Source organism: Ammospiza nelsoni, chromosome 3 (genome assembly GCF_027579445.1).
Source record: "Ammospiza nelsoni isolate bAmmNel1 chromosome 3, bAmmNel1.pri, whole genome shotgun sequence".
NCBI lineage: Eukaryota > Metazoa > Chordata > Aves > Passeriformes > Passerellidae > Ammospiza > Ammospiza nelsoni.
Window position 1 is genome coordinate 37,327,655 of NC_080635.1, and position 140,201 is coordinate 37,467,855.

At 47.5% G+C, this 140,201-nt stretch overlaps 7 protein-coding genes across 9 annotated transcripts in view; 2 read left to right on the plus strand and 5 right to left on the minus strand.

Moving 5' to 3' along the window:
• FAM98A (family with sequence similarity 98 member A) overlaps positions 1-4,849 on the minus strand; it is a 16,867-nt gene extending 12,018 nt beyond the window's left edge. Inside the window, exons 1-3 of the mRNA XM_059468625.1 lie at positions 4,752-4,849; positions 4,472-4,550; positions 1,442-1,590 (exon numbers count right to left, since the gene is read on the minus strand). Coding sequence (XP_059324608.1) covers positions 1,442-1,590; positions 4,472-4,524 — 202 coding nt within the window. The 5' untranslated portion in view covers positions 4,525-4,550; positions 4,752-4,849. The remainder of the gene's footprint in view (positions 1-1,441; positions 1,591-4,471; positions 4,551-4,751) is intronic.
• An 11,762-nt stretch (positions 4,850-16,611) lies between these two features.
• Positions 16,612-42,905, minus strand: ZNF318 (zinc finger protein 318). The gene is made up of 10 exons (XM_059469074.1): positions 42,543-42,905; positions 37,433-37,578; positions 31,983-32,619; positions 29,386-30,807; positions 26,876-26,975; positions 25,862-26,148; positions 22,453-22,656; positions 21,892-21,991; positions 20,769-20,887; positions 16,612-20,378 (listed from the first exon to the last, which is right to left on the minus strand). Exons 1-10 carry the CDS (start codon positions 42,903-42,905, stop codon positions 17,643-17,645), a joined length of 6,114 nt encoding a protein of 2,037 aa, XP_059325057.1. The 3' UTR covers positions 16,612-17,642.
• A 6,810-nt stretch (positions 42,906-49,715) lies between these two features.
• Positions 49,716-66,399, plus strand: ABCC10 (ATP binding cassette subfamily C member 10). The gene is made up of 22 exons (XM_059467967.1): positions 49,716-49,773; positions 50,334-50,530; positions 51,458-52,826; positions 54,004-54,231; positions 54,430-54,586; positions 55,280-55,419; positions 55,872-55,951; positions 56,090-56,261; positions 57,248-57,346; positions 57,564-57,753; positions 58,128-58,205; positions 58,588-58,779; positions 59,086-59,221; positions 59,596-59,791; positions 60,518-60,861; positions 60,998-61,167; positions 61,474-61,634; positions 62,053-62,306; positions 62,950-63,095; positions 63,548-63,645; positions 63,835-63,947; positions 65,919-66,399. Exons 2-22 carry the CDS (start codon positions 50,370-50,372, stop codon positions 66,052-66,054), a joined length of 4,620 nt encoding a protein of 1,539 aa, XP_059323950.1. The 5' UTR covers positions 49,716-49,773; positions 50,334-50,369; the 3' UTR covers positions 66,055-66,399.
• A 726-nt stretch (positions 66,400-67,125) lies between these two features.
• Positions 67,126-77,119, minus strand: DLK2 (delta like non-canonical Notch ligand 2). Its single transcript, XM_059468564.1, has 6 exons — positions 77,013-77,119; positions 74,757-74,858; positions 73,143-73,206; positions 70,592-70,722; positions 69,866-70,010; positions 67,126-69,292 (listed from the first exon to the last, which is right to left on the minus strand). Exons 2-6 carry the CDS (start codon positions 74,827-74,829, stop codon positions 68,515-68,517), a joined length of 1,191 nt encoding a protein of 396 aa, XP_059324547.1. The 5' UTR covers positions 74,830-74,858; positions 77,013-77,119; the 3' UTR covers positions 67,126-68,514.
• An 11,583-nt stretch (positions 77,120-88,702) lies between these two features.
• TJAP1 (tight junction associated protein 1) lies at positions 88,703-127,671 on the plus strand. Of its 2 annotated transcripts, XM_059469314.1 has the most exons (10): positions 88,703-88,780; positions 110,361-110,455; positions 112,567-112,620; positions 114,718-114,876; positions 117,910-117,938; positions 118,610-118,771; positions 119,387-119,453; positions 121,173-121,280; positions 121,975-122,058; positions 123,740-127,671. In XM_059469314.1, the coding sequence occupies exons 4-10, from the start codon at positions 114,751-114,753 to the stop codon at positions 125,054-125,056; spliced, it is 1,893 nt and encodes a 630-aa protein (XP_059325297.1). In that variant the 5' UTR covers positions 88,703-88,780; positions 110,361-110,455; positions 112,567-112,620; positions 114,718-114,750; the 3' UTR covers positions 125,057-127,671. The 2 variants fall into 2 exon arrangements, with proteins under 2 accessions (XP_059325297.1, XP_059325298.1); XM_059469315.1 differs by lacking the exons at positions 88,703-88,780; positions 110,361-110,455; positions 112,567-112,620; positions 114,718-114,876 and adding an exon at positions 116,015-116,202.
• Positions 127,672-129,021: 1,350 nt separating this feature from the next.
• Positions 129,022-135,081, minus strand: LRRC73 (leucine rich repeat containing 73). Its single transcript, XM_059468943.1, has 6 exons — positions 134,810-135,081; positions 134,183-134,343; positions 133,047-133,169; positions 131,761-131,861; positions 131,035-131,218; positions 129,022-129,447 (listed from the first exon to the last, which is right to left on the minus strand). Exons 1-6 carry the CDS (start codon positions 135,079-135,081, stop codon positions 129,377-129,379), a joined length of 912 nt encoding a protein of 303 aa, XP_059324926.1. The 3' UTR covers positions 129,022-129,376.
• A 2,188-nt stretch (positions 135,082-137,269) lies between these two features.
• YIPF3 (Yip1 domain family member 3) overlaps positions 137,270-140,201 on the minus strand; it is a 7,860-nt gene continuing 4,928 nt past the window's right edge. For both annotated transcript variants that reach the window (XM_059468037.1, XM_059468036.1), the window contains one exon: positions 137,270-140,201. This exon is cut by the window's right edge and continues 196 nt beyond it. The gene's annotated coding sequence lies outside the window, so the exon portion shown is untranslated.

Here is a 140,201-nt window from a genome sequence, read left to right on the forward strand (position 1 = left end):
TCACTGCTAATATATAGGGGGTATGATTAGAATGAATTAGCTATTTAAAAAAAAATATTTTGCTCAAGTTGCTATTTAACATTAAGACCCATTTTTAATGGAGGCCAAGTGCATTTGCTGGATTCCTCCAAGACACAGCACAACCTGTTTGGATCCATGATATGCTCCATTAATATAAAATTATGTTTCACTGACAGCTTTTCCAAGCTACAACAGACACTGGCAACTTCTATAATGAAAGGGGACATTAAAAACTATTGTGAATAATAAATGTGGCTTATGAGTTCTCACTTTTTTCTATTCTTTCTCCCTGTAAGCTCACATTTGTCAACTGATTTTATTTCATATTGATACCCTTTAAAAATAAGGAAGTCACATAAACCAAACTTTTGACTGATATTTCTGTCAAAAATTAATGAAACTTATCAGAATCTGTTAGGTAAAAAAGGCAGTGATGAGAAATAACATTTTTTTATCTTTTGGAAAGAGACTTCACCCCCAAATGTCTGTTATTCCTAAATCAAAGACATACAAAATGAAGGTAGGACTTCATGGTACTCCAGCTAACATGTTTCTGTCACTGTGTTTAAAGTACTTGAGATAGGTGTTTGAAGACTTCTGGATTGTATCTTTACATAAAACAAAACATAGGAACCTTGTACTACTAGAAGGGGTGAGATACTGTATTGTTACAGAGAAAGAATAGGAAATACACTCAAAGAAGAAAGAATGAATATGTCAAAAACAGAGAGAAAGGAAAGTAACAGATGTTGAGGTAAAAGGCAGCAACCTTTGGCCACTGAGTAAATACAAAGTTAAGCTCATAAAGGCATTATGAGTTAATATATTAGATATTCAGGAATGTGGGTTATCACACCAATTTAATAATTTAAGCTGTAGATTGTCATGACTAACTAACCAAAATTAACTTTTTTTTTCTGAAAGCTATGGTTTTATTCCTCTACCAAAATGAAAACCAATCATTTTCAGGCTCCTTCTCAAAAACTCATAGCAAGCACAGACTTAAGGGAACTAACAGTAAAACGAAGATATGGTTACTGTAGTCACAAGAACATTACCTTGAACAGTAGTATACTGACATCAAAATTACAAATAGAAGCATTGAAATAAAAGTATTCTCACAATCTAGTAAAAACCCCACTAGCATTAATGCTTCCCTAAATCCATCAAAGAACTTTAAAAAACAATATGGTTGAAAAATTAACAGAAAAAGCTGATTTCAGAAGAAAGACTCTTTGATCACCACTATTATTTCAACCTCTGCTGGCTGTTCATCAGGCAAACTTGAGGTGGAAAATGTCCAAAATCTGGCAGTGTGCAGACAACACTCTCTGGTACAAGAGATATGGCCAGCCCTAATCTCTGTGGCCTGCAGGAACACACACTAAGTGCATGTTTGTGTGGAGTTATGACTACTTACTGTTGGTTGCCTGCACGTTCTCCTCCAGTTTACAGAAGAGCCGTAACTCAGACACCAGCCAAGCGCAGAGTTTGGTGAATTCAGGGGAGCTGGCTCCATGGGAGACCGCCTGAGCCAGCGCGCCGTCGTCTAACAAGGGACCTTTGTAACTGAGAGGGAAAACAAAAGCACAGTTTATTCATCTCTGCTGGGACCAGTGTCCTTGGACAGATTTATTTTATGCTGGATACATACTGAGAGCGACAACCACAACACATCTGCAGTGCTGATCTCATGGAATGGTGATTCCTGGACTGAACTGTAGCAAGAACCACACTGAAAACATCAGAGCAAACTCAGAACTTGTGTGCACCTTAACTTACCATCACAGAGACTGTGTCACAAAATATCATCATCAAAGGTTTCCTCCCGGAGAATGTTACCATGTACAGTGGCAACTGCTCTGCCTACACCTCCCGAAGATGTTACTGACAACAGACCTATCCCGGGCAACTGCAGTCCCAAGGAATCCTTCCTGAGCTCTCCATGTGGGATAATTACTGCTGAACAAGTGCATCTTTTCTGTCACTTCCTATCATGTATGAAAGGGCTCCTTACAAAACAAAGCCTTTGATAGAAATATTACAAAAGTGATCTGCATAAAAATATCATCTCTTGAAAAACCAACCTCCCTAAATATACACAAGAAAAATTAATGGTTCTTTAGATAAGCAAAATAAGCCAAAAATCAGACCTAATGTAAGAAAACATGAGTTTATAGATGAGATCTTAGAAAACACAGCTTTCAGGACATCTGTGTACTGATAATCTCTCAGAGGGAGAGTGAAGAGTAGGGAGAAGGCTGCCTTATCAACCAGGTAGAAACACAAGTCAGAGTTTACCTCAGTATTTTAGGAAAAACATGTATAATATTATTTTGATATACTGCCCCCAAAAGAGACAGACATCCAAGAGTGCTCATAACCAAATGAAATCTCTCTTGGGAACTTCCAGATAAAGTCACCCATCACGTCACAACAATCCAACAAGTCCAGCAACTCTTGGCAAACCTCAGCAATAAAAAAGCATCTCAAAATGAAATGTAACTTTCCTCACTCTGTTCCTGTGCTTAATACCACACACAAAGGATTTGGCCTTCACTCTAGTGGCCTGTTACTTCAGCCAAGGAAGATGAAGAAGCCACACTCAAAAATAACTTTTACCTCACAGAGCAGCTTGATGGTGCCACAGTTAATCTACTGGCAGCAGGTGGGAAGCTGTAATCTCATGTATTACAGCCCTACTGCATGACCACAGTAGGCTGGATGCTTCCAGAGGATAATCAGAGCAAGCTCCAGTCCCACCCCACAGACGTCTCAGGCCTACGTGTGTAGGTCTGGGAACATCTGGGGCTCAGAACAGAAGCATCATCCAGTTATAGGTCAAAGTAGAAAGGAAGCAATGGCAAGCCTTTTGTTTTGGCAGGACTGGGATTTCAGTCCCTGCTCAGATCTTCTAGAGGCATCTTTTCTACAATTTTTCTTTAACAGAGGTAATATCTTGAGCGTGTTATTTCTTAAAATTATGACTTCAGCTACATATCAATCTGGCCAATAATCCAACTTGCAGATTCCTAACTGCAAGCAGCTTTTTCCTTATGTTTCTGCCAATGGCACGTGTTCCAGAGCTATGCTCTCTTGGGTAACATTGTACTATCCCATCTGTTTGCTTTTTCAACAGTTCAGCAAACTGATGCACAAGTCAAGAGGCCACCATCTGAACACCTCGAGCACAACTACAAAAAGAAACAGCTCTCTAACATGTAATGCTATGAGAAAAAAAAGATCAAGTGATATATTAGGAATATCTCCAGTATCTGATGAACAAAAGTAAGTTGAACCATGAAGACCACAGAGCTACTCCCAAAGCAGAAAGCCTCAAACACCCCAGTCTTTCCAGACAGCAAGAATCAGAATTCCTTTAGACACATGCAATAGTTTCCCAGTTGTTACCAATGTTGCCGAGGTCTTGTGTCTTTCATCCTTCAAATTTTTTCTTTTTCACTGTTGTCAATTTTGCTTCATATAACTTACTTGTTCAACTACTTCCACTGTTTGCTTTACCTATTTATGTAATAACAGAAATCAACAATGCTTTCTGTCTATAACTGCACAAATCACAACTCCTTCAAGCCACTAGTATCCTTTTAAACACATGACAGTAAAAAGAAGTCAGTCATTGTGGCAGAGCTGCCTTTTCACATTTCAGTCAGAGAAATAGCTGCTAAGACAGAAGCCTATTTGTCAAGCTTTGCAACTATCACTAACCTAGCCTGGAAATACAATCTTTGCTGGAGCATAATGACTCTAGCCACAAAGTGATTTATGGGAATGGGGCCAATGTCAGTAAATACAGCTGTGTACATGCAACCAGCAGTAGAGGTGAAATAGTAGCTGCCTGTCCTGAGCTCTACAGTTTACAGCCATGGTAGCCTACAGCAGGACGTGTTCTCCACGCTCTCCCTTTCATACCTATGCAACCTATCCTGACTCTGACAAAGTAACAGGTTTACACAGCAAAAGGCTCTTGAGCTATATTACCCTTTAAAAAATGTAAAGAAGAAAAACACTTGCTCATTTGCAATTCTTTTGAAATTCTTTTTACTCTTCCCTCCCCAAAACCAATATGAAGCCTGAAAGTTTTCTTACTGTCTGAGGTATCTCTTTATGCTGTCCCACCCTCAGCTAGGGCCGCTGTGCAGAACAGAGCAGCAAGAGACCATGCGGCATCCCAGAATCAGGGGGTCAGCTCGCACGGAGTAGGGACTCACTGGCCAGGGCCGTGCAGCTGAAAGCCAGCCCGGCTGCCTTGGGGCGCCATCACCACCCGGCTCTGGGGCGGCTCTGACCCAAAGGGGCCGTTCCAGGCGCTGCCCCGAGCCGCGGCCCTCCGGAGCGGGGCGGCCCCGCCTGTGCGAGGCGGACAGCGGCGCTTGTCCGTGCGGGGGCCGCCCTCCGCTCCCGGCCCGCACCCCCAGCCCCGGACTCGTACCCCAGGTCCTCCAGCGACTCCAGCACATCGTTCTCCAGGAGCTCGAACTCCATCCTGCGGCGGGGCACGACGGGTGGACCTGCGCGACACGGCACTCAGCGCTACCGGTACTCGCACTCCCACCGCCCGCCATTCCTCCCTCCTCCCGCCCATCCCGGCCTCGTGGGGGAGACTCAGCTCTCACCCCGTGCCGTGCGGCGAGGCAGCGCTCCCGGTGCCGCAGCTCCTGTCCCCGCGCCGCCCATGCCCGCCCGGCGCCCCGAGCCCCGGCCCCACGCACCGCGCTCGCAGCTGCGCCGCCGACTGCCGGGTTGGCATCTCAGGGCGGGGAGCGCGGCGCCGCAGGCCCCCGGCCTCCCTCTTCACCCGGCTTCTCTAGGGCCGCCCTCCCCGGTGCCTGATGGGCGCCCCCTCCGTCCGCGGCGGTCTCCGCCTATCTGCCGACCGGAGTACCTTTGCTAAAGTGGGACGCGGGTGCGAGACCAGAGAACGGCCGGTTTTTGTGGGAGAGGAGCCCGGGACGAACCAAGGATCTCACGTTTGTGTTCAGGCGCCGGCGCGGGCAGACCCGGAAGCAGGACTCCTCCCTCGCCGCCGCGCAGCCCGCGCAGGAATGTGCTACGGCCAGTGGCGTCGCGGCAACGGGCGGGGCAGGGGTAGAGGACGGGGCGGCGGAAGGGTCAAACCGCGTCAGAGAGCGAGAGTGCGTCCCCACCTGCCAGGACGCCGCGCCACGGCCAGGACCACAAATCCCGGCATGCCTTGCGCGCGACACAGCCTTTCGCCGAGGGCGCCGGGTGCCAAATAAAATCAATAAAATCATAAAATCAATAAATGGAAGCCGTTTCAGTTCAATTGCTAAATGGAATCCGCGGGTCTCGTTTGTCCCTCTGCTCCGTGGCCTGGCGGCGCGGGGTGCAGGAGTGTCCCGGCCGGGCCGTGGCGTTCAGGGGCGCTGAAGGCAGCGCTGCGCGGGCTGAGCCTGCCCGACCACAGAAACTCCTGGAAGCGACGCTGGGTAGGCTTCCTAAAAAAATATTTTAAATTCGGGAGGCAGGGGAGGGATGTAACAGCGTTCACTCTTTCCAGTTGCTCAGCGTGCTCCGAGGTGTGAAAAATGCGTATTGTGTGATTGGCTTCTTGCAAATATTAAAATATTATATGTGTTGTGTTAGAAAGTTATACTGTATTAATTTTCTTAAGTAGTGTGTTAAATATAGTTTTAGGTTATAACATAAGGTTAAAATAGAAACTATGCCATGTAGGATACTTTTTTAAAGAAAGGACTCGCAGTGAGACAGCAGCCACAGGACACCGAAATCTTTCAGAGAAAGAGAATTTATTGCTTCATTATCAGAAGAAATGAACTTCTTCCTGCCTCGCTCATCTCTGAAGACGCCGTCAGGATTAAGAGGAAGAAGTTGACGCTGACCAGACGAAATCCTGTGTTTGAATGGAATTTATGCATCGTGTATGAGATGTATGAATATGCAACAGGCTATTGTTTTTAAGAGTTAATCCTCTGTTAACGTGTGTTCTTTTTTGGGCTTATGCTGTCCAGAAAAAGGTACTCAGATGTCCGTAACTCTTTGTTTCTATTGTCTCGTATTGTCCTAATTCAAATTGTCCAAAATTTTTATTACTCTAATTATATTGTTATTTTTGTAACCATTTCATTACTATTAAACTTTTAAAATTTTAAAAAGAAGTGACTGGCTTTTTTCACAGAGGGAAAGCCGTGCCCGTGGGTGCAGATCCATGCCCAGGAAAGTGAGCTCAGTTGTGCGGCCACAGGGGATGATCCTGCCCGCTCCCTGCAGCCCTGCCAGCCTGCCCAGGACACAGCAGACCCACAGAATGCACATCAGGAAAGCAGGCACAGCTAAAAGGATGTGTTGGGATGGTTACAGCATGCTAGGGAAAGCCAAAACCACTAGTGCCAAAAATGATGCCAGTCTGTCACCAGCAGTGAGCTGATGCTGCAGGAGGGGAGTCCTGTTCTTGGTGAAACTGCCCTTGGCAGGCACAAAGCAGAAAAGCTGCACTCAAAATATGAAGGATCTTGTAGCCTGAAGGTAAAGGAGGATAAAGAGTAGGGATCTTAGGCACCAGTTCTATTACTAAAGACATGTCAGTCTACACATTTGGAGGAAAATTGCCTCCTAAAGACTAAAAGCCTAGTGTCAAAGGAATAATGCAAGCATTCTGCTTTGTGTATTTGCTTCCAGTTGCATAGTGGTTAGTACAGTGTAGCCACAGCCTGCTTCAGTTTTTTAAAACAAAAAGAAATAAAGAGTTCTGGCAAGCTGCTTAATCACTGCTGGGATGGGAGAATGACCTGATTTTCCTTTAGTCCATTCATTTTCGATTCAAAGCATCTCAGGTGTTGTGCTTGGGAGCCTTGCCTGGGTGGACAGTCTAAACTGGAGATCTGGGCAATTGGGATTTTCCTCACAAATTCAACACTGCTGCTTAAAGCTTGTGACCTTTTGCTTGTTTGGTTGACTTGGGGATTCTGTTTGGTTTTTGTTTTGTTGTTTTACTTTTGGAGGTCTTTTATTTTTATGTAATGGTTATGTTCACCTTGCTTGCATTTGTGGAAGTGTACAAATCTGGGCAGTAAGTCCACAGTCTGACCCTGCTCAACTGCTCATGGTCATGATAATGGTTAGCCCTTATTTCTGAATCTTCTTTTATCTTTTCTAAATATAGGGTTTAAAAGCATTCAGAGGAGCAAGCAGTACATGAAATAATTCATTTTGACACATTGACACTGTTCCTGTGTCCACTCCCGAATCTGCACACGTTGAGAAGCAAGGATTTTGTGCTAATTTCATGAGGACATTTGCTGTCATCTTATATTTACTGCTCAGATAAGCATTGGCACAGAAGGGCCATATTCATCTTGGCACCCAGCTGATGACATCTGCCTGCTGAAACAAATAAATGTAATTCTCTCTTGGTTCAGTTGTGCCAACACTGCAGGGTAGGGACAGTTTGGAAGGCATTTTCTCCAGTCTTATCACTCAGTTCCATAACTGCTTTTATGTCCCTTCTGTGCTGTGAGGACCAGCAGTTTCTTGAAAAACACAAGGATTTTGTGGCTGGAGAGAAGAACAGTTGGAGGTGTGATGCTAACCTCGAGCAGGCAGCTACAGTTTTCTCCTGGGGAAAGGGATGAGAGCTTCGCTTTGTCATTGTCTCTTACCAGTCATGATTTTTTCTTTTCCAATCTACATAGGGTTTTTCACCATGCAAATTGTGGAAGCGTGGGAGGTGTGAACAGCCACTGTGCAGCATCCTGGCCCCCCTAGAAGAAATTAATTTTGACACTGGACAGTTTTTGAGTACAAGTGCTTCTTGAACAAAATTATATTGTCTTGAGCAGTTTGCTGTTGCACAGTGAGATGCAGAGCTCTGCAGACAGGTTACTTCTGAAAGCAGCAACCTCTTGGGCTTTTGGCTCAGGGAAGGGCTGTAACTGGGGCAGATTTCCTTAGGTTACACAAGGCTCTGCAGACTTGTCAAGCTGCAGAACTGAGCTCAGCTCCCCTTGGGTTGTTCTCTCCCTGGGGTAGGTTTGTTACACCTACTTCCCTCACTCACAGAGAGCTGGAACACTGGAGTCCAGTGTCCCTCAGGCAGCTGGACTGCAGCATCCTGGCTGGAGCCATACGTGACTCCCTGCACTGTGCCACCACTGGAAAAGCCAGGTACTACTGGTTTCTCCTATGGGAAGAAGCAAACCAGCCCAGACTGCTGCTGTCCTCTTCATGGGACCCCTGTAAACTCCTCCTGGCCCCTTCAGCCCTGGAGGGATGGGGCTGTGTGTGGTGGATATTGGTCAGGTGCTCCCAGGCTGTTAGTAGAGGGTAAGGAAGTTGGCAGCCCATGCATGGCCTGAGATATACTTATTCTGAGAGGTGTGAGGTGCTCCCCTGCTTGGATGCCAGTTGTCATTAAACAAAGACACTTGCTTTCCTGTGTACTTGCCTTTTGTGATTGATTGGTTTTGCTGTTTGAGATGCTGTAAGCTCTGACTGAAGATAAACAACTTCCTCCTGTGCATATTCTCTCACAGCTAATAAAGTTAGGCTGTAGCCCCTCCTTCAGCTTTGCACCAAAAGAACCTGGCACCAATGTGCAGGTGGGTTGTTGGACTTGCCCAGGTCACTGAAGACACACACCCTGATGGTTTAAACCTCACTTCCATAAGAAAGCTAGCCAAAACCAACAACTCTAAGGCAGACTTGGTTTCATTACAGACTAATTATTTTCACATGGTTTACACCACCCCATCTCAGGTTGGCTCTGTGGCTGTCAAAAATCCCATGACAGAGACATGAAATATGAAATCTGTACTTGCAGAACAGCATGAAACACACAAGTGTAGAGTGGTAAAGTGCTGCTAAGCACTTTTGTATCAAAATCAATTTTACTAATTTTCTGAGGATGCTGCAGCCCCTGTGCTGCAGCTAAAAGCCCACTGTCTGCCAGCTGGGTTTGCCAGCTATTGAGGAATGGCAGTTCTGGCTCAGAGCATGCTCTGGTTAGCCCAATGGCCTGCTGGTGGTACTGAAGGAAAGCAGACACCATGAAAGACCAAGAGCAGGACAATGACAAATGACACTTCCCCTACTACTCACCCACCTTCTGACTACTTTCATCTCTCTGGACTTTCTTCAGTCCTTACTGCTGTGCCATGAGGTTCTGCCTGAGAGGATCAGAGAGCAGAGGGTACCAGGGCCAGCTGGCAGGGGCACTGCCCAAGGCTGGTTATTGAGCAGATCCACAGCCTGTGGGTTCTTCTGTTATAGATGGATAATGAGATTATTTGCTCTCACAATTAAAAGATAACTATTGTGTGAATATTAAGAAAAGCTTCGGTGTTGTAGAGTTATGTTATTGTGGTTTAGACGTCCTCTGTTCTCCCCATAGTTCCCTTCCCCCTGTATTGCTGCCATCAGACAGGTGGGGTTGTCTAGGACAGATAAAAAGAAGGCTGCACATGTGTCCCTTGCATGGGGCAGTTGGGAATGGAAAAGCTTGGTGCTTAGGGGGTGTGGCACGGCAACTCCTGACCTCCAATCAAGTTACAAGAAAGCAGTTTCTACTGATAAATGGCATTGGTCCTGTTTCCATTTGCAGAAGTGCTGTTTTCCTGTGTGTTTGTCTGTGTGCCTGGCCACGTGCACACACACAGGTGTGTTTGTGTGCTTACTGGGAGTACACACACAGCCTCCATGCTGCCTGGACCTGGTGAGACAAACATGCAGGCAGCTTCACTTCTGTTGGGCTACCAGGTTTGTCAACTCCAACCAACACTTCTACTGCAGGCAGGAGGTCATTTCTGCTAAAGAACGTGGTTAAAATGCAGCCTTTGTGTGGCAAACAATATTTTCGCTAGCTGTAGAGACCATGATCCTGAATATTTTCTGGAGCAGCTGGATCTCTGTTGCTGTGATGTTTTAATTATGATTAAAATAGAGGCCATCCTTTCTAGGCAGGCTGTTTGAATCCACCCTGGATTACACCTCTGTTGGCCAAAGGATGTCAGTGCTACAGTAATTAGTTTACCAGTCAGCCTCTGCAACAGCAATTAAGGAGAAAGAGAAAGTGGATCTGTAACACAACAGGCTAAGAGCTGACAATTCAATACTTAGGATTATACCCATGGGTATGACTGACTGTGTGAAGTTTGTGTGGCAAAAACAAGAATTTCTAAAATGTTCTTGAGCAGCAGCAACAAGCTGGTTTGTGGGGTTTTAGTCATATATAAAGCAGGATGAGTCTATCTACACACTGTAAAGCAATCTCTCACACACGATTTTCCAGAATAATCAACAGTTATAATAAATCTTTGGGGGAAAAAATAAGCACGGGCTGTCTTTATTCTTTTACATGCCTGGCAGCTGCTGTCAGGATATTTCTGTTGGTGAAACACAACACCACTTCCCTTGAGATGAAATACTTGTGACAAGAGTTAACAAGGCACTTCTGTGAACACATGACAAAGAAGTTTGCATGAATAATTTAACAGGGTAGCTGAGTTCAAAAATAGCTGCAAGATTCCAAATTAAGTATAGAGACAGGAGCTTTAAAAAGCCTTTTTCCCTACTTTTAAGCAGCTCTTCTAAGGGATGCAGAAAGGCCTGTAAAGGCTCTATGAATCAAGAAACTTCAGAATCCAGCACCCTCTCTTGCCACTATTAATACCTCATAGTAGCCTGCACTTTTAAAATCCTCTTTAGAGAATAATTTTTAAACAAACAACACTCAGGAATCAGTACAATTTCATAAAAGTTTAATGTTTGTTTTTAAAATAACACTATTTAATCAAGAGAAAGGAATCCACACATACAGAGTCTTCTTGGATGCTGACAAAAGAACTTAAATCAGAGACATACCCATGACCAGCAGGTTTAACCAGTAAGAATACAGAGAAAGTTTCACTGATTAGTCACAGTAATAATAAGAAAAAGAATGTGCCCTCCAAAGAGGAGCAAAAGATACCATTCCAGTCATGCAAATCTGCACTCACCTTCTCAGAACAGGTTTCCAGAAGTCTGGCAATTCCAGATAACATTTTCTTAGCTCCTGTGGAAAGTAATCAAGATACAAAGAGGGAAAGACTTGTTACAGCAAAAGATGTTCATCCTAAAATCCCACTTGCTGGAGCATCTGGTGGGTTTGACTGTTACAATCCCAAATCTTAGGCCCTTTTAATTGTTTCCCTCCCCTCTGCAGCAAAACCCTTCAATAGCTAAACAGCTGGTCTGGAAGGAATTTGTCAAGCTGCTGGACTGGAATGTTAATGGACAATGACTCAAACAATCAGGCACTTGGCTGCCCTTGCTGAGATGTGCATCATCACAGCTCAGGTGCAGAGGGGGCTACAGCTAGGGTTTGAGCCAGATAAGGAACAAGGGTGATAAAAGGACCCTTTGGAAGTGGGGTAGCTGGGGAGGCACTGGGACATTCCAACACAGGCCTGAAGGTGTTCATCCCTCAAGACAGGGCATAAAATAGGCTGTCATGAGAGGCAGCTGTCATGTCATAAACCACAGAGACCCCCAAAGTGCCCTCAAACTTATTTCTGAGGCTTTCACCTCTTCTTTCTCTCTTTTTTGTTTTCTTCATACATTTTTACATGTTATTTCTATGTGTCTGTATTGTTGTATTTCTACAGATAATAATCAAACCAAATTGATTATTATTATTATAAATATATATTTATAAATATATATATTTATTATATAATATATATTTATATTACCAGTGTTTATATATATTTATAAACACTGGTCATTTTATGTCATTTCACTCTAACCCACCCCAAGGGATGTATTATTAACAGGAACCTCAGTTACCACACTTTCAGGGATGGGTCATAACACAAGCACAATACAAAATGAAAACAGCTGTCAATGAACACTGTGAAGGTAAACAGTTCATTAGGAGAAGGGATTTGTAGGAAGTAGGATAACTAAAAGCCATGTATTTGATACTTTAGGATGCTAAACATATAAAGCACAAGGGTTCATCTTACAAACTTGAAATAAACCTTCAATCTGTAAGCCTTTCTTGTATTCTGAAGCACAAATTGGACTCTTGGAGAAGTAATTACACTTACTATCTTGGACGATCTCTCTTCTGTAGACATTGTAGCAGCTTGAGGCAGGTTGTCCATGCCTGTATTTTGTATCAAATGCCAGACAGATCAAATGTGAATGATGAAGGACTACAGCAATGCAAATATGGGATTTTTTTTTCACCCAGCCAAACTGAACCCATTGCATGACTTCATTCCACTGAATACATACAAGAGAAGTGTGAATTACTTTTGTAACCCTAGCTTGGACACAACAGGGACCCACTGATTTTGAACCATTCCCTCACCTTGGTGAAGCGTGTGAAACTAACTAGCAGAGAACATGAAATTTAAACAGTACCTGGAAAGCAACACATTAAATAGGCTTAATTGCATTAAGCCTTCAGTTCTTAAGAGAAAATGCAGTGACAGATATTCCTTTGCTAATGGATTTTTTTTTCCCCACTAATCAAGCATGTCTAAATACCCATCTTGCAGGTGCCTAGCTACAAGACTCCTCTCATCTAATTATTGGCACTTACATTTAATTCCTGTTTTTTTCATCTCTGACAGGGTATGAATGCAGCTTAATGTGAGATCTGATATGAAGACCATCCCTATAATTTCTTTACCAGATAGCTATTACAGGGCTTTTCATCCACCACAGCTACCATGGTTCCTAAAGCATTATTTTGTTTCTACATTCATCTAAAGTTTGTAAGGAAATTAAACAGGGTGGCAACACAAATGGCTTGTAGTATTTCAGTGTTACTTAGGTTCTGGCTGAAACTCTCCCACAAAAGCAGCTTCTTGAAGAAAAACTGTATTTGATTAAGAATTGAAAACATCACCTTGTGTGCTCTACCATCTGTAAAATGAAGATTCTTCAGTCAGGCTGCTGGAGAAGGGAATACTGTTTGCCTTGAAGCAGCTCTGATGCAGCTTTTATTTCCTGCAGGTGTTCAACTATTCCCCACCACCTGCCCAACCAATTCTAATGGCTCTGCTCTCTGCATCCATCACTGATGGACAGCTTCACAGGAATTGTAGCAGCAGCTTGACTCATTTTTCCAGAGCCTACAACTGCTACCATACCGTAATCAGCCTTCTCATCACAAGCAAGATGACAGCCCAAGAAGAGGTGGAGGTAGGATCAGAAAACAAAACCCAGAACCTAACTGTGGAGCCTTGGATTTCTGCTCTAAGGCAGAATACAACAGTCTGCAGCTGGGCTATTCTGCTCAGGTTGGTTACAAACATGAATACATCCATATTGTCTGAAAATAGCTGACAGAAAGGGTAGTCTAGCAACCAGAACTTGCATCTCCCTCTTCTTCTTCATGCCAGACAGAAGCAGAGGAGTCGAGTAAAATAAATTTATGGCTGCTTTGTACTCCCACACTGCTGGCACGTAGGCTGTTTGCACATAACCCAGCAGGCACAAAAGGACTGAGGTCTGTCTCAGAGAATGATTTTGCTCCCTTTAACCTTTTGTAATGTTCTGAGAGAACATAATAATAATAATAATAATAATAATAATAATAATAATAATAATAATAATAATAATAATAATAATAATAATAATAATAATAAACCAGCACAGTATTACATCAGGCACCACATGAAAACCTGTCCCAGGTGACTTCTCTTGCTCTCTGCACTAAAGAAATATAGTTCTGTCATGCTTTGGGATGCACTAGTTTGGTGGATGGTTGTGGTTTTTTGCTGCTACCATCACTTACTTTCATAGGTATTTCTAAAAACTGTTTGGGGTTTACCAGGATGAAAAAATAATTGACCTTTGCCCACATTCCCTACTGTTTCCATGAGAAAATTTAAGTTGTTTGTGAAGCTTCTCTTAGATAAGAATTAGGCACTTATTTCCACCCTTGGCAAAAATTAAGGAATCATAAACCCACAAAGATTGGAAAAGACTTCTGAGATCTTTGAATCCAACCATTAACCCAGCACCATTGTGTTCACCACTGACCCATGTGCCACATCCAAATGTCTTTTGAATACTTCCAGAGATGATGATTCCAGAAACAGCATGATAATTCTGCCAAACAGCAGAGATCTCATATCTTAATCTACTAATATTAAATACAATCTCTTATACTTTTTAGCACTAGAGCACAAATACATTTGGAAAAGATTTAGTAACAAAATGATGGTTACTACATTTCTTCCCTGCTCATGTGCTATTTAAAATTCTAAACCAAACAAAAAATCCCCCCAAAAGCCTATCTACTGCTTAGTTAAAACTTAGTCAGAGACAAGATTCCAGCAAGATAGAAGCAATGTTTACCTGCCCAACCGACTACCCCAGGAAAATTTACTGTGTTTTGCCTAAAACATTTGAAGATTTCTTCTCCTTTCCAAACATACATTCCAAGAGACTGGAAGATGAATTAAAAACCCACCTGGCCTTAAAACAGATTGATAGGATGACTGCAGCTTTTCTACCTCTCTTCTCCCACTGCTTCTTAATCAAGCTTGGTTTTGCAACAAACTTCATCCAGGAGAAAGGACGAGCCAGCCTCCATCATGACAAACTAAAGGTTACAGCATCAAATCACTTAAGAGTTAATCCATTGTTCTTTAAATTTACTAGGTATTTGTGCCTGGTTTGAAGTAGTGTAAAGATAGAAACATTCAAACTATATTTGTTTCCTTCCTATCAGAAGCTTTCTGAAAACCAGGAAAAAGGTAACTTCTTGTGCTTTGTGCAGTTTTTAGAGAAGTATGTCAGGAAGAAGAGGTAATGTATTGCACCATTCAAACAGACAAGTAAATCCCCATTAACTCACCCCTCCTCCTGAGGATCTGGAAGAGTCCAAGGCCAGCCTAGAAACAAGGCTTCCCAGTCAGTGCACTATGCTACAGCTCTGCCAGCACAGGGAACGAGCACAGTGGATAAATCATTTACTGCAAGCCTCTGGAAACCACAGGGGGAAAAAAAAACCAGGAAAAAAAAGAAAGAAAAAAAGAAAAAATACATAAATAAAAATACATGCCATTTCATGAAATTACAGTATTAATGCCTCTGTCTGCCAATCTACCTAGATGTCATCACCTACACCACCCATTATGTTCTTGGCCATTCCAGAGGTTCAAGGATTACCGTTTACTTCTTCCCCAAAAGAGACCAAGTTAATCTTCCTTCCAGGAGTAAAGAGCCCTACCTGCTCTCAGAGATAAACTAAAGGGCATGAAGAGAAGTGGTATTTAACTTGGACCACAGGAAAATTCATATTCTGGAAAGCTTTAGACATATATGGGGTAACAACTTCCAGTTTCCCTTTTGCAAAGTTCTTGCTTGGCATTAGCTCCTCTCCATTCATGGCCAGCCACGTTCAGCACTGACCACAACCACTACTTGTAGAAGCAACTGTAGAGCACAGAACAAGGATAACAGAATTATATTGTCCTTTCCCCCAAAATAAAGGTAATTTTTAAAATTAAGTTCCACACAGATAATACAGCATTAAATAAGGTTGTCTGAAGGAGACTGCCCAGATTACTGTTTGCCACTGTATGCACTGAAACCTTCATGAAAACCAATCTGCAGAAGGAAACTAACCAGAAAGTATGTATTTCAAAACAGCACTATCTAAAGTGCAGAACTCTAGAAAAATTCAGCCCTCCTTTTAATATTTCCCTTCCCTGCAATTATATCTCTCAATATAAGGCAGGTAAGAAAATCAATTCCCCTCCTCCTCTGTCGATTTACAAGAAACCAAGCACTTTACTGAAAAAAACTGGGAAAAACATTGGGAAAAATTTATCTGTCAAATGTAAACAAACAAACTCAAGTATATGACAAAAAATACAGGAGAAAACCAAGAAGTAACTACAAAGGACTTTTTTATAAATCAGGATTAAAGTAATCTCTACTCATTGCCCAACTCCATTTTAAACTATCAAAGCATGTCAAACCTTGCTTGCTTTGGTTTTGACAGTCAATCAGCTATCTGATGAAAGTAGGGCAACAATACTAACAAAGATTTCCTATATTCAATGCAGTAACTGCTTAACATCACAAAACCAGCTCAAAGAGATTTTCTCAAAACTCTCTTCTCTTCTGAATTACCTTTTTACTGTTGACTTGACCATTTATACTACATTTCCAAATTCAGCTTAGACAGCTCTTACATTTCTTGTATGAAAACACTGCAAGACTATGAGAAACATTTCATACCTTCCTCACACACAGTCATGGAAAACGAAGACAAACGGTGATTTTGCCTTCTCCAGAGGTCCATGTGCAGGCAGTGATTACAGAAATTCAAGCTCTGCTGAGGTCCCTCCCTGATGCCCCACCTCTGGTTTTACACAGGGTTCAGGACTTCAGACTTCCACTGATGATATTGACAGTAGTTCTTCCATTGACTTCAGCTGGGAATAAACTGGTTTTGACTGAGCAGGCTAACTGTTGAGTATCTTCATCCTCTACAGTTTCTCAATTTTATCAACTACTACAGGAGTCAGAAACTAATTAAAAAAAAACACTTTTACTGAGTTAAGGAAAAAAACCAAGAAGAAAGCCTTGTTGACCTCCATATGTTTATTTTTTTAAACAATTTACAAATAAAAATGTTATATTTATCCAAGGAAATACATTTAATACTTTAGTCTTTAACAAGCTATACAAATGAGAACCATCACACTCAATAGTTCAGGGACCATTCAGGGTAGGCATGCATGTGTCTGTATCACATGAAGCGAGTCCAATTCCTGACACCAGGGTTCTGATCTTCTACTTCTTCAGAGCTGGTCAGCTGCTAAATGATTTAACACAAATAGTTACTGGATCACAATAAAATGAAAGCAAGCCCATTTCAAATCATGTAAGTGACCTCAATATGTCTGGTCCAGGTGTCAGGCCACAGAGCCTTACCGATTAGTTTTCTTCTCCAAAAGCCAGTCGGGACAGATTTTCTCCCCTTGCTTAGTGATGTGCCATCCATACATGTGCTTATACAATACACTGAAACACCTCAAGTACAGATGTAATACAACAGGAATTACAAAGCACAGAGACAGATAAACAGACAAATAAAATCAACTCTGAACACATTCTTGCATTTCAAAACAACAAAAGTAATTGAACCCATGCATTACAGTTCAAAGAAATTTTGAGTTTTAGTTCTTCTGAAAGTCTCCATTTCCTCAGTTCTAAATTGCTGTTCTTGAGCTTGTCTCAGCAGCTGGGCTACTCACGGTGCTACTGACACAAACTGAGTGAGCTGGAAATCTTTGACCAGGAATGGTCAAAGAATAAAAGCCCCCAAAATAAAGAAGACACACTCATTATAAACAAGATTCCATTTTAATAGCATAGTGTAGAAAAGAAATTGGCAACAAAATTCACATGAAAAACATTTTACACAATTAATTATGTACAGAATAAAGTATGTGACTGCCTTCTGATGATTTACGTTTCACTTTAGTCAAGTCCTACCACAGAATGCAAAACACACCCAAAACTCTCAGCTGGAACAAAAAGAAAAACAAACAAAAACCATATACATAATCCCAGCTCTGGCTCCTCAAATATTGGGACTGGCTGGGTTTACTTCAACCCACTGGGCTTTCTGCTATGCTTTCAGAAATTCCTGGTTTCATTGTAGCTTCCAAACTACTGTCAGGAGCTTCTGTTTGCTCAGTCTTCTTGCTCTGGATGGTGCACATTCCCTTGCCTCCTGAGCCACCCACCTTCCCATGTGTTTCTCTGAGCCCAGGCATTAAAGTTTCCACGCACCCAGAAGCCTGACTTTCTGTGCTGCCTCTGTCACAACTCAGAGACAGCATTTCAACAGTGCCACCTTTGCTCTCCTTCACTTGCACAAGTAGCTCAGAGGTGGGAGAAATGCCCTGCATTTCTAGAACTGGCATGACCACTTCTGTAGTGTCACTATTTGAGGTCTGTGATCCAGGCTGCAGCATAGGTTTCTGAGAAATCCGTGTGCAAATTTTATCTTCACAACTATCAGAAGTCAATGTAGTAAAATCAGTAATCTCTGTTTCATTCACTGTTCTTTCAATGCCCAGTTTTTTAAGTTTACTGGACTCTAGCCTAATGGACGCAATAGTTTCTATGTTTTTTACTTCTGTATTTTCCTTTAAAAGTCCTTCTGAAAGGATGCTGAAACATTCATGTTTTACCTTATTGTCTCCCAGATTTAAATCAGTGCTTTTCAATTCAAGCTCTGCTTTCTGGGAGGGAGTCTTCATGCGTTTCACATCCTCTGATGGTCTCTTGAAAAGAAAATTATCTAATCTTGCATCAGATCCAGTGTGTCCTAATGACTTTTTTTCATTTTCAGCTACTAATTCAAGATTGGATCTGAGTTCAGCAATGTTTGAGCAGGTATTGACTAATCGTTCAACGCCCTGCTTCTGGGTTTGGTTATCCAACACTGTATGGCCTGAAGGTTTAGGTTTAACTTTTTCTTGAGCTTCTAATAGGGTACTTTTAGTTTTTGTCTGCCCCTCTGTCAGTTCTGAAGCATCAACCTCATTAGAACCAGATTTTATTTCTGGATTTGGAGTATTTGATAGATCCCAACTACTTTCAGAACAAGAATGAGTTGTGACTATCTGCTCTTTTCCATTACTAGTTCTGGAAGTGCCCCAGAGCAAGTCTGGACTATCAGTTTCTGAGTGAGTTCTACAGTTATCATTTAACTTCACCAAATGGGAATTTCCCAAACTTTTAATTTCGCTCTGTGTCTCAGGTAACAAAGTCTTTGTGTGCAGACTATGCTTAGGCTTTACTGCTTTTATTTCCCAGTCTTTTGTCTCTGTCTCCAAGGTACCACGAACATTTTTGTTTGTAACTGGAGTTTTATTTCCATCTTCCTGTCCATCCTTCTCTTGGACCTCAGATTTCCGTAGATCACAGAATTCCAGACTGCCTGCCTGCTCTCCACCTCCTGTATCAACAAGTCCAATTTCTGCAGGCATCTGGATACCAGGAACAGGGTTTTTTCCTGGTAATTCTGTGACTGACATTTCTGATAGGTGAGGCTGAAGTGATTTCTTGTTCGTTTCAGCCTGATTTTCAACAGGAACCAAACTCCCTGTCATGTGACTATTACACTGTGAGGAATCCACAGCCTCAGAATCCTCTTTCAGTGAGGATGAGCTACTACTTGTTCTGTGATTTGCAGATGAATCTGCAGGTTTTGTTATGTTAGGGTTTTCTCCATTTGGAAGCGCAGAACTTGCAAGCTTGCTGTCAGCTGAACCCTTTCCACCACTACTGTAGAAAATATCATAGAGATCTTTAGCATTGGCTGTGGCCAAGCAAGAATTTCGTTTCTCTATCTTTTTTGCTTGTTCACTGAAAGCAGTTGAAGGTGGTGGTGGTCTCACAGGCATTGCCAACATTGTCTGTTCACTTTCAGACACACCTGGAGCTACTTCATCTGCAGGGATGAGAGCTGCTGGCTGGACTGCTGGTGGAGGATGAGGTGGAGGTAGTCTATCTGCAGGCTGAGAAGACTCATTTTTCTCTGCTGCTTTCAAATCCTCCTCTGAGCCTTTTAAAATTACTTCTTCTCCTCCAAAAGCTTTTGATATGATATCTGGAGGCAGCAGAATATCTGCATTTGTTTCTTTCACCACTGGCAGTGGTTTGGTGGTAGTTCCAGAGGATTTTATGGATAAAAAGGTGTTCAAAGGTGGTGGTTTACTAACTGTTGCAGTATTAGACTTCCTGAAAATCATGGTGGGGACTGGTAAATTGGGAAGAATTTTTGTTGGTGTCGGTGTGGAAACAACTGGTATCCATGGGCTAGTGTGTGGAATAACAGTTTTCCCAGACAGCTTTATTTCAATGGGCTTTATATGGGATTTCACAGATTGACACTTGTTCTCATCTTTGTTTCCTTCTGTATTCTCTTCCTTTGCAACAGCTCCTGGCGTTTTATCCTCTCTCTCAGTCTTTTTCCAGCTGAATTTCCCAAAGGAGGTCTGGCTTGGTGATTCCTTTTTCAATTCCTCTTTCTTTTCTTCTTTCTTCTCCTCTGCCTTCTCTTCCTTCTTTAGCTTTACCGTAATTTTTCGCCCAGAAGAATCTGTTTTGCCTTGGGTTTCATTATTCCCTTCTCCTGACTCTGGGATGCTCTTTACTTCCTCCTTCTTTATTAGTTTTGGGGTTTTCTCATCCTTCTCCTCCTTCTGTTTCTCAACCAGTTTCCGTTTCAGCTCGTTTTGCCGCCTGCGCTCTGTCTCCAGAACCACAGCCAATCCAGCCTGACGGTCCAGATTTCGCCTCTCTTCATAGAGTGGGTTTTCATCTATGTATTTCTGTGGAAATAAACAGCAACATTTTAGCCACCATTTTTCATTTCTATGAAAAATAAACAAATAAATGCAGCTCTCTGACAATTCTGACTTGCTCAGTAAGTGCCATCTCAACACTAACAGGGAACTTTCTCCTACCAAGAAACTGAGGTATTACAAACTGCTTGCAGCAGTGCTGTCACTTTACAGTAGACATGTTTCAGCTTCATGCAGATAAAATATCTCTATGTACTGGTGTAGTGGGAAGTTCTGCTTATTTAGTTCAGTAGAATGTAATGAAGATAACCAAATACATATACTTCAAGAGTTAAATGACATTCTTCAGGAAAGGAAGACAGAACAAGCAGAAGCTAAGGTAGGGAATGTCTCTTTCCTAGTACATCAGTTACCAACCTTATACTTCTCATTGTGGGGATGACTTTTCACATGCTGCTCTGCTGAGATCTGATCTCCAAAAAATTCATGACAGAGCTGGCAATAATATCCAGTGATGGGAATCAGAAACTCAGAGCCTGAAAAGGCCAAAGAAAATTATCAGAGAAACAAAACCTAATAAATGCCAAGCTCTTAACAAAGTTGGTCAAAGAACAACAGCAAAACCTCCAGCAACGTTCTTTTTGGAACAGTTAATGCTGCTCTCCTTACAGTTACATAGGAACCCCCACTACCAGGAACAAACATACAAAGTGAAGAAGTTTATTACTATGGTTCAAGATTTAAGTGCTCTTCATTGAATTAAGGTAATTGAGTATTCAAGTAGGTTAACATTTCCTACAGCCTTGATCTATTTTCCATCTTTCTGATATAGTCTGCTTAAATACTAAACACCTGGTTTATAAACCAAACACAAATATTTTCGTTGAAGTTCAGCAAGATTGCATCCTTGTGCCTACAGAACCTGCTACAGTTATCTAAGACACTGCAGATTCTTCTTTACTGGACACTACCAGAAATATACAACAGATTAATAAAATGAGTTGATCACTGGCAGGCCTTTCAGATGTTCATATTTTAAATCCTGTATTAATTTTCAACTCAGTTACAGCTCCTTCCATATGTCTGTCTCAGATTCTCTGTATCTGCACTATAACAAGTACTCATCAGTCAATTTTCAGGGAGACCTCTGCTAAAAATGTACTGAATGGAAAAGTCTGCTACAAGACTGTGTGGAATACTGTGCAAGATCTACCAAAATATGCCAACTACTGTGGTCATGCTCTGAATTCTAATATGTTTGCAAAAATTATTTCAGAACTACACTGAAAGATAACTGGTATTCAAAATAAAAAACTAATCTCTAAAAAGAGAAGAAACCACACTTTTCCTACACTCTCGCTTCAAGACCTTTTACACAAGAACCATCAAGAAACTAAATAATTTGCCTTTTTCCTAATAATACATTATCTATATGTGGTCCTATACCAAGGTAAAGTTTTGAAAATTCCTTTCTCTGAGCAAGTGGGACTTGCTGGAGGGCAAAGAGGGATGACAGCCAAGTTAATAAAAATCAACATACCTTTGGCAGGAACTGTTATCTTATCAATGCGTTTTATGGACTCTTGTTTGGTCTCGCTCTGGGTCTTCGAAGCCCAAGGTCTGTTGTAAGGATCCAGGGTCTATTTGCACAGTGACAGAGGTATATAGGCTCATATATTACACTAGCAAGTCAAGTACACTTGTCTTTTTCCTTTTTAATATTCTTTTAGAACACTGAACATTAAAATCAACGTGCAAATATTTACAACAACTTATTTTCCTCTCTTTTCCCTCCCACTTTGCAATTTACAATGACAAAATAACCTGTGAAAAGTGTAAAATGTACATGACTGCAAAGAACAGGTAAACACAAGTGGCAAACCTGAGCAAACTGAACACAGGCCCCATTTACACTATTTGGAATCCACCAGTAGCTGAACAACCGCTCAAGTCCAACATTAGGGGAAAAGAATTTATAAGTTACTTCTTGGGTTCATTATTACTTCAGGTTCTCTTGTAAATGTAGTTCTGTGATGTATGTTTTAGTGTTAATATTCACAGCAATATGAAATGCACTTAGTGAAGGAAGCCTGCAACGTACCTGTCTGTGTTTCTTATTATGCATGTGTGTGAAAAAGTCAAACATGGTCCCGCAGATGGTATTGCAGTCTTTGCACCAGTGGTTCCCTGCATCATAATATTCATAAATATTGGCCAACTGGAAAGGATGTTTGGAAGACTGTGAAGAGGATTCTGCTGGCTTCGGGCTTCTACCTCTCGATTTTTCATTAGTAGTTTTTGATTCCTAAATTGAACAGAAGGAAACACTTCTCTAAGACAAGGCAGGACAGACAAAATGCTCTAGAATTCAGAACCTGCCTCCAGCAGAAGCCATACACACAAAAAAAATATATCACCTGCTTTTCAGCGCCCAGGTTAATTCCACTGTTTCAGAGAGCTGGTATTGCCGACTAAGATGCTGCGTGGCTGCAGTGAAGAGGTTCCAATAAGGGTCCCAGATGTAATGGCTGGATGGTTGCAGGTAATCAAGGAACCAAATGAACAAATTCCCTGTGGCATGCACCCTTCCCACTTTATTGGTTTCACATAACAGTTCCAATTTACCATACTAGCCAAACAGCGCCCAGAAGACCTCAAATAGTTCCCCTAGAGGCATTCAGAAGTTACTATAAAAGTAGTTTGGATGAAAGCAGAATGGAAAAGGAAGCAAAAATCAGGTGACTAAAAGTATTTAACTCCATCAGTTTTATCAGATTATTTGAGTGTTCCTAAACTCTCCAGAAAACTTACTGTTTAATAATAAAAGAAAGATGTTGTTTTGTTAATTACCTAAGCATATAGGGTGAAGGATCTTGTGATTTAAACATGTGATGTTTGCACTTACATTGACCTGTACAGAAAGACGCCATATAGTGATATACAGACATTTCAAGACTCTATCCAAAATTAATACTAAACTAAACTTGTAGCAAAACAAGTATTATCTGAAATATACCATGAATGAGCCCTGGTAATTTGGATTACAATAGTACTACATGTATTTTGAGTTCTGAGATACATTTTCAACGGCATAAAGTCCATCATGTTATCATTTTGCATGGCAGTCTGGAAAGAACAGCAAGTTAATTTAGCCGACTCGAGTTGGTTGCATGATTTCCAAGTCATTCACTACCAGCAGTGAACAAATTTATTTAAGCAGATTCAAAATTGTCAAATAATATCTGCCTTAAAACTTTAAGTTCCTTAACACCACCCTCCACAAGATGCACTGTAAATCAAAGAATGAAGAGACGGCCAGGCCACTATGCACCCCACAGATATCTATTTCCCAATATAATCTGGTTCTTGGTAGCAGAATAAGAAGTGACCTCAGGAATATTTGCACATATTCTGTCAGCAAGAACATAGCAGACATTCTCTTGAACAATGAGATCAGCTTATGATCTGCAGGAGGTGCATGGAAGGATGTTCACAATGTCACACAAGCATCAATGTTTATGTTATTTATAGACATAGACCGATAAAAATACTATCTCAATCAAAACTTTAAAAATACAATACTTCTCAGACAGACAGGTGACAGCCCACTCTTAACTCCAGTTTGTGCATTACCCCAGCTCAAAGATGCCTTTATAATTTGCTACTATTTAGAGCCCAGACAGGGTGATCTGTCTGTTTAGCACAGTGACACTGGCTTCACCTCTGCATTGACTGTGTAACTACAACACACAGACACACAGGGTCAGCAGCAAGAGACCACAAGGTGCCTTGCAAATAAGCAGAAAGGCAAAAGCTTTTGCCCTCAGGTTGGCAGAGTCAACCAATCTCAGTGTTGAAAGGCCAGCACCATCCTTCTTTTCATGAAAAAAAGTTAATCAGAATTACAACGTGAATTGTACAGGCTGAAGGCCATGTTGCATGTGCCTACATATGTATGAAAATACTCAAGTGTTCCTGTCCAGAACTCACAATTTTCCATGTTAAAATAAGGAACTATGAAAAGGGGATCAAGTCATTATGGGTTTGGGCGACAGAGACAATGCAAATTAAAATAATGAGAAGTATATTCACACACGCCATATCTCAAGGAAAGAAAACACTATAACTTAATGCAATGTAGGACTTAACAAACATTTTTGCCTATTTAAGTTATATGAAGTGGTGACTGAAGCAAACAATTTGTTAAAGTAAGTGAACAGTAAATTTCAGAGATGTTTCAAGAAACAACAAAAAAAACCCAAAAGCAAGTCTTTAAATTAAAGATACCTAATGAGTTCTCAGACCACAATAAAGCATAAAGAAAATTTTACAGGATAAACAGATTTGAGTGGCTTTGGAGAAAATACAGAATCACAAAATGAGTAAGGTTGGAAGGGACCACAGTGGGTCATCCAGTCCAACCTCCATGCTCAAGCAGGGTCATCCCAGAGCACACGGGACAGGATTGTGTCCAGGTGGTACTGGAATATCTCCAGTGAGAAAGACTCCACAACCTCTCTGAACAATCTGTCCCAGTGCTCAGTCACCCACACAGTGAAGAAGTTCTTCCTCACATTCAGCTGGAAGTTCCTGTGCATCAGTTTCTGCCCATTGCCTCTTGTTTTATTGCTCAGCACCACTGAGAAGAGCCTGGCTCCATGCTCTTGACATTCTCCCTTCAGATAAATTGATGAGGGGCCATTTCAGTTTTCCTTATATCACTTACCCTACTAATATTTTCCTCTCTGCAAAAAATATATATGCTAAGATCTACACAAAATTAATCTACAATTTCACATTAGCTATTTCTGTTACATATTTGAATAAACATCTGAAAAGCAGGATAATTGATTTCCTGAATACAAGCATAACCTTTCAGATGGTAGTATCCTTCCTACTTTCAAAGTAAAACTGTCTTCTGGAATGCTGGTACATCCAGCCCAGAGTAGTACAGACCACCCCAGAGAGACCATACTGATGCATACTGACACTTCTGAAGAGAGAACATGTGTACAGAAAAAACATCTTATGCTGACCTTTAAAAACATCTTATGACATCACCTTTAAGTCTTGTGATTTGTTGCTATTATTACCAAGTAAGAAGACCAACAATGCTCCCAACTTCCAGAGAGTTTTGCTGTATAAACACTCCTATAAACATGGTCTGAAAGGCCATGACAGAAATTCTGTAGAGAAAAAAGAAGTCTGTCCTCCTGGCATGGTACTGAGACCAAACAGCTATACACACTCATGATACTGCTCAAGCCAACCAACACCTCAGCAATATCAAGATAAAGATTAGTAAGTGGTGCTGAACTGCACAAAACCTGAGGAACATTATGTACACTGATACATCAACTCTACCTGCATGCACCATCAAAGCCAGTGTATGAGATGTGGTAACAAATGACACCAAATGATCCTTTAGTAAATGTCTGAGACCAGCTGTCTGCCCAGTGCCCTCTTCTCTTAGTGGGAAAATCGTTAGCACACAAACTTGAAGACTTTACCTTGTTGGAGGAAGATGTCTTCTCTACACCTTTTGCATTTTCTGACTTGCTGCTCTTTTCCGAGGAATCTTTAGTTTCCACAGACGGTTTCCGGGGTTTTTCAAATATGTTAATCCCCAGGATTTGTGCTACTTTGTCAAGCTCAGACTGCTTCTTGTCAGCTGCATCAGATTCTTTATGCAGCTCTGCAATCTCCTTCATAATATTCTCTTGTAGTCTGTTCACCTCAACCAACAAGGGGTCTTTGTGTCCATCCTTCTCACGACGTTTTTTCCTCAACATCTCGCCTGAGCCAATCAAGGAAGCAGAAGGGTCAGAAATGCAAGAGGAAAATTGACTTTAGATCTGTACAATAATTCCAGCAACAAGTAAAATATTAATACAAAATATTATGGCTAAATCTTCACTATGAAGTTGTAAAGATGGAATTGACTCTCAGGTACAGTATAACTAAATCTGCATGATGTGCCTCCATAAGGATTACCATTAATCCTACAGAGTATCAATTTATAATTACTATTTCCCTGTGTGACAAAACAAGCAAAAGTTAATTGCCTATTCTAACCTGAAAGTATAATTTTCCAAAGGTGAGGGAATTAAGTATTCACTCGGACCAAACATGTTTTAAAGACACAAAAAATCAGCTCTCTTGAGAGAGGACTTTTCCATCTCCAGATAAGATTAATGAAAAATTGAAAGGCACAATAACATCTTCAGTCACTATTTCTCACTTCTTCTAAAGAAGCACTAAAATGCATAAAGTACAATTCCTATAGCTTATCAAGCCAAGAAGATGCAAGAGCAACTGTCTGCTCAAATTTTGATGTAATTGATCTTAATATAGTAACTAGGTCACTGCTTTTTCAAGAGTTGTGCATTGCCAGGAGCATGAAAATACATTATGGACAATTCTTATTTTGGTTCTCCTTCTCCTGCTAGATACCAGGCCTTGTGACACATCCCAATGGGGGAGAAAAAAGAAGCAGGGGCTGGGAGGGTGGTAATGCACTTTACCTTGCTGTTTACGAAGCCTGTCCAATTCAGTCTTGAGATAGTAGAGCTTCTTCTGCCGTGCTTCTCGATCACTCTTCAGTTTTTCTCTCTCTTCTATCACCTAAATAAATTGGAAGGTGTCTGGATTTTCTTCTCTTCCCAAGTTAAACAGTCTTGCAAGAATAACAGGAAGACCTCAGCTTTCCAGACATAGAACACTGCTCGCTATTCCCAAAATGTTCTTGAGTATTTTAACACAATAAATAAACCTCTCCCTCTGTATCTGAAAGTAACTATATTGTGTGGTCATGCTTCAACCCAGTTTGTAGGCAATGTTTTTTGCTTTTTGGCAGTGTATTCCTCTAAACTGCTCTGTTTGTTGCCAACACTTCCCAAGGCCCTTAGGCTCAGCTGACTATCTTCTACAGGGCTAATTAAGATCAATGACAAATGACTGTTCAAAACTCATGCAGAGTCTCTACAGCTAGCATGCTCCATCAGATTACACAGCCCTTCACCTTGCCTTCTGCTTTGACTCTAGCTCCTTTTAGCTGTTAGTTAGGTTTTGCTTCAATCTGACAAAAAACATCAGGATGAAATTTGTTTCTTGTTCAATAAGGTAAATCTGTGGCACGAGGAGCTCACAAATCCTTTTTTCACTGGTTTTCATTGATTCTCATAGAAGGAAACAAAGCAATATGCTACAATGAAACCCAAAAAGTTCTTTCAGTTTTTTTTCCAGCTTCACTCAAGAGACAAATCCCGACTTTTTTACCTTCACAAGGCTCTTAAAGCTTACTACAGACTCCTCCTTTAACAAACAAGTCCTCTTGACTCCCCTAGATAATCACTTCTACAACAGCAATATTGGCAGGATCCCTGAATCCTTCCTGAAATAGTTCTACCAACACAGTTAAGCTACACCTTAAATAACATAAGAAGTTTTTTTATTATTGTTTTGGCTTTGTATGCTATTTTTTTATCATCAAAGCACCATTTCCTCCTTCTGAGTTTTTTGCAGCATGGGGGCATCAAGTGGAACATGCAAATTTTTATACTCCAAACTATCCCAGCAAAAAAAGAGTGGACTAATCCCTAGACAAAGATTTCTGTAGTGCAGACAAAGCCTTAGAAGTGCTACCAAGATGCACAGATGAGCTACCAAAGGTATGTCAGGGCAGGAGAAAAGCACACACCTTTAGCCAAGAGAGCTCTTCCAAAAGTACTAAATTTCATTAAGAACAAAATTTCAGCTGTGTCAGATGAAGAAATTATTATTCCTGCAAGAAGTGGAAGCTTCCTTATTTGCTGACATAGCACTTCATACAAGTGAAGAAAAGGCTCTTAAAATAAAAGCTGATTATTGCAGCCTCAATACCTAAAGGGGGTTTGAAAGAAAAATGGGTACAGATATTTTACCAAGGTCTGTAGTCACAGGAAAAGTGGCAACAGTTTCAAACTAAAATAGGGTAGATTTAAACTAGATATAAAGGAAGCATTTATTTTCAGTGTGGATGGTGAGGCATGGAAACAGGTTGCCCTAGAGACTGTGGACTCTAGCCCTGAAGTCTTCAAGGCCAGGTTGGATGGGGCTCTGAGCAATCTGGTCTAGTGGAATGTGTCCCTGTCTAAGACAGTGGGGTTGGAACAAGATGATTTTTAATTGTCCCCTCATACCCAAACAATTCTATGCCCTTATTTTAACAACAAAGACCAAGTGGACACCAGTCTGAAAACTCAAACAACTTTTGGGAATCATCCAGTTCTTTGACAGTTGTGCAACTACAGTTTCCTATTTTAAAATGCATTCTTCCCCACTACTTTCTAATTATTGTACAAACCAAGATAATTAGAAGAGGAAAACACTAACACACATGACCTGAACTGGTGTCAGAGCCTCCAAGTAGTTTCCCTTAAATTCTTCTAATTTTGTGATTTTTGTAAGAGAATTAATATAAATGTAGAGGGAAGATTGTATGTGATGGTGAATGATGATATGCTTCAGTATGTATTAAAGAATGTCTAATACAGGTATAAGCATGGTATTTTGTACAATGTAGAATGTCCAGATGGAGCCTTCTGTGTTTCAGTGGCCTCTTGTTCTGCCACTGAACATCAGTAAAAAAAGACATTTCATTTTCTTTACACTGTCCCTTTAGATTTTTACATATCCCCAGATATCTTCAGGTATTTCAATACCTAAATCTCATCAGAATAAAGCCAAGCTGTGGCCACCATGTGTCTTCTCTGTAAGATTTTGCGCTTCAAAGAAATTCAACTTTGTATTTGATTCCATCTGTTCTGCCATAGGCAATGGCATGCAACTTTGAGAGATTTAAAAATGCATTTTTTACAGGTGTCACTGAATAATACAGACAAATGCTTAGGAATATTTAACAGGAGTAAACTAGGTAAAACTATTTTTAAACTGGAGCAACTCAGAAAAAAAAAGGTGCACCTTAGAGAAAAAACTTCTACCCCACCAATCATGCAATCCAACACAATCTGAAGTATCAGAATACCTAACATACCTTCTGCTTTTGAGCTGCCCGGTTTTTTTCATCCGACATCCTTTCTGTGGTATTTTTGAGAGCGTGTGATGACAGACGAAGGGGTGCTTTGGAATGAGAAGGAGTGGTAGGGACTTGAACAAGCACAGAACCGTCTCTTTTTACGTCAGGGACATCCTTTCCCAGAGAGACTGTCTCAATCACCCGCAGATTGGGACGCGTGGGGTTCGCTGACATGGCCATCGTAAGAAGACCATGAGCTTCTGGTAGCGTAGGATTAGGCTGCTGGGCAGGGGGGTACATGGGCCAGCCAGGGGCTGCATATGCCATATAGTGCCCATATGCATCATATCCTGGAGGAGCCATTGTGGGAGGGGCATAGTTTTGGGACATTTGAGCAGCAGTGTAGTGGGAATAGCTGGGAATTTGGTATTGGGAAACAGAAGTAGGTGTAGGTGTCAAACTAGCAGGAGTTGGTGGAATTGAAGGAATGAGAGAGACAGAAGGAAGAGGCTGCTCTGGTGCATGTGGAGGAATCTCCTGTCCCACCGGCTTACTCTTAGCATAGTCTGATTTGTGAAGAGAGGACGCATCTTTGGGCTGCGGGAAGGAGCCCGGAGGCGACGCTGAACGCTGCTGGCCCGACTCAGGAGATCGAGTGTCACTGCGGCTGCGGCGCAGCTCCCAGGCATCCCGCCTGCGGGCGTCCGAGGAGCGGCGATCCGGAGAACGGGACGCCGGCTTTTTGCCATGGAGGCGCTCCTGGGTGCGAACAGCCAGCTTGCCAATCTCAGCAACACCAATGTCAAGCCCAATGGTCTTGAGCAAGTCGTGGATCTTTGCGTACTCTGCGTTTGGCTCTTCTAAAGGATCCATCTTGACAGCTGGAGCAGGAGAAGGAGGTGGGCTCATTTTCTGTATTATTATCTCATTGCCACAACTCACTGGGGGCTTCTCTATGGGGAGAGATTCAATTTTGGTCTCCTCATCCTCATCACCATAAAGAAATTTCTCTTCGTCCTCAATGTCAGGAAAGCTACGCCTCCTCTTCTCCTGAGCACTGACAGAATCAGCCATCATGCCCAGAATTCGGGAGAAACCACTGCCATCCTGACTGGCCCGCTCATGAGGCAGCAGGAAGTCAGTATGGCGATCGGTGGGCTCTGACTTGGGTTCTACTTTTTCTTTGTGACTTAAGAAGCTTCCAAACTTCTCAAATATCAGAGTGTCTTTGGGGGGCCCAGAGAGTGGGTTCCACTCACACAAACCTTCATGCAACTCCTTGTCTGAAGCCTCCACCAGAGAGCCTTGGTTAAACTGTTTGAGAAAGTTTTCCACTTCAGAAGCAAAAGGAGCTATGTTGTTGCTCTGGGGCAAAGAAGACTGACTAGAAAGAAGAGGAAGATCCTTGCTGGGGGCTGGACTGCTTGAAAAGCCCTCGGGCTGAAAGAGAGAAGATACTATTTACTTCTAAGGTACTATGCACCTCACAGAACAAAGGAACCTGTTAATTTCTCCTTCAGTTCACAGCTGAATAAAAGTGTTAGAAGAGACAATATGCAGTTGAAAGAGAACACAGAAGATTACAAACCAAGTTGCCCGATGATTCTGGAATGCCCTGTCCAACAATGAATGCTTATCTCAGAGAACACACAAAACCACAATTGTATTTCAAACTTTTTGCAAGCATAAGAACTGAAAATTTAAAACTGAAACCCTGTTACATCATTTTGGATATGCTTTGAGTTTAGTCATGGTCACACAGGATTTCAACACCTTAAGTCAGATAAAAACTACTGCATTGAGGTTATTCACAGTCACTTCTTCAGATATTCATAATTAATGCCTTATTAAATAGCATTTCCAGTAATAGGTATGGAATGGGATGCTCAGTATCTGAGCACTCCCGAGATAAATATGTCACTGTCAAACCAACACTGATCAGGCAAATCAGTGATGTGTTAAAACACAAAAAGTCAGTTTATCACAGTAGTACAGCCACTTATCTGTCCATTGCTCTCATTTTGAGACTCAGTTGGTATAGGTTTGGTACAAATTAAGTAGGGCTGATCCCAGCCTATAGCTCAAAGGGAAAAGAGTAAGGAAATTTAAAAATTGTTTTGAAACAGAGGTACTAAAGAAGCATTAGGCAGTTCTCTAAGTCTATAAAGAAACAAGAAAGAGACACTGCCACAGGGGAAGAGCTTCAATCAATATCCTGACTGCCTGTGGTACTATGAGAGCCAGTTTTTCTTTGAAAGCTGGCCCAGATCTCTGTGTCATGGGTTGAATTTCCACAAAGACATTTGACTCTGTCTCAGATTATATTTGTGTGTATATATATATATACATATATATAGGTGTGTATATATATAAATGGGGGGATATATATATATATTTATATATATATATATATGATTCCTGATTAAGTGCCATAACCATTTAAAGTTTCTAATGCACGTCAAACTTTTATCACCCTGCAGAAAGATACCTGTCCTCTTAAGGAAAGGGAAACAAAGATTTGGCTTTCCTATTTCGGAAATCAAACTAAGAGTCTGTATCATAAAGTAACTGCTTTGGAAAGCAGAAGCACATGGACAGACACACAGAGACCAAACCTGAACAGCAGACTCTACTTCCATCTCTACTCGTTTCTTCAAGATAGATTTTTTGGGCATGGGGGGGATTTCTTCAGGCCTGTATGTATAGCGAGGCTCAGAAGTCTGTAATGTGTTAGTCAAGCCAGGGATCGTGTAGCCAGTGCCTGAAACATCATGATTCAAGTTTCTGCTGCGCTCTTCCTCTTCTCTTTTCCTCCTTGCACGGTCAAGCTCTCGGAATTCTTCATTCAGGTATGACGGGCTCAGGCTTCTACTACGGCTGCGGCTCCGCCTGCGGTAGTTCCGCGTTCCTGATGAGAAACCCTGATGCTCAGCACTCACACCATGCATCTTCTCATCCTTTTCGTACCGTGGGCGCTTTATTTCTCGGCCCCTCTCCTCTGCCCTCAGAGGGTAGGGGGACCTCCTCAGTTTGTCTCCATCTCTGTCAGATGCACGAGGAGGCAGCTCCTCCCGGCGGCCGTAGTGTGGGCTGTAATCTGAGCGGTGCAGGAAAACATCTCGGCTGCGGTAGTCCTCATCGTGCCTCGGGATGAAGGGACTGGAAGGTTGATCTTCGTGTGCTGGGTATCTCTCAAGGCTGCGAGGACACGTGAGGCCTCTAGTGAATATTGGGCCATCAGCCACATCATCCCTGTGTGAGAGAAACACAGAAGTATTTGAATCAGGTTAAATAAAGTCTTACTCCTACTCAAGGGTAAGAAATTTCCAAACCAGGTTCAAAATAACATCTCCCTTACTAAACAGAACCAACATTTTATGTACTTAAAATGCAGGGTAGAGAGGGAGAATTATTTTTAATGGTACTGTACATCCCTCCTAGGAAGTTACCTGCAAATGCAGTGACATGAACAATTCAACTCACACTGAGGAATTAGAGCCTTGAAAAATTGATAGGATGGATTCGTTTCTGTGGATGTGAGAGACCACACATTTTAAAAAACTCTTACTATCATATTTCAGACCACAATCCCTTTCCTCGCCTCTCCCAGTCAGATGCCAAGGTCAGATTTCCTATGAATTATTCAAGGTATAATTCAGTTTCACACTGGCAAATGCAACCAGATCCTTTTTTTATCTTCAGCTGTGGACAAGGACCACAAATTCTACCAACATTTACTTTTCCAACAGATATGCAGACAGCACTGTCACTAATCACATGAACCCCATAACTAAAAAGAAGCACAGTTTCTGGTATCTATAAACCAAGGAGATTAAGTGTAATGGTACCATCTTCTGTGCCAGCCTCTGTATTATTACAGTGGCTGGTGCAACTGTCATAACATCAGAATACCCAGTTTCTTCTCTTGGAATATCTACTTTTGGACCAGTTCCTACAGACACCTACAGAAACCTACAATTAGGGGTACTGTTTTGGCTAAGGCCTTTTCCTTGATGCCTAAAAACTTTTCTGCAACTTCTCTTCAGATAAGGCAGAAACAAACCAAATCACTTTAAAAGCTACAATCTGCTGGTTTTACTTATTGATATTTCAAAATCTAGCAAGATTGTCCAAGAAAGAAAATGTGCTCCCTAAGTGACATCAATGAGACAGACGACTCTTTCCTGTGTGAATCAATTTGAGATAAACTATGTATAATGGCCTGGATCCACAAAAATCACCTCCTCCTACTCCAAAAGGTCCCTCCATAGATTTGAGAAGGGACAAAATCAAGTCATGCCAGAAGACATCTTCAAAAAATCTGCAAATAAATTACAGCCCCAGTTCTTCACAATAGACTAAAGAATAATAGAGATGGACAGACAAGGTCTTTTTCCTGGGTATTTTCATAAATTACACATGCATATTTAAGAACAAAATCAACACAAATCTTTACCTTGCATCATTGCAAAGCATTTATTAGATACTTTATCTGTCCAACACATCTTATAAAACAAATCTGGCATGCACCTGTACCCATTGTATTACATGGCATCTTTCCAGTTTTCAGCAAACTACACATATCCACCTCCTCCAAAAGCACAAAAACATCTACAAATAGCTAAATTAAATTTCATAAAGAAATATTGTTTTCACAACCTACATAAAGGTATATCTATTCCCAGTGGCACGTTTTCTGAGAGCCTGCTAAACCTGTACAAGCTGCATGAACACACCTGATGGAGTAACAGATGTTTCACCATATACCTTCAGCTGATTTTTGTGCAAATAAAATTATTTAGATGCATGTCTGACAGCTGTTGCCTACAATTCAAACTGACTGCAGTGACAAAGCACAGGAATTTTTAATCATACTTTGGAAAGAAAGGAACAGCAAATCTACTGCATTTAAAATTAGCAAGACATTCCAAGTACACTTTGAACAGCTAAAATTTAAAACCTGAAAATTAAATACAGGTTTGGGAAAAATTATTACTTGCCTTACAGAATTCTTTGAAACATGTTTTCTGTGCATACAGTCCAACAGAGTTACATCCCTCTGAATTGGTTTGCATGCTTTCAGCCAGTGATTTCCACTACCACCTACTGCATCCTCGAGAGAGGATACAAGATGGTACCACTGTGACCATCCCAATTCCTTCACCAACAAAGAATCCATGAATCACTGGAATTTGCAGTTTCAGAGATGGAAAACAGACCACAGGCTACACACACATGATGCCTCAGAGACCTACAACTAGTGTAAGGTAATTTACTTTTTGGTATGTTTATTCACATACACAGAAATAGAAATAAATAGTGCTGTCAGCAATCAACAGGACTCCACTTTAATACACAGTCTTTGAATAGGGAGTCAGATGAGCTGTTCATATTCCAGCCAACTGTTACTCTTGATATCATGCCAAAAAATGCTATTTCAGAACACAGCCTAATGCAGACCAAGTCTCTGCAGTGATTTGGTCTATCTTTTGTATCAACCTCAGATGAAAGAATTGGTGGGATACTCTCTAGAGCTTGTGCCAGCACAGATAGTAGTAGAATGTCTTAAAAATACTGAGAGCTGGACAGATGGAAGATGGGGAGAGAGAAAAAGATTTATTATTTTTCACTTTGACAGATTAAGATTCTGGAAGACAAAAAAAACCACTTATTGGTCCAAGAAGGAAACTGAAGCTGCTCAGGTGACCTTGACCTCACAGTCCAGCAGCATTCAGTGTGCCTATTTAGACACGTGCAGGAGACCAGCTTCCCTAGAAACATGGGGTAAGCTCTTACAGATGTTTTAGGACAGACCTGCATGGGAACAAACACCCTTCGAAAAACTCCTGGGGCATCCTGAAAATCCACTGCTGCAGGAGACTCTAAAAGCCTCCCTGATTTCTCTCCTTTGGTATTTTATTTCCTTTATAGACTAATGAACCTCTCTACCATCCCAAGGCCCTGTAAATTACAGAGAATAATGTGTCAAAGTGATTGCTTGAAATATCAAAGTACAGTAGTTAGCAAAAATAGCTGAGAATAACTAAATTCAGAATTATTTGTTCCAATTACTTCAAAATTTGAAATGACATCTTTAGGAAACACTTTTTTCTTTTGGCTTTTTTTTAATTAGAATGAGAACGTACCACATACAAAATAAAAATGTGATAGAAGCAGTAACAATAAAGACCATTTTACAGCCCAGTGATAGACATAAAGTCAGTGTCCCAGTACCAGAGCAGCCTCTCAGGGAAGGGAAAAAATACATGATGAAAAATACTTGATAAACAATGTTCTTAATCAAAACCCAAGTGTCTTTTGAAAACAAATAAAATGGCTAGCAGTGAAGAAACTTAGAATTCAGAAGCAGTACCTAGACAATTCAGGAAAAGCTAACAGGTGGCTTGGTTGTCACATACTTTAAGCTTCTGGACAATGGGCAACACTCAGAAAAGTGCAGCCAGCACAGATCAGACAAAAAAAAAAAAAAAAAAAAAAAAGTAACAACATGAAGTTCTTGTGTACTTACACTACAAATACAAGGAAGTCATTTAATGATTAAACTCTACATGGTCTCACTTTATCTTCTTCTCATTCTAACTCATGTCACTTTTAAACCTTCTCTGGAGTCTATTCTTACCATTCTGTTTCGCATCTATGGGTTCTGTAATAGAGAAGTCAACTTTTGTGATTTCTCACTCTTACATTAAATAAACTGCACTATACCTGATGTTATTTCTAACCACGCATCAGCACCACAGAAGAGGTTAAATCTAAAATCTCACCTGAGAACATGAAGCAATGGGACAAACACCACCATCCACTGCCCTCAAATGTACCTAATTTGCCAGAGAAGTGCCAGTTCCCAACACATCACTGCCTTTTCCTTCCAACCACTGCACTGTCCCTGAGCATACACACTCATTTCATTTACAAGACTGCAGACCGCACAGGGGATTTACAGATCAAACACTGATGTCAGGAGAACTGAGGTAAAGGCATAAAAGTGACAGTACCAAAACCCAAACTCTCATTTGGTTTTCTACACCTGCTGAAACTTAACTTTACACCTGAGAAAGACAGGAAATTCATTTCTTCTGCTCACTTCCCTCTCTTTTTTTTTTTAACAGTTGATGATATTTGCATCAAAAATGGAAGTGGTAATGGTTTTTGCTGTGCTGGATGCTTATCCCTGAGCTGAGAGTGCAACTGTATGCTCCAGAGCACAAGCTATGCCATCTTTAATTTTGCAATTCAAGACAAAGAGAATGAATTATTGGCACAGTTTTCTGATTTTCTTTCACCAGATTATACCAGTTCTCCTACTGAAGGCAAAGAGTTCCTAATTGTATCTACTAATATTTACACTTCACTGTTCACAGCAGTGAAGTATTTTAACACAAAAGAATTCTCTCCATTAACTGTTTCTCTCCAACTTCAGTCAAGAGATCCTAAGAATTCTAACACTTCCTTCATACTGTATGAGACTGTCTGACCATGTTCTCTTCTGCAAGGTTTTTAAAGTCAAACTAATAATCTCCTTCAAGCTGCTTTCTAGTTTTCTTCTAGACTAGTCTCAAAAATCATGAAAGTAGACAATTAAATGAGGAAGTTGAAGCTTTACACAACCTTTATACCAAACAACCTTCCTTTCAGTAAGGACTAGGTAGGTTCATAAGAAACAGAAGGTGGCTGAAGCAGTGAAATGTCAAATGAAGATTCTCCATGTGACATCCACCCTTAAGGGGAAGGAAGCACTGGAGGGATTGACATCACACTCCCTCCTGCAATATATGATGTGCATGCTTAGTTTATATGGGATTTAGAAGCAGCTGACAAAATTAAAGAAGTATCTGTTTAGAGTTACACAGGCAGAGACTTTTGTTCAGGAATTCTCTGTACCACAACTTGCGAGAGGCTGGGGCAATACTCCTGGGAAGCATCACTACATGCTTACCCTCCTTCCCCAGGGATTCAGTGGGCTAATGAGATGCTTGATCTCATCCAGCAGAGCCATTCCCACGCAGTTTCACCCAGGTGGATCCCCACGAGCAGAGGAGCATACCTGTCACTCAGGTTATCAATAGGTGAGCCCAGTCTATCAGGCAGCCTCCTTCGCTCCGGCGTGCCAACGCAATAGCGGTCATTGCCAACAGTAATCCGCAAACTGTGCTCCAGGGAAGACTCAGAGCGGAGACTCGGAGAGCGCCTCTGTAAAGTGAAGAGAGAGTGCAAGCCCATCAATCAGGGGGTTTTAATCTCAGCCACAGAAAGGAAAGTGATTCTGCACTGCTTAATAAATTCAACTTGGGGGGATGGATCAATTGAAAAATCAAACTAGAAGAACAACTGTTCCAAATACTTCAATTCTATTTAGTTACTAAATAAAGGGGAGGGTACTGACTGCATTTAACTTCTCATCCCAGGTGCTAACAACATGCTCCATATTTAAATTACCTAGAAATTCTCAACTCAAAAATACATTTCATAAATCACCATTTTGGAAGATGTAAAACCAAAGAGAAAGTCACGAAGTCACAAATTTGCTGCTGTTCTTCTTTCTTTGTAGTGAAGAAGCAGCTAAATAAACATTGCATAAAAAACAGTGCCAGGAATTTCTGAATAAAGTGTCTGGATTTCTGGCCCTTTACAACTTTAGTAACAACATGAACCAGTGTAAACAAAGATTTTCCTAGCAGTGATGTTTTTAACAGTTTTCCTCACCTCATACTGCTTTCAGCAGATAAGCACAACATAATACTAAAAACACCAATGCCACTAGAAACACCGTCTATAGGTGTCTAAAATTCCCATTACCATTATTTAAAGCTGGTAGAGATAAACCCGAGTAAACTAAATAAAGTTGCCTTGGAAGAATCTACAGCAGAGAAGACCTGAGCTCATTGCCTCTGCACAGACCTTCCTTTGTACACATACACAGTACACAAAACACCATCACTGGTAAATTATGCTTAACTAGTTATGCCTCACATTATGCTAAAATATAGCACCGGAATACAGGACTGATCAGAGTTAAGGGGAGTTCCATAAAAAGCAGGTGAGACTGCCTAAAGACAGAGATCCTTGATTTGCTTTTTTAAACCAACACAACATAGATTCTGCTTAACAGGAAGCAGCTTCAGTTCTGCCAAACCAGTCATGCACTGCACACTGCTTTTACTGCTGAAAACTGCAGTAGCAAGCAGCAGGTGCACTGAATGTCCACATCCACCCTGAGAGCATGCAGCAGGTTCAGCTCAATCCTCCAAGAGACCAAAGGAACAGTACATAATCTCCAACAAAAGCAAAAGAATTCTTTTACAAGTTTACCTAACAAAATTCCCTTGCAGTACAAATCTGTACTAGAATCCATTGTGCATATAGCTTTATTCTAAGCTAACATATTAGTGATTTCTGTCTTGTTCATTAAGCTGAATCCCAGCATTTATCAAAACACACTTGGAAGACCAACTGCCTTGTCCAGCACAAAATGATCCTGCAACAGCCTGGCTGAGATCCAACACATTCAAGGTGCATGTGTCTCATACAAACACGTTCTGACTTGTGCCCATTGTAACACTGAATTTTGAGGGCTGCCTCAAGAAATTACTATCTTCAAGGCCATCTTCTAGGCATCAAGACTGTGGGCATACAGATGGCAATCACCTCCACTGAAGACAGAGAAGTGATGATTACATATCAGAACAAACTCTGAGCAAAGGAAAGAAATAGTTTACATTCAGAACGTTTGGGATGTTTGGATTGCTTGTGACTGATCTATACAAATTGCCCAGAGAGCGCAGTTAGGGCAGTAAGTATTTGAACTTCATGATTTTTTACTGTATTTTTTTTAAATTGGAGAAGTTCCACTTTTAAAAGGTTTTTGTATCTGGAGCGCTGAACACCACCACTAGTCATACCTATGTATGCACTGCACTGCGTTTTTCTCCCTTCCTGTTCTGTCACCTAAACCACAGTTACCACTGCCATATGACTGAACAGGTTGCATACCTGCTTGTCATTTCTCCATCCTCTGTTGACCCCACACGCTCCAGTCCTCTAATCTCAGCCAATTTTCTTACAAGAAAGCAAAGAAGCTAAAACAAACCTTTAAAAAGAACAAGCACGCAGATCAGCAGGGATAAATAAAAACGGCATGTGTCAGCCTTGCAAGAGCAAATCAAAGTCTGCCAAAACCTCTCACTGTAAAGCCCTGACCTTCCTCTCCTCCATTACATTTTTCAGTACTCACCCCAAACCTTTGCTGTCACTCCACGTTCTTCCAATCACCACAAAGTTTTCCTCAGCTATTAGGAAACTAACACCATCCCTACCTACAACATCCAGTACATGGCTCCATTGCCAGCACCCCATTATGCATAACAAAATGTGCAACAATGCTGTAACCTGGAAATGCATGTACTCCGTCTCACAAATAATAATAATTTTAAAAAATCACAACAACAACAAAATATGAAACCAAAACAACTCCTAGAAACAAGAAAATTTAGTAAGAAATCTCTGAGGCTGCTGCTTTCATACCTCAATTCATATATAGGACAGGGACAATGACCTGGAACTTGTACTCAAATTTATTTTCTCCATTTCAACCCCATACCCAACAGTGTCTTCATTCTAGATATTACATCTCCCACCCTTATGCATATATTCCCCTCTTTCAAATCCTCTTTCCTCACTGCAACCTAAATTCCTCTTCCTTGGGCTTCTGAATTCATGCCCTTTCTGTGACAGCTCCAAAATCCCACTTACTAATATATTTGTGTAACTTCCCACATCTGCACATTTCATATTCTCAAGCTTCTGAAGAGAAGACAGGGTCTTAAGTCATAAAATCCTAAAAATTTTATTACAACTTTACCCTGACCAGTCACGATAACCCAACATATCTGCTGTCTGCTCTGTTTCCATCACATTTAGTGCCACTCTTTGGGAAATGACAGCATAATCCCAGCTTTTACCTTTCTCTAATTAACCCTATTTTTGTAAACAGTACTTTTAAAAAATAAAACAAACCTACATACATATTTTATGCTTTGTAACATCAATTTGAAGAAGAAGTAGTGTCAGTTGCCAGTCAAACACCTGTTGGAGGACAAAAGCTTCCATGGAAAAATTGTGGATGTTACACTCTAAGAATTACTTACGCTGGGCTTTAGCAAACGCAAGAGTCAGCACAATATAGGTTGAAGAATTCTATTTAATTGTCTCAAGATCTCTTATTGTGACAATTGCTTCCTACAGAAGGGCTTTCCTTAAATGCAGTAATCCTGTAAATAAACAAAAAATCCATTTGGCTCATCAGTACAGCATCAGCTAACCTGCTAACGCCTAATTTCTAGGATAGTTTTTCAATCCTTCTCTGAAGTTAGAACTGGCAATAAAAAATCATCAATCTGTAACAATTTGCTGAGATGACTGATTCAACTTGAGCCAGGAGGGTGTAAAGTAACACTGGAAGAGCAGAGTTTGTAAAAAATAACGTTCGTGTAAAGTGGATGTTTCTAGTGGCCTTCCCCCCCATCAAAGAGGGAGTGGGAGGCTTCTAGTTAAAACTCCTAGATCAAATTTCTCCAAGTCTGAACTACCAACACAGTCAGCATTGAAAGTTTTGTTACAGCCAGCACAGGTTCACAGCCTATCGAGGATACAGTGAAATGGGAGACTGAGTGATGGTGACGGCAGTTTAAGAAAGTTCCATCCTGTATCCCAGGTTTGCCACCCATCAGTTGTGAACATGCAACTGTCCATCAAGCCACAACACAAACTGACATGAATCAGACAGAAAAACATTTCCTCTTTAAAAACTACTTATTTTCATTGTGGATATTATTAGTAATGCAATTTGCAACGGCACCACACAGGAAACTAAAGAGGATGGAGATAAGGGTGAAATACAACGTGAAAACAAACGGCCAGAGGCAAGTTTTGTAGCCTGGCTAGGCTTAACTGTTCAAAACCACATTATCTTCCTGCATCTCCAGGGCAACTCACCTTTCATAAGTAATAACACCAATACCTGAATTTTAATGGCACTATACAATCACCCATGAGCTCTTCAATGGCTGCAGCTCCAAAGAAATCCAGTAAGAACCTGTATCATCACGAGAAAGGGCAATCCCCATTCTCCCTTGGGAGTGTCCCATCAGGCAATGGACCAGGAGATAACACACTTTTGTTGGACTGACTTTCAGCTACATTGTTTCCTCACATCAGCCCACTCTGCCACTTACAAATCCACGTCTAAGCACACGGGAGAGGGCAGAATATACTGCAAAGCAAGAGGGAAAGGCGAGCACACCGTTCTTTGCAACTGCAGGTGTGCTGGATTGAGTGACCATGGAACCACTGCCTAGAGTACCCCAGTACGAAAATCTCTTCTTTCACGGTAGTACAAATGCACAATGAACTTACTACACACCACAGCTCAGAGTCACCAGACAAAACAATCACTGCACCAAGGAGCAAGAACACAAAACCTAGGTGAGCCAATCCCACTCACGCAAAAAAAAAGAAGTCTTCACACTTTGATTTATTACGAAGGTGTCTGCATCCAAGATGCCATCCACCACCACAGACACCAAAACAGAGCTTGCCCAAATCAGACTTTGCCAAGACAAAGTGAGAAGACTGGGACACCCTGTGCACAGCCCCAGCTACAAAGCGGTGCCTAGCAAATAATCCCTCTCAAAGACATAAATCAGTAACAGCCCTCTTTGTACGCCCGCCGTGACAGCAGGAAGAATTCAGACAAAGTACTCATTCAACATGCTGTCTAAAAAGTTATATTCCCGTAAGTTAAACGATATTTATGCACTAGCACAACCCAACGTGTTCAACGGAGGAAAATGACATCTTCTGCCTTAGCGAAAAGACAGCATCATCTTCGAACCTTCTCTAAAATGGCTCTAGCCAGTAAGACAAATAAAAATGCAATGGAAACTAGTGAGAAGACATCACTTAAAATGGAAATCTATTTTTTCCTCTATTTGGCTCTCTAAGGAATAGGGGGGAATTGCGGCTCTCCCTCAGCACAGGGAGAGCCCGGGGCCGGTGTAATTTTGCGAGGACCCGGCCGCGCCGGGTTAGGGGCTCTGACAGCCGGCCGGGCGGGGGCAGGGCCCGCACCGAGCCCCCGGGTGCACCGCAGTATTTACCCGGCTGCTGCTGCCGCCGTCTCCGTGCTCGCTGCCCCGGCGGCCCCGGGGCCCGCCAAGCCCCGCTCCTCCCGGCGGCGACGGCAACCTCCGGCTGCGGTGCGGCGACGGGGACCGGCGGCAGGGCCCGCGGTGGCCCGATGGGGAGCGGTGGCGGCGCAGCGGCGGCGGACGGGGCGAAGCGGAGCGCGGCGGCGAGGCGGCGGCGCAAGCGGCGGCGGGCATCGGCGGGGGAGGCCGGCCGTGGCCTGGCCCCGGCCCCGATGTGCTGAAACGGGAGGCGCGGGACGCCGACGAGCCGCCCTCCTTCAGGCGGTGGGAGGAGGACGAAGGGCCGGAGCGGCCGCTGCTGGAGCGGTACATGATGGCGCCAGCGGCCCGGGGGTCCCGCGGCTCCTCCGGCCCGGCCCCCCCGGCGTGCGCGCTCCCCGCCGCCCTGCGCGCTCCCGAGCCGGGCGGGGGAGGGGGAGGGGGAGCCCGGGCGGGGGGGGCGGTGCCTGGGGACGCCCGTACAAAATGGCGGCCGTCGGTCGGGTGGGCGTCGGGAAGGTGCTGCCGCTGTGTTCGCCCGTGCGGCTCCTCTTTGCCTCCCTCCGCGCCCCAGCGGCCGTGACTGGGACACGCTCGGCTTTGGTGTTTTTTTGTTGTTTGGGATTTTTTTCGGCTGTTTGTTTGCTTGCTTTTGTTGGGTTTTGTTCCCTCCCCTACGCGCACGCACGGTGCTGCGGAGCTGGTCGGTACAGGTGGTGCTGTCTTCAAGCAGGAGTGTGTTGGGAAGCGAGCCTTGCCTGATCGATCAGGGGAGCCGAGGCTGAGCCTCTAGCTCAGAGAACTCCGGAGCCAATTCCCGTGCTCTGGGCTGCCGGGAGCAGGGATGGCCGGGGAGGAAATGGCTTCTTCCCGCCTCCTCCCTCTCCTACCTGGGCACCGGCCGCGCTTCCTGCGGGACAGCGGCTGGAACAGCGCCAGGGACGGCCGCGACTCTCCTGCCACGGCTGAAACATTTCCCTTACTCTGCTCTGGGGCTGTCTCCAGAGAGGAAGGGGGTTTGGGTTTCAATTAACTAAAATGGGGGAGCGGTCAAAAGAAGTGAAAGCAGAGAAATGAAGGTTCTCATAAAACTCTTCAGCTTCATTTAACTAAAATGGGGGAGCGGTCAAAAGAAGTGAAAGCAGAGAAATGAAGGTTCTCATAAAACTCTTCAGCTTCATTTCCAAAATCCACAAGCATTTATATCTTGATTTGTAATTTGTTCTTAGCTGAATGACACGCGAGGTATTTTATTTGAAGAGCCAGTTGATTTGTGGCTGAAATTCTGCTCGTGTGTTTGGGAATGTATTTGCTCGAACATCACACCATTTGGAAGCATACTATTTATAAGTAGTAGCAACAAAGAGCAGTAGGATGGTGATCTGTCTGATAAGATATTTCTGCTGGGAGTGGTTTACTACAATTGTAAAAAAAACTGACCCCCTTAAAGATTTTCTGAATGAGTGCATCACTACCTGGGCTCAGGAAATGCACTCAATCATCAAAATAAGCATGAGCTATTTAAAGACACATTTTCTGCTACCATTGTCGTCTTCTCACCTTTCTGTCCTAAGGCTTGCAGTGTTCATCAGCTACCTTAATTCAACTAAGAATTCGTGGGATAAGAACTTCATCTTTGAGGATGTGCAGCAGACTGTGAATCTACTTCCTGTGGGACCAATGGATGCTCAGCCTGTTCCAATTAACTACCCTAAGCAGCAGACTCAGTGACACCCAGAGAAGCAAAACACTTTGACATAACCACAAAACTGATGTGTATTTTGGAACTTCCCCTCTATTTTTTTGTGGTAGATCACATGCAAGTAGCTTATCACTGTAAGGAATATACTGTTACCCAAATATGTTCTGTTACTTTATTCAAAGGAGGAACACGTTTTCATGCCTTAGTGTCAGGTGTCTGCATCAAGCACTCAGTTTGACCAACTGAAGTAAATAAAAATAGCTGAGTGTGATAAAAAGAGTGAGAAAAATTTCTTGTTTGGTTTTGGACATCTCTTCCATGCTGTTGCTTTATTTACATCAGTTTTTAACTATAGTTTGGTTTTAAAATGGACAAGTAAAAAGCCACAAACCCAAGAAACTCTGCAAAACATTTTTAAATTCAGTTTTCTATAATAGTTGGGCATCTAGTACCTAAAAACTTTGCAAAATGCCAAAAATAATTTTTTTTACAACTTTTTTGCCTTGCAGCCAAAGGAGGTCTACAGGAGGTATTCTGCTGGTTTCTGATCATAGATTTTAGTGGCATTTGGAAGGTGAAAGAATCCAGATAATAAAAACTCCAGAGCAAGTTCCTTAAAGTGTCTTATCTGCACACCAATAAGAAAACTGCTCATGGGAGAAGTGGTAGAAATAAAGGCAACACCCTGTTTGTTGTGATGTTAAAAGAGTTCCTAAGAGAAACATTCAATTTGTTGGAGACTGACCAGTGCTCATTAGCATTTTCTAGCACCCTGTCATCTCACTGAGCATTGCCCTACAATTACAATTTATAATTGCAATTTATAAACTAATTTTCATCTAGATGTAGTATCGTCTTTTAACCACATGCCTTATGAAGCTAAGTTTTTAAAGGGACTGAGCATCCCTAGTGGGATCCAGCTAAATTATTCCTAAAATCGGTACTGAAATCTGGGCCCAGTGCTGCAGAGCAAATTGAGACTTCTCACATCTTAGGAAGAGGAAGTACTACAGTTTGTCTCAGGGATTGAAAAAGTCAGGCAAGGTCCTTACCTGCTTTGCAGAGGTTTTTGTAACATCCCTGCAATTGGTGCTCTAGGCTCTCACTGGGTGACAGAGGTGCCAGTCAGAGTGTTCTGGTAGAAGTTCAGCTCCCAAACTCATCTTTGGAATTCCAGAGCTCATAGTTGAACTTGCAATTAGCTGCTGCTTGCAGAGGTTTCAGCTAATTGGATGCTGAGGTCAATGTTGGGGTAATAAGGTATCTCTGAATTCTCATTAGGCCCCAAATAACAAAGGGGAGCAAATGGCATTCAGAAAGAACAGAATAAGAAAGTAAGGAGTAGCTTTGTATAAACAAGTAAACAGAAATCAGAATTGAAGTTAATCCAGGTTGGACCATTAGGTTAAGAAGCAGACCAGTAAAAGAGAAAAATGTAATACCTTAATTAATTTTTTTACCTTCTTGTCTGAGTCAAGACTAGATCCAGGGGCATGAGACAACCATCTAATGTGGAATGGCTTGGCTGTGAGTAACAACAAAGACCGTTTCTGTGTTTCTATGACAGAATTGATGTTCTCATGAGGAGATGCAGTAGAAGATACTCATCTGTCTTCTGAACTTGGCATTAATTTTTTTTCCCTGAAAAACAGGGCATAATATCTATCTTGTGCCTTCAGGTCCAGGCAAAGCAGCCTGTTCATGAAAAATTTTGGACTGAGCCAAGTAATCAAACCTTCCTCGGCTGTATCGTCATGGAATTTGAGGATGGTTCAGCTGATATCAGAGTCCTGGCTGGGAGCACAGAAAACACATCCAAACAGACAATTGCTTTCAGAGATTTTACAGCTATAATTACAAGGTTGATATTTCTGAATTTAAGGCTTGTTTAGGCTGGCTTCTGTTTCAGCTCAATATTTACTTATAGCTGGGAAGTGGAATGGGCATGCAGCCTACACTGATTCCCTGAGTCCTGGGATTGGTATTAAGTAATCTGTTACAAAACAAACTCATCAGAAAAGGAGGGGCAGTCTCCCATTGTCAGATAATGCTTCCTCACTGGGGATTTATCCATCTAGAGCATTAACAAACTCTGGATAATAGTGAATAAAATCTGGCCTGCATGACCTGTGGGGGTGGATTAAATTAAACCTAATGTTGGTGGGTTTTTTTTCAATTTTGAATGCTTAGATTTTTTTATAATTGCCATGTGTATGATTGTTTATAGTGCCCAAGGTATTTTGTATGCAATATAGCCACCATTCCACGTGCCCGCACATCTTAAATCTATCAGATATGTAGCAGTAGATGGTGTAGGCAGCAATATTCAGGAGCAGGAGAAATAGCCAAAAGGAAGGTGGAAAAGGAGGAATGTTTATTTAAATTCTTGCTGTGATGCTATTTAAATGCACTTATGCAGAACAAGCAAAGTGATTTCAGATCAGTTAGGGTGAGTTGGTGTTTTCCTGGAGTTCCTTTTTTAATAGCCTTTGTGTTTGTTTTCCCACATGAATGTAGGCAATGCTGTCTGGACCAAAAAGGAATCTGTGGCACCTGAAAGTTTTCCATCCTTCAGGTGAAGTGATAAATTTATGGGTTTGAACCTGAAGAGTTTAGGAGAGATTAGCAAGCAGGATGCAGCACATGAAAAAAGAGAATGCTAAAATACAGAGTGGCTGAATGGAAAAGCTCTGAGAGTGAATAGCTCAGGGGAGAAAGGTCGTTCCTTGTTGATATCCAAGAACTTCTCTGGTATCTTATTAAGACGTGGAAAGTACTTGTTTGGTTGGTGTTGTGGGTAGTTTGAGAGTATTTGTTTGGTTGGTTTTGGACATCTCTAAGTTGTATGGGTTTGTTTGTTTGTTTTCATTTGGAAATAAATAAGACATCAGAACCATGAAATCTGAAATCAGCTTCACTTGTGTGCAGTTCAGTGCTTCAATTTCACGCAACCCCTACTTGCTGTTTTGAGAGTTTGATGCTTTCACAGCATTTTCGTTGAAGGGAAGCTTCCCTGAGCATAGAGGACATAAAACTTACTCTCAAGGCCTCCTCAGGAAAGTTTAGTGTAGAAACCTTTGGATGAACTGTGGAAAAGAGCAGGCTGGCCAAATACAGTGTACAATATGAGTAGCTTGGTCGTGTAAAGGCAATCTTGCAACTCTGACACACAAAGTTTGATGTCAGGCATGTGAGAAAAGATTATTAAACAAGGAGGGAGGGGGGAGAGAGCCTTGCAGAAAATGCACCCTCCTGCTCCTTTCAAGGAAGCTGTGATCAGAGAGTAATGTGGCCACTGAGCTCTTGCTCTTAGCCGCTGTTCCACACTCCCTTAGCCAGATTGCTCTGTTTTCTCTGGAAGGTCACTGATATTTTCCTTCCTCAGCACTGCACTGATAACACTCCAAGCTCAGAGAATGCTTTTTGTATCTCTGGTGAGCTGCATGTTGAAAGTAAAGTTTTCTACCAGTAGTGGTAATATGCTTATTTTCCCTGGCAACAGAGTACTGGGAAGGGTTTGGTACAGTTGAAACATTCAGATCATCTGCTATAAAAATCACCAGTAGCAGCTAAAATTGCTAGGTAGTGTGGTGACATTTACAGCACCCTCCTGTTGCTGTATAATAGTCCAGAGCAGATGGAGCTGGATGTCCTCTCCAGTTTGCTTTCTATCATCTGGAAAGTTGTGCATTTACGCCCCCTCACCCCAAGGCAACATACTTGTATAGAAAGAATGACTGTCACATTTGGGGGTGCTGCTTGCATGCATGGGTGTGTTTGTGCTCCAGACAGTCACTGAACACAACACAGGTGAATCAGAGAGGATTTGTTTAGCTTGTGTTATTCAGATGGTTGTGTTAGGTTAACATCAGGACCTCTCACTATGCCAGGAGAGCTCTGCCACTGTGAGTAGACTGATGTGTTATTGGCAAGGTGCTCTTATAGTAATGTTATTTTTATCTTATAGTCTTCTGTCTTACAAGCAAAGAATGCTGTACCAGTAAAAGTAAATTTATACTGTAAAAGCACTGCCTGGGCTATACCTGTTGATGTTTGGGTAACACAGTGGCCCATAAATATTCCTGTGCTGGTTGACACGGTGACAGTGCAAGTCTGTAATGTGCATCAGGTAGGTGTGAAAAATGTGTATTTTATGATTGGCTTTTCGCAAATATTAAAATGAATATTATATGTGTTATGTAGAAAGTTATGCTGTATTAATTTTCTTGAGTAGTGTGTTAAATATAATTTTAGGTTATAATATAATGTTAAAATAGAAACTGTGCTATGTAAGATACATTTTTAAAAGAAAGGAATGAGGTACTTGCACCAAGATAGCAGAACCACAGGACACAAATCGAGGTACTTGTACCAAGATAGCAGGACCACAGGACACAAATCTTTCAGAGAAAGAGAAGAATTTATTGCTCCATTATCAGAAGAAATTAACTTCTTCCCGCCTCACTCATCCCTGAAGATAACGTCAGGATTAAGAGGAAGAAGTTGATGCTGACCAGACAGAATCCTGTGTTTGAATGGAATTTATGCATCGTGTATGAGATGTATGAATATGCAACAGGCTATTGCTTTAAAGGGGGAATCTTCTGTTAACGTGTGTCCTTTTTCGGGCTTATTTTGCCCAGAAAGAGGTACCCTGGACTCTCCCTAACGCTTTGTTTTTATTGCCTTGTATTGTCCTAAATCCTAATTGTCCAAATTTTTATTACTCTAATTATATTACTATCTTTATAACCATTGTATTACTATTAAACTTCTAAAATTCTAAAACCAAGTGACTGGCGTTTTTCACAGAGTGCAAACAGTTCAGATGCTGTGAGCCAAAAATCATAGGAAAAGGAAGGGAGGGATATAATCACCAGGACAATACTAGAGGAATTCTGGGGGAAATCACGTTCATGGCTGGAGCCTACCTTTTAGTTTGGGTAATTTATGTTTTTTAACCAGAAGGTGGAAGTCTGAGCGGGCTGTGCGTGCTGCATTGGCTCGCTCTTGCCCCTCAGCTCGGCCTGTTGCTCAGGCCTGGATTGCTCTCGGGGCTGCGCCGCGTCCTCCGGGCCGCCAGGGGGCGGGGGCTGCGCCGCGGGGAGCCGAGGTACCGGGCCCGGGGACGACGGGGGCGCGCCCGGCCCCGGCACGTGGCGGCCGCTGCGCCGCCCCCGGCGCGGCTGGGAGCTCCGTGCGCTGCTGCCGTGCCGGGGTGGTGCTGTGCCGGCTTGCTGCGGTGCCTAGGGCCGCTGTGCCGGGTGCTGCCGTGCCGGCTTGCTGCGGTGCCTAGGGCCGCTGTGCCGGAGTGCTGCCGTTCGTAGGTGCTGCTGTGCTGAGGGCCGCAGCTGTGCCGGGGTGCTGCCGTGGTGCTGCCGTGCCCCCACTGTGCCGAGCTCGGTGCGGCGCCCGGCCCGTGGCGCTCGGCCGGCCCCGGGCTGGAGATGGGACGGGGTGGTGCGAGCAGAAATCCCCGTAAAGCCGAGGCCTTGCCAGGTGTGCTTCAGGCCGCGGGGCGGCACACACAGGGGGCTGGCTCGCCCGTCTGTGTAGCTTTCGGGTACCGCCTGCTCCAGGATGGGCACCAGCATCCTCCCCTCCCGTCTGGGGGATGTTTCATGTTACACGCTGCCTCGAGGAGTTCCTTGGTGGGAAGTGTTGTGAACATGGAAATACAATGAATAGGTTATTGTTTAAGCAGCTCAAAATATTTTTCATGCCAATCCATAGACAGGAAAATACTTCCTTATCCTACTTATAGAGGATAAACTTGCCGTGGGAAAAAAAAAATTCAACCTGGAAATAAGAAAGCTTCAAACTCACAGGGCATTGCAGTCCCGGGGTGACTTAAGGGAATAAACAAGATAATTTATTTTCAGCTGGCCCTTGATAATTTTCTTAAGTAGATTATATGATAGTGAGTGAACAATAGCCGGGCTTGGACTATGACCCAGGAACTTCCTTCTAGCTCTGTTAATTACTCGTCACTCCATCTTGGACTGGGGCTGTAGTAGTTCTTATGTTTTTTACCTCATGCTGCTTTTTCTTTACCCTAGGACATCCTGTCTCTCAGACTGAATTACCAGCAAAGGATGGAGAACATCCTGGCTAGCTTGTGTGGGACTAGTCCAGAAGATCCACTCCCTGTGTGGGTTCGTGGCAGCGTTGGCCATTGCTTTAACCAGCTGACACTAAGTGTGATTCCTCATGTGATCCTTGCAGTGGTCAGTGCCTGCTTCCTTGGCACTCCGAGGTATGACAACTGACTCCTCTGGCTCTTGATTGCTATGCAGGACTGGAGGTGGGGTGGAAAGGCTGGAAATTTTATCTCCCTATCACGTGCTGAATATGTATTTAGGGAAGGACACAATATTATAATGCTATTATATTTGTCAGCATCCATTTTAATTCAGTGTACAAAAAGGAATGCAGAAAGAATAGAGGGGATTGTGGGCATAAAATCACAGAAAGTAATTAAAAACTTTTTCAGTGAATGAGGACTGGGGAAACTGGGAGTATTCTGGTAGAGAATATAAATCCAAGGTGGCATAGAAGTTGTATATAAGGCAATAAGGAGTTTAGAGAAATGCAGAATTGTTTTTCTGTTTACCCTCATCTGAAATTCCTAAACATGATAACATTCACTGATCCTGAAAGGCTACAAAGAATCCAGTGATAATGAATTATTTTGGTGGGCAATAGATTATAGACCTTACAAGCACAGCATCACTGAAATTCACAGTGATAAGAATAATGTTTCTAGAAAAAATATCTGACAGACAAAGAAATCAGGGATCAGAGATGTGACGCAGGGAATTTCATCATCCAAAATTTGTGTTAAAGAGGTTAAATATACTTTTTCTTGCTGTTAATCCTCAAGGATGGGAGTCTGACTTGACCACAAAATATCATAGTTTGCAAACAAATTTCTGTAAAGAAATGCGTTTCTTTGGTAGCATCTAAATCTCTGGTGTTGACCAAAGAGTGGGCTATATTGACCTGATATAGTTTAGCAATGCTTACAGTCAGAAAAAGTTACAGATCTAGGGAGGTGTATCCAGAAGGTTAAGTAGGAGTGGATGTATAAACATGGGGAAGAGGAGAGGAAGAAAGGACAGTACTGACCGAGAGGTAGTGGAATTCCAACTGTAATTTACTTCACTGCTTTTTCCTCCTCAAGGTCTGGCTCTGGTGTGCCTTGCAGGCCAAGCTGGGGGTGGAGAATCGCTGCCTCCTTCGGACTTGCTGGCTTGTTCCTTGCTGACACCATCCCAGCCACCATTTCCCAGCAGGAGCTGGGCCCTGTGTACCTGGAAGTGCTGGCTAATGGCACCGCTGCCCTGGCATGGCTGGTGCACGGCTTCGCTCTTCTCATGCTCCACAGATCCATTCACGGATTTACCAGGGGCCCTGCAGCCCTGGCTCTCCTCACTCTCTTGCCCCTACCTTCCTCCATCATCACCCTGCTGTGGTACTGCCACAGTGGGACAGCTTGGTCCCCTGCCCACCCCGGTGCCTCCGCCAGGTTCGCCATTCTGTGTCTGCAGCTGGCCTCTATGCTTGCCTACGTGGTCAGCTACCTCTTCCCCACTGCTGCCAGGCAAGACTTCCTCTCCATCAATCGCTCCTGGCAAGAGGACCAGCCCATCTCAGGGCCAGGGATCCCTGTGCCTGACCAGCAGAGAGTGGCAGAGGATGGTGAGAGCTTGCTCTCCCGCTTCTTTTACACCTGGATGAACCCCCTTATGAAGCGCGGCTACCAGCACAAGCTGAACCAGCCACAGGACGTCTATGTGCTTCCTCACCAGCTCCAGGCTGCCCAGGTCTGCGACCGGTTCTACTCTTGCTGGCAGAAGAAGGCAGCTCTTCAGCAAGCAGAGGAGGAAACAGAGTCTCTTACCAGCCCAATCATTGCTGGAGATGATGGGAGCAGTGATGCTCCAGACAGCTCATACCATGCCCAGAAAGCTGTGCGCCTCCTGTCAGTCCTTCACGCTGCCTTCGGGCTTCGTTTCTACACCCTTGGACTTCTCAAGCTGGCTGACAGTCTGCTGGGTTTTTCAGGTCCTCTGCTTCTGAACTTGCTGGTGAACTTCATGGAGTCACGGCAGGAGCCCCTGAGCCACGGGATTCTATATGCCCTTGGGCTCTTTGCTGGCTCCTTTCTAGGCGCTCTCCTGCGGAGCCAGTTCAGGTACGAGATGAACAAGGTGGCGCTGATGGTGCGGGCCGCCGTCATCTCTGCCGTCTACCGCAAGGCTCTGCGCGTCAGTGGCACCAGCCTTGCCCGCTTCACTGTGGGGGAAATTGTCAACTTCATGAGCACGGACACCGATAGGTTGGTCAACTTCTGCTACAGCTTCCATGAGTTGTGGAGCCTGCCTGTCCAGCTTGGCGTTACCCTCTACCTCCTGTATGAGCAAGTGGGGATAGCCTTCCTGGGAGGCGTGGCCCTGGCGCTGCTGCTGGTGCCCATCAACAAGATCATAGCTAATCGCATCATGGTGAACAACCAGGAGATGCTGAAGCACAAGGACACACGGGTCAAGGTGGGTGAGGGGCAGGGGTGTCCCTCTGAGTTTGTAATTTTTCCCTGTTTGTCCCAGAATATTGGCTTCTTGCCACTAGTCACGGTCCAAGGCAGATTAATTGAATCGCAGCTGTTGAGAAAAATGCCAGGAGGGGCACACACACACTTTGGTCAAAAGTGTTTCAAGGTGATGTAGTTTCACCCAAGATTGTGAACCTTTAATGCTTGTCTTGTCCCCTGGGCTAATTTAGGTTCCCTTGCAAGTTTCTTTTGTCTGTGTAGTAAAGGTCAGACTCCCAATGGCTTCCTCTAGATTTGCATCCATCCTGTTGTTCCAGTGATGCCATCAGTGATGAAGTGGCTTTCAGTCTGGACAAGGGCAATGATCGTGGATGTAATTTTATATGGCTCAAGGCTCGGCACTCTCAGTCATCTTTTCCACTGCTTTTCTCCTATTTGCAGTGCCATCTCTCCTCTCCACATTTGATTCCCACCTTTTAGCATTGTATCTCTAATTTGAGGGGACAGCAGTTTCACTCATGCTTTGAAGCATGAAACTTAGGTCAACTCCCTGTCAAAACTGTTGGCAGCTTTAAAAATACATATTTTTCCAATAGTAGGTGCATCTACTAGAGTTGTATCTGATTATGCTGAACTTTGTCCAGCTGTTGTAAGACTGGTTTGCTGAATAAAGTCTCTCTTGTTAGTCTTCTTTAATGTTGAGCAGAGACACAGTCAGCTTGCTCTACATATGCTGACCTGAGAACAGAAATGAGAGGACTGCAGGGACACCAGAGTTCTGGAAATGAGCCAGCTAGGGTCTGGATACAGACCAGCTGTGTCAGGGCAGGACCAGGCCCGAGAGTCAGATGTTATCTCAAGGCACTGTCAAGTCAGCACAAGTGAATAGTATCCAGGCTGGGGCTAGCAATTCCACACATCCTTTCACCTGTGTTATCTTTCACTTGGAAAGTAGTGTAATATTTTGCCATTTCCTTGGTTGTGCACAGCATGGGTGGATAAAGAAGCTGGTGGGATGGATGAGCACAAAGTTTCCAATAGTTGTCACTTAGGTTTATGCTTTTGTTAGCAATAAATGGTTCCTGACTTCTCTAGCTTGACCCTTAGCAGGAGAGAGGCACAGCCCAGGTTGGCTGGGCACTGTTTGCTTGATGTTCTTTTCTGGTTGCCTGCAGCTAATGACAGAGTTCCTGCGTGGCATTCGGGTGATCAAGTTTTACGCCTGGGAGCAGCACTTCAGCGCCAGGATAAAATCCTGCCGGGCTAAAGAGCTGCAGAAGCTGCGGATCATCAGTTACCTGGATGCTTTGTGCGTGTACCTGTGGGCAGCACTCCCTGTTGTTATCTCCATTGCCATCTTTGTCACCTATGTCCTGTTGGGTAACCAGCTCACTGCCACAAAGGTGAGTCGGTGTTAGGGAGAGCTCCAAACTTGTGCAGAACACAGTCTATGCTGGAACTGCAATGCTGAGGCGTCTTCTCTGGGAAATAAACCCAGCCCATGTCTTTCCACAGCTCTTCAGGCTCTTACTGGTGAAGCTGTTTGGAGGATACAGGGGAGGTGCTAGCTCCAGCTCATGGCTGTTTGCTTACCCATGCAGGTGTTCACAGCATTGGCCCTTGTTGGGATGCTTATTCTACCCCTCAACAGCTTCCCATGGGTGCTGAATGGGATCTTGGAGGCCAAAGTTTCCCTGGATCGAATCCAGCAATTCTTTGAACTCATGGACCAGGACCTGGAAGCTTATTATGCCCTAGGTAACGGTTTAGGAATCTGAGATATCAGCAGACACTCAGAGCAGAGAGCTGAGGTGCAAGGCCCAGGGGCAGTGCTGGAGGGCAGCTGGCTGTCACCCTGTGATTCAGGATGTTCAGTTGGGTAGAGGCAGAGTGGATACACTTCTCTTAATTTCTGTGGAAAGCAGGAGACAAGGCTATAACATTCCACTTTACCAACCATAAGCCACTGCTTGTCCCAACAGAGCCATTAATGTCCCAGTAGAACAAGCAGCTCTGTCCTCTGACCAAAGCTCTTCTGACACTGAAGCCATCAACAAACATGGCTTCACGTGGCAGAAAGGCTTGAGTGGCTGCCCCTCTCCTAATCCGTATTAGCTCCCTTTCCTTCTTTCATTGCCTTTGGCCAGCTCCCTGCCATTCTTTTACCTTCAGCAATAATAAAACCAGGTTGTATCATTACAGTGTCTCCCTGACAGCCACATGTGTCTGGTGTGAGCTGGAGACAGAAGGGTTGGAAGAAGGGATGTGTAAGTTTAAGGACAAGTCAGTAGGCAAGAGTCTCATTCTGTGGTTGGGTTAGGGGCATCATGCAGTGCCTCATCCATGGTCTCTGCATTTGGGAACAAAGCTGATGATATTTGTGATGCCAGGTGCCTGTAATTTTCTGGTCTTCTCATAGCAATGCTTTGCTGTTTGGGTTTTCACTTGTAGATAGCCCTTCAGATACTGCTACTGCCGTGGAGATACAATGTGCAGACTTCTCATGGGTGCCAGCTGAGGAGGAGAGCACCAGGCAGCCCTCATCCACAGGCAGTCTGCAACTGCACATTGAGAACCTGTCAGTGAGAAAGGTGAGCAAGGACATGGGAGGTAATAGAGAAAAATACATTCGAGAAAAAATACTGGAAATTAGAAATAATGGAGCAGAGGTGGCATGTTTTCCTCAGTCTAGGAGCTGTGCATCAAAATCTTCTCTAGGTCAAGAGGCACAGGACACTGAAAGGCTGAAAGGCACTAGAGAACATCCATGCCTTACAGACAAGAGATTAACTAGTTCTCTCTGCTTTCTACTATTGCTGCTGGAGACAACTGGACAGGGAACAGAGCAGGGCTCTAGAGTTAACACTCCTTGCAAATCTGTGTCCTGTCATATCAGGAGTCTGACATCTGTACCCAGCTGCACTGCTGAACATGAGATGGTCCTAGCAATCAGCTTCCTTACAACCTATGTGTGGCTCAAGAAATCTGGATGAGCTACCCTGCATTTGCACATCAGTTTGCTTCTTTTCCTTTCCCTTTGCAGGGAATGCTCCTGGGCGTTGTTGGGAAGGTTGGCTCTGGCAAAAGCTCTCTGCTTGCAGCCATCACTGGAGAGCTCATTAAGTAAGTAGCCTAAAGAGTTTTCCCTGCCTGGTCCCTCCTTGTGGGAATTATCCAGTGCTATCCCGACTTGTGGGTAGTTTTGATCTGCCAGCTGCTTTCCTTTGTTGCCCTTTATACCCATTTCTGTTGTGCTTGCAGACAAGGTGGACGAGTGTATGTTTGTGACCTGGAGCAAGGATTTGGTCTGGCCACCCAGGAGCCTTGGATACAGTTTACCACTGTCCGCAAAAACATCCTTTTTGGGCGGGAATATGATGCCAGGCTGTTCGAGGAGGTGCTGGAGGCCTGTGCCCTCTCTGAGGACCTAAATGTGAGTGCCTAGGCTGGAAACCTGCCTGGGCCTTCTTGGCAGGCTTTTGCATCCATCCTGAGCCTCATGGGATCAGTGTTTATTGTTTCAGACTGCTGCTCCAATGTCCCATCACGCAGTGTTGCTCTGATTACCAAGCCCACACCGTTCCTAGCGTGCCCATACTTCCTTAAGGTGTGAAGTCACTCTTGTAGCACTTTGGGTGGCTTGTTCTGCTGCTGAGCCAAAAGCTCTTCATGCTGGGGAAAGGAGTTGTTGTTGCAGAGCTGATGACTGTTGGGTTTTTCAGGCAGAACCTATCAGCAGCTGATGTTTTTTTGGGGGGAAGATCAGAAGCAACTTCTTTGGGGTTTTGAGGGGCTAAGTCAGTGCTCCTGACATATATTCTAAATTTGAGGTTTATGACTGTATTAGCCAGTAAACCTGGCTGTACATATGGTATATATAGGAATCCAGCCTTCTCCCAGTTTATAAGCTAATGCCTGATTTTCAGAAATACCAAGCTTAAGCAGCTTGTGTTTATTTTGGCCAGAGCTATGAATACTCTGTAAAGGCATGATTTTTATTTGAGATTTTGTAAAATACACCTATGCTACCAAACTGAGAGGAGACTTATTTCCAGGTACTGAAAATTCGTAGTTTTTACTGCTATGCTGTTTGGAAGGGCCCTGACATAATTTTGATGCAGACCCGGCCCTTGTTCTCACAGAAAATTACTGTGGGCAATTACCATGGACCAGAAGTTGCTCTCAATGGGTAGTTAAGATGTGAGCACCCTATTCTGTAGTGTAAGAGATTTGTGTTGCATAAATAAGCCTTGCCAGTTGTCTGTAGAACCAGTGTATAGATTGTTGCATTGTTTAATTGTTGTTAAGGTGTCAGCCTTAGAAATTACTGCCAGAGACTGGAGAGGGGCCCATGTATCCTGGTTTTGAGTCCCCAGCAGTTTCTTGTTCCTTTCTAAATTATTTTCTTGAATATTTCAGATTTTACCATCAGGTGACCAGACAGAGGTGGGTGAAAATGGTGTGACACTCAGTGGGGGACAGAAGGCTCGAATAGCCCTTGCCAGAGCTGTTTACCAGGTAAATAACAAGGGCATTACTGTGTGGCAGATCCTGCCAAGTCAAATATAAAGAGTCTGGAAGCACTCAGCTGTACAGTTCTGGCAGCATGTCTTTAAAGCACATTGTGCTAGCCTAAAGGTGCTGCCACACAGAGACACTTGGACTTTTCTGTACAGCACTGCCTACTCCAGCAGGGCCAACAGCTGTATCCTTTTTTCTTTTGTCCCTCTCCCAGGAGAAAGAACTTTACCTCCTTGATGATCCCCTGGCTGCTGTTGATGCAGATGTAGCCAAACACATTATGTGGAAATGCATTTTCGGAGTTCTCAAACATAAGACCAGGGTCCTTTGCACTCACAGGACAGAGTTTTTGGAGAAGGCCGATGCCTTGTTGCTGATGGACAATGGCAGGATAGTTAAGACAGGTACACTGTCTGTCTTCTCAGGCATTCACTTGTGCCTGTGTCTTGGAATGGCTTGAGGGGATTAGGATTGAGTAGTGGGGAACCCAGTGATAAAAGAGCACACTGAGAACACTGCGTGTGTGCAAAGATGGAGTGCAGGAGGATGTGCAGATGTACAGATAAAACAGGACAGCCCTAGATGTGGGGAGCTGATAAGGCAGAAAGAGTAGCAGGTTGAATGAAGCGGAGCCTTCAAAGGTACAGTTGCTGGATAACATAGGGAATATTATGAGGGAGCAAAACTGGGTCATTTCAGAGCAAGAGGCAGTGGGAGGGTGGAAAGTTGTCACCTGCTCCTCATGGATGCTGAAGAATTTGCATGTCTCTCTCCGCAGGCACACCAGCTGATATCCTGCCACTTGTTGAAGCCTTCCCCAAGTTCAAGGATACAGACAAGAGGGATAAGGATAAAGGTCTGTTCCTGATGAGCTTAAGGATAGCTGGGGCAGCACAGCTGAACTTCCAGACAGAACCTGTACCTGAAGGCTTTAGAGCAGAACTCCAATCATCTTGTTCTGCTGTGGCAGTGCTGATATGTGGGTGGTGTATACACAGAAGGACAGAAGGCCCACATATCGTTGGGTGTTGGTCTGGAGCAGTATTTGAACCTCTTGTTCCACTTGTAGTCCAGTTTTGGATGAAGAACTGCCAGGGTTGGTGCACCTGTCTTGAAGAGGAGAGAGGAGGGGAAAAAAATGTCCCTCATAGTTTAGACTTGCTCTGTTCGCATTTAGGAGAAGCTGCAGGAAGAATTTAACACTGCACTGACCTTTGCTTTTGCATCTATACCCACAGCCCCTAATGAACAGGGACGGGAAGAGGCCATAAAGACGGAGGCAGAAGAACCAACCCAAAACCATAATCTCATCCACAAGGAGGAAGAGAAGAAAGAAGGGGCAGTGGCTTTTCAGGTGTACAAGGCCTATTGGATGGCAATGGGCAGTTGCTTAGCAATATCAATCCTCTTCTCACTGTTCCTGATGCAAGGTGAGGCAGTGACCCAGCAGCACGGCTCTCTTTAGACACTCCTGTCCTCTTGTTTCATTGCCTGGCTGCATGGTGTCCAGAAGGAAGGATGCCAGGGCTTTAACACTCACCTCTGTAGCAGTGCTGTGTCGCTGCTGCCCTCAAGGCTGTTCACTTGCTCCTGCTCTGCTACTGACAGGGGAAGGACTGTACAGGGCAGTGAGTCTATGCAAAAGTTGTCCAGCAGCTTCCCCTGCAGCTTGTCAGCTTCATATTTGCTGATTCAGAAGCAGAATTTCTCTTTACATAGTCTGTCTTTCTCTGTAGCATCCAGAAATATCTCGGATTGGTGGCTGTCATACTGGATCTCCAGCATATCCCAGACAGCAAATACCTCTGTGATGGCCTGCTCAGCTTCCCTGCCTTCCCCAGAGCTGCTTCTCTTCTCCACTGCTGGGCTTGTGTAAGTAAATATGGTCCAGAGGTGCCAGAGGGAGCAGGAGATGTCCTTAAGTGCATTTCGGGTGAAGATCCTGGAGAGCAGGGATGGATAAACTGACCACTTCACTTCAGGGGGTGCGTGTGGCTGCCTTGACAAACAGAATCAAAATCCCTGACCTGATAATGTACCAGGAAGGCTTCTGTCTGGGGCTGATGGAAGACCCCTAGCTGCATAGTAATCAGAGTATTTGATTACATGCCAAAGGGGTGTAACAGGAGTATCAGGCTAAAGTATCCTGATTTCCCCTGGATTTGCTCTGGGGTTCTCATGCCCTGTCTGTGAGTTTACTGTTAGGAGGATGTTGGCAGATTCATTATCTTCCTCCTTTTTTCCAGTTCCCCCATTCAAGATCTGGACAAGACCCCAGCCCCTCCCAATGGCTCAGTGGATGTGAATTTCTACCTGATAGTTTATGGGAGCATTGCAGGGGCCAATTCCCTGTTCACCATTATTCGGGCGTTCCTCTTTGCTTATGGTGCTCTCCGGGCTGCCTCTGTCATCCACAACCGCCTGCTCCAAAGGGTTCTAAAGGTAATGGGCGCAAAGTCCAGAGGTGGCTGAGGCTCCTGCAAGCTGCCATTCTTCTCATAGCTGGGAGTATGGGTGTGGGAGATAGATTAAGGTTTCTGTTAGTATTGGCTGGGAGGACTGTATTCCAAAGGGCTGCACCACAGCCAGCACAAGGGGCCAATGAGTGAGGTTCAAAATGTATCCTGTTAATTCCACGGAAGGATGATTTACAGCTCCCACCTGCATCTGTTCACTCATTAGCCTTAGATGTATAGCCAGTCAAGTCAAAGTAGCTTTTGCAGGATGGTGAGTTCAGGTTTAGATGAGATTGGAAGGAGTTATTAAGCAACATCTGGGGCTGATGCTGGCATCTGTCAGTTAACTTTATGTTTTTGGCTTCCTTGGGTCCTCAGGCTAGAATTAGGATTAGGAGATTGGAAGTTCAGGTTAGAGGCTAGATTTGCCTTGCTGCTGTGGGGCCATCCTAGTGTCTGAGTGCCTGCTTTCTCAGTAGCTGTCAGCCATTCGATACAGAAGGAGTGCTTCCTTTTTCCATGCAAACAGTATGTGAGTTGTTTGGCTGCTAGTGGATGCTGGCTTTGGAGGCTGAGGTAAGGAAGTGGGTTGTGGTGGCCACCTCCTTGTGGCCTTATGTGCTCCCCTTGGTGCTGCTCTCCTGCACACTGTTCTGTGGTTGGGTTTCACGGCACCTGACTGGCTCTTACTGTCTGGTTCCCTTACTGCCAGGCCACAGTCACCTTCTTTGACAGCACTCCAACAGGCCGCATCCTGAACCGCTTCTCCTCAGACCTGTACTGTGTGGATGACAGCCTGCCATTCATCCTCAACATCTTCCTAGCCAACATCTATGGGCTCTTGGGCATGCTGGTGATAATGACCTATGGCCTCCCTTGGATTGGTCTGGTCTTGCTCCCTCTGGCTGTAGTCTACTTCTTCGTCCAGCGCTATTACCGATTCACATCGCGGGAGCTGAAGCGCCTGCACAGCATCACCCTGTCTCCCATTTACACACACTTCTCTGAGACCCTCTCGGGACTGAGCACCATCAGAGCCATGCGGGCAACAAAGAGGTGAGCAGGGAGCACAAGCACCCAGAGAGACAGAGCTCAGAGCTTTGGCTTTATAGGCCAAGGGCTTCCTCTTGTGGGGCTGGTTATAGGGTGGCTGGAATTTGAGTGATACAAACCTCTGTTGTGTGCCTGACAGGTTTGAGCTGGAGAATCAGCTGCATCTGGAGCAGAACCAGCGCTGTCTCTTTGCCAGCAAAACAGTGATGGAGTGGCTGGACATCCGCTTGCAGATGATTGGGGTTGCTGTGGTTACTGCTATAGCAGGGATTTCCATCATCCAGCACCAGAAGCAGCTGGGAAATCCAGGTAGGCTGGCAGGGACTGATCTATGTCCTCTCCTAGGCTGTGCCCAAGGGGTTTCTCCTCTCCCAGCCCAGAGCTACACATTTTCCTACACTGGGGTAAGATCCAGAGCTCCTGCTTCCTGGCACTAGCAAGTCACCCACAGTGTAGTGCTTCAGTTCCTGTCTCTGCTGCTGTGTCCCCAGCCTCAAGTGTGACTCCAGACATCAGAGTCCTGGCTCTTCCTTTGGTTTTTCTTTTTGTCTGCCCAGCAAGATGTCAGCTCCTTCCCTGCCACTAACATTCTTGCTTATGCTTTTGTCCTCACAGGACTTGTGGGCCTGGCACTGTCATATGCCCTGTCTGTCACACACCTGCTCTCAGGCCTCATTGACAGTTTCACTCACACAGAGATGATGATGGTGAGTGTGGAGCGGACAGAGGAGTACACCACAGACATCCCCATGGAGCCTCAGGATAAATTGGTCCAGGTAAAAGCTCAAATGTGTTCTCAAGTAGTGGCCCATCTTCTGGCTCTTTGCCCTGCATTTGCCCTGCAGGGAGGTCACAGGGTTCCAGTGAATGGGTGGAGGGCCCTCACCACAGAAACCACCTTGATCACTCATCATTTATGAGTGTATCTCCTGGGGAGGCTGAATCTCTGACAGGAACTGGTGAAGGTGGGAGTGAGGGGAAGGAGTAGGGAAGCAGAATGGGTGCTAGATACAAGCTGTGATGGAAGAACAAGCCTAGGAGTGGGCTGGAGGTGGGACTGGGCTGTGTGTTGGTTCTTCTCAGAAGCCAAGCAACCATCTAAAGGGAAGGGTGGGGCTTGGACTGTGGGGAAGTGATGCTGAAGATGACAATCAATTGTTATCATACTCTTTCTCACCTGTGTATCCCTCTTAGGTTTCTGCTGACTGGCCAAGCAAGGGGCTTGTGGAGTTCCAGCAGGTAGTCCTGGTGTACAGACCAGGCTTGCCTAATGCACTTGATGGTGTGAGCTTCACTGTTTACCCTGGAGAGAAGCTGGGCATTGTGGGTCGCACAGGCTCTGGGAAATCCACCCTTTTCTTGGCCCTTTTCCGTATGGTGGAGATGAAATCAGGCCAGATTCTCCTCGATGGTGTTGACAGCCAGCTGGTGGGCTTGGAGGAGCTGAGGTATGGCTGAGCAGAGTGAAGGGTAGCTGTCAGTGGCTGGATGCCAAACTAAAGAGTGAGGAGCAAAGGACTCACTGTTGTGGCATCCTCTTTTCTGATTGTGGCAGCTTTTTATGAGCCTCTCTGTTGTTTCTCAACAGTTGTGCTAAGAAAACCAGGCTGAATATGTGACCCATGTCTCTGTGCCTCTAAGAATCGTAGCAAACTAAGACACTGTAGCCACATTTCTCTTCACAAAGAAAAGCAAGGCACAATTCTTCCCAAGAACATTCTTATCTCATTTGCTGTGCCTGTGTTTGTGCAAAAGTAGAATACAACATGGAGATTATTTACCCAAAGTCATGGTGTTTTGTTTCCTTGGCCTATCAGAGCCAAGAGTGTGTGTGTGTGTGTGTGTGTGTGTGTGTTGGTACTGTCGGGTGACAGTCATGACATTCAGTATAGTGTGTGCAGTTGTGTGCAAAGTTGAGTGCTTGGCAGATAAATTAACCTTCTAATATCAATAAAGTCAGATACATCATTCTCTCCCCTCGTCGGGGCCATCACAACATTGCTCTAAGACCCCCCATGAAAAAAGAAGTAGCAGACCTTTGCTTTTTTGCACAACCCATCCCATGGGCCCTTGGCTTTTGTTTGCTTGCAGATCCAGGCTGGCCATCATCCCTCAGGATCCATTTTTGTTCAGTGGCTCAATCAGAGAAAACCTGGATCCCCAGGGAAAGCGGACGGATGCTGAGCTCCAGGAGGTGCTGGAGCAGTGCCACCTGTGGGATGCTGTTACTCAGATGGGTGAGCTGGAAACCAGTGAGAAGCAGCTGATGAGTGCTGGTTCTGCAAGAGGAGGGAAGGGCTTAGCTCAGGCAGGGAGCTGAGGTGGATGCAGTAGGGAATGGCTTAGGCAAGGTTAGAACCAGTGTAGGAACAGGTCTGTGGGACCCGGTGGCATTACCTGACATTTGGAGGCAAATGGACTGGCAGGTGATGGATTGGGTGGCAGAAGTTTGCTGGTGAGACCAGGCCTCAGTGGGTGTTAGGGGAGTAGCTGAGACATAAGCCAGGCCTTAGTTCTGAGGGAACTGTGCCAGATGTTGCTCGTGTCTAAGTGTAAAGGCTCCAGTTCCTAAGGCCTGGGCCCGCGCAGAATTGGGATTTTGTGTGCCACTGGGAAAACCTTGGACTGGTGGAGCTGTCTGGGGCCCTGTGTAGGTGATGCAGGTGACTGCTGATCTTGTTCCCTGCAGGTGGACTGGACAGCGAGCTGGGAGAGAGGGGAAGGAGTCTGTCTGTGGGACAGAGGCAGCTGGTGTGTCTGGCCAGAGCCCTCCTGACACAGGCCAAGGTGAGTGCCCTGCCCCCGTCGCAGCAAGGGGGAGGGTGACCTGCTGGTGGCTGCCTGGGGACAGCAGAGGAGTGTGCACAGTTGGAGGTGTAATGGGGACAGATATCCCGTGCTAACTTCTCAGCCTGTCTCTAGCCAGGGAGGGGGGTCTCTGCTGTGGGAGCTGCCTTCACTCCGTGTCCCTGGCAGGTGCTGTGCATCGATGAGGCCACAGCCAGCGTGGATCAGCAGACAGACCAGCTGCTGCAGCAGACCATCCGCCAGCGCTTCGCCGACAAAACTGTTCTGACAATTGCTCACAGGTATGGAAGAACCTCTGTGCCTAAATCATCCTGCCACTCTCAGGGAGAGGTGCCTGCACACTCCATGCCTGGGCCTCAAGCTGAGCATGGAGGTCTCTGTGATAAAGTTTTTGATGTGCCAAAGCTTGACCTTGCCTTTTGCCTTTTCTGCTGGGTGCTGGAACAACTGGATGTGAAAAGAGGAAAATGTTGTACCCAGAAGTTGGTGTCAGCAAAAGGCAAAATGCAGCATCATATCACAGATTTCTCTTCCTGGGCACTGCCTGCTGGTAGGGCAGGTGAATTGTTCCTTATGGTTCTGCCACATTAGGGGCGAGGAGTAATGGAGAACTATCCTATGGAAAGGGGCAATGTAGAGACAGGGGAGGAGCAGGTGTCCCTGGCTCAGTAGAGGGCAGTGCAGGACAGCCAGCAGCAGAGGGCTGCAGCCAGCTCCTGGATGGTTCTGTCCTTTGAGGTTTAGTTCCAGCCTGCACCTCATGCCAGCGAGATAGACACTGCCCAGGCAGGACAGGACAGCAGTGATTATTGCCTCCCATCAGAGAGATTAGGAGTAGAATCAGTGCATGGTTGCAGCCAGAGGGAGGAGGGCAGAACATGAATAGTGCAGAGAAGGGATGGATCAGCATTAGGTGGTGTTCTCTGCTCTTACTCTTGCCAAGTGGAGGAGCGTTTGGAGGAGGGTTATGCAATTGTATGGAGGGTGTTTTCAAAGCACAGAGGTTACCACAAAAATAAAAATCAAATGAGCAGGTGGCAGAGGCTGGTGTCCTGCTGCACAGGAGTGGGAGTGATGGATGACAGGCTGGGTGGGCTGGGCCTGGCAAGTGAATCAAGTGGGTCTTGTTAAATACATTGTGTAGGAGGGAGGCAGGAGGGGTGTGAAGGGAATGTGGTTCCTACACTAGGGATGTTAGGCATAAATAGAGTAGAAGTGCAAGGGCACTGTGGGCTGAGGTGTATGTTTGGGTTGGGTGTGGGGAGGCCACCTTTGATGGGGGAGTAATTAAAGAGGAGTAACAGCAGAGGAAGGAGTGGCAGAAGGCAAAGCAGCAAGACTGAGATGAAGATGGCCCCAGCCCCTTTTCCACTGGAGTGAAGAGCAATGGGGGAGAGCAGTAAGGAGAGGTGATGATGGGGTTGATTTGTATCCATGGTTTTCCATGCCATTCAGCTTTGGGTAAAATCCAGGATGGGAGGTGACTCTGTACTTGTCTTTTTCCCCTCCAAGTCATTTCCAGTGCTGCAGTCTGCACTCTCTTGGAGATGAAGGTGTAACCAGAGTCTTGAACTCCATAATGCCTTTTACCTGCTCAAATCCTGTGTAGTGTCTTCCTTGTGATTTGCAGCTTCACAGGGCTGTAGTTTCACACTGAATGGTGCATGGATGTGCTAAAACATTCCTGCTGTCCTGTCTTCCCTATCCAGAGCCAGAGCCTGCTGTTCTGCTGGCAGTCTGGGCAGACCTGGGCACATATGTGTGCAGTGGGTCCTGTGCTTGGCTGTCTGGCAAGTACAAATCCAGTGGTGGTGGTATCATAAGCAAAGATGCTAGACTGCAGGGGAATAACAGCTGATGCACAATTTCTGCTGCCCTTGGGAGGGGGCAGGTGAGGAAACGTTGGGGCAAATAAAGCAACTCACTAACTCCTGCGGGGATGGAGACATTTTGTGCAACCCCAGAATCAGGCATGCCCTGAGCTTCCCCCCACAGAACTTCCCTCTGTGCTCCTGGTGCCCTGCCATGCCCAGCAGCTGGAAGGCATCCCATTGCTCTCCTAAGAGGTGCTGCACTTCAGCAGGGAGCAGAGGCTCTCTGGGGAGCTGCACTGTGGCCTTGAGTGCAGAGGGAGATCCTGCACAGCTCCTGATGCTGGCCATGTCTTGGGCCACCCTTCCCAGCAGAGGAAGCAGTATCCAGAGCTTCTCCTCAGGTCCAACAGCGCGTGTCCTGGCATTTGTTGTCCACAGGCTGAACACCATCCTGGACTCGGACCGCGTGCTGGTGATGCAGGCTGGGAGAGTGGCAGAGCTGGACTCACCGGCCCGCCTCAGCCAGAAAGATGGCTCCTTGTTCCAGCACCTCCTGCACAGCAGGCAGCAGTGATCTCCCTCCTGGGCTCAGCCCAGGCAGCCCTTCCAGCTGGGTGCCTGGCATTCCTCACACCTCAGACACCAGCCCTGTCCCTGCAGGGCCAGGAGCTGCTGAGGTGAGGGAGCGGCTTCTTCCTGCCTGCAGGCAGCAGCTGTGTGTCCTCAGGGACAGGAGCGTGGCACTGTGGCCCTTCCTTTGATAGGGAACATGTGACCTGCTGTTCAGAGTTATGCAAGCCTGGTTGGTGGGATCCTGCTCCCCTCCAAGGCTTCCCTTTGAGATTACAAAGGGATTTTCTACTCACTGAAGAATTAGTAACTCCTAGTTTGGTACTTAGTCTGACATATGCAATGTAAAATAAAGTGGAAATATCCTTGTGAAGCTGTTGATTCAGGTCCTTGGCCCTTTTCCTCACCAGACACTAATTTCCTTATGAGATACAAGAGTGGTCCCCTCTCTACTTGAAGACAGCCCTACCTACCTCTACTATTCCCAGAAGGCTTTTCCAAGCCCAGAAGGTTGCACCCAGGGACTTTGCTACTTTTTCACTGGTTTTCAGTGGAGAAGGCCTTTCCCTGGAGGGGCTAGAATGCAATTGCATTAAAGGCCTCCAAGGCTAGTTCATTTGAAGACCACTCCCTCAAGGGAAATTCTCTATACCTCCTGCCCTGCTCCCAGCTGCACAAAACCCACAGCTGCTTTCAGTTTTAGGATCTTGCTTTTGCCATAGGCACCTGGGACTCCTACTTCCCAACACTCTTAGGGAAATGCCTAGCCCACACCTCTGCTATGCTGTCCAGGGGTAGGTGCCATTCCGTTCCCTGAAGCTGTAGGAGCCATTCCCATCCCTGCAGATGGAGAATAAGGCAGGACAACTCATGTGCCACAGCCTGGGTTTGCATTCTTGAGGGAAGTGATGGAGATACTCAGCAAGCTGCTGAGCAACCTGATCTACTTGGATGTGCTGAGAGCAGGAGGTTGGTGTTCAGAGGTCCCTTCCATCCTAAATTGTTTTATGATTCTCTGATACACTGTTTCTGAGCTTGTACTTGTTTTATTTGATAAAGGTACATAATCCATCCATGTATTAAAAAAATAATCTTTCTGATGAAGCCCCAGTCCCCTCTCCCAGGTCTCACTCCTGGCCTTCACACCACCTTGGACCCAGCTCTGCAACCCTACAAGCCAGTAGTAGGGTTTGGGTTGTGGGGAGTTTTGCCCCACTGCTTAGCCACCTATGCCCATGAGGAGGCACAGAAATCCCTGGTCCTGGGAGAGAGATTCAGGTCCTGATGCTGCACACCAGACCAGCACAGGCAGGAACAGGTACATAGACTAAGTGACCTGACCATCTGCTGCCTCTCAGCCATGCTTTAGCAATGGTGGAGAAGGCAGTCTTGTGTCTGCTTCCTGTGTTCATCCCAGGCTCACATCCACTGTGGGGAGTTCAGCCCTTGTTGTATTGAGGAACGCTGCAGTGACTGATCTGAGGTTAGAGCCAGCTGCCTGCCTGAGAGGGAATGGGAGAGGAAAGGAGCACCTGGATCCTGTATTGCTCCTGAACCAGCCACAGCACAGCCTAGTCCATCTCCAGCTTCACCTATGAGGACATATGAGAAGGACCAGAGGAGAGCAAATAGTGAGGCAGAAGTGCACACTGCAGAGGCAAAGGATCTTGGTCATTTGTGGCCAGACCAGAAAGGACGGCTTAGTAAGTGAGTCAGAGAGACTCCTGGATTATCAGGAGGAAAGTATGGAACACGTTTGTAACCCCAAAGTCTGACAGCAAGAGGAGGGTGCATCAGCCAGGGCAGAAGAAGGGCATGAGACCTGCAATGATTTTTGAAGTCTCTTTGAACTGGCTCACAGAACCACAAGGCCAGGGAGCAAGGGTGTTTGCTCACTCCCTAGGGACATGGCATCTGAAATGACAGCCTCCAGAAACAGCCAGGAAACAGCCACACAGTACTGTGGCAGGGAGACCCATGCAGCCACAACTGTATTAAAGGCCCCAGAAGAAGCATCCCAACACCAGCAGAAATGAGGATAAATCCCCTTCCCGTAGTCACAGAGAGGAGTTACAAAGAGTCTGGCAGTATTTGGGCTTGCAGGAGGGCTGTGCCCTGCTCAGCACTACCTGTCCTGTTTCTGAGTGCTGGATCAGATGATAGCAATGCCTGTGTGGCACAGGCTGCTGCAGGCAGTGCACCTCTGCTCCCCTGCAGGGCTGGCCCAACACAGCCCTGCCTTCAAATGCCATGAGTACTAGCTGAGCCAGCCAGGCAGGAGACAGCTCAGACCCGGGCAGGGCCATCACACCAGTGCTCAACACCCAGGGTTTTGTTGATGTGTTTGCTGCCCTGGTAGTGCTTCCCCGCTGCCCAGTGGGTGCCAGTGTGGCTCCACAGGGCGCAGTTCAAGGGGTTTGCCAGCACGATGACCTGCCAGGGCCTGGTTCAGAGTCCTCGCAGCTCACAGCTCTGTGGTCTTCCTTGGCTCAATCAAGATGGTGTTGAGCATGCCCACCTGACACTCCTGGTCTTGGAGCTTTCTTGCAGCCTGAGAAGGGCTTTGGCACCAGTTCGACCTTTGACGGCCTCTCTGCCAGTTCCTCAGCATGAGCAGGACAGTGATGAGGACCAGCACTGCTGTCAGCACCCCAAACACCAGCACTGTCACCAGCTGGGCTTCACTCAGCCCTGAGTCCCTTTGGGTCACTACCTCCTTCACAGAGATTTTCAACAACCCTCCCCCCGGCTCCTTCTCACTGTGGTTGGCCACACGCCGCCCTGTGACCACAGTCCTGATGGGCTCTGGCTCCGTCACCCCCGGCGTCTCACTAGTGGTGCTTTTCACTCCTCCAGCATTCTCATGGTTGGCAGGGTGGTAGGGAGGAGACCAGGTGGGCTCAGGGACGGAGATCTCACAGGTCTTGCCAGTGAAACGGTCAGGACACAAGCAGTCATAGTCATTGATGCGGTCATAGCACTTTGCCCCATTTTTGCAGGGCTGGCTGGCACAGTCGTTGATGTTGATGGTGCAGAAACGCCCCTCAAAGCCCACCTGGCACTGGCAGGAGAAGCGGTTGACGCCGTCGTGGCAGGTGGCCCCGTTGGCACAGGGGCGCATCAGGCAGTCGTCCACGTCGTGCTCACAGAGAGCCCCCACAAAGCCAGCCAGACACCGGCAGGTGAAGTTACTGGCAAAGCCATTTTCGTCTTGGCATTGCCCACCATTCTTGCATGGAGACCTGTGTGGAGAGAGCAAGGATAGGTCATGGCCCTGGAGACCAAGCAGCTTCCCCCACCCAGGGAGGTAGACATGCAGAGCTGCTTGCACGGTCAGTGTGTCCAGCTCTCTCTATGGGGGCAGCTATCTCTAGGAGAAGACTGGGTGGGAGTTTCTGTCTCCTTGAGTGAGAGGCCTCACTCCTCAAAGGCTGTGGCTGTGCACAGGCCCACCACCCACTAGGGAAGGTCTTCAGCCAAACGACCTGAAGAGGAAACATGCCCTCCTGATGCTCCCCAAAGGCATCATGGATGTCAGCTCACCATGCCTACAGCAGTTAGGCTGCCTGGGAGATAAGATGTCCCAGGCATGATGAACAGATTCCTGTCCTCCTACAGCAGGGACAGGAATCTGTTCAGATTGCAACAAAGCCCTTTCCCTGGTGCATGCACTGCATGCTGCTAAACCAAAGCCAAAGGTTGGCTTAACTCCATTACTGTACAGAAATTCACAGGTAACAAGCCAAGCTGGGCCTCCACTAGGCAGTGTGTGACCCAAAGTTAATGGTGTCTGCAATCTCACTGCAGTGTCTCACCCTGCCTTCTCACATGGCCCTGTCTTCATCTCACAGTCCTTCCCATGGAAACCTTCTGGACACAGGCAGGAATACTCCCCATCTCGATCGTAGATGCACTGTGCCCCGTTCTGGCAGGGGGACTGGTGTTCACAGATGTGTATGTCTGAGGGGAAAAAAAATGGTGTGAATTAGGGAGAAAAGAGGGTTGATGTGGCCACTCAGTGCAAACACAACCCACCAAACCCCCTGGGGATGGAGAAATGGCAGGAGCTTCTCTCTTCTCCCCTCCAACAGGCACATGCAGCAACAGAAGTGCAGTGCCTGTGTAGTTGTGAAGATACAGTGCAAGCCAACTGTCTGGCCAGTGGAGACCCCCTGGTAGAGATAGGTCCCTGGGGCTGGAGAAGGGGAGTCCCCCAGCCACGTGCTGAAGGCAGGAAGCCTTGGGAAAAGCAGGGGATGCTGCTTGGAGTCCTGATGCAGCATGGGAAATGCAATGAGTTCATCTGTTCCATTTCCTGAGGCTGGCCAGTGCCATGCCAGCTCTTGCCATACAGCCAGGGAACAAGTGTCAGCAGTCTGATCTCTGTTGCAGGAAGGGAATGGTACCAGCTGTGGCTGCCAGGCAAAATCCCATCTCCCAGGCAGCCAAAACGGCATCACCCAGGTGGCTTCTGGCTATGCTGGCTGACATATCCATGAGCGTGTGGCACCAGAGGCAGGGATGTCGAGCCCACGACTCACCTTTGTCACAGAACTTGCCAGCCCAGCCAGAGTGACAGATGCACTGCCAAGGCTGGTGGCATGTCCCGTGAAGACAGCCCGGCATGCGCACGCACTCCTCGCAGTACTCCCCCTCCCAGCCTGGATCACACCTGCACGAGGACAGGGAAAGCACCATAATCAAATCAAATCAAATCAAATCAAATCAAATCAAATCAAATCATATCATCAAATCAGATCCAAGCAGAGGCTGCACAAAAGCTGTCTGTGTGCTGTGCAGGGCTCCTACAGGCACAGCAGTGTTCAGAAACCCTCCCAAAGGCCCCACGGACCTCCTAGCTCCCTCATCCAGAGGTAAGGACTGGCGTCCCGTCTGCCCAAGGAAGCAAGCAGAGCAGGAGCAGACACCCCCTGCAGCCAGGGAGGGTGAGTGGAGCAGCAGCAGAGCTCAGCAGCTTCACTTTCACTGCCCACATCCCTCTGCTCTCCTCCAGCCCCTCTGTATACACCCCTGCTCAGGAATTCCTGTGCCTCCCACAGCAGGCAGCCACTCTGAGAGGCAGAGAGAAGCCCATCCCTAACTCTGAGCTTCCTGAGGGAAAGGGGCAAGAGGCTGCTGAGGTGTGTGTGTCTCACTGCTCCTCTGCATTATAATGTGTATCATTTCTTGTCTGGAGTGCACTGGAAGCCAGCAGTGAAACCTTGCTTGCTGTGGCTGGTGCACAGAACAGACTCCTCAGCCAGCTCACAGGGGCAGCACAATGGCAGAACCTGCAGCACACAAGGAGCCTTCTGGTCCCAGAAGAGCAGGGCAGTGGCAATGCCTAAGTGAAGCCAGGCTGCATGGCTCCCGTGGCAGGCATCCCTCAGACCTGCCAGCTCCAAGGCAGAAAGCAAGTGATAACAAGATGAGAGCTGAGGAGCTGAGAGTAGGTGGCACCAAGCCACAACAAAAGATATACTCAAACCAGCACAAAATGAAACCCAACAAAAACAACACAGTTTCTAGAGTAAGGAAGGGGGTTCATTTTCATGGCTGGGGCTCATTTCAGCACAAAGTGTGGTGACTGCAGTTTTTTTGGGCTGGCCCACAGCTGCACTTTCAAACCTGGGTTGGCTGTTGTCACCTGTAGGCTGTTCCGAAAGATAAGGAGTGAGAAAAATGGTCAAAAAATTGTGTATATATATATATATATATATATATATATACACATATATATACACATACACACATATATTAATTAGAGGCTTTTCTCTGGGACTGGAGGTGATGCCATGTGCCTGGTATAGTCTGGGGAAATACATGCATACCTGGACAGCCCTGAGCAGAGGGATGTGGATACACCTATCCCCCAGTACCTGCAAGGAGCAGCTGTTATCAACTCTTCCACTTCTCCAAAAGGGAACTGGCCAACCTAAAAATTTTCAGGAAGGGGGCCACGTAAGCAGCTAAGTCTCCCTTGAGTTTGAGGTGATTTTGAGGTACTGCCAAGCCACAAGGCTCAGCAAATTCTCTGGAGGATTGAAATCAGCAGCAGCAACTCACGTGTGGAAAGGTCTGCAGCTGGGACACCTGCCACATGGTGACATGTGGCCTTTCTCACTGGGCTTTGCAGCACCCTGCTCCCCCAGGCAGCCACAGCTGCTGAAAGGGCTCAGGCAGGAGCTCTGCAGCTGCAAACCAATGTGGCAGTCAGCAAGAACAAGTGGCCCAGCTGTGGTGTGACACCAGGGGCTGTCATGTCAAAGGGGACTGAGCATGCCCTGGTGAGAAGAACAGGGTGGCATTGGGCAGTCTGTGCCCTTGCAGCCACAGGTGTCCCAGCCAGCCCAAAGCCAGCCTTTGCCTCCAGGTGCTGCCTTATAGAGCAGGGGCTGCAGATGGCCCTACAGTGGGACAACAGTGGGCTGTCTGTGGCAGCCCAGAGCACTTATATGGGTGCTTCCCAGGCTGAAGTGCAGGGTCAGGCTCTGAGCTTTGACCCTGCAGGATGTGGGCACCAGCTGGAGCTGGGATGCCAAGTATCACTTCTGCTGCTGTAGCTCACAGCTTGCTGGTAAACCCTTTATGAAAAACATCCAGAGATCCCCACCCCAGCTCAGACTTCTGAGAGGGGACCCCTGAAGCCCTCAGTTATATGCATGGCTGGAAGCCCTTCTCTTCCATGCCCCAGGGAGAGCACCTCCATCTCAGTCAGTGAGGGGGCCAAGCAAGCTGGCCAACCCTGATGCCTGCCCTGCTGCCTGATGACTTTCCCTCATCGTATCTGAGCCTAAAGGCTGCTTCCCATCACCCAGGCATGGCCAGGCTGTCCTAGGCTTCCCTCTAGACAGAAAGGGCTCAGCAGAATAACAGTGCTCAGTGTGTGATGGTGGGCAGGGAAGCACTGGAGCAAAGGCTAGAGGGATCTCTCACTGCAGTGTGTCAGGTAAGAAGGGAGCAGAGTCATTGGTTCCAGGTGTGGGTGAATGAAGGAGAAGGTGCTTCAGCTCTGGGCAGGGGTGTAGACACCAGGGACATGGTGTCAAGGAGACCAGTCACAGGAGCAGCAGAGAGCCAGGCAAGCCATACCTGCACTTCCCATCCTGGTCACAGCAGCCGTGGGCGAGATTGCAGCGCTCGCTGCAGTCATCCCCTGCAAGGCAAGAGACGTGTGGGCTTGGGTTAAACAGAGACTATAGATTATTCCAGATCTACCCATGGTCCTGGGTGTTTCCTTAAGTGCTCAGCCTACCTCTCCCCAGAACTGTAAGGTGTGGCACCTTCCTTTCACTCACTGGATTCACACAAGAAATGAAGATTTCACAGTCCACTGTCAATAACACTGTCTTTATTGAGAAATGGGGCTCTGCTTCAAAACTACCCAGTCTCTGGTCATCTTCCCCACCTTTTCTCTGCTGCCTCCCTCAGATTTTGGGTCCTCCTGGCCAAGAGCTGAGCTTGCCTGTGCACTAAGACAACCTGTGTAAGAGGGACTGACCTATCTGGGACCTCAGTCACACAGTCTTGCAGTAAGTGTGGTGGGAAAGCTCAGGGCCAAGTACTGCAAGGGGCACAAAAGGGCCAAGGATGGAAATGGAAAGAATGGATCTTCTTTACCTCCCAGGATGTCACTGTCTCCAAGGACAGCTATTGGCACAGAGCAGTCTGACAGGGGCTCCTGCCCTCTTCTGGGACCCGGCTGCCAGCACTCCCCTTCCAGCCAGGGAAGCGGGACTTGGCATCACATGGGGCCAGGTATCCAGTTCTGTTTATTTATTTAAAAGCCACAGAAGCTGTAACTGAGCTATGGCCTCACTGTGCCACTTCTCATTCTCTCCTTTGTGCCAGGTGTTCCCTTTCATCTCCACCTTCCCCTCTTCCCCATCACTTGCTTGCATCTTAGCTCCACAGAGGAGCTGGCTCACTCTGGCTCCATGAGCAGCAGAACTAGAGCAGATGTCAAGAAGCAGGGGGTTTCCTCAGAAGTCTTGTGCAAATCTTGTGCAGGCCGGGCCCAGGAGGTGAATGTCCTTACCTGAGCCCCTCCACTTGGACTGAAACAGATTAAAGCCCCCATGCCTCAAGATCTGCTCAGGCTTTCCCAAGCAGCATTTTGTGCTGCCTGGGAAAATGAGCAGGGGAAGAAGTCCCCTGTGCATGAAATTTTGCTGCAGTGAGGCAGCAGGTCCCACTGCACAGGGTCAGAGCCTCCTAAAACAAGTCACTATGGAGCTGGAGCAGCATCCTGGGACTGCTCAGCCCCAAGCCTGGGTATTGCCACCTTTCCTATTTGTAACCATCTCTCCCGGCACATGGCTTTGGAAATTCATTGCCTATCCAGAGCAGGGATAGAGCAAACTAATCTTTGGTAAAGGATTTTGTCTCACTGGATCCAGGGTTAGCTGTTCACTTTTGGGACCTTCTTTCCCCTGAGCAAGCTCATAGGGTGAATGGGTTCCCAAACCAAAGAGGGAGAGCAGCAGGGATGTCTCTGTCAGTCTGCTCAGGCACTGCTACCCCTGTGGGCAAGAGTTTCTAAGGTGCCTCCAGTGTCACACCCCAGGTGATTTAACAACCAGGCAGCATTTTCTGCTTTTTCCATCTCAGTTTTGCATGGAAAGTTGAGGAGACTTCAGCAATACCAAGGATAGGTTTGGAAAAAATGGATATGAATGAGAAGGACCCATGTCTACAAAGACTCACCTTGCACAAGCTGGTGATGGGCCAAGAGGATCCAAATCAAGGACATGAGCTGGAGACAGAAGCTCCTGAGCATGGTCAGTGTGGCCCCACCGAGATGAACACCTACAGAGAGAAAAAGAGCAAGTTCAGGAAAATCCCTTGGCTGACACCACAGCTGCTCTCCACTGCCTGGGAGCTTGAGTCGAAACATCCAGCTTTACACAGCCTTGTCACCACACTCCCCTCTGTTCCATCCAGACTCCTCCCTCTAAGTCAGCGTTGGGGCACTAAGAATTAAAAAGCTTTTGAAAATGTGTGTACAGGAAAACCTAGAGTGCACACTCAATCCTGAGTGTGTAATAGCTCAGGCTGCTGCAGCACATCTTGGAGCACCTGCCCTGGTAGCTGCTGACAGGAGATCAGAAACCCAGAAACACCCACCCAGCTGTGGGGACCTTCACCTTCCCTCCCTAGATCTGGGACACTTCAGCTCTGTGTTAAATAAGGTCCTCCTGTGCACATTTGCATGAATAGATGGGCTGAGTGCTCTTCACAGTGCCCAGGCTGCCTTTCAAACCCTGCAGCAGAGCAGGGAGTCCAGAGGATAGAGCAGAGTAGCAGGCACAAAACAGCAGCCCTCTTTCACTGTCCAAGCAAGAGAGTGCAGCAGCAGGCACTAGAGCTGGGCTGCAGCCCCAGGCAGGAAATGTGAACACACACCTCTCGCTAGGTGTGTTCCTTTTCCTCAGCTGTCCTGCAGAGAGCCCCGTCAGCCCGAGGTTCCTGCACCCATCTATTTTCCGACCGCCTCCTGCCCTCTTGAAGTAGCATTAAATACTTTCCAAAAATGCTTCATTCCCTCCCAGCCTTCTGGGGTTGTTAAGGGCAGGAAATTTGAGGGTGATATCATAAATATATTACTGTAATGAGATGGGAGGGGTTAAAGAGTTCTGTTAGGAGAATGGTGAAGGTATGGAGCAGACTCTACCCAGCTGCGTGGGTGTGATGAACAGGGGCCGTTCCACTTTCAGCTTGACTCTTCAGCTCTGGAAGGTTATGTTTGGTCCATAGTTGTGTGAGAGACTTCTAAGGTGGGGACATAAGTCCTCCCACTCACACTTACACGTGCATTGCAGGAAGAGGCTTTGGGGTCCCTGCTAAGAGCTTCACCTCCCTGGACCGGACAAAATAGCTCATAAAAGCAATGATGTTGCTTGAAGCATCTCTCCAGCAAACAAACTACCACCAACTAAGGGTGCAGCATTTTCAGAGGGGCTGCAGGATGTTACTGCCACTGCCCCAGCCAAATCCCACCATGGATTGCTGCATCTTCCCTCTCCACAGTCCCTTTGACAACAGGCTTGCAGGACCCTCCTTTGCCTCCTGCCCCTAAATACTGGGCAGTGGCAAACAGCTGCTGCATTTCAGGGGAGGGTGAAGCAATTGCTATGAAACTTATAAAATAATTTAGGGCTGAAGAGTGGTATCATGTTCCTTCAGCGCTGTGAGAAGCACAAGCTCCAATCATATGCCATTGCAAAGGCTGTGCTATCCCCATTGCAAAGGCTGATTTTCCCCATTGCAAAGGCTGATTTTCCCCCACAGCTCCCCACTCGAGGAGCAGCCTCTCAGGCCTCCTGACCTAGTCACCCCGTGGGTGCTGCTCCCGGCAGAACCCCCGGGGTCGATCCGGACCCCGGCATGCTGGTTGGCAGCTGGTGCCCGGGAGAGGTGTGAGCAGCTCGCACCTGGGCAGGCCCGGCTTTCGGTCGCACGGACACGGGCGAGGGAGCTCCCTCCGTCCCACTCGTCCGCCTCTGCCTGCCCGGGCTGGGGGCTGCCAGACCTCCGGGTGCAGCGGGGATGATCCCCGAGTCTATTAACCTCCCTTTCGAGGGTATCAGGGACCTCCGTGCGCTTGGGGACCACCGGGGACATCCCCAGGACGCGGCTCCCAGGCACTGCTCCAAGTCTGAGGCTACCGGGACCCTCCGGGCTGGGCTCCGGGGGCTCCGGGGCAGGGAGCCCGGGGGATGCCGCGCCGCTGCGGCTCGCCGCGCCTGTCCCCCCGCCCCTCCCCCCGGGCTCCGGGACCACCCCAAGCCCCAGGGCCCCCCGGAGGGGCACGGCCGCGGGGGGTTCGCCTTTCCCCAGCCCCACCCCAGGGCTGCCCCGAGGGACCCTGCGCGGAGCCCCGGCGGTGCCCCTGCGGCCGGGGCGGCGGCGGGGAAAGGGGCCCGGCGGGGCTGGGGCGCTGCGCTGCCCGGCCCTGCTCACCTCGGCGTCGCGGCGGCTCGTGGGGCTATCGCGGGGCGCGGCGGCGGGGGGCGGCCATGCCCGGTGCGGCGGCGGCGGGGCTGGAGGCGCGGGGCTGCGGAGGGAGCTGCCGCCGCGTGTGCCGCGCCGCTCCGCCCGCCGCCGCCGCCGCCGCCGCCGTGCAGCCCCGGCCGCCTGCCAGCGGCTGCGTGTGCCTGCACATCCCCGCTCCCTCCCCGGGACATCCCGCCTCCCGCCGCCCCAAACCGCAGGCAGCCCCCGGCCCGGCCCGGCCCGCCCTGCCCGCTCACCCCTGCCCTGCTCCCGCCGCCGGGGCCGGGGGGATCCCGGCACGGCCCCGCCCGCCCCCACCGCCCCGCCGGGGGCTCAGCGGCCCCGGCCCCAGCAGCGATCGCGGAGCACCGAGAGGTGCCCGGGCTGGCGATCCCGCAGGGGCGCGCCCTCGCTGGGGTATCCCTGCCCGGGGCTCGGGGGATGCAGCGCTCGCCGCCCTCGCCCGGGCTGGGGCGCGGTCCCGCGGGGCACGGAGCCTCTCAGCCTGGCGTCCCTCTCGGAAATAGGTGCGCGATGATCCGAGCCTTCGTTTTGCTCGGATTATCTGAAATAATACTAATAAGCAAAAACACCTCCTGCAGCCCCTCCCCGATGTCCCCACTGTCCACTAAAACACCTCCACTGGCAAACTGTAGGATTTAGAAGCCTCATCCTTAAAATAAAGGTTCAACTTGTAGTAGTCACCCCCCAAAAAAGAAGCCATCCAAAGAAGCTGTGGTCCCCAGCATTTTTCTCGCTGCCACTAATGAGATGTGGACATCAGCACTTCAGTGGACGATAAGGAACAATAAGGCAGCCTTGGGAGGGGGTCTGGGCTGTCCCATCTTCAGATGAAACAGCTGCCTGCTCACCTTGCATGGCCTTTCTGCTGCTTGACAAGATCATAGCTGTCACCTTCAAAGGTCCTAGCAATCCTTAATTAGATTACAAGCTCACACCAGTCATCTCTTTTCCACCCCTGTATCCCACAAGGTTTGCTGTTTTTCACCAGGAAGGAAGAAGAACCATGTCTGGAGCTTAATGGATGCACTTAATGGATGCTTTCACACTCCATCTCATCTCATTAGACAAAGCTCAACCCATCCCTGCTCTCACCTTCTCCAGTCCCCCCCCCACCCCCCTGCAGCTCCTGACAGCCCTGTCAGCACCCTGTGGCAGCCATGGGGAGCTCTGCAGGCCCCGGGACCCAGTAAGAGCCCAGGCACAAGCCCATCAAAGCCAAGGTCTCTGCCAGCTCTGAGCAGGGACCCCTTCTTGCTTATCCTTGGCATGCCTGGACAACACAACCTGATTGAGTGATAAATGGGGGCCTACCACCCTGCCTACCTCTGCAGGAGCTGCCTCCTTCCTGCCTCCTTCCTGCTGGCCTGTCAGCCAGGAGCCCTGTTCTTTCCTTGCCCTCTTCCTCCTCCTGTCTCTATCACCCCACAGACAGAGGGACAGAGAAGTCCAAACCTCTTGCTTAGGTTGCTTCATCAGCTCTTCGGATATTTATGAGACAGGTGTGCACCAGCTCTGTCCTGAAATGCTTCCTGTGATTCTACATCCATTCTTATCCCCTGCTCAGCCTGCTTCTGAGCCCTGATTCCTACTGCGTCTGGAGCTTGCAGCAAAAAGGAGAGAGGGCGGCTGAGGATGAAGCACAGATTCTGGTGCTTGGTTTAAAACCAGACAGCCTCTCCTTCCATCACTACAGCTCTAGGACCTGGAATGATCCGCATTTCTGCTCTGACACCCACAACACCCTGGCTTGCACTCTTTGCCAGTCATGGTTGAAGGCCAAGGGTTTACTGGTGACACCTCCAACACTGAGTATGGGCTGTTCAGCCTCAGCCTCACCTCCTCCTTGACATCCTACCACCTTCACTAACTGTGTCAGAGAGAGCACCACCTCCTGCAACATCCTCATTGCTCCCTCATTCCTCGCTGGGATCTGCCCTGGTCCTGACCGCCCTGCACTGCAGCGTCATTGCACAGCCGTGCCCCGGTGCCCTTAAACCTCACCTGCTTGAACGTGCCTAAGGAAACCCTCTGGATGCTGTGTGTGCATTTGAATGGGCAGAGAGGAGGGGGCCTGCAGAGGGACCTTGGCACATGCCGATATCCGTAAGCATCTGCACCCACAGCAGGAGCACGGTGAGAGAGGGAGATGGGGCGAGGGTGCAGCCAGCAGAATGGGAATCATGGCTCTCCCTGTGCTGCCTCTCTCGGAGGTGAGAGCTGTACCAGCAAGTCAGGGCTGTCCAGGCTGAGGAGATAAAGTTGGGTGGTGAAGATCTGAGCTCCGAGGAAGGGGAATGAAGAACAAAATCCAGGGTGGGATTTCAGAAGTTGGGATATCTGGGGAAATATGTTTTGTAACTTGAGGTTTGGCTTTGCATGTGAGTACCACAGAGAGAAGCAGGCAGGCATGGATGGGAGTAAAAGGGGAATACAGAGGAGGGAGAAGAGACTCATGCAATATGGACCTTGGGTGCACTCCTTCCTCCACACTGAAGGGCTCCAGTCCCATCCCCAGGCACTATCCTGTGTCTCAGGTTCCCTGTGTCAGTCCATGGACTGCCCAGTACTATTTATTCAGAGCAGCTCTATTTGCAGACCCAAGAAGTGGGCATTGAGGGGATTCCTGTGCTTGGCTTAGACCCTGCTCTACTAGGCTCTGATCCCTGCCATGCCATCCCTAGAGGCGTCTCAGATGGAACAGCTGCTGGATCAGAATTAGGAAGGATTTTTTCCTAGCCATAAGAGTCCCTCCATGGCTTTTCCCTTCAGTGAAGGAAGTCCCACAAAGCAGGGACCTGGAATGGGAACTGGAACCTCTTGTCATGGTTTTCCCTCCAATGCATGCTAGATGAAAACTCCCTCCCCCACCATCATCCCAACACACGGTCACCACTCACAGACAGAGAGAGGAATTACCTGTCAAAACCAGCTGAAGCTGCTTCCCTTTCTTCCGGAGTCTGGAACTTGCACCTTGGAGGCAGCCAGACATCAGGGACAAGAAGCAGATGGTGGGCTGAGAAAACAGATAATGTTGCCTCTTCTCCTTCACAAAGAAGCCTTCTCCAGAGCAAAAACTCCTTCCTGTGCAGAAGCCCAGAGAAATTCAGTCCTTCCTGCTCACTTTAATTCCTCAAGAAAGACAGAAAAGCAGCACAAAGACGCTGGAGAAAGACTGCAAACACCTCTGAGCTGCCAACTCAAATGATCATCCTCTTCAGCTCTTGCTCTGGGTCACCCTCTCCGCCCTACGCACAGCACCAGCCCGGGGTCTCTAGGTTAAAACAAATGTTCTCCCCCATCCCACCCCCCGTGCTTTTCCAATTCCACCCCAGCCCACAACAAACAGCAGCTCGCTGGCCCTACAGCCATGTAACCCAACCCCAGCCATTGTTTCCCTTCCACAAGGTCTATATTTGACTTTGCAGCAGCACCGTGGCTGTGCATGTGTGAGTGTGTGTGCATGTGTGTGCACTCTCTGCACACACACACTCTGATATTTGCTCAGAGCCTCATTCCCCAGATGCCTGGGATTGCTTAGGAATAGCTTCCATGGGCAGTAGGTGTTTGTGCCTTCAGCGGGGAAGTGGAGGGGGCAGGCAAAAGAGGAGCAGGGAGGGGGTGGAAGTTGAAGGTAGAAAATCTCCTGGCTCTTTTCTCACTATTTGCACCATCTCAATGCTCTGCCACACTGTGGAGCGTGACCAGGCTGGCAGACAGTGACTCAACAGTGGAACTGATGGCATATCTGGGGAATGATGGAGAAAAGGACAAGTTGTGGTCTTGGTGACTCTATCTGGCGTTACCCTGCCCCAAGTTTTGCTCTCTGGTGGCAAAAATGCTCTTAAGCCTCCGAAAACTCTTCAAATCTTCCTAGGCTGAGACCACCAGAAATGCCACTTGGAAGTACCGAATTCCCCTGGCCTGGTGGCTTTGCGAGGAATGCCTCAGGGAATAGGAGCTGCCCTTGGTATGTTCCAGTACTGCCCTAAGAGTAGCCATCCTGGACTTCCCCAGGATGTATTTTGTATTTGCCCAAAGCCTCCAGAAATGCTGCCCAAGTCCAATATCACAGTCCCTGTATCACAGACCCCAGAGTATCTGGGAACACTGCCTAGACTTGGCATGAGCTTCTTTTATTTCCTCCTTTTGTGACCTGCCAGGATATAAGGCAAAAGGAGAAAAAAGTGCAATCCAAATGAATGACAGGGAGAATTACTTTCATCCTAAACACTGATGATCCAGTGAACTCATTGCCACTGGGTAACAAGAAAAGGCATTCATTAAAAAAACCTGACTAGACATTTATATAGACGATGAGAATAAATAGGAATGAACTCCAAAGAGCTATAAACCCTCTTGCTCCAGGGCATTGAAGATGAGTTCTAGGCAATGGTATAAGGAGCAGCTTTCCACAAGGGCAGATTCTGCAGTAATTTTGTGCAGGGCAATGTTTGTACCTTTCCCTGTTTGTACCTTTCCCTGAGCCATGCAGACCCAGCCCTGGGAGACAAAGGATGCTGGCATGGGTAAGCACCATCCATGCACACATTTACCCACTGCACCCATTTACCATTAGCAAGGCTGAGGCAGGATGAACTCTGTGGATGCCCTGGTGGTGCCCATGAGGTGTTCTGGAGAGGGGATTCCCAGCTGCTCCAAGCCAAGTGTCAGCCTCCATCCAAGCTTCTGACCATCAGCTTTCTTCTCCTCCTCCAGAGCCAGATGCAGGGAGTTCTCATCACCAGGGCTGCTGCTGCTTCCTGAGGGGTGGTCTGCACTCTCCACTGGCCTCCAGGCAGCTGCTCTGTTGGGACTGACTAAAATCTGCCTGCCTGCTGGACTGCTGCACTAAAACAGATCCTCTGAGTGTGGGAGAATGCATGTGTCACTGTGATGGACCTGAGTTCAGTACCCAACAGCCTTCAAACCTGCTGTGAGGAGCAGCAAAAGTAAGCTTAAGTCACACGTTATTTTGAGATACAGATTTCTCAAATCCGCCCTCAGTACTTCAATCCAAGACAAGACAAAGGTACCAGGGGAAAAAAATTAAAAAGAAAGAATAACTACCAGAGGAAAAATACCTGGACTTGAAGAGGGGGGAAAGGACAGCGATGTATGTGTGGAGGGCAGCTAGAGAAAACAGGTTTTACTTGTGTCCCCATAACTCAAAAGGCTGAGTAAACCCCCTTCAAAAAACCCTCAGGAGTTCATGAGAAGGTGTAGGATCTTGTTTTGCCCTGTGATTTCTGGCTTCCCTCTGGGTGTATGTACAATAGTTAATGTCAGGGCTATCCCAAGGGCACTGATTCAGGGGGTGTATCCGTTCCCCCCACCTGCCTCCTGCTGCCAGGAGGAGGTCTGGAAGGGCTGGAGTGGGAAGGAGATGTCTGCCAGGCTTTCCCTTTGCTGGCACACACCCGTGGGTGCCTCAAAGCCCATCTCCAGCTATGCAGTCTCCCTTTGCCTTTCCAGCTGGCAGCTCTAGCAATGAAACCTCTTAATCTCACCAGGAGCACGCAAGCATTTAATGGGAGACTCTTGAAGCAAATCTTTTGTGTTTTCTCATTTCTTGCCTCTGAGCTTGCTCCTGAGTGTTTACAGGGGATGGCAGATCGTGGTGTTTGCAGTGAAACCTGGCAGGAGAGCCTGTTGCAGAGAATGTCAAGGTCATTTCATGAATCTGTGGCTTGTGCTTAGAAAGACTTGAACCCTGGCTGCAGAGGAGTCCATAATTAGCAGCCCCAGGGGATGTGGACGAGTGTTGGGAGGGAGGCTAATTGTAGACTGGCTGTCTCCTTGGCCTTCAGCAGCTCCTGTGAAGCGAGGAGCAGTGTGCTCAGCCAAGCACCAAGCGTGTCCTAGGGAAAGGTAATTCCTCCCTGGCCTGCCTGGACCCGTCCCTATAAACAACAAGAGCTCCACGGGGAGAGCAGTGCTGCAGATTTCAGGGGGAAAAAAAAGGCTCTGTGGGTTGGAGGTGCATGCTAGCCACACAGAAGGGTTTTTTGAGAGACAACACACAGCCATGTGCGTCTACATGATAGAGTCCACGAGTCCCTGCTCTGCCTCAGAGGGCTTGGGGGATCAGCTACTCCCTCCCCATTTGTGTACCATGGTGAAGTGCCAACCCCTGCACCCCAGTGTGTGATATCCTCCCCTTGCACATGGCAAGCACTGTGCCCAAAGCTGGATGAAGCCCTGTGTGCCTGCACACACCAAGGAGAGCTGGTGTTACACCTAGCCCTCTGCCACCTCCCCATATGCTCCAGGAGATATCCTCCCCCTTCCTCTCCACATACTTTTAACTCAGTTCATTTCAAACACTTTATTAGCATGACAAGCTAAACAAGTTTTGACGAAGGGGAAGGGAGGCAGAGCCCCTTGAGTCTTGGTCTGAGGCTGACACAGTGACTCCAGCCTTTGCTTCTCATGGGGTTTTGCCTTGTATTGGAGCAGCCATCCTGCCTGTCAGGCACATTCTCTCCACTCCTTCACCAAGGTAAATCACTGATCCAGGAGGGCCCTTCAGTCTCTGCTGCACAGCAGCACTCATGCTGGATTTAGCACCCAGTGGAGTGAAGAATTTACAGTGAGCTTTGGTGAGGCTGCCAGGAGGAAAAACTGCAGCGCTGGGGCAGCTCCTTCTGTAGGGGGCTGACCTCGAGGAGCTGTGGTGTGGGTCCCAGCTGGGAACTGAGTTTTTCTGGAAAAAACACCCTGAATAAGGTCACAGCCCAATACCTGGTCCCTTGCAGAGCCCTGCAACTGTGCAGAGTAAGAGTTGGAGGCACCTGTACAGGGCTCAGTGCAAGAGCTGGGATCGTGGCATGGAGCTGGCGGTGAGCAGAGAAATGAGTGGGATGCCACAAACAAATACTTGAGGTCAGAAAATCCCAATTTCAGCTGCCTGCCCCGAGGAGTGATGCAGCCAGCACAAAGTGAGTGCAAAGAGCACAAACACGCCACTGCCAGGCTCTGCGCTCTGTGCCTCGCATGGAAATACTGCCCCTCAGCAAGAGCTCGCTGTGGCTGCACAATTTTGTGGCTGGTTAGAAATGGCCAGTAGGGGTCACTGATATATATTTAATTAATTCTATTTTTATACACACACCTTTATAAATATACAGAAGACTTGCATAGGCAGCAATTGTAATGGGCAAGCATTGATGTGCAGCATATCCTTCAAGCACAGAGCCTGGGGGGAAGTGTCCCTGTGTATGTCTGAAATACCAGTGTGAGCTGTAAGTCGTGCTCTGCTCTAACCCGTGATGGCATGAAACCACCGAGCTGTGCCAAGCACCCGGGTGCTGCAATGGTGGATTTTTGTCATTGTTCTCCAGTTCTGCCTTCATCTTCCGTTTCACATTCACAGAGGTGCTTTGAGAGAGATTCAAAAGATACAGAGATTCAAGCCTTGAGGGCAGGATATTGTGTCTGCTTGTCTTTCTGTGCAGTGCCCAGCACAGCTACATCCCAGCCACAGTGGGTGCCTTTGGGGAATCCCATAAGACAAACAGCATTTTGGGTTGGGTTGGGTCAGCACTGTTTTGTTCCTCAGCCACTGATGCTGGGGAATGTGTTTGCTTGTGAAAAGACTCCAGTGGTTTTTTGAGGGTTGAATCTCTACTAAGCTCAAAATTGAGTCCCAGCCCTCACTCTTACGTGGTGGGATGGCCTGAACTATACACGTGGGTATGTTTTTAGCAACTGTTTTATTGGCGGGTTGGCTGTATTTGTCTGGTAGGTGTATGCTCCAGGCATACTGGCAGAGTGTGCTTGGCTGTCCAATTCGGCATCCACAGACTTGTTTGACTGTCACAGGCTTGGCAGTATTTCAGTGATCTTATTGTTCCTGAAATGCTGTTAATTTTGGGTGCTGAGCTCCTCTTGTATTGGCCTATCCCAGAGTGAAAACTCTGTTTAAACTAAGTCTCAGGTCTTTTGGTTTTGGTGGGCTCTTCCATCCAATAAACATCTTTTGCCTATGAGGCTTTCCCAGCTGATGTCTACTGGGGAATCCTCTTTGCAACTGGAGTTAGAGAAGTAGCTGAGGTGGCAAGTGTTTCATAGGGGTCCCTTCACCACTGCAACTCTCAGGCAGGTGACAGCCTCCAAGTCAGCCACCAAGGGGCTGTCCAGCACCCGCCATCTTCTTCACTTGACCAGGTTTGATGGAAAACTTGAGAGGACCGAGCCTGCACTGCCTTCTTCTGGTGGGGAGACATTATTTCTGCCATCTCCTTTTTCACTAGCCAAGACCATAGGCACTTCAGAGGGATTTGTCCTTCCACAGGGTGGCACCTGCCCCTCCAGGGGTTCCTTTTATTCAGTTACAAGGGTCTATATAAAGTGCTGCCAGCTGGAAAGTATTTTGAAGAGATTCCTCCCTGCTCTCCACTAAGGGTCATAAATTCAGCTGGTATTTGAGAGAATCTCAAATGTACTTCCAGGACTGTTTGCTGAGGGCTTTACATCCGCCAGAGGCCCCTTAAAATAAAAGGATTATTGGGAGTCAAGTGTTAGATTACCTGGTGCTTGTTAATTGAACTTCAGAGGCTTTAGCGAGCAACTGGCTCTAGCAGGGAGCTGCACTTTGGTATTAATGGTGTTGTATAAATGAATCTAATGTAACCCAGCGTCATGCTTCTGCATCATGTCACAGCTCTGGACTCAGGCAATGCTGATCCAGCTCACAGGCATACCGGATATGGGGAAAGGCAGGGCGGATGTGTGTGGAGAGGAAGCAGGATTGGGAACCAAGGCCTCTGGGATCTGAGGGAAGAGTGTTTTTTGGTGCTCAGAGCAGGTGACTGGTGCTCAGCCAGCCCAAGTCGAGTTCCTGTCTCCCTTTGGTGGTCTGACCTTGACATCTGATTTTGAGAAGAGTTGAGTTTAATGGAAGCAGTGAATGACAAGACCGTCTGGAAATCAGCCTCTCTTCTTCATTCAGGGCTTGTTTCACCAGGACTTGCCAAAAGTTTGAAGATCCTCCTCTGACAAATCACTAAAAGAGAGCAAAGTACTCTAATCATTGCTGCCATCAGTGCTCACCCACGGAAACCTGAACAGAGCACAGCTGTGAAGGCTCCAGGGCAGCAAGGCCCGGTGGAAATGAGAAACCTCATCAGCTATGAAAATTTCATCAGCTGGCGCTGTGGAAGCAAGAATCTGGAAGTACAGAGCAGATGGGCAGCCTGGATTCTTGGAGCCATTGTCCTTCTGCTTGTTATCTGACTCCAGCACAGGGAGGATTTGGAGAATTTATGGGGGCACAAGTACCGAAGGCTTTCTTGAAATATCCCTGGCTGACGCGCGGTGTGCTGCAGACGGCACTTGCTGGGCGCTCGGCAGACGTTTTTGCACAATATTCCCAAGGTCATGGAAGTGGGGTCCTGCTGAGCACCTGTCTTTCATTGTGTAAGAGAGGAGACCATTTGGGCAGAGTGTGCAGTACTGTGAGCCTGGTACTCCCTGGATGTAAATCTGAAGGCTTTGTAAATGTAGTAGTACGCTGAAGAACATCATGTGAGTTCTATCAGGACTTTTCTGAACTGGGCAAATTTCCTCAGAACTAGGCTCCATTGTTTACTGTGTGAATCATCAATTCATGAGATGTTTGTGAAAGAAAGGATAACAGGAAATGGAAACAGTGGGTAAGTCTATGCACTGGGAATGAAAAGCAATGGAAAAAGTACCTGTCTGCACTCAGTGTTGAATAAATGGGATGATTTGGTGAGAAATTAAAATGTACTGATTTTTCAAAGACCCAAGACTAGAACAATGCAATGGAAGATTTTGCAAATGAATTCCAAAGCACATTCACAAATTGTGTCAGGGTTTGACTAGCTCTTGCCTGGCACACGCTGTCCTCAGCACCTTTCCTTTAAGAAGCAGGCAGTTGTCCTTGGGGGGGTTCAGGTGGGTTTCTCCATTTACTACTCCGCCTTTCTGCCTCCCTTTCCACCTGCTCCCACGGTTGGGTTTCTATTTCCCTAGCGATAGACTGGGATACGCCCCAGGCTGTCGGGTCATTTCTCGGGACACGTAGGAAGGGGCAGGAGCAGCTCCCGGCCCCCGGCACTGACAGCGACAGCTCCCGTCCCGCCGCCCCTCAGGGTGTTTCTAGGTCCCGGGGCAAGCGGGAAGGAGGAGGAGCAGTTCTCGGCCCCCGGCACTGATAGCAGCAGCACCCGTCCCGCCGCCCCTCAGGGTGTTCCCAGCTCCCGTCCCGCCGTCTCTCAGGGTGTTCCTAGTCCCCGGGACAGGCGGGAAGGGGCAGGAGCGGCTCCCGGCCCCCGGCACTGACAGCGGTAGCAGCTCCGCTCCGCTCCGCTCAGCTTAGCTCAGCTCCGCTCCCGTCCCGTCCCGTCCCGTCCCGCCGCCCCTCGCGCTGCCGGGACCGCCCCGCCCCTCCCCCCGCGCGTGCCGTCCGATGACGCAGCCGCGCCGCGACGTGGGGATTCCGCCGGATTACCCGGCGTGCCCCGCGGCAAAATGGCGGCCTGAGGCGAGAGAGCGGGAGCGGGAGCGGGAGCGGGGCCGGGGCCGGGGCCGGGCGGGGGCAAAGTTTGGGGCGGGCCCGAGGCGGGGCCGAACCGGCCGCAAAGTCACTGGGACCCCTGTTGGAGCCGAGCCCGACCGGGTCAGAGCCGGGCTGGGGCTCCGGGGGCGGGGAGCGGGGAGCGCGACCGGCTGGGGACGAAGCCCCGGGCGGGGCCCCTGCGCTCCTGGGCCTCTGCGGGCTCCGGACGGCGCCCAGCGAGCGGGGTGGGCCTTTCTGGCCACGTGTGTGCGAGGAATTGTAGAGTTCCCCGAGGACAGCGGGTTCGGGCGGGTCGCACCGTGGCCGGGGGGGCTCAGGCAGGCCGGGCGGGGGCCGGGCGCGGGGGGACGGCGGGGCCCCGGGAAGGGACGGGCTCCGTGGGGAAGGGGGTGATGTCCCTGCTTCAGCCATCGGGGCGTTACCGAGCGCTTCTCCCGGGGAGACACCCGTGTCAGGGAGCAGCGCAGGCACGGGGTCGGCAGGCAGGACCTGGTGCGCGCAGGTGTAGCTGTTTCTGAGCGATGGAGAGTTGGGTGCTGTGATGGAGAGTTGGGTGGTGTGGGGGATGAGAAAGCAGCATCTCTGCAGGGAGTAGGAGCTGCAAAGCAGAACAAGTCTGGGCCAGCTGGTGTGTTAAAGAGCCGGAGTGTAACTGGCAGAGGCCGGGTTGGAAGGGAAGAATCAGCATTCCTCTGGTGTCAGACTCGGCAAGGGTTAATGGGAAATTCTTTGCCAGCCTGGGCATCTTCTCAAGAGGTGCTTCCCCCTGTAGCAGTGTGCAGCCTCTGGGAACGTGGGGGGACTTTAAAGGAAAACAGGAGAACAGTAAATGCTGTACTGCTTCTGGCTCTGAACTTGAGCACTCTGCCTAGAGCAAAGGGCTGAGTGCTAATACACAGATTTTTGGGTGTGCATGAGGTTGCATTGGTAGGCATCAGGGTGTGCAAATGATACGCAAATCTGGCAAGGCTGAGAATGACCTAGATCTGAGAGATGCCAGGTGGATCTTGTCCACTGAAAAGAATCATCCATCACAGGAAGATAGTTCTGTGTCAGTGAAAGCTTTTCAGAGCTATGCATTTCTGTTTTACAGATTCAGAGAAGGAACTGGGATAAAGGGCCTCTATAAAATGAAGCCATGAATCCTCACTGAATCTTCAGAGAGCAGGTAAGAAAGCCAGGAATGATCTGATGCTGAGTCAGACTGTGTTCTTCTTGTATCACTACCTGAATTTTTTGAGAACATGTGAACCACATACGTGAAGCAGTGGCTCTCTTTGTGGTGTTCTCTGCATCATAGTAGGGCTGTGTTGCCAGAGTTGAGAGGCCAGGGGTGTCAGTGAAATGGGAGTGACCCTGAGAAATTCACCAAGAGCTTCTGGAAAGAAAGGTTCGATTAAAGATGTAAGTACTCCTGACATGCCATCAGGGAAAGCAATCTTTAATGTGCTCTATCAGTGCCAAAGTAGCCATGCTGTCTGTATCATTCACAAGGGATCTGCCCAGCCCTAATCCAGATGAAATCCTTTCTGGTGATCCTGCTCTTGCAATAGTGGCAGTGTCAAAGTTAGGGGGCTCTGGTGGCCCTCTGTTCTGTCAGGTTATTTGCTTCCACACAAATTTTAGCTGTTCCCGTGATGGGTGGTGCGGGTGCACCTGAGCTCACTGTTGACATGCCGTTGAGAGGAGCATCTGTTTGGTACCCAGCAGCTGTTTTTGATTGTACACTGTCAGATCACCTTTATAACAACTCCTTGCTCTCATCACTTCCTAGTGGATCACTGCAGAAAGCACCTGTATCCATCCCAGCAGTGCTTTGCATACAGTGTGGTTTAGCTTCTGGGTGTTAAATCAGCACTTCAGCTATCAGGTCTTAGCTGTTGTATCAAGAGGAGTTTTTCATTCCTTCCCAGGCACCCAGTGCTCTTGGAATCCTGTGAATGCATTTCAGCAGGGCCAGTGGAGTTCCAAAGGGCAGCCCATGGTTATCTTCATCTTTAATATTAACAAGGCACTGGGTCAGGAGGGGATGAGTTACTTGCCAAGACCTGTTGCCTCTTCACTCTCCAAACCAGCTTTCTGAACTAAAGATGACCTTGTGTGCTTTTCCACTCTGTTTCAAGTTGTTTGTTGGCTGCTGCTAAGTCACTTGCTTTGCAGCCAACAAACCCTCAGCTCTTATCTCTGCCATCCACCCTAAATACAGTCATGGTGTAGCTTGTCAGGGAGATAGGCTAGAGCCTTGAAAAAGGTGTAGTCTTTTGCAAGTCTGCCTGCTTCTTGTCTCAGAGCAGAACAAATCAAGTCAGATGGACAAAGGATTTTTGTTTGGCTTGCTGGTCTGAATGGTATCAGTACTGGCTTGGAAAAAGGGCTTGTGGCAGCTGCTGTGGCATATAAAGTGTTTTTATAAAGGCAAAGAAAGCCAAGCTATTTGAGAGGTAGCAAAGAAAACAAGTTTTAGTAAAATGTAAGTGTATTTTTTGGTAGTTGTTATGATGCTTGTGAGTCTTAGAGGCTGATGGTTTTTCTGAAGGTGAGCTTCTTAACCTGTTAAAATGTCTGCCATGTTTTATGGAGAATCCACTGAAAACTGGATTCTGAGATTTCCATGTGTCACCAATCTACAGTGTAGAGCCAGGAAGCAGTTCTGGAGGTTGTGTCCTGACTAATTTACTGTTAGGTGTTTGTTGTCACGGGCCTCGCTTCTCCAGCACAGAGTGACAACAGAACTCTCTGCCTTACATGTTGCTGGGGGAAATGCAACATGTAGAGGTCTCAAATGAGCCTGCATGTGAGGGTAGGATTCCTCTGCTAATAAATGAGGATCTGGCTTGACACCTTTGTGATTCATCTTGCTCCTTTTACTGGGCTTGTCAGGATCTGGAATTCTCATAATAGAGCAGATTTTCTTGATAATTTGACTTGATTAATGCTTTGAGTGTAAATTTAAGGTCCTGAAATTTGGTATATTCATCTCCTTGCTCTGGAGGGTTTTTGGTTGGGAAGGTGCCTCCTTTCTGTATGACACCCTGAGCTGTGGAGAGAGAGTGCTTGTTGGCATTCAAGGCAGCTGTGTGTATTTCAGATCTCTGGTAAATACCATCCTCTCTGAGATTCTTTTACACAGGACTGCAGAGGAACTATGTGTGTAACCTATGCTAACAGGACAAATGCCTTAGGGCATGGAATCCTCCATCCTGTTTCCCTGCCAGTTCCCCTACCTGAGGGCTTTTCCTTAGATCTAGATTGGCTGAGTCTGTAACTGTAGTAGGAAGAATGTTACTTTTTAAAGTTGAAATACCTTTACAGCTCGTTGGAGGGGAAGGGTGATGTTATGGTCAGAAAGAAACTTAATTTCTGCCACAGATTTATTGTGTTCAGATCATTACTGTTTCTTACTCTTCATTCTTTGCTTGGAAAAGGTTAACACCAGTCTTACTAGGAATTTGAGGACGAGCCCATCAGTGTGTAGATGCTTAGATACTGTTGTGTTGAATGCTTTAGTAAAGCTCAGTGGAGGAGAAATGAAAAGGGTGTTTCAAGCTCTGACTTCAGAATGAAGCAGACCTCTGTGGGATCCATTGTGCTGTGTCTTCTGTGGCATGGTGAAGTTGCTGTGGAGTGCAGGTCAGGCCCTGTCTTGTTCAAGGCAAGTGGGCACTCTTGAGACTTCACTGTTTTTGCCTTCCCAGGAACTATTTGCTTGTTTTGCTCACATCTAACCTTGCCTGAATATTTTTGACTAGGATAGTTTTCTGGTTTTACTTCGTTTTTTGTTCCATTCTCAGAAACCGTGCTCTTCATTGTCAGGATGTTCATGTATGGTTTTATTCCAAGTATGCTCAGCCAGAGAGGGCCAAAAGCAGCAGCTTGCAGGATGTTTCGTAGTTGGAATGACATGAGCCAGCCTCTCCTGAGTGTCCTCCTGGGACAAGCTGCTCTTAGGAAGGAAATGGCTTGGAAGACCATGTAGGAGTGTGAGAATAGCTTTGCAATGGTTGGAATGCAGTACAAGCATCACTTGGGTGGGCTCAGTTTTCCTCTGCTTTACAACAATGCTGGGTGCCAAGCCTAAGGAATACTGCTGTGCAGGGGTAAAGGAGCTGGAATGTATTCTTCAGTTGAGGTGAATGCAATTCAGTGAAACTGATAGGCATCAAACTGAATAATGATTTTAAAGTATTTTCACATGATGTCTAATCTGTGGAAATTCACTACCACATAATAGCGCTGAGGCTAAGAGCTGAGCGGGATTCAGAAAGATCAAGCACTTGGGAGTGGAAATGTTCAGACTTGCTGTAGTTAAAGAACTTGTTTTAGAAGGTGTATTTTTCAGACCTTATCCAATCTCTTAACATTTTGGAGAAATGGCAGTGTGTTTCATAATTGTCACTGAGGCTTCTTGCTCCAGCTACTAAACCACCTTAATGTATTGGTCTGTGTCAGGGGCAAGGTATTGAATCACTTATGTGCTATGTTAGGTTGCTCACTGACCTTGCTTTTTGTGGTAACTGCATTAGGGGAAAAAAAAGCCCAACAAATCACTAACCAAAGAACAAATCCACAAAACACTGCAGCTGCTCTGATTAGTCCTGGTAGTTGAGGATTTTAAGCTGGTGAAGAGCAGGGTCTGTGGAAAGATAGTGTGTTCCTAGAGGAGGACTGCCTTACTGATAAACCTGGAGGCTGCAGCTATTGTCATTTCATGCTGAGTGGTCAGGCAGAGCACTTGCTGCTTCTTCCCTTTGTTTGTAAGAGGAGAAAGAATGTGTGGAATTTGGCTTCTCCACGTTACAGTGTTGGTGTGGACTTTGGTCTGTAAGGTGTCTGAAAGGCATGGCTTTAAGGCTGTTCAAGTGAGTTCTGGCATGTTGTAGCATGAGCCTCAATGTAATGTCTGTGAAGACACTTTGTGTCCTGTGCTCATGTCCAATCTGTTGAGGACCAGGAGAATCATCAGTGCTGCAAGTAAGTATAAATTCAATTTGCTGCATAGGCTAGTAAAGATAAGTGGCAGTGGCATGAAGATATGTGTAAAAAGCTGTGTGTTTGTAATGTTTGCCTAAATGCAAGGGGAGCTGAAGGAAAGAGTCTGTGTATTTTCAGAGACAGAAGCACAAGATCCCTGTATGGGCCCTATGGGCTTCTTTGGGAACAACATGTGCTTTAGGGCACATGTCCTTAACCCTTTTGTGGCAGGGCTAACAGCTGAGAATAAACAGTTAGTGATTTTCATAGAAGTTTTGTGTTGCTGTTAAAGTGAAATGGTCAGGGTTGGAAAGTAAGTTTTCCTGCAAGGCTTAGACTGCTTTTTGGGCAGAAGGTATCTGACCAGCTTGTGGTGCTGGGAGAGAACTGGTTTAAATTTTGGATTTTTTTTTTTTAAGGGTTAGAAGATTCAGACCTGAAAGTCCCACAGCAACTTCTATGTCTTTGGTTGAGTTCTGTATTTGTATTGGGAATGTTGTAGGAGTTACAACTGGATTTTCTTACTCTTGTGTTACAGTCTCAGTTGTCCAGCTGTGTTAATGTAACACTCATGCACAAATGGTTCTGAAATCAAAAGGGACAGATAAGGTAGTCTCTCTAACTATTGAGGAATTACACATAGGCTCATAAAAAGCCTTAGGCAAGTTTTACTTTATAGCATTTGTTTCAAAAGAATATAAGTTATTTTCCCAAGGTAATAATTAGATAATTGTTGTGGCTGTAAGGTTTTTGACCATTATTTTGGCATATGCTACTCAGAGTAACTGGTTTTGGTCGTTCATATGTCTTACTTCACAAGCTCTCTGCAGTTCTCAAAGATGCTTTGCTGCTCTGTCTCCTGCATCAGATTTCTTCCTGCAGCTTTAGTGTTCATTAGTGATGACTCTGCTGCTGCCCAGCAGGAAGATTAAAAATATTCTAGGGAGATGAGTTGAAATCTGGTCTCTCACAACTGAATAGTGATTGCAGTTAAAGCTACTGTTCTGGGGGTTTTTCCCCTTGAGTATTTTATTTATAATTTTTTCATTATGGAGAACTGTTCTCCCTTCTCTTTTATTGGTGGGAGATTCGCACCCAGCGTATTGTATGAAAAGCATTTTCAAATGGGGGAAAAAGGTGGAAAATGACAGGATGTTTGTGCTTAAAATTAAGTTGTTTTAAGTAACCTTTCTCGAGAATGGGCTTCAAGCTTACATCCTGCCTTTAAGCATGTTTATTTTTCTGAGCAGAAAGTGTCTTGTGCACTAAAGTATGCAAAATATCTGTATTTCCCTTTTTAAATTTAGGCATCGCTTATACTACAGTTATGTGAATAGCGGGAGATGAAAACTTTGCTCGGAAGGGTTGTCTCAGGTAACTGCATTTTGCTAGAGATACACTCTGTTATTAGATGTCTGTGTAGGTGCTCCATCCAATTTCTTCTATGACTGATGTGGAGAGTCATTTTTGGCACACATCTCGTACCAGTTTGGTTTGATTCCTGAAAGCAAATCACCCTTGTTGGGCTGCAGAATTTTGGTAGATTCTACTTATAAGCATATTCATTTTTTCCATGATTAGATGATGACTTTGCAAATAGGTCTCCAGGTGTATGTGAAATAGCTAGAACAGAGTTCAGTGTCGTCAAGGCCCAGCTGGATGGGGCTGTATTACTGTGCAGCTCCAGAGGTGATTTAGTGCCTGACTGACAGCTTGCAATATAAACATTAGTCCAAGCATGATCTTGTCCCAAAGCCCCGCCTACGCAGGGAGCCGGGAGCCTTCCTGCCACGCGCCATAAATCCTTTATGGTTTGCTCATGCCCGTACGTTTGAGAAGCAGCTGTGCAGGGGGGATTAGCAGTTTGCAGAAGGCCCGTGCGGGGCTAAATTAGGGTCTCTTGCTTTGGTGGTGAATACCAGTGCTGGAATAGCAGGAGTGCTTCTCAGCAGCGGAAGGCAATTTACTCTGGGAATGGGGGTGGGTACAGCGTATCTGTGGGGGTGCAGCAGCCAGGAGGGAGAGTTGGGTTGCAATGCTCCAATTTGAGCTCTGAAGCCTGATTGATAGCTGCCCAGCACTGTGTGGGGTTGAACAAGTCATTGTTAGTTCTGTGGCTTTAACATTTTATTTATAGATTTATTATTTCTACGTCTTTTACACATATATATATAGAGACACGAAATGTAAGCCTACCTCTTCTGTCTCCTAGGAGCTGAAGGATGGTAGAGTTTTTCAGTGTTTTTTTATAGTGTGAAGAGTGATTTCCCTTTTGCTAGCCCACGGTAACAGAATCAAATGATATGCAAGGCCATTTGGGGCTTCACAACTAATTTTAAGCTTTTATCAGAAGTTTTACTGTGCCACTTGGATTTACTACAGCTTTGCAACTTCAGCTCCCAAAGGAAAACTATTTTTGTGCTGGCTGTGATAATTTAAATTACCTCCTGCAGCTTCTAATGACTAACCCGTGGTTATGGTGAAAGCTTCCATTTATCTAAACCCTGAAAGCACATTCTGTTTTGTAATATAACTCTAAATGAATTGATGCCTTATATCAATGGCAACTACATTGGAGCCCAAAGTCAATTGGTACCTTCAAGTCTTGCTGTAATAAAGAGAATATGCAAGTTTTGCTGTACAGATGGGACTAGGCAGTACAGTTCAGAGATCTGTGTGCTGGCTGAAAGACCAGCTGCTGAGTAAAGCACATACAAGTAGATCATTTTCAGCTGGGTTGGTTACTCATTAAGGAATTCTTTCTTGGGTGGGTTGGGTAAGAATCCAGGTGGAATGTGTCAGCAGGGTGTCCCCTCTATATACATCAGCTGAACATGAGTGCTTCCAGACTGTACCGTGAGCATCCATGGGGCCATGGGCAAAGACAGTGGGCTCTGGGTGTAAAGCAGGTGTTTGTTTCCACAACAACACAATTAGGAGACTTCATACTATTTTATTGAAGCTTCTGCATGGGCTTCTCTCTCAAGTAAGACCATGTTCCTGGAGCTTTTTGCTGTGCTCGCTTCTGTTGGAGGTTTGGGGAGAGTACCTGGAAGCGCTGATCCTAGGCTTATTTTTCTTACTGCTCTTGGTGAAAGGCTTCATCTGCTGAGATGGAGGCCAGATAGCACCAAATATATTTGTGGCTGTTTGTGTGGGCATTTTGAGATTTGGAAGGCACTTTGCTAATGAGCTGTAGGTCATTTCATGTCAGATTGGCTGAGTTTCCATTGAGCTGGGTCTTTGTTGCGGCAACGCATATGGACTGTGTATGTTTGGGGATCCCTATTACCTATCTCAGATGGAGAGGGCTTTCCTCCTCTTTGCTACCTCCTCTCTCCCCACAAGAAAAAAATCCTCACCTGGAGAGCTGTTAACCTCCAGATTGAATTAGATGTTTTGCTGTTACTTATGTAGACCTTTCAGATATATACAGAGGTTAGAGAGGGGCGTGGATATGTGATTGTATTTGAGCTTCCCCTCCTCCTCCGTGTTTTTCATACTGAAGTTGGAATTCGCCCTTCCCTTTCCCCAGGAACTGATGTGAAGGAATTGCTGTCACCCAGAGCAAAGCTCAATCCTCTTTGCCTCGAGGCCCTGCCCCTCCAGGTTAGGACTTTGCCTGATTTCTACGGGCAACAGTTTGTTTAGGAGCTTTTGTTACGTGAGTTTTGTGGTGTGGGTCTGAGGGGTGCTACTGTTCAGGGCAGTGGAAATCTCAATTCGGCCATGACAGGGAAGGAGAGGAATAGAGTTAGTACAGTTAACTCATCCCCCCCACACCCTCCTTTCTTCCCTGTTTCCTCACCTGCCCAGCTGTGTAGTAGGTTAGCAGTACGTGTCTGTTCTTATTCTTATGAAAGTAGACTTTGTTCTCTGAAGACTGCTAATCATGCCCCATGGGGGTGTAATCAGTTATAAGGTATTTAATACGGTGCAGGCGGGAACAGGCTGCCTGGCCGGGCTGGCAGATTGCAACACTACAATTATAAAGGGCCCCTTTCCCCCACTCACCCACCCACCGGTGGCAGGATGAGGGTACCTTGAAACAGTATTGAGTCTACGAAAAGTCAAGATGTAGTGGGGGGAGGGAGAGGAGAGGCTGTAGAGGCAGCTCCTATTCTGGGAAACAGGCAGACCTACATTCTGTGAGAGCTGCAGCCATTGCAGGTTGCACTGTTGAGACTTGTGGAGTTTGGGTGCTGTCACCATCAAAGTGGATTGCACAGGGATGGCCCTTGGCAATGTGCACAACAGCAGGGGCTTCTGTCCTGTTTGAAATGGGTTTTCTTTTGGTGGCTGGGGTTGGAGAGGTATGGAGTGGTTAGAAGGGGAGAAGCCCATTCTCCGCATGCTGTGATTTACACACCTAAACTGTAAATCCTGCCAGCCTTCTATTTATATCTTTGGATATAAATCTATTGGTAAATTTGGCCTTCTGTGCCTCATTCTTTCAAGTACTGGAGCTACTGCAGCTTATGAAGGGAACGGGTAGCCTGAGGCCTTGAATTTCAACAGGCATGAGAAAGTCTGCTGGACCTCAGTCTGGTCTGGTCTTGTTACTTAATATCAGATCATTTGCCTCTGTGAGGGCCTTGAAATGCACATGTGGGGTGTGGAGCAGCTGGGCCGCAAGCCTTATAAATCATCCCTGCTCCAGCAGCCTGCTACATGCATGGGTATGTCTCTGGAGCTTCTGGCTACATTGACCTTTCCCCTTTGAGGTTCCCTAGAGGTTACAGTGTTTCAGCCCTTAATTGGTTCTCTCTGAATTTCCTGACGCTGTTTTGTGTCTGTTAGGTCCAAGTCAGATATATTTCTGCTGCAGTGCTCTTGAGAGTGTTGGTTTTCCTGTTAGGTGCTGGGAGAGCACTGGCTATTGAGTCTCAGAGTTAGTCCTTAGCCCTGGGATGGATTTTTAAGGTTTTCAGGAGTGGGTTGTTTAGTTGTGTTGCACAGAGTAAGTGCAGATTCACAGTGTGGGGAGTTCACAATATAGTCTTGAGAATTCTGCTGACAGTTTCACATCTGAGGCATCCTTCAGAATGTGAATTCTTTGGAAAGCTTTACGACTTGTAGGAGTGCCACATGAAGGAGGAATAATGTTTTTTTCTGACTAGAGCTCTTTGCAGCTCTAAAATGATGAGGTTCTGAGATAAGAGATTACCTGATGTCTTGGGTATTTGTACATTAAGTTTTTCTTCTCTTGATCACTGAAATGACCCGGTGTCAGTGCTGTAATGGAAGAATGTTGTACAGTGAAGGTCAAATCTCTGTGTGTGGGCAGTGGAGACAAGCATTTACAGAAGGATTTTGGGGTAATGAGGAAGTGCCTCCATCCCAGAAGAGCTCCTTGACTTAAGGTAGGATGGTTTTCTAGGGGTAGAAAAAGACCTGGATCCTTCCAAGCATTCCTTTTGCCCAAAGTCAACTTCTTATTCAGCCCTGCCCCCTCAGCTCAAGAGGTCTCAGTGTTATATTTGTCCCTTGTCTTAGAGGAAGAGTCGGGGAAATTCCCTTCCCAGGCTCGTGCACAGAGCTGTTCCTGCCCTGGACTGTGGCTACTTTCCAGCCCGGGTGACAGCACTTCTCCCTGTGCCTTGCGTGCCCGATTGAGAACTCTCCTGCCTTGCTCTATTTCTCTTGTCCTATTGGCTCGAGAAATTGCCTGCAGAACTTGACCCCCACACAAATGAATTTGGGGCTGAAGCTGTCCTTGGGGTGCTGACAGCGGCCGTGCAGGCAGTGTGGGAGGGAGCATGGCGGGTGTCAGCAGGGCGGGTGTGTGGGCTTGCTACTTGTTTTTCTTCTCTGCCTGATGAGGAATGCAATGTGTTTGCCTTCCTTGGCCTGTGGTTGCAGCCGCATTCCTGCAGTGGGAGTCAGCGCGGCGGCGGGCGGCGTGCTGTTCATGCCCCGTGGCTACATGCTTTCAGCTCCACATCAAAGGTGTATTTTGTGTGTAGCTTGTGCCATTCCTGGCCACACCTGGTGGCCTGCAGGCATGCAGGAGGTGGAGTCTGGCTGTGTTTGCAGATGGCATTCAGGGTTCAGACTTTTTGCTTGTGGAAAAGCTGGAGCTGAATCCATGCTAAACAACCCCAGGAATGCACTGGAAGAGCTGAGCGGCACAGTCACTCCAGGGGCATGTCCTAGCAGCAATGTTTCCTTTATAGCTGCAGCAAAATAACTCATGCCTGCTTCTCCAAAGGAACTGACTGTTTGCTTGGGTGTGTTGTAGGGTTTAATTTACACCGATAAGGCCAATTAAGGTTGGTTGGTCCCCCCTGCAGCCAGTGCTCTTGGCAATCAGTAGATGATTGAGTGGTTCATGCTATGCAGCTCTCTGCTCAGTGCACGAGATGTCTGCCTGGAGATGGAATGGCTCTGGGATTTAACCCGGGCAGGAGTGCTTCCCCCAGTCACTGGGTAAAGGTTCTGTTCTAACTTCTTCTGGAAAATCTTTCTTTTTCTAGCTCGTACCCCAAGAGCTGAGGACAGGAAGTTTGCTGGAGGATGGCAGATCAGGATGTAGCTGTTATTTTGGGATCCTTGACATGATATCTGTTTTGAGAAATAGTCACTAGTTTGCTATGCAAGCCATCCTTGTCCTCTCTGCAAGTCTTTCATTTGCCTGCCACAGAGGCTTGTGGAAGTACTAGCAGATCATCTTCTGTGTTCTGGGTAACCCCTGGACTGTTCATTACCCCATTTGCTTGGATCTTCTGCAGTTTCCCTTTTGGTGATTTCTAGTAGCCTGAAATTCTGTGACCTGCCAGTCATTTCCTTATTAAAGTTAGTCTTCTGCAGAAGACCTCCCTACTGCCATCCTTAGGTAGTAGCAGGAATGAAAGAATTTGCTCTCAGAAGTTCTCTGGCTGTATAGCTTAGTTTTGGCTTTTTATCTGTCGCCACACTCACCCCATGAGTCACTGCAGAGCTCACTGCAAAGAGGTCCATGCCACCCTCTCTCCAGAAGGCTGTGTCACTTTTCAGAGCAGGATCTCAGTGATAGGTGTTTAAGGGAATGTTACTTGTTCCAAGGCTCATAGCATTGTGAAACAGTCGGAAATTATTCACATTGGGCTCTCTTCTCTTTTGGTTCATGTAAACTGTGCATTGCATTTCAAACTAGTTGCCACTGACTCCATATGTGACTATAAGGGCTTGGATGCTGAGAGAGTGTGTTGTCTGTATCTTCATTTTCCTTCCTCTATTCTGTAGTGGCAGACTGGACAGACAATATGCTCTGCAGCAACAGGAGGTGGTAGCAAAATATAAGTAAGTCAGAAATCAGGTTACTGATAGAACATTAAAGTGTGTGTAATCATTGCCATACTGCCTGTTTCAGCTTTGTCATGCAATACGGGCTATGGCTTCAAAGATGGATCTCTTGTTTACATACTACTTCTGCTGACGTTTCCAGGAAAGGAGTGAGGGAGTAAGAATGAAATAGGTGTGATGTTGGCCAAGGAGGAAGTACAGATGATTATTGGCCTTTTTCCATCCTGTCAGTGAGTTTTAATATGTTGTGAGAGAAAGTCACTAAGTCCTTGTTTTGGCTTCCGTGCTCTGGACTTCAAGGCTGTAGGAATGCAGGCCTCTGTGCTCCTGTATCCGGGCAGTGTGTTCCTCTGGCTAGAGCTGTAACCCTCCCGAGTAGCTAGATCTCCCCCTGGTGGAACAGAGAGCAGAAGGCACTGCTACGGCTGGGCGGTAAAACTGGGAATCGGTCTGATCCTGGGCACCGTGAGCCGGCAGCAGATGTGGTGTTTGTCCAGTTGAGACATTCCTTAGTCCAGAGTCACAGAGCAGCAGAGCCGCGCTCGTGCAGCTGCATGAAGCCGAGGCGTGAGTGAACAGCTCACTAGTGAGCAAACACCTTGTCTGTGCAACATCTGCCTGGCTGTGTGCTGGCATTCCTCCATGGCCTTTGCCCTTAGATTAGCAGTGAGCTGCTGGCTCTTTGGGTTCTTGTCTGACACTTGACAAAAAAAAAGGTACCTGGAATGTGGTGGCTTGCTTTCTTTAAGCTATCTGGGGTTTGTTAGTCCTCAGTTAGAGCCCCTTTGAGGATAGGTGATTTCATTTGTAGCTCACCTGTTTCTCATTCCTTGCTTGCTCTCTGAAGAGCTGCGTAGGGTTTACTTATGGGGGATCTACAGGAGGGAGCCCTGGCTAGGGGAGGAGATTGTGTGTGTAGCATTACTAAAAAGGAGTGGTTTTCCTTAACCTTAAAATCGTAAATGGACTTATGCTGTCCCAAAGGACAGCAGTGGTAAAGGCATTTCAGTTTTACAAGAGCAATGCCAGGCAGGGGATGTGGAAAGGCTGACCTTGGGGTAAAACTGAAGTGATGGGCCTTTGCTGCAATTGCCCCTTGAGACAATTGATGCTCATAATTAGCTCCAGCTGAAGAGCAGTGCTGGTGCTAGCAATGATGACAGATGTGGAGGGAGGCAGTTAATGGGAACTCTCTCTGACTCATCTGCCACAAGGAGAAGTTGTGTCTGAGGGAAGAGCTGAAGCAACCCAGCTTGGTCACAAGTGGGGAATCTGTGGTTATCCCCCTCCAAGGGAGGAAGGTGAACTAGGAGGTACACTGCAGTATGTACAGAGGGACAAGCAGTGCAGGCCATGGCTGCTGGTGACAGGCAGCTTCCCTGTGCAGGGCAGGGGCTGGAGGTGTGAGTCCCCTCTGCTGTGGCTGGGATCCTGCTGTTGAAAGGAGTCACTGGAGCCCAGGGGAGCAGGGAGAGAGGAGCTGCAGTCAGTTGCGTGCTTTACACATGTCATCAGGGAAAGATAGATGGGTGGATCTGTTTGTTTTTCCTAAGCTGGATTAAGCCATGTTATATTTCTGTGACTGAACTCAGAATGAAATCTCTCAGTAATTCAGTGGTGCTGAAGACTAAGAGAATCATTAAAAAACCCAACCAAAACCAAAAAACCCAAACCAAACAAATGAGGCAAACTGAGGCAGATTAACTACAGGACCACACCAAAAAAAGAGACAAGAAGCTCCAGGGTTACATGCTGCTTCAGGAGCCATGCTGCTGTATTGTTGACAGAGTTGAGACAAGTTTTGTGCCTGTTCCTGCCCCTGGCTCAGGCTCTGAATCTGCTAGGCCAAAAGCATGGATTTGAAAACCATCTCCTTGTTTGCCTTTGTGGCCTGTTGAGATGACTACTGCCAGTGTGTACAGGAGTGGATGCTCTAACACTCAGCATTGTGCCTGGATACAGAGGCTGAGTGGAAGTCCATGTGGAATACTTGTTTTAGCCTCCAAAGTACTCAATGGCTGTGACATGGGTTAAGTGGGAGATCTCTGTGCCTGGTAGGAATCCTGCTTTGCCAAGGAGTCAGTAGCAATACCACTTGTAAGCTCGGGAAGAGAAAGGGCCAGGATATAATCAGCTTTGGGAAAGGGCTGTGATGACCCCTTTTCTCTTTCATCCCTTTGGCTGGATAGTTTTACTCCTCGGACATCACTTTGCATCTCTCAGTGCTGCTCTGTTTTTCCCTGCCAGCTTACAGCAAGTTATTGCTCATTGTAGGTGGTGCAAGGTTCAGGCAGCTTGGTTGAAGAGCACCCCACTGCTGTCCTCACACGGCACTGGTGTCACTGGTCCCACTTCATTATGCTGACTGCTGTATGTATTCAGTGCCACAGAGATCATAAAATATTTCTGTGCTAGATCTTCTCTGATGAATAGCACAGAGGATGTCTCGAGTTCCCATGGCAATGCTTCTGAATGTGCTTCTGTCATCAAAGAAAGACGGACTTCCAGATAATGAAGATTTGAGGATTTTGTCTGAGAAAGGGGATGGTGGTGAAGCTGCATATAATTTGTTTGCCTGCCTTTGGATGTGATACATAATCTGACTGATACATAATCTGGAAAAAGAGGAAGCTGACATTTGCCTAATGGCAGAGATGGCCTGTGTCGTGCACAGTACAGCTGGACCCCTGGACATGCTTAACTGTTCAGCTACAGATGCAGCTGCACAATCACCCAACAGTTAAGCCTGTACCATTCTCTGCCTCTCATATCTGACCATCTGCTAGGGAAAGCTAATTAAACCAAAACCATTCTTGCTGGGATTAAACCCCAGCAGCAGAAAAAATTGAGTATAGTACAAATATTGTTCTACTACTGGATCAGGGCTGCTGCTTTATTTGTTCTTATAAAGAATTGCAGCTATTCAACTCATTTGCTGTCAGGTAGGTGTTTAGCTCATGCACACTTTCCTCTCTATTTTCTATCCCAGATCATTCTTGTTTTAGGTGCAAGAAATAAGACTGTCTTGCTGATTTTTTTTTTTTTTTTGCAGATCTTTCTTATGACAGCTGAGTCTGTTTTTCTTTAACTTTGCAACTTAATGAAAAACCAGTGCAGCAGACTGGTTTTTTGTCCTAGTGCCTCAATTCCTCTACTCACTTGTGGAAAGGAAATTGTTCCTATCTTCTTTGCATGTGTTTATGGTGACAGTGAATCCTAGACTTGGTGTGGGTCCACATAACTGTATAGTTACACCAGTGTGAAGCTGAGACTTAAGACCAGTTTATTGCAAAAATATATCTGAGACCCTTTGAGAATTGAAGTTTAAATCTTATAAAACCAAAATGTGTAGGTTAGCAGCCAAACTTTTGTTTACCTGCAATCTTTGATGCCATGTGGTCTGGGCTTCAAAACAGCTCTTTCAAAAAAGAAAAATAGAAAATAATTTACAATTCAGGTTGATTTCAGGGCTGCCCTCTGTACTCACGTGACAGTTCACCACTTTATTCAAAGCTGTGGCACAATTTAGTTTCTGAAGGCCAGTGAGGGATTTAGTTCTCCTCAAGGGGTTCTGAGAGGTTCTTGATGATGTCTTTCTGTGCTAAACTTGGAAAATTTGCGCTAAAGAGGAAGTTAGTTCTACACATAGTAGCTCAGAGGCAGCAGTGGAAGGTGGCCCTGAGGAGAGAGAGAAATGGTTGTGTTGCTGGTATGGATGTGAAGAAGACTGGTAAGCTCAAAGAGACACAATTGAAAAAGCAGGTAGAGGTGAAAGAGTGCCAAGAGAATGAAGATAAATTTCATTTTGGTATCCAGGGGGAAGAGTTCGAATAGTTTTTAATGAGGAATGGAAAGAACACTACTAATTTTAGAATTGTTGAAATTTAATTTTGACAGATATGTTTCCTGGGGAAACACTGTGGGAACTGAGGAGATGAGAGGTGATGTTAGAGTGTGAGTTTGTAGCATGTTAGGTCTGTGACCTAGGATTTGGTTTGTGTCTGTGCTTGCCCCACAGTTAAGAGGAGAACATGTTGGTGGAAGAGGGTCAGTAGTGAGACTGTGCCTGGGGCGGTTGGATAACGTGCTCCAACTCCACACTCCAGTTGGCTCACATAAACTGTTGGTGAGCCATACCCTCAGGAATGGGCAAGTGGGGACCATTGGCTTCCCAGAACTGCTCCAGGGATGCTGGACATCAGCAAGCAGAAGCTGTGTGGGAGTATGGAAAACAGTGTGCAGTGTGAGCATTTGTGATCACCTTTTCCATCTCTCTTGGGGAAAGTAGAGAAAATATTAAGCTTCACTGGTCTGAGCATTGTTATGATGTTTATTTGGCATAGGATTAATAAAACTTTCAAGACATTTATATGTCAATACCTTTAGTGTCTTAATATACCTTGTATAGTGTAGTTAGCTTATTTTGGTTGTGAGAGAGGCCACACTGTTGTGGGTTTGGGGGTTTTTGGAAGAAAAAACCTCAAACCAAACACAAAACCAACAAAACCTGTGGGAATAGAAAAGTGCCAAAAAGGGTTAATGTCAATATCAGTAAGGATTTTGCCATTGCAGGGAAGTTGTACTGATTTAACTTAATCAGATTAGAGACAGCTGTGATTATATTAGTGCAGCATTCCTGTATAGGCATCCTTAATTTAGTTTGTGTCTTGTATCTGTCTATTTAACTTAAGTTGTTTCAATGTAAAGTGCTCTTAAACTGAATTAAGAACATTTGCCCAGGAGCGTTATAGTGCTTTATATTATTTTCTAAGTCAATTTAATTTAGTACAGTGTATATGTAGACAAGACCTTGGGGAAAAAGCTGATCCTTTTCATTACTTGCTGAACAGTCTGTCATGTTTGGCTGCAACCATGTGATCATGGAATGAAAGAGCCTGTTGTGGTGCATGTTGGTGGAGGATGGGGAACTGGTCATTGTAGCCTTTGTACAACTCGGTCATTCTTAGCTGTAGTGTTCAATTAAAGCAGGTTGATCCTCCTTGTAAGTGAGGCCTTTTTCTGTCGAGAGCAGATGTGAGACCCCTGTAATGTTAAGTTTTGTCCTCTGATGCCAATGAAAGTACCTGCAATGTGTTTGGTGTCCTGTCTGTTCAGTCAGCAAAAGCAACATCTTAAAACGTGGCACAAATGTTTAATGCTTGAAAAAACTCAGATGGCTGAGCAGGTTTGAGCTGAATTTTGCTATTTTTCTTCATCCATCGCTTGAAATAAACGTCACCCAATTTTGATGCTGTTTCTTTCCTGGTCTGTCTCCCAAAAGTATGTGCCACCTGCTATATGTGGTGACTTACTTATACACATACAGAACTTATGGCCAATGAATAAGTAAGTACTGCAGATGTCAGTTCTCTTTCTGGTTGAAAAGGATAAATCTAGTCAATACATCTTGTGTTCTGCTTGCTGGTAAAGGCTCTGTGGGAAAAAAACTGGCATGTGAATTACTCTGTGAGCATGGTTGTGGTGATAGCATTTCAGAATAAAGCTGACTGCTGTAAACAGCCATTTTATTTCTTGAATTTGTTTTTGTCAGCACCTGCAAGCATTAGGGCTGGACTTAGCGCCTCCTCAGCATTGCAGATGCTCTGTAGGCTAGGTCACTGTAGCAACTTGTCCATCTGTCCTCTGTAAATAATGCAAATAATGTGCTCTGCTCCATTGTCCCACTGTGTAGATAGTGCATAGTGTGTCAGCCATCTGTGCATCAGTGAGAGCCTCGGACAGAGGGCACCTTTTGGAGAGAGGATTGTGGCAAGTGGAGCGTTGAATGCTCCAGCAATGCAGCATTCTCTGGCATTACTGTATCTGTGCTAGAGGGGCAGCTCCGTGACATTCAGTTCCTGGCACTGAAGAGATGGAGATTGCCATTTGCCCAGAGCTTCTGAACCAAAGTTTGAAACGAGAGCACTGCTGATATTGCTGGGGGTTGTGTGAGACTCAGGGAATACTTACAGAGGCTGAGAATCTGCCTTTCAGTAGTTGAAAAATTTAAGCTGCTTCTACCTTATCCTAATTAAATGCCTTATGATTTTATGCTCTGGGAAGGCAATGTATGAATTTTCCCCCTCTTCTTCCCCTCCTACACAGTGCAGGATATGACAGAGGTCTGGGAAAGGAATTCCTGCATGATGATTTTCAACAGAAATCCCCCTCTTCCACTTCTCTTCAAATGTTTGCTTGTAGTAGCTATTCCCTCGCTTGTGTTGGAGAAAGTTTAAGGCCATGACTCCCAAATTTCCCTCATGTGAAGTATCAGCTTTATCCAGATACATGTTGTTAGAGTATCAAGATTTACTTTTTCTAGCTGGGTCCAGACACTTCCAGAAACTTTTGAGAGTTCTCCTAATCTCCATGAATTTTTATCTAATGTTCTGGTATTTCTTTAAATTTCTGGGCAATATACTCCAGAAGTCTTCTCATGGGAGATCTCAAAAGAACAGGAAAGCAGACAGAGTGAGGAAGGACATGAAGCCCAGGGTGCTAAGATGAAGAGACTCTGAAAGTTTGTAGCCTGAAGTACCTTGTGAGAGTTGGAAGGATCACTGAACGAACTAAACACGCTTCCGGTGTGTCAGCAGTTCTGAATGAGAAGCTGTCATTAGCCCTTGGTGTAGCTGTCTGTGCTAAAGGCAGCTTGGTAAATGACCTTCTGCTGAGCTGGTTCTTGTGCAATTTCAGGTGTAGCCATTAATGGTGGTTCTATGCTTTATATGTATTAAAAAGCTGGTGCTCATTTCCTGGTCAAAATCTCCCCTGGGTATTTTTATTCTCCATTAACATTCCTTCTGGGGATTGAATTCTGGTCCTTTGCTTCCTGTCCTGTTCCTGTTCAGATGTTAATCAGCTGTTGCATTCTATTCCAGTTACATGTTAGTGATGCTAGCGTTTCTTGGTCAACGTTGACCAGTCCTGGCTTCTATAAAAGAATTAGGGAAGCTGAGCTACTCTTAACACAGCAGAGAGTACATAATAAAATGCACATTTAAGGGTGTGGAGTGCAATTGAATTATGGGGACTGAGATCTTCGTATTGTGGAAGGAGAGAGCAGGACTGTAAGAAAAGTGTGATTCTGATAATTTTTAAGAGAATTCTGCATGGTGCAGTGGATGTGACTGATACATGATATGTCCTGTGGTATTTCCCTTCAACAGGAACTATGTATGACTGGAGTCCAGGGATTTCATTTTCTTTGGAAATGTGTTAGGTGTTAAGTAGGGCTTGTTACATGGACTGTTGTCCAACAGCTAGCCTGATCCCTTTTTCTTGATAGCTCTTGGAATTGTTCCCATGCAGAGAACAGAGGTTTCTGCCTAACAGTCAAGGTTAATTGGTATGGAAAAGCAGGAATGAGCAATAATCCTCCTGAAATTCTATTTTAATCCAAGAGTCACTATAATGCTGTTACTCAGCTCTGAATCCTGAGCATTAACATACAGGCAGAACTGAGATGTGAGTCTGCACTTGGAGCTGTCATCCTTTTATTTAAAATGAGCTTTAACATAGCCAGCAGTAGAATGGATCTGAACATTCTTTTGAGATGCCTTCTCTGAATGAAAAGATCTCTCTCATTAAATGTTAAAGAGCCCTTTAATAACCTTGCAGTCCTTTTCTATTGTGCTTGGCACCAGCAGTCTACAGGTGCTGTTTTTAATTTCACACAGCTTGTTTTCCTGTCCTGGACAGATATGCCTTGGTGCAGTTATGGCATTGTCCATCTCCCTGGTTAGTTGTCTTGGCCAGGCTTTCTGCAGCAGCTTCTCAGGTAGTCTGGCTTGAGACTTCTGAAATCTAAGGTTTCCTCTGTCCATAAGCACAGGAAGGCAACTAGAACTCTCTTGTGTTTGCTTTTCATGAAGCTAGTCAGGAAATACTGATACCTCCTAAAGCAGGATGTGCCAGTATCCTGTATTGGATAGGCATGCAGAATATGGGTTGGCCCACAGAGAGCAATGTTCCAGGTTAACTGTGGTGATCAGATATGTGTCACAGGACATTTGGTTTTGTTACTTGTGGGTATTGTACCTGCAAGTTTTTGGAGCATGCTGACTCTGACAGTCACAAAAACATCTTTCTGTGGTGTTGCATTAGAAACGAATGTGACTGTGATTGTGTTATGGAATGTATTTTTTCATTATTGCAAGTTTCCCTTTCTCAGTAAAAAGCAGTGCTAAAGAAATGCTGCTGTTAAGAGGAAAAGCTGGAAAGGTGATACAGTACCTGAAATAAGAAACTGCATCTGCATCATAATCACTGTATTTCTCTTGAGGAAGGGGCACTCAGCACTGATAAGAAGGCTGTTTTACAAGGTCAGAAAAGGCAACACAAGAAAAGGTGATGATGAAGAAAAGCCTGCAAGTCCTCTGCCTCTGCAGGGAGTGTTCAGCTGCTGCAACTACAAGCAGGCAGAAGTTGTGTGCATCTTAGAACCCAAAGTGTTGGCTACCTCAGGCCTCAAGGGACTTGCCAAATATGAGGAAGACACTAGGTGCCTACAAATGTTGCCTTTTTTTATTTCTTTTTATTTCTCTTGTTCTTGCCCTTTTTGTCCTGTTTGAACCTTCCTTTCTGTGCCAGGGACCTCTGTCTTGTTACTGAAGATAAAGCAACGCTCATGGGTGGTGGTGTGGTTTTGTATGCATGCCAAGTGGCTGTTTATTCTGTACAGGGCCCACAGAACTGTCCTAAGCAATTCCCTGTGAGATGACATCTGTTTGTGGTGTGTGGGAAAGGTTTTGCCTTTCTCAGATCACACAGGGAACAGAGCTACCCTGCAAGTGGATTTTACACTGAGGGATGTTCTCTGCTAAAGTCAGCTGCAGTCAGGCTTGTGTGCTGCCTGTGCAGCTGCACTCTGGCACTGTGTTGTGGTTAATCCCAGCTGGCAGCCAAGTACCACGCAGGCACTTGGTCACTCTCTCCTCTGTCCCCAGGGGGATGGGGGGGAGAACTGGAAAAGAGTAAAACTTGTGGGTTGGGATTAGAGCTGTTTAATAATTCAAATAAAGTAAAATATAATAACAATTATAATGGTGAGAGGTTGTAATGGAGAGAGGGAGAGAGGAATAAAACCCAAGAAAAACAAGGGATGCACAATGCAATTGGTCACCACCTGCTGACCAATGCCCAGCCTCTTCCCAAGCAGCAGTTGGCCCTTCCCAGCAGCTCCCCTCAGTTCATGTACTGAGCAGGATGCCATTAAGTATGGAATATTCCTTTGCTTGGTTTGAGTCAGCTGTCCTTACTGTGCTCCCTCTGAGCTTGGTCAGCTGTCCTGACTGTGCTTCCTCCCAGCTTCTCATGCACCTTGTCACTGGCACAAGAAACTGAAAATTCCCTGAGTTAGAGTAAGCACTGCATAGCAACACCTAAACCATCAGTGTGTTAACAACATCATTCTCATCCCAAATCCCAACCACAGCACTGTACCTGCTACCAAGAAGACAATTAACTCTGTCCCAGCTGTAACCAGGACAGGGTGTCCCTGTGAAGAAAGAGTTTGTGTGTGTTTTGTCAGTGTGTGCCTTGTGGCCCTTGTAGGCCAATCCAGTGAAGCTGTTATTGTCAGTGACCTTAGAAATCCTACTGGAACAACAGTGGGTAATAGCTAGGAAGACAGTAGAATTGGACCTACTGCAGGTGATAGACTGGTAGAAAGAGGACTGTAAATGTTAAGGAGCATTACTGATGAGAGGTGGAAAGGGTAAAAAGAACCAGGAGTTTAAGTTTCCTCTTGTATTACAGTGCTAATTAAAATCGCTGAAGAGCTGCCTCCTGCTGTAGCTCCAGGCTAAAATTGAGCTTCTGCAGGGTAGTCTTAATGTGGACTTGACAGCAAGCTCCTTCAGAGAGAGACTTGTGAATAGTGTGATGAGCAGAATTAGTGCCTTCTTCTATTTCTGGATATTACCTATATCCATTTGTGCTTTGGAGCACAAGGTCCATCTGTTCTGCAGAGAGTGTCTGCTCCTCTCTGAACAGAGGTGTGGTGAATTGAACCACCTCGGGATTCTCCCTCTGTGCTAGCTAGAGATGCTCAGGTATTGTAGATGAGGAAGCCTTTGCTGTGCTGTTCACCGCAAGGTTGCCTGCAAAACAAAATTAGGTTGGTGTGGAAGAGTGGCTGGAGCAGAATGACAGTGACTGGATTCCTGGTGGTGGACAGGAATGCAGGTGGGGAAGCAGGGAGCCCTGGAGAAAAACCAGCTGCCTTTCCGAGGTCAGTTACTGGTTTGCACAGGCATCCTGCTCGGTGGAGAGATGGCTAAAAGAGCTGTGCTTTCTGGGGTACAGTGAAGGCATGGAGCTTTTACAGTGGAGGCATTTTACCTGGCATTAGATAGTAGTCTGATGGTGCAGCAGTTTGCTGTTGACTTCTGCCCTGTCACCTGGCTATGGGTTGCTCTGAGCATGCCTGGTTGTTTCCACGTTTTGTGCTGATAGGTGACTGACACCAAGTTTCCTTTCTCATGTTTCAGGAGCTGTTGGCCAGATGCTGCTGAATACTGACAGGAGAAAGCTGATTCCGAGACAAACGACCAGAAATGTTTGGACACGTCGTCACTTTGGATCTGTAAGTCCTTGTTTGAGGGAAAGTTGTCTGGCAGCCCTGTGAGTTTTTAACTATCTATGGAAGTTCTCAGATCATGAGGGTAGATTTCAAATCCTGGGTTTTTTTCCAGATAAGTGGGGATGAGATGGCAGGTAGCATAGTTGCTGCCTCTAGGGTAGGAAGCAGGAGAGTTCTGTTTGAGCCTGAGGAACAGTGTGCTGAGAGACAGGGAGGCCTCTGGCAAGCTCATTCTGAACACAGCTGCAATGGAAACGTACCTGGACCCATGGGTGCAGCTGTTCCTGGAAACCTCTGTCTGTCTGCCATGTGGCTGGTGGTTATGCAATGATGCTGAAACAGCTTCTGCTGGGAGTTGATGGAAAGCAGATTCAAACTCTGCTGGTCTGATCCCTCCTGGAGGTACACGTTCTCCGTTCTCCCTCTCTTTCTCCCATCATACTTTGCAGTTTGCCCCACAGAGCAGTTGCATTGTTGTGAAGCTGTTTTTCCGTGTGCTAGTTGAGACCCGACTCAGCATTGTAGCAAGGAAAGTAGCCAGACAGCTTGTTGGGGCAGGGCCAGCACTGGGGCACCTCTTCAGTTTGTTTTGGCAGAACCTGATTTTGCGTGGTCCTGGTTGCCTGCTTGTTCCTTTCACCTTCAGTCTGACTCTCCCTGCATGTTTATAGCTGCTCCACACCCTGCCTCCTGTCCCACCTCCTGGGGCTTCATGCCACTGACATGGAAAAAGTAACGTAGCAGCAGTAGTGTTTCAGGGAAAGGAAGGCTTTACTGAAGGCTTTACTCATGCCAGTGGCAGAGTGATGGCTACAAAGCCACTCTCTTACAGCTGACTAACCCAGATTAACCCAATTCTCTTCTTGTAGTGATGGGTACCTGTTGTGTTTGATTTCCACTGGTAACTAAGCATGACACAGCCGTTGACTCACTTCTTACCCCTCCGTGGGATGGGGAGAGATTTTGAACGAAGTAAAATTTTGTTGGTTGAGATACTGACTGTTAAATGGGACAGAAAAGGAGGGGATCATAATAAAATAAGTAGAATGTAAAAAACAAGGGATGCACAGTGCAATTGCTCACCACCTGCTGACCAATGCCCAGCCAGTTCCTGAGCAGTGGCCCGTGGCCACCTTTCCCCTGGTTTGTATCCTGACCATGATACCATATGCTGTGGGACATCCCTTTGGACAGTGGGGCTCAGCTGTCCTGGCCATGTCACCTCGCAGCTTCTTGTGCCCTTCAGCCTACTCACTGATAGGGTGAGAAGCTGAAGAATCTTTGCCTTAATGTAAATACTGCTTAGCAACATTTAAAACATCAGTGTGTTATCAACATTATTCTCATCTGAAATCCAAAGCACAACACTTACTAGCTACTAGGAAGAAAATTAACTCTATCCCAGGCAAAACCAGTTAAATACCCCAGGCTTTGACCAGAGAGGAATGTTGTTTGTGAACCTGTTTTGTGTCCATGGTTGGCTGGATGTTTTACAGAAGCCTGTTAACAGCAAGGTAGAGTATGATATGCTACTTGATGGCAATCAGAGCATAGCTTGCCTTCCTCTCCCTTGTGGAGGTGTGGGTTATCACAGCTCTAGGCACAAATGTTTTGGCTTAAACAAAAGCCTGATAATTGCCAGCTCATTTGTGGGTGAAAAACACTGACTTAAAAGGATAAGTGAGATAATTATTAGCATCACCAAACTTCTGTTCCAAAGGCTTCACAGTTAGCATCCCTCTGCAGTGGCAGGGAAGATGAGCTGGGAGGGTCCCATTCTAGAGGAGGTTTGTTTAGTCCTTTCTGCAACCAGTGTTGCTTTGAAGCCATTGCTTCATGAATTTTGAGTTTATGTGATTCCAGTTGCCTGAGTGCCTTTACATTTCCTTGCCATGTGCCTTTCCAGCTCTTGCTGGGCCATGTGGCCAGGTATTTGTAAGTTCATTTTCTTTACTTTCAGAAGATCTGATGTAGGCTGAGGCAGGTACCTGGAATGAGGTGGCCATCGCAGTTGTCCTTGGCTATAAATAGTCCCTATGCCTTACATATTTGTGGGATGAGATTTCAAGCTGGCTGTTTTGGTGGATGCTTAGCTATTTGTTTTTCTTCTTCAGGTCATCTGAGTGAGTGTCCTGGCTTCATGAGGCTTTGAATTTGGGCCCAGGCTGGTGAGTGCTCATGTCCTTATGAACTAGAGAAATTATTGTGATTTCAGCTGGGCATATCTTCATGCACATCTCCTGTCCTTAGCCTGGCAGAAATTGAGAGAAGAGTCCCCTAGACCACCTGTTTGATAGCGGGCCATTTACAAAGCTTCTTCTGGCTTTTCTTTTTGAAAAAGAGAAATGTCTTCCCAGCAAATCAGACCTGATGCAGTTTAACCCCACAACACAGACCTCTCTGTTTCGCTTAGGGATGCAGTGAAATGTGCATTCAGTATTATGGATGTAATTTTTCTAAAATATTAGAGATCTCTGCATCTTTTTAGGAGAAGGGACTTTGAGGGAATGACTGCAGCAAGGGGAAGTTCCCAGCATTCTGATAGGAAAGATTTTCAGGTTAGTCCTAAGAAGTTGTTTGTGTTTGTGGAAAGGTTTGAGAAACTTTTGTGAGCTTGTGTTTATAGCAGAGTGAAGGATGGTTTGCAAATGTACCTGTGAAGTGTAAAGCCTGTTATGGCTTGGGACTGCTCTGTGCTTGGTGCAGACACCTCCCACTTGCCTTCCTCTCAGGGGACTCAGTCTGGGTGTCAAAAGAGGCAGCTAGATGAGAATTGGAGAGAATTCTTGAGGATAAGAACTGGGGAGGATTCTCAAGGCTCTGTTAGACCATTACCATGTAAAACTCCACTGTCCTACACACAAAGCAAATGAAGTCTGCTGGGTCACGGGCCCCGTGGCAGCCATCGACTGCAGGTATGTGAAAGGGACTTGTGTGGCCCTGCTTGTGGAGGTGGGGAGAGGGCGTGATCTGAGTGGACACAGGTCCTGCACTTTGAAGGGCTGCAGGTCAGGTGCTGAGGATTGCAGAGATGCTGGGCTTGCTGGGTGTAAGGGTCTTGCAAGGGGAATGAGAATTGGGCACTTACGCATCATTCATAGTTGTCCTATATTTGGAGTATGTTGTCACTGAGGAAAGTCTGGAATTGGGCTCTGCAGCACCTGCTTGATAGCTCTGAGACTTCTTGTCTTGTGTACAACAGAGTGGTTGACATTTTGGCTGCTTGTGGGGAAGTCTTCCTGCCCTCAATTACAGACCTAGAAGATGGAAAAAAAGCTGTCTTGTATACAAGACATCTGCTTTTCTTCTACCCTATGTTTTGCTCTTGTACTGTTCCTGCAGCAGGAAGAATTCCAGCATAGCTAGGGTGAAGGATCTAATCTTTCCGCTAGTGGTACAGCTGCATGTCTGCATATGTGCAGTTATTCCCTCTAGGGGTGGTGAGGCACTGGAACAGGTTGCCTGGAGAGGTTGTGAACTCCTCATCCCTGGAGGTTCAAGGCCAGGCTGGATGGGGCTCTGAGCAACCTGATCTAGTGGAAGATGTCCCTGTCCATGGCAGGGGGGGTTGGAATGAGATGATCTTTAAGGTCCTTTCCAATCCAAACCATTCTGTGATTCTGTGTTGCAGAATCTGGCCTTAAGTACCAAGGGGTCAAAACTGCTACTCCCTAATTTGATGCCACCTGTGACTTGGAGGTTGTCTTTGTCTTTTCTGCCAGAGTAATCAGTTCTCCTTCTAACAAATCTCCTGTTATCTGCTGCACTGGTCCCAGTGTAAGCCAAAAAATTCTGGGCTCTTTAATGGCTAAAGTCTCCTCCCACATAGTCCCTGCTGACAGTGCCAGGACATGATCAATAACTCCTGCTCCAGCTGTCAGTGCTGCCTGTAAGGCTTGCAGTTTCCATATTGAAAAAGGCCTTTCCTAAAGAGCCTAATCAATATGCTGCTGTGAGGTCTGTTCTCATTTGCTATATATAATCCGGACACACAACTACGTGAGTGAGCGTGTGTAGAGGGGGGAGAGGATGTGCCAGCCCTCTGCTCTCACTAGCTGGGAGAAGGACACAGCTACCTCTTACTTTGCTCCCTCTCCTGCAGCTGCTGCTCAAGGCTTGTGGCTACATCCTTTACCTGCTCTATTAGCACTCTGCATGGGGACCTGCTCTGGGACTCCAGGGGAGCCACATTCCTGCTGGGTCACTTCTAGGGTTGGATGGAGCAGCCGTGACTCTCTCTTGTGTGCCCTTTCTGCTGTTGGTAGGTGACCCGCTTTGGGAGCCACGCAGGTGGGAGGATGTCGAGCACGGCCCCGTCAAAGAAGCCTTACCGCAAGGCGCCCCCGCAGCACCGCGAAATCCGGCATGAGGTGCCCATCATTCGCGACGACCAGGATGGAGTGATCTTGGCTGAGCAGAGTCAGGTAACAACTTGCCGGGTGACAAAGGGCTTAACACCATTGCACCAGCAAATAGGGTTTAGTTACACCGAGGCAGGCCAGCTCGAGCAGGCAGAGGGGTTTGAGGTTTGCAACCTGAACTTCTCCTCATCGTGGTCGCTGGAGTCCAGCAGTGAGAAGGAAGTGGCAGGGTGCAGAGCAGAGTTGAACGTCAAGAGCCAGACTGCCTCTCCAGCGCTTCAGCGTGGTGGGAAGATGGGGCAGCGAAGTGGGAAGCGGTGCCCGAACCGCAGTCGTGGGCACCGCAGCAAATTTGTGAGCCGTAGCATGGAGACAGTTCTGGTGTCTGGAGATGAAAGGCACCATCCCACTTGCTCCTTCAAGAGCAGAAGCTTGGAACGCTCACTTATATTTAAAGAGCCTCCTGAAGTCCTGACACCAAGGAAGTTTCGTGTCTCCTCTACACACCTGCCTCTCAAAGGGATCCTGAAGCAGACCAACATGACTGGCTCGTGCCCTGAGAGCTTGTGCAAGTCCCGCTCAGTAGAGACGCTTTGCCACGGTCGTGGCTCACGCAAATACAGTGATCCTGAGCTCTGCCTCAGCCCTGGGGAGAAGCGCTCCCTGGAGCAAAGCAGCAGCAGGGCTGCTGGCTCTGTCAAGCGCAGGGGGAAGCTCACAGAGGAAAAACTGCAGTTCTCCAAATTCCTGGATGAGATTACCCAGCGGGTGCTGAGTCCCAACCGTTTGCGCTCACTGGGAGAGACCAGGGGAGCAGAACAAGACCAGAACTCTCCCCATTTCCCCAGAAGCTCCGTGCCAGAAGGCCAAGGGGAAGGTCGCCTAAAAGGGGTCAAAACCAAGCATGCAACTGAAAGATCCCCCTGCCCAAGCAGAAGAAAAGCAGAAAAGAAAAGTGAGGGGCTGGGACTGGCTTCAGGCCAGAGAAAGTGTGCTGAGGAAGCTGAGAGAGCTTCCAGACTAAGAAAGAAACCTGCCCTTGGGAGGAAGGACAGTAAGGGAAAACTCCTTTCCTTGGAGAGAAGGGTAGTAGATCTATGTCAGTATGAGCTGCAGCAGCTGGCAGACGTGGGGCTGGCAGGGACATCCTCTGGGCAGCAGCATTCACTGTCTTCATGGAAAAGCAGTGCAGAGGGCAGAAGGGATGAAAGCAGTCCCTGTTCACAGCTATTACAGCCACAGCATCAGTGTGCTAAGCTTGGGCAGAAGCGTGCAGTGGAGCCGAACTACCCAGAGAAAGGATCCTGCTCCACTCCAACATGCTGGAGTCGGGAGGAGGGGCCTACCCCATCTAGATCCTCCCCTTCCTTCAACCTGGCACTAAACAAGGTAGGTGCCAGGGTCACTGACTTGCAGGCAGGGCTCTCACAAAGGCCAAACCCCTACCTGGATCTCATCTAGTCTGGAATGCCAGGGCAGAGACTGAGAGCAGGCCTCATGTTGTGGGTGCTTAATCACCAGAGGTTACTCTCTTGTGGGTGCCACTCATGGCTGTGTTAGAGGTTGGGTATATCTTCCTGGGAGTAACCAGCTTCCCTTTGGTTCAGGAGGTAAGGAAGGTAGAAACTGGTGCTTTCCCCCCACTGCAAACTTCCCAGGTGTTTGCTGGTTGGAGGCCTTCAGGCTGCTGAGTAGTAGATGTGTGCAGGAGGCAGGCAGCTCCATTGTCAGGAGGTGCTGGGATGTTCCTAGTGCTTTGTGTGTGCCCAGTGCCTGTCTGCCTTAGAGTACTTGATCTTTGTATGATGGCTGTTTCAGGTCCTTTAAGCTTTTTCTTTTCTCTAGCCTCCTTTGAGGCAATGCCATTACCTTGTATTAATAAGAATCACATTATCCCCTTTGCCTGGTCACTATCATCTGCTGTTTGTGTATTTGTGGGGGCAGGGGAGGCAGTTGCTAGATAATTCTGTGTGAATTAACTGATTGCCATGTGGAGTCAGGTGGTAAGAAAAGAATGGATTGATGCTTTGCCCTTAGAAACAGGAGGGTGTATGCAGGTGTTAAAGACCATTCTTTTAAAGTGTGAATTAATGGAGATAGCAGCCTCATGATGTCTTAGGGTCAGAACTGGGATGGTGTACTTAATAGAATTGTTAGCAGCTTGGCTGTCTGACATGGTCTCTCAGCCCAGAGCTGACTGTGACACTTAATAGGCTGTCTGAAGTGTGACTGCACTTGGGTTTGTGAAGTGCTTCTGGTATCAAGCTACAGAAATAATCCATGGGCAGTTTGGACTTTGTTAGAATGGTCAGAGTCTTGGCTTTCACAAAAAAAAAAGTTGTTTCTACTGCTAATTAAATATCTCCCAGCCATCCTGGCAGGCAGCAGCCATCTCATGGGTTAGCACAGGGAGTTCAGAATAGCTGAGCTGTGTGCTCTTGTCACTGCTCACTGCCTCCTTGTCCTGCAGGGCCCTGCTCCAGCTATCTCTAGGGATCTTGCCCATAACATTTTCTTTTACAGGCTTTCCTGACCTTTAGTGTTTCTTCTGCTATCCCAGTATAGTTACAGTGGCTGGTTTCAGGTCTGCAGAAAGAAACCTTTTTTTGCAGCACAATCTGGGTCATATAATTGGTAGCCACATTTTTCAGCTCCCAAATGATTCTCACTCATGATTTTTATGGGGCTTCAAGGCCTCACAAGTGATTGCTGTGGTGACTAGTGAATCCTGTGTATCTGGCCTGTGAGATTCCTGCTGCCCACCAGCTGTGGATGTGGAGGAAGCTGAAAGACCTGCTAAGGTGGTGATGTTACCAAAGAGATGCTGAGGTTGCACCATGGTAGGGTAAAGTTACCTAACTTGTGTGGTGGTTTCTAGTCTTCTACCCTGAACCAGAACACACAGCGTGTTTTGGTATCAGACAGCTGAGCAGTGTGTACAAATCCTTGTAGTTCTAAGCTTGACTGGATGAACTGTCAGAGCAGGGGAGGAGGAGTCACAGCTAGGGTTTAGCAACCAAGACTGCCTTTTAGGACAGTGTGAGAGACCAACTCATCTTCTAAAAGAATCTCACAGCTGTTTTCTTCCCTGTGCAGGAACCCTTGACGGATGCAGAAAGGATGAAGTAAGTGTGCTGCTCCCCCTTTATGCCTGTCATACTGCAACTGTGTGGGTGCTGATTCCTCACATCCTGCTTGTGCCACCTGTGCAGTGAAGCTGACTGGCCCTGCAGGCTCCTCTCAGATCTTCAGTCTTCCTGGGGCCGTGTAGGCAGAGCTTTGGTCTGTGCCTTGCCAACCTGTGCCTTGCATGTCCCTCCTGCTGGAGGAGGAGGCAACATGGATCCCCAGTGCAGGTGCAGGCAGAGGAGTTGGTGGGTGTGACAGAAAGTAGATGAAGTCTTTAACAGAGGTGGAAAGAGGATTTTTCCCTTCTATTCATCCATCCTGGACTGGGATAAATTATTGATTGCTTTTCATTCATCAGTGAGGGACACTGGAGCTGTGCAGCTCATCTGTCTTTGTGCAAGCACTGTAACCTGAGAGGGAGGTGGGAGCCATGGCTGGCCAGCTGGCATGTACTTCTTTGCCTCTGCTCCAAGAGTGTTTGTCTGTCTATCCTGACAGAGATGTACCTCTTGCTTCATGCATTGGAATCTCCTGAGTGTTCAGTTCCTGACTTCCTGGGGCCCCTGTGAGGGCTCTTGGGCCCTGGTGCAGGGCAGTGGGGTGGGGGTGCTGGTGTGGAATCCTCCCTGTGCACTCAGTGGTTCCTTGCTCCTGGTTCCTGCCCCAGGCTACTGCAGCATGAGAATGAGGAGCTTCGCCGCCGGCTGACATACGTGACTAACAAAATGGAGGCAATGGAGAGAGAGCTGGAGTCAGGTCAGGACTACCTGGAGATGGAACTGGGCCAGAACCGTGAGGAGCTGGAGAAGTTCAAGGACAAATTCCGTAGGTACGACAAAGAAAATGAGAGGGGTGGAGTTAGAAAGATCCCTCACACCAAAGACTCCCTCAGCTGGCGTGAGCAGGTTGTGCCCTGTTGTGCAAATCAAAGGTGTGCTGCATCCTTTAAAAGGTGCACCTGCAGACTCTAGGGGAGATAAAGGCTCTGCAGCCATGATTTCTTCCCAGGTACAGTGTAGGAATGCTGCCAGCATGAAAGGCTGATGACAGGGAGTTCTTCATCTGTTGGATGTAAGCATGCGTGCAAAAAAAGCCACTGGTGGCTGCAAGAAAATGCATCATTGCTTTTCCTGAAAAGTACCTCAGTTAAAAATCAGTGCCAGTCACTGGCATGAGCTTAGATATGACATAGCTCAGAGGAGTCCTCCAAAGTCATCTACATCCCCTCCTGCAGGATCCTTTCACCCTCCCAGCCTCATCTTGCCTCCAGTAACTTGGGGTCTGAAAGCCATCATGTGTCAGGGGTGAGGCATAGTTAATATGCCTGGTTGACTTAGTAGCAGTCTTTCTGAGTTCTGGAGTTGGTGGTTTTCTTGGCACCTATGGAGCCAACTTGAGTAGGTGCCTGAAATCCATTCCCAAGCATACAAACTTGTTTCTATAGGTTGCAGAACAGCTACACTGCTTCTCAGAGAACCAACCAAGACCTGGAGGAGAAGCTGCATGCCCTGGTGAGTGCCCTATTAAGTCACTAGAGAGATGAGGTGGAAGAGACCAGTGTGTGTTAGGAGCAGGTGAGGGAAGGGGCCCTGTCTTTACCCAGCAGATGTGGCAGTGGGTGAGGGGTGAGATTCTGGCCATGATCATCTACTCCCCATTTTGGCTGGTGTCATGAGTGGTTTTCTTGATTTACTGAGCCTGTACTTGGTCATGCACGAGAGCTTTGGTTCCTCACAGCATAATTGCATGGTATTCCGTCATGTTGCTTCAGTCCCTGAGTGCCAGGGATGTGTCAGGGGTGGTCATCCTGGGAGGATGGGAGCAGTCAGAGCAGAGCCAATGTGCGTGTATGTCTGTTGTGTGCATTCATAACACTCATGGCTGTTTCTTTTCTCTCCCTCCCCCTCTTTCTCTTTCTCCTCCCCACGCTGCCGCTGGCACACTCTGGGCGCACTCACCTCTCAGGCCTCTCTCAGCCAAAGCTGGATTTTTGCAGTTGCGTCTTTTCGTTTGTGTGTTTTTCCTTTTTCCTCTTTACGTGTCTCAGCCTGTTGGTCTCATTGTCAATCCCACATACCCCATCTCAGATGGAGGGGCCCCAGCCCTCGTCCAGCCAAGGGCTCACCTGGTATCCAGCAGCTGCCCGCAGATGCAGCAGGTCCTAGCTTGCAGGGCTCCATCTTAAGAGTGTTTGACTCTGAGCCAGCTGGAGCATGACATGTTGGGAAGTGGTGCCCATAAGCTGCAGCACTGCGTAAGGTGTGGATGGCTGTGAGCCTTGTTTGCTCCCTTTCCTTCCCCTTCTGAGCTGTGAGCAGGCAAGTCAAATAGCTGAGGTGCTGATTGCCTCTGTGTAGCCCAGGATGAGATTTCTTTGGTTCTAGAACTTGAATTTCTTGGGTTAATATTCACCACCAATTATTGGTTGTGCTGGTGCCTGAAGAGACTGCATACCAGTGAAGTACTGGCTCCCCTATCCGCTTGCCTCTTGCTGTGCTGTACCCGTGATGCACAGCTGGCCCTGCTGGTCACAGCCTCACAACACCCTTGGGCAGTTTGGAAGAACTTCTTGAGACAGCAACAGCTTGGTTGTTCTGAGCTGTTGTCCCCCTTTGCTGTTACATCTGAGTCTCTGGCAGCCCTGTACCTGAACTGTTAGGGAGTCTGAAGAGGCAAGGTTCCCTGCTTTATGGAGGACATCAGCTGAACTTCAAATGGAGCCACGAGTCCTTTTGCTTACTAGAGCAAGGCTTAAACTCTTGCGAGATGGTGCTTCCCCCCTTTTGTCCATTCAGTATTGACTGTTGGATCTTTTCAGGCAGTATTCTTGTTTTGGTTTCCCCAGGAATGAGGACTGGGTGTCACAATCTCAGAGGTCTTTGCTTTCAGTGGCAGGTTGGGACTGATTGCTCAAAACCACTAGTTTTTTGTGAGGCACCATGGGAACCAGGGGCAGAGAGGAAACATGCTGGTGCTGCGAGAAGAGATACTACATTAAGGAGGTTCTGACTCAACCTCTTGTCTCTGTAGCTAGCAGAGCAGCTGGTCCCATTTGGCTTCTGGAATCACCTTCCTTTGAAGAGGGTTGTCTCCCTTGTCTGTCTGTCTATCTGTCTGGAAGTTTTTTGTATCCCAGCTGAACATGTCATTGTACTATGCTTGGGCTGAGGTGGGTGGTAAAGCCAGGTTCTGTGCTAGGAAGTTTTAAACCTGGTATTCTTGCATCCCAGATTAAAAAGGCAGAAATGGACCGCAAGACGCTGGACTGGGAGATTGTAGAGCTCACTAATAAATTGCTTGATGCCAAAACCACCATCAATAAGCTGGAGGAACTCAATGTAAGTGTTATTTTGCAAATGGCTGTGAAAGTGTGTGAGATGTGGACTCTTCCTTTTGTTCAAAGTCATTAGTGTAAAGGAGCACATGAAAGACTCCAGTGTGTATGGAAGTGCAGGAGCTGTACAGGATAGCAGGGACGGACAAACAGAAGAGGGTCTGAGGGGTAGAACAGGGAAGAATGGATCTTCAAGTTTGATGTATTTGCTCTTTTGAGCTTAGGGTTTGACTTGAGTCTGGGCTGTACCTAAGGAGGGGTCATTCACTGCAGAGCTGGGAGGGAGCTGATGCTTTTTCTACACCATTAATATAAAAGTTCCTGGATCCAGTGCTTGTCTCTATTAACTGCTCTCAACTCCTTCCAGTCTGTCTGCATCATTAGATATAGCTGAACTGTGGGATGGGAGAGAAAAGGTGGGATTTTGGGGATGGTTAAAATCCCCAGAGGGTGTGGGGCTTGGTACACTGACAAGAGGGTATGCCGGGAACAAGGACTGGAGTTGAAAGAGACACCGTGGCTGAGTTGTAAGAAAATACATAAAAGTATGGGGAGGAGGGAATGGCAGTGCCCTCATGAAGGATTCATCAGATTCCTCTTCTGGCTTCTGTTCAAATGGTATCTGGTTAGTTGGTGCCTTTTTGGGTAAGAGTTTGGGTGAGTCTGACAGTATTGCACACCTGTGCCCTCTGTTGCAGGAACGCTATCGACAGGACTGTAACCTTGCAGTACAGCTGCTCAAGTGTAACAAGTCACACTTCAGGAACCACAAGTTTGCTGATGTGAGTAGTAATCCTGCTAAGGTGGGGAAGCAGGGCTCATGGGCTTTGACTGCATTTTGCTTTCTCCAGCTTTCTCCACAGGGCTGCTGGCCTCTCATCCTTCAGTCTCAGAGGTGGGGGGAGGTTCCTGTTCCCACTCCCACTGAGAAGGCAGCACAGAGCTTCTGCCAGCTCCTCTTTCATGAGAGCTTCATTTCGCAGTTCAGCCAGGAGCTGTTATAAAAAGCACAATAACCTTGAACTTGATAGTCTGCTGGGTGCATGCTGGTAGCTGGCAGGAGGACAGACCTCTCTCTTGCTCTGCTCCATTCTTTTTTCTTCCTCTCCTGGCCACATGGAAGGGTCATACTGCTCATAAGAAGCAGCAGTAGTCTGACCCGATGATACCCTCTGAGGAAAAAATGTGTGAGGGTTTTCTAGACCCCCTGAGCAGGAGAAGCTGCTCAGAGGGCCTAGAAACTCACTGCCCCCTGTGGGGAGGGATGAGGGTGCAGGCAGCTCAGCTCATCCTGCTCTCATCTCCTTTCACATTAGTAGCGTCAGTTCTTTGGTTGAAAGTATTGTCCAGGCCCTTAGCCCAGCTCGCTCTTTGCCGTACCTCTAGTCTCTGTCCCTTCTTGTGTTCCTCTCAGCAAAACTACATGCTTGTCTTTTTTAAATTAGCAGGTGACCACTTTGTCACCCTCCCCCATTGTGTCTCAAATTAGCACTCTTGAGGTCAGTGTATCAGTTACTGCTGGGGTAACCTTGACCTCTCTCCCAGCTGTCCCCCCTCTCTGGAGCTTTTGAATTCTGCCCCCCAAAGCGCTGTGTTCCACATGGCTGCCACTGGAGGGGGTTTGGTGCTGAGCAGCTGTGCACACAGCCTGCCTCACAGCCAGCTGTTGTTATGCAGTGTGCCCTGCATGCCCAGATGTGGGTGCAGTTTCCTTCTGGCTGTGATGGGACAGACCTCGCTGTGCCACTGAGTGGCTTGGGGACTGCCGCTCTCCGTGCTTCACTTGCCTGTGGTGACCCAGGTGAGGGCAGCTTGGCAGAGCAGTGGGGAGAGCCATAGTGCCCATTTGCAGGATGAGGGGTAGTGCTTACCCCGTGGTGAGACCCCAGTCCAACAACTTTGGTAATAAGCCCTGTGTTTGTCTGTCTGAAATGGAGAGAGTGAGGGAGCGAGGTGACGTGTTGGAGTTGGTAGGAACACAGGAAGGCATCGATCCTGGTCTGTGGGCAGGCTGCCAAGGCAACATGGCTGCAATTATGCATTCAGGGAGCACTGTGGATCTTGGCAGTGGGGGCTGTACAGTCACTTCAGTGCAACCACCCACTGATTTTCCACAGATCAATAGACCCCTTCCTAGCATGTGCTGGCTGGGCCTTTTCTCTGTGCTCACAGGCATGTGAGACTGAGCCCATGTGCTGTCTTTACCTGTTTGCTTTGCCACATGGGACCTGTGAACCGTGGCCTAGAAGCATGACTGCTGTGACAGCTAGAGAGCCCTGTAAGTCACTCGTGGGGCAGGTTTGCTTTGAAAAAAGATACCCTTCTGAAGGCAAGGTAGGTGAATGTTAGGGTGAAGATAATGACTACAAAATACACACGTAGGTTGGTTGGAAAAGGCAGATTATATGAAACTAAATTACTTGCATAGCAGCCCCTTTCTAATGTAATTTTCCTTCTCCCTAGCTTCCCTATGAGCTGCAGGACATGGTGAATAAGCATTTGCACAGCGCACAGGAGTCTGCAGGCCCTGGCCAAGAGGCAGCCCACACCTTGGCTCCATCTGATGTTGTGCCCACCTCAGTCATCGCCAGAGTCTTGGAGAAACCAGAATCTCTGGTTCTGAATTCAGCCAAGTCTAGCAGTGGCAGCTGTCCCATGGCTGAGGATGTCTTTGTGCATGTGGACATGAGCGGAGCCCTTCCTGATGCCTGCAACAGTGCAGGGCAGATGGGGAAGGAGGGAGGAGATGCAGGGAAACAGCAGAATGGTGGCTGCAAGCCACAGAGTAGTGTGGAAAGTGTGCCTGAGGAGGTGCCTGCCTTTGAGAAGCTAAGCCCATACCCTACTCCCTCACCTCCCCATCCTATGTACCCAGGGCGCAAAGTGATCGAGTTCTCTGAGGACAAGGTAAGGATCCCAAAGAACAGCCCCCTGCCCAACTGTACGTATGCTACACGCCAGGCCATCTCCCTCAGCCTGGTGCAGAGCGAAGATGAGAGCTGCGACAGGCACCGGACACTCCCCAGCAGCCCCGCTTCCGAAGGGCACCGTTCAGCCTCCAGCTGTTCCTGCCAGCAGTCCCCCAAAGCGGCCAGGGCTCACGGCTCTTCCCAGAGCAGCCCGTTCAGCAGCCCTCCCCAAATCCCGAGCGCCTTTGCCAGCTCTGCCAGCTCTGAGGAGGACCTGCTGGCTAACTGGCAGCGAATGTTTGTGGATAAGGCACCCCCCACCTCGGAGCGAGTGCTGATGAACCGCACGGCTTTCAGCCGTGACACGGCCCCCGAGCTCCAGAAGAGGTTCAGCCGCTCCATGCAGGAGCTGGGTAGGGCAGCCTCAGCTTACTCGGATGGTGAGGAGTCTGCACAGAGCTGCAGCTGGACCGTGAGCCGCGACTCGAGCGTGGACACAGACAGCACCGAGTCCAGAGCCCGCAGGAGCCATTTCTCCTCAGACTATGGTACAGATTTCTCCCAGGATGAAGCCCAGAAGCTGTTGCTTGAAAGTGGTGGAGGCACTGCTGAGCCTGAAAGCCCCTCACCAGAGAAGCACAAGGACTATGTAGACCTTGGCTTGCCTGAGAGCCCAGCTGAGGAGAGAGAAATGCTGCTCCAGGGAAACAAGGAGAGCAGCCAAGGAGGTGTCCAAGAGGAAGGCGGAGAAGGCAGGGTCAAGCCTCCTTTCAGTCGGCCGCACCGCAGCCCCAAGAGGATGGGAGTGCACCACTTACATCGCAAAGACAGTCTGACACAAGCCCAGGAACAGGGCAACCTTCTCAGCTGAGGCACAGCAAGAAGCAGCCATGCTTAATGGAGCTGTGGAATGTCCCCATCAGTCCACCTGAGGGAGAAGCCTCCCTTAGTACCCTCCTCCCAAGGGAAATCTGCTCTGAGGTTTTATATTTATTCTCTTCTTTTGCTACCTGGAAGAGCTGGGATCTCCCTTCCCTGGCACCTCAGACCCTCAGTACAAGCACACACAGTGTGCAGAAGCACACCCACTGCCCCAACACACTCACAGCTCTCTTCACAGCCTCACACTGGTGCCTGTACCAGAGCTAGTTCTTGGTACCCCTTGTCCTGGTGCCTGTGCCTCTTTTTGCTCTCATCCCCCTTCCCACTCAGGTACCTGAGGCTCTGGGTGCTCTCTTGTTGTTTCCCTGCAGCTGCTCTGCTCTCTTTTAACTTGTGCCAATAGGGCAGAGAGCCTGTGTGGTGGTGTCTGATTTCCTGGGAGCCCCAGCGGCTGTGAGTGGGGCACGGGGACTCTCCCAGCAGATGGCTGTGTGCCGTGGGGATGAGCTGGGATTGCTTGTGTCTCATTTTCCTCCTGGTTTTGTTTTCCCCAGCCACCCACTTGGTGGGTCTTCAGAATCTGCCTCTGCAGGTCGCTGTCGTGTGTCTCCATGGCTGGGCTCGGCACCTGGTCCCCACGGAAGCCATGCACAGGGGCTGGTGCTGTGCTGTGGGGCACGGGTGCTGCTTGCTGAGGTGGTTTGGGGAGGCAGTGCCTGCTGGGCTCTGGGGTTTGTGTTTGTGTGTCTCCTCCCTTACACCTCTTCCCCTGTTCTCTGTGCTGTTGTTTTGTTTGAACAGTGCTGATGCTTTGCTCTTGGGTGGGCTTCTTTCTTCCTCCCAAGCCTTTGGTTTTGGGGTGTATTGTGTTTTTTTTCCCCCACCCTGCATAAACAGACACAGCCATTGGCAGCCGGTCTGATGCCTGCACTGAGGGTGTGTGGAGGAGTTGCAGCTATCAGAGCTGCACTTCCCTCTGATCCTGGCCTCCAGCCTGCAGAAACCCCTCCAGATTTAAGAACAAGGTATTGCCCCAGGCAAGCAAGGCGTGAAGGATGCTACCGGATTTTCTGGGAAGGGCTTGGTGCAGGGCCAGCAGGGATGCAAGGGCAGCGTGCTGCAGAGCTGCTCCCTGCAGATGCACTACCTCATGGCTCAGCAGCAGCCCTTCACCAGGGCTCCTTGCACGGCCCCTTCTCTGGGGGCTCCGGGCTCTGGGGCCTCTCTGGGGCCTCCCTTCCTGGCTAGGGCTCTCTGCGTGTTTTTCCTAGCGTAGTGTGATACTGTGTGACTTTTCTTCTCAGTCTTGTGTGCTCAGTGTCTTGTTGGGGGGGGAGGGAAGGGGAGAGGTCTGTAGATGTAGGTATTTTTTTGAGGGCTTACAAAGCCTGGGCCTCCTGTTTTAATTTTGTCCTGTGCCCTTGTCTGTCTGGTGTTTCTTGGCTTCCATGGGAGTGCAGGGCAGAGAACAGCCCAGTTCCCTTCACCATAGCCCCTTCAACCCTGCCCTCAGCCTGCTGTCTGGTTTTTGAGTTGGGTTTGTGTTGTCCTCTCACCCTACAACATGCGGGCTCTTCATTGGGCTGGAGGAGAGCATCCTTCTCTCCAGGAGGAAGCATCTGTTCATATGCTTGCATCAAGATTTGCAGCCTAGAGCTGTCTGGGGGCCTGCTCCCCTCCCCAAACCCCTGTCTCTGTAAAGGGCTTGCAGCTTGTAGCTGGGGCCAGCCAGGGCTTCAGCTTGGGCCTGGAGGCTCCAGGGCCAGTGAAGGGGAGCTGCAGGCCTCTCTGGCAAGCTGTGTAGGTTGTTTTATGTACCTTGGGCAGAGCTGCTGCCTTGTTTCCCACTCACCTTGTTTCCCACCTGAACAGTTGTAGAGTTGGATGCCACCCTCTAGTGGGGAAGTGGGACTCAGTATTTCACTGCAGTGTTTTGCTGTGCAGACAGGCTGATAGTGGGAGCCTCCTCTGAGCCTGCAGAGTGTTAATCTCCCTGTCCCAGCTGTGGAGGGTCAGGGGGTTGTCCTTGTGTTTACTGCCATCAGCCACTCCACTGCTGCATTTCTTTTGTTCTTCTGCAGCACTGCTGAGGGTTTGCATCTGCAGCAGCTGTCAGATCCTGCCTCACAGATGTCACCTGGGGTTGGCTGCTCACTGAGTGAGCTGCTCTGGCTCTGAGCCTGCTGGTGGCCTGCAGTGGGGGAGGCATTGCCCACCAGGGCTCAGCCCCATCTCCCCTGAATCCTGGCATGCTGGGCAGTGGACAGAACTCTTTTGCTGAGGCAGCTGCTGCTGATGGTGCTGAACAGAGCTGGCTTTGCTCTGCTTTTGGTCAAGGTAGACTGAAAAGCAAAACAGTGAAGGGGAGGGGTGGCAAAGGTATGCCCACCACCTCACCAGACACTTGTGCTTTGCAGCATTAGGATGCTGGCAGAGCTTGAGGGGGACTGGTGGCCTCAAGCAGCAGCAGAGCCCTTTCTTGACCTGTGGGCATTGTGTCCTCTGCACTCCTGCCCACCTCCAGCAGTATTGGCTCTGGGGCCTTGAGCCCATCTGAGTTCCAGTGTCCCAACTCCAGACTGTTAATCTGTAACTAATGTGGGTTTTTTTCTGAGATTTTCAAACTGATGTATATTTTAAGACCAGAAATAAACTATTTTAAAAGTAGATGGCAATGGCTTTATTGTACTTGGTAGTAACTAAGACCTGGACTTGAATGATCCTGAGCATGTGAAGGTGTAGAGCTAGCTACTCGTGGTACAGTGTCCCAAGTTTGTTGAACTGTGTGTGCCACCCATTGTCTCGTCCAGGGAGAGCGATCCTGTGAGCTGGTGCTGTAAGCACCCCTCAGTGTTACTTGGAAGATTCTGCTGACCCCATTTCACATAATTTGCTGGCTGTACTGGCTGGTCTGCCAACCTCCACATTCTCATCTAGCATAGGATAAGGTGTAGCTAATCCTTTTAATAGCTGTTGGTTTTCTTGGAGTCCCAGCTTTTGGAGTTGTGTGAGAGTACCACTTCACTTTAGAAACCACATACCATACCCCCTTGCTGGGTTCCTAAGAGGTTTATAATTCTAGATTCAGTATTTTGTATGAGATGGGGGGATTGGAGGTGACTGGACATACCCCAGTCAGGAAGCCTTCCAAACATGAGGCAGAGTGTTCCTGCAGGATGCTGATACAGACAATTGGAAGTGTTTCCTTTTCACGTTGAAGGGTGCTGCAGAGGTCACAGGGCTGTGATGAATTTTCCTCCGTCTCCCAAGTTAGCCTGTGCCTTTCTGAGCTGGCTACATGCAAGCCTAACACTAGAAAGAGTGTCTTGTTTCTTTGTCCCCGTAATTAATGATTTTATTTTTTGTTCCCTTGAGTAGCAGCTGCTACCACAATTTAATCTTCCAGCCTAATCTGAGCCTTGAAACACGATCTTCCTTGTCAGCAAGAGACGCCTGGCAAAGCACAGGCAGCGCAACCCACGGTGCTGCTGCGGGCTGAAGCCTTCACCAGGGTGTGCACGGCTGGTGTCAAGCTCCCTGCAGAGCTAGATTAGCCCAGCCCACTTCCTCCTGGCCCGAGGGAGGGCCTGGGGGACAGAAAATTGGGCTGTCACCGACCTGTCCCCAGGGCCGACACCGAGTCAGGAGGCGCGGCAGGGCCGTGAGGTGGCGGGCGCGGGGCTGGCGCCCCCTGCCGGCGCTCCGGGCCCGCGGCTCCTGGCCGGGCCGGGCCGACAGCGCCTGCCCGCGCCTGGCACCTGCCGGTAGCTGTGGGCAGCTCCCAGACCCTGCCGGTAGCTGTGGGCAGCTCCCAGACCCTGCCCGTCCCTGCCGGTAGCTGTCGAGCTGTCGGCACCCCCCAGACCCTGCCGCTCTCTGCCCGTACCAACTCGTCCCGGCCCGTCCCTGCCGGCGCCCGCCCTCCCTGGGTCGCACAGTGGCGGAGGCGGACGCTGCCGAGTGGTGCCACCACATCTGTGACCTTTATAAAAGTCTCACCGCGATAGCAGTACAAGCGATAGAAAGGACATCTCTTATACACATCTGAATAAATACAGCCAGCGCCCTGCGGGCGCAGCCGGGCGTGGGGGTGGCAGGGCGGCGTGAGCTACACATGCGGCGACGGGGACAATCACAAGCGGCCGACGAGGCGTGTGAGGACGCAGAGACGTGTGTGGAGACTCGCTCAGAGCCCAGGGAGGCATCGGCAGGAGGTGAGATGTGTGACAGGAGGGCTGGGGAGCCCAGCCGAGGCTGGGGCTGGCGGTGCACGGCGCTCTCCTCGGCAGAAGCAGGCAGGGTAGCCCAGCTACATTTCTGTTTCTGCTAAGAGGCTGTCACCGAGGCCTGATGTCATCAGGACCATCTGGGAGCTGGAATCTGTGTGGAGAGAGGGAGAGAACCGTGAGCCGTTCGGGCTGCTGGAGAGCACAGGGCTGTACTCCAGATCCGAAGGTGAGGATGAGGAATTAAAACACAGCAGGGTGGGAAGAAAACTGCTGAGAGAAGTGGGAGATTAAGTACGAGCTAGGCCTGCTCTGGCTACACAGCAGAACAGAATCGATTTTTGGGGAGGGGGAGAAAGCACACACAGCAGCAAAATGCCAGAGGAACATCAGGTCTGAGTACCCCCGACACGCAGGTGATCCTGGTTGCGCTGGCCCAGCCGTGCCCTCACCCAACCCTGCCCAGGCCTTTGAATCTCATCGAGTGTTTCTCAACAGAGAGACAGTGTCCAGGTGGGGCAGGCTTCAGGCTGTGAGCCGGCCAATGCCACACAGGGTGGTGGTGTTGCCTTCCCAAGAGCAGGGAATGCTGTGGGCAATCAGCCATGCTACAGCAGCAGAGGCCTGGAAATACTGACTTTCTGCACTGCATGAATGGAGGGTTTGTGCAGCCCTCCCCTGCCTGCCTCGGGGAGGTGAGGGCAGCTTGCTGGCTCTGCCATGGCTCAGAGCCACAGCCAGGAACACTGCGACTCTCCCCACAGCAAGTGAATCAACTGCAAGGAGAATGGGCCTGCATAGCAACTAAGAAACTTAGCAGGGTACCAGTTTCCCATCCAGAAGCCTTTTGAAACTGAAAAAACCCCCTGTTTTTTCCTGGGTGGAAGGGAGATCTCTTGTAGCAGTCCTGCACATTCAAAACTGCTGCAGGGGAATCTCTATTTCAGGAATCAATTTCTGTAAGCAAGATCCAAAACTTGACCAAACTGTCACTAAATTATGGGTTTAATAGATGAGGATCCAGATGTTTTGAGGCTCAAGGATTGGTTGTGCTTGTCTACTGGTAGTCTGATATGAGAATTGTGAGGGGTGAAGGACAAATGAAGGTAAAAAAAAGCAAACCCTCAAACCAGCTGGATCACAAGGTAGGCATGACAAAATACAGTATCATATAGGCAAACTACACAGAACAGGCTAGTGCTATCTCTGTAATACACCTTTTTTCCATTAGAAGCAACAGACAGACAGTGGCACCTGGCTAACCCTTCACATGTTTGGGATGTAGAGATAGGAACAGCTGATCCTGTGCGGATTGCAAAGAGGTTCTGGAAACAGTGAGGAATGACACAAGTTTTGGCTAGGATATCTGGCAAAGACTCCCAAGATCTTTAATATTCCTGCCCTTGAGTTTTAAGACTTTGAGATTTTGTTCTGCAGCATCAGGAAAAAGCCTCAGAGGTACCATTTCCACTCTTTGCAGCAGCTGCATTGTCCTTGGAGGCTGCCTTTCCTCCTGTGAGGAGAGAGGCGCAGCCAACGCTGGTTAACATGAAGGTCATGCCTGGAGGTGGATGTATTCCATGGAGGTTGTATGTATTCCATGGAGATTTTATGTATTCCAGTTCATGGGGAAAAGGGACAGATGCATTCACCAACCCCACTGCAAGAGGCCAGTGCCACTGGAAACACCCGACACCTCAGGAGCCCCTCAGCTCCTGCCCCCCACTCCCAGAGCTCTTACTGTTCTGGCAGATCCAGGGATTCTTCTCCCTGGCTGTGACTTCGTGGACCTCCGTCTCCTCCTCTTCCTCGCCCTCTGAGAGAAGATCAGAGATCTGCTGCTGCAGCTCAGGACTAATGTTGTTCTCTGCCAGGATGAGTGTCCGTAGGGCTGTGGGGTAATTCTCTACCATGTCCAGCAAGGTCTAGGGGGAGAGTAAGATAAGAAGGCTGACAAGCATCACAAGGGCTGAGCAGAAAGTGTCATTACTTTGTCTCCCTGTGAATTCCAGCCCTCCTCTCCTTGCTTCTGCCTTCCCTTGACCTCCCTTCATCAGGCTTTATGAGAGACTGAAGACTTCCCATCTTCCTGTGGGAAGAGCTGAGTTTGGATTTTCTGGCTCTATCTAAAGAAGAAGGGACTGCTCTACACTGTTGCTGTCACGCATCCATGTCCATTCCCTCTTACCACTAGAAGCTGGAGATCTGAGAGTCTGTGCAACTGAGCCTTGGCCTGTGTTTGTCCATAGAGATTTAGTTCTGATTCTCAGCCAAAATTCCAACCTAATTTCTTCCAAGAAAAGAGCCAGGGGAAAGCAAGAACACCCCTGGGTGCAGGGAGGGGAGGGGGTGCGTGTGGACTCCAGGGTGTGGTTGGAGGCAGGTGCGAGTCCTGGGGCCTCTGCAGACACCCCAGCCCTGGGCCCTGAGTGTTGGTGATGCTGTAGGGTAACTGTGAATTGCTCACCTGAGCTGACTGGTTGGTAAGTCCTGTTCCCTCCAAGTCCAGCACTTCGAGGGTTCGGCTGGAGGCCACAGCCACAGCGAGCATCCCGGCCACCTGGTCACCTGTGGGAGGAGCACAGCAGGGCTGTCAGCAGAGCCTGCCTCCCCTCTGTAATGCCACATGCCCTCATGCGCCTGAGGCTGCCATGGGAACTTCCTCTGAGTATTTCTGCCATCAGACAACCTTCCAAATCTGTTACCTCATGGTGGGAAAAAAGCTGTTAACGGAGAAAAGGGACAAGGAAAGGTGTGCCATTTGGTGGTTATGGGAGCAGTCGCTGATTATCAGGGGAACACTGTGAGATTGGTTTATTCCCCAAAGAACCATATCTCCCCAAATCTCCTTCCTACTCAAGGAGGGAAGGGCCTTTAACAGTCCCTGTAAGGGCATCTCAGACACAGAATAGGAGCTGAATACTTCAGTCTAGGAAAAGGCTGGAGTCAGACAGAGGACTCTGCACCAGCTGGCAGACTGCCTCCCTGGAAAGGGAGTAGACTTTGATGGGGGATGCAGCAGGATTAGAAGCATTGAAAATTGATGTTGGTGAAGAGACAAGACTCCAGAATGTGTTCTGACATTCTCTGTCGAGTGTCAAGATGCCATACAACTGTGACACCTTCTCTTGGAACAAAACCCAGCCTGCTGTCAAGTAACACCTGGGGCTTTTTCTGTCCAAGAGGAGGTACCTGGTCAGAGAAGAGGGCCTGGGGGAGGCTCTGCTGGCAGACAGGTTGAGGAGGGGAGTGTCATCCTGATGCTCAGGCATGGCCCGATCTCCTCCTCACCACCTTGCAGCAGAGCAGGAGAGAGTTTGTTTCTATGGCAACGAGTGCCAGGCTCTCCTCCTCCTCCTCCCTGCTCCCCCAGGAAGATGAAGGGGGGAGAGCGGGGACATACTGCATCTGCTAAGCCAGCTTCAGCACCCAGGGCTTCAGGGAAAAGGGAGACATGGAGGGTCAATCGTGACGACAAAGGCGGTGGAGTGGGCAAGGCACAGCCTCCTTTCTGCACCTCCCTGCAGGGCATGTGGCCACCTCATACGAGCAGAGCAGTGACTGTGGCTTCTCCTAGAGCTGAAGGTGGCTGGCAGGGTGAACTTGCTGCTGGGGAATGGTGGGCACCTATGCAAGGAGCTGCCCCATCCTGCTCTACCACCTTTCCAGAGCTTGCTCCCTGGCCCCCCACTGGTGCAGGTCACACAAACGCTGAGAGGCAGGAGTGCTCCTCCTCCCCAGCCCCCAGCTTACCTAGGGGGTTGTAGTCCAGGTTCAGCACACGGAGCTGTGAGCTGTGAGCCACTGCAATGGCCAGACGTCCCCAGCCTTTACTTGTGATGCCAGGGTTGGCGCTCAGTGTTAGTTCTTTGAGGCCTGGAGAAGAGAGGGAAGCCAAACCAGAGCTTTAGGGTCCCCAAAGCAGTCACAGGAGGACTTGTTCAGCTCACCAGAAGAGCTTTGGGTTGTGTCCTCTGTACTCTGTAGGGCTTAAGGGCTTGGTTTGCTCTGACAACTGTCATGACATATTTCAGTGATCAGTGAAATATTTCACTGCCTTCAGCTGTGGCCCTTCATCTAACTGTGCTGCAACTGCCCCATTTATCTGCCCTCCCAACCTGCATCCTGCTTACCCTAAATAGCAAACACAATGGAAAACACAATGGAAACCAAGGGGCGTGTGAGACAACTGACTGGGCAAAGAAGGTGGCAGGAGGTGACAGGCTGGAGAGAGGATAACAGGGACAGTAGGCTCCAAAGCCTGCACCTGAGAGGGGTGGCCAGCAGAGATAACAGCATCAGTGTCATTGTGCACACACAGAGGAGGAGGTGCTGGGAAAAGGTGGAAAGCACTTTGGAGAGTCAGAAGGAAGGTGTCACTGACCTCACACCACCAAAGATCATTCCCTGCTAAGACCTGAGTCTTGGCATGAAGGCTGTGACCATGCAACTGCACACTCATGGAATGCACCACAAACAGGGACAACTCCCAGACCCTGGTAATAAAGCTAGGTGCTGAGGTAGGGGCACACAGTATATTTATCTACAGTGATTATCAACACACAAATGCAAAATAATAAATTTCAAGTCAAAGCTGTCCTCTCCTCCAGTTTCAAATGCTGCTGACATGAACCAGAAGCAACCTGTTAGTCCCTGAGCTCCAAATTGCCAGCAGGACAGATCAGTAGCAGAAAGTCCAAACCTGCCCAAGGGAACCACTCATCTATTGCTTGGCTTATCTGCTTTTCTTAAGTTAGGGGAAAGAAATCCTTAGCCCTGGCAAACCATAGAGCCTGCCTCCTCTAGGGCTGAGGATTTAGTGCTGCATACATCTGACCTATGTGAAAGCTCCACCAGCCATTGAGCAGCCCACAGCCCTTGGTGCTTACCAGACTTGGCCCCATCAGGTGGCAGGAGCCCACAGATAAGGTTGATGCCTTCATCACCCAGCATGCAGTCTCCTAGATCCAGAGCCACCAGCGAGGGGTGGATGGAGAGAGCAGGGTTGAGGAGGGCCAAGCCTGCATCTGTCAGGGGACTCCCATGGAGGCTGTGCAGGTAAAAGGGAAAATTACTATGGAGCCTTCTTCCTGGGGGCTAACTAACCTGACAGGGAGGAAGAAGCAGACAAAATGAGGTGGATGACAAATACTAACCCCAAGTGGGCAAAGAGCTTTGGAAAGCCTCTGTCGCTAGGCTGGGCTGGCCGCTACGGTGGCCCTTCTCTCCCGGCCGGGACGAGGGGCGCAGGGGATGCCAGCGTTGTAGGGGCATCCCCACACGGGGCTGGAGGACCGAGACTGAGGCGGGGCCGTGCCCAGCCGGCGGGGGCAGAGGTGGCTCCCTCCCAGCCAGTTGACGGGCAGGGGCTTATCCTCCGCAGCATCAAGGGCATTTTCCCTCCGACAAGACTCAAATTCAGGGACTGGCCCCGAGCTGATAGTCCCCCGAAAGAGCCGTCCCCGCCCGGGAGAGGACCGGGACGCCCTCGGCAGCCCCCGCCACACTGTACTCACAAGAGGGACTGAACGGAGCGGTTCGTCTTCAGGGCCTCGGCCAGCTGCTTGACGCGGTTGATGTTGGAGACGATGCCCAGGTTGAGGTTGAGCTGGGCGAGGGAGCGGGACTCGGCCACCCCGCGGCAGACGTGCCCGAAGTCCCGCTCGGAGAGCTGGCAGCCCCGCAGCGACAGCAGCCGCACCGAGTTCTCCCGCAGGCTCTCGCAGATGTCTCGGATCTCCGCCCCCGACAGCGTCTCCCCGGAGATCTGGATAGACCCCGGCAGCATCTTCCCCCGGCTCGGAGCGCCGCCGATCCCGGGGCCGCGCAGCCCGGGGCAGAGCCGGGGGAGAGCCGCGCTGCGCGCTGCGGGCCGGGGCGGGCAACGCCGCCGCTGCTGCCGCCGCCGCTGCCGGCCAGTCCCGGCCCGGCCCACCGCGGCCCCGGGGGCGGCACCGCGCTGCCTCACCGGCGGCCGCCGGGCCGCCCCGCTCCGCCCGGCGGCGCGGTGTGACCCAGGGCAGCCATCGGCGGGGCTGATCCGCACCGGGACGCAGGGTCGCGCCGCCCCGCAGCGCCGGGCGGGGGCCGGGCAGTGCCGCTGGGCCCCGCCCCGCTCCGCCCGCACCTGCCGGGCCGCCCCTCCCCGCCTTCCCCCGACCGCCGCTCCGGGCCCTCCTCCCCGCCCGGCCAGCGCCTCCCCGCGCAACGCAGCAGGCGTGGAGGGAGGTCCGGCATCCCTCATCCCACCCCGACATCCCACCCCGGCATCCCGGGCCCCGACGCCGCTCAAAGCCTGCGAGGGGCGACGGCAGCGCCCGCTGGCACCTGCGCGCTGCCCTGAGGAGATGGCAGGGCCAGGGCCGGCCGGGCTGGGTCCCCGACACTAGGGGTGCAGGAGGGGAGGGAGGGTATAAGATGCACCTGGGAAAGGCTCTCCATGCCAGCCCTGCTCCCACCTGGGGAAAGAGGCCCAAGCCATTGGTGCCCTCTGGGTGCTTGGTCTGAGAAACTGTGGTGTTCCGCGGCTTCAGTTGCTTTTAATACTTAAACTCACTAAACCTGAATCCTTGAACCATGACTTAGTGGTGAGGTCAGTCTGATCTGCTCCTCATGGCCCAGAGCGTGCAAGAGCTAGTGCTTGGAGGCAGCTGCCTGGAGGTGAAAGTTGGGAGGGCTGGGGAAGGGCCACAAACTTCCTTATTTCTGAGCACACAGCCTCTGCCCTCAGCCTGACCTGAGAGATATGGGGCACACCCCACCTCCTGCTAATTCACAGGTATGGATCACAGGGATTTGTCCCCTCTCTCCCCTTTGAGTAATCCTGTACTTGGAGAGAAATAGGAAGCAGGGCCCCTGCGTTTTCAACTTCACTGAGCTGAAAAAGGAAGGCAGTGATGTGGAAATTAGGTTAAACCGCCTAAGTAGGCAGCTTTCTGCACGTAACTAATCTGGCTGCTGCATATAGCAGTGCTCAAATGAATTCCAGTCCAGTGGGTAACACTGGGACAAAACCAGGCTCCTTTGCTTGGTTTGCAGGCCAGGGCCCAGGAGAGGGGATGGAAAGGGAAGAGAAAAATAGGGTGTGGAGGGGGATATGGAGCACTTCTCCTCCATTGAAATGGAGGAGCAGATCGCCTGAGCTGAGGATGCATGTTAGGTCCTGGCTAGGTAAGGGGAGCAACAGCTTTAAGACTTCGGCTTAAACTCCCAGTGTGGGTATCACCACACCCTTTGAGCAATCCACGGCTGCTCTCTGGAGTACCTACACACACAGCCTCCTCTTTCCTTCCCTGTTGCACAGAGATGCATGACCTTGATCCTGTTCTGCAAGATACACCAAGAACAGACCACTGGCCTCGCAATTCATCTGTGCTGCAATACAAGCAGCAGCTGCAAGCATCCAGACGTGGTACAGCTGTGGTGCTGTGGCTTTCAGAAAAGGAGCAGCTCATCTCTGAGGTCACATTAAAAGACCCATGTGAGAATGCGATCCTACGTATTGCAGGACGGTGAGGGACAGAAGACTGGGTTTCAGAGTTATAGGCACGGGTAGCCAAGAAAATCCCAGCTGCTGCTACTGCATGCAGGTCAGCTAGAAGGCTACACTCAGACTCACCTCTCAATTACCTCCAGGCACTACTCAACCCATGCTTTTTGAAACAGACTATTATTAGAGAGGTGCTCGGAGGAGAGCCCCTGGGACATGTCCCACTTCCATTGCAGCAGCAGTCCTGAAACATTGATGAAGATGCTCTAGTGCCTCTTCACTGCCTGTTGTCAGGAGCCAGAGCACATTGAGGAGACAAGTATCCCACCTACTTTATGCTCAATTCATTGAAAAAGTGGCACAGGAGCTAATGGTCCAAAGCTTTGGCTCACCAAACCTAATGCAGGGCTATGCAGAGGGGACTTTGGCAATGCTATTTTGTGTAGAATAGGTGTTTCTTCCTTGTCACGTGCAGTTAGCCAGCAGGTACGAGGAAGGTCATTTATTGTTTACCTACTGGTGGCAGAAAGAGTGATGGCATTGAGAGTTAACACATAAACAGAGAAAAACAATGGATGAACAGCAACTACAATGAGAGTACACAGGAAAACAAATGGGAGTAGAAAGAGCCTACCTGTAATCCAAAATCACAATTAAGGTGACCATTAGTGCAACAAGGATAGACTGTAAGAAGAGTTGGACACAGCTACTGCATAGGAGGAGGTCATAGATGCTTTAATATACAGCTTTCTCTTTCTAATCTGACAGCTTTATATGTTCGTTCCATATTTAATAAAGAGGGGCTTACACAGAGCTACCTTTACCTCAAAAGGGGGAAATGATGAGTGGGTTATTTCAGATTTGCTGCAAGGGAGAAAGGCAAAAATTATTTGAGATTTGCTGCAAGAGCTGTGGCAGGAAACAAAGACAGAGGTAGTATTGCACGATAGGGTGGTAAGGCTTGTTCTGCTAACTAGAGGACTTGAGTAAGCACTGAGATGCCCTCCCACGACTTCATTAGTCCTGCCTGCTCAGCATGCTCCCTGGAACTGCAGCATGCATGCATTTCTCTGAAAAAACATGTCCTTCTCTGTCAGTGAAAGGCAAGGCTGAAGCTCTCAGCCGAGCACTGAATTTCTGGCAGTAAAGAACAGTTCAGCTTCCAGCTGCTGCTGCACAAAGAATTAATCAGGGCTGAAGAACTGGAGCAGAGCAAGCCCCACAGGTTCCAAGAGGGTGGCTGGTTGTCACCCCGATCATGTCCCCAGCTGACACAACACACAAGCTGCTCAGGGGAAGCATGAGGAGTTTACTCACTGCTCCCTGTGCTTTGAGTGAAAACACAGGGCACAGCTTCACCCCTCTGGTTCAGCTGAGTGGCTCAGTGCAGGAGGGAGCACAGCTGTTCTCCAATTGTGTCATAAATCAGCAATGGTACAAGTTTGGTGCAGAATGTTTTTTTTTCCTCAGCTGAACTTACTCCAGTGACAATTGTCTCTTTCTCCTTTCCTTCCCCCCTGCCAGTACTTCCAGAGTTTGTACCGACAGAAATGGATCCATTCTAGGCTGCCAGGGCAAGAATTTGGAATTAGAAACAAACCTCCCATGGAGATATAAAGAGGGAAATACCAGAAGCAGCATTACATCATTTCCATTTTGTTAAGTTTTGAATTAATAGAAATTCTAGGAGCTTAAAGTGGTTCAATTGGTCCAAAAAACTCCATGGAGACTACTAGCCAAAATAAGTAACAATTCCCCCAGGTAGCTTGCTCTGAATGCTGTTCTTCAGCAAAAATGTTTCCCAAAGAAGGGGGTCAGCAGGGGAGAAGAGAGTGAGGGAACCTGTCTGTTACATGTGTCACTGTCAGCTGAGACGATTTTTGCTCTTGAAAGGGGAACAAATTATGAATGTGGGAAAAAGCACATAGTGGAAAGTAAGTCTGTGACTGAAAATAATCAAGTCCTGTCCAGTGACATTTTTTTCAACTGAAGCAGATGAAAAACCTGATTACAGTAGCTGGCACTGTCTTCCTCTCTTTCACTGCACCTTGGCACTAGTCTGAATGCCACTACAGCTGCATCCTCTCCCATTAATATCAACAAGGGACCAAACAGTGCAGTCCTGACATACTGCCTTGTGCACTTGTGGGCACACCAGGAAAGGGCCATATTCTGGGTTTTTTCTGCCTGAGTTTAAAGATGACCTACTCTGAGGGGTGGCTCCTCTCCCCCAGACATCCAGAACCACAGGGAGAGAAAAGATGAAAGCAGACCAGTAGAAGTTTGGGCAATGAGGGAAGGCTGAACTACTCAGTTGTGAGTTACTGCAGTGCAGGTAAGCCTAGACTGGGCGGCTCTGCTTACCCATCCTTACTGGAGATTTCCTGCATCAATACACTGGTGATTAATATGGCCACTCTATTTCCATTACACACTCTGCTACTTCTCCTTTGTTAAATGGAAACACCAGAGAAAAGCTTGCCAGAGACTCTCAAGGCCCCAAGAGTCCTTTCAAACAAAGGCCTAGACTCAGCTTGAAAAGCCAGGCAGTGCACAGAAGAATGGGTGTCTGGGGAACAGAATGCCACTCCTGCCCAGAGGTGACAGTCCCATGGCTGGGAGACATGACGGCCAGCACCACAAGGGTGGGCTGAACTGGCCTCCTTATAGAAATATCCACTGAAAACCATGCACAAACGTGCTGCCCTGCATGTCCCACAGAGCAACATGGCAGAAGGGTGGCAGGAACAAAGGCATGGGGACAGATACATTCCTGACATCCAGAGCAGAAGGAATGCTGAGGTGAGATAGCAGCTTGGACCAAGTGAAGAGAGAGGGAGCAGTAGGGAACATGACAAGAAAGAGCATGTAGTTAAACACTGTGCTGTTCCTGAAAACCACCAGAGAAAGTGAAGTTCCTGTGCCTTTTGAACTACTATGCCTTTGAAAAAGGTGCCCAAAACAGGACATGTATCACAGAACATTTGAAGAAGGACAGCAGAAAACTGCAAAGAATCCTGCTTTGAGTCTAGGACAGGACAGATGAAGGCACAGAGACCCAAACACCATGCTCCAAATTAGACAAGCAGGCTCAAGCATAAGACATCACTCAGCACCAACATCAATTTAATTCTTCCCTCTTCAGGACAGGAACAGGGCAGATACTCCTGGAGTTACATCAGCAAGCGGAAAGAGGGCTAAGGAACAAACTGTGCTGGGAAATCCCAGCTAAACATGCAGGCAACAGAACCACTCTACTCAAGATAGCCCACACCTGGATGGGGGAAGAGTACAGCTCTTCAGAGTCACTGAGGTGTGACTCACCTCTGCTGAGTCCACTCAGCTGCCCAAAACCGTAACGCAGAGGACAGGTCCAGGAAAACAAAACCAAGTTGTCTTCTTGCTGTTCTGTCCTGCTC

Coding starts and splice junctions, on each gene's coding strand:
- ZNF318 (XM_059469074.1), bottom strand. CDS start 42,905: ATGTACCGCTCCAGCAGCGGCCGCTCCGGCCCTTCGTCCTCCTCCCAC. Junction 32,620..37,432: donor ATTGATAACCTGAGTGACAG/GTATGCTCCTCT, acceptor TCTCTCACACAG/GGATGATGTGGCTGATGGCC. Junction 30,808..31,982: donor AAGTAGAGTCTGCTGTTCAG/GTTTGGTCTCTG, acceptor TCTCTCTTTCAG/CCCGAGGGCTTTTCAAGCAG.
- ABCC10 (XM_059467967.1), top strand. CDS start 50,370: ATGGAGAACATCCTGGCTAGCTTGTGTGGGACTAGTCCAGAAGATCCA. Junction 57,754..58,127: donor TGGCAGGATAGTTAAGACAG/GTACACTGTCTG, acceptor CTCTCTCCGCAG/GCACACCAGCTGATATCCTG. Junction 58,780..59,085: donor CTCACTGTTCCTGATGCAAG/GTGAGGCAGTGA, acceptor CTTTCTCTGTAG/CATCCAGAAATATCTCGGAT.
- DLK2 (XM_059468564.1), bottom strand. CDS start 74,829: ATGCTCAGGAGCTTCTGTCTCCAGCTCATGTCCTTGATTTGGATCCTC. Junction 70,011..70,591: donor TGGCAAGTTCTGTGACAAAG/GTGAGTCGTGGG, acceptor TTTTCCCCTCAG/ACATACACATCTGTGAACAC. Junction 69,293..69,865: donor GGGCCATGTGAGAAGGCAGG/GTGAGACACTGC, acceptor CTCTCCACACAG/GTCTCCATGCAAGAATGGTG.
- TJAP1 (XM_059469314.1), top strand. CDS start 114,751: ATGTCGAGCACGGCCCCGTCAAAGAAGCCTTACCGCAAGGCGCCCCCG. Junction 118,772..119,386: donor TTCAAGGACAAATTCCGTAG/GTACGACAAAGA, acceptor TTGTTTCTATAG/GTTGCAGAACAGCTACACTG. Junction 122,059..123,739: donor GGAACCACAAGTTTGCTGAT/GTGAGTAGTAAT, acceptor CCTTCTCCCTAG/CTTCCCTATGAGCTGCAGGA.
- LRRC73 (XM_059468943.1), bottom strand. CDS start 135,081: ATGCTGCCGGGGTCTATCCAGATCTCCGGGGAGACGCTGTCGGGGGCG. Junction 133,170..134,182: donor ACCTGATGGGGCCAAGTCTG/GTAAGCACCAAG, acceptor TCTCTTCTCCAG/GCCTCAAAGAACTAACACTG. Junction 131,862..133,046: donor CCTGGACTACAACCCCCTAG/GTAAGCTGGGGG, acceptor CTCCTCCCACAG/GTGACCAGGTGGCCGGGATG.